This window comes from Sus scrofa, chromosome X (assembly GCF_000003025.6).
Source record: "Sus scrofa isolate TJ Tabasco breed Duroc chromosome X, Sscrofa11.1, whole genome shotgun sequence".
Taxonomy (NCBI): Eukaryota; Metazoa; Chordata; class Mammalia; order Artiodactyla; family Suidae; genus Sus; species Sus scrofa.
Window position 1 is genome coordinate 36,319,086 of NC_010461.5, and position 133,585 is coordinate 36,452,670.

The window sequence follows — 133,585 nt, forward strand, 5'->3', positions numbered from 1 at the left end:
GGGTTAAACGCAGCGGAAGGCAGGCTGGCGCAGAGGTGTTGGCAGGTTCCAGCTTGTTCTGTTCTCCTTGGCTGCTTGGCGGGCTCTTCCTCCAGCCCTCAGGGCTGACCAGCAGCGCCCCCGCCCCAGGCTCAGCACTGGACTCTCAGCCTCCCCTCCCTCTCCCCCTCCACCAGCCTCTGGCTCCTCGAACTCCGCCTCCCTCCAGCACCCCCCGCCGTGAACCCCGTTCCCTCCCCAGCTCTGTCCTGTCTTTTCCCTGTAATAAATAAGTGTAATAAACAGCAGTCCTGCTTCTCGGATAAAACCTCCACATTGGCGGATCTCAGGAAAAGGCCTATGAGAAGTCTCTTTATTTATGCAACTTTAAAGAAGTGTGAAATATTTTCAAAATAAAGGGTTTTTGTTTTTGTTTTGGCCACACGCATGGCTCATGGAAGTTCCCAGGCCAGGGATCAAACCCGCACCATAGCATTGACCTGAGCCACTGCAGTGACAATGCCAGATCCTTAACCCACTGCACCACCAGGGAACTCTAGTACAGTTTTTTAAAAATCAAAACTTTCTAAGATTTTAAATACTAACGGATGAGCCTCTCACTCAAAGGTTTAAAAAAAAGCGTTTCCACTGTAAACCAACTATAATGGAAAAAATAAAAATCATTAAAAAAAAAGGCTTTTCATTTCAGATGCAAAGATTAAGCATGAGGAGCAGCTGACCTATTTCTGGTGACAGGACCCTGCGAATGAGGCCCTGGCAGGAGAGGGGGGGGGGGGGAGGCCTGCAGCCTTCTGCTTGTTTCACCACTGACCTGATCTGAGGACACAGGAATAAGACAGAGATGAAACAGAAGATGGGGAGGGAGACATGGACCACTGGGGGCTGGACCCAGTGATCCCCTCCGCCACTCAACTGCACCGAGGGACCCAGACCACACTATGACACGGGGGTGTTTTATAGCTAGAGAAGCTAGGGGACAACACACTTAACTGATGTTCTCATAGCCTGGATAACCACCAGCCTTCAGCCGCTGTATTCACATAAGATGAAAAAAAAAAAAAAAAGAACCAAACAGCATAAGAGGGCAAAAGATTAGAATCAGGGCCACAGATGGCTCTAAAATTACTTTTTGCAATAACTGAAAATAGAGCCAATATATCCACCTACTGTTTTATTCATCTAGCTTCTCTTGGGGCACGATGCTATTTATTCCCTTTGGTAGAATTTGAGAGCAAATATTCCAAGGAAGTCAGCATAAGATGTGGCAAAAAAATATTCATAAAACACCTAAATCCTAAATGTTCAGTTTTCACAGCTGTAATTCAGAAATAGTCTTATGTTTTATAAATGTTGGCCAGCATTCCAGGGTAACTCTAATGAAATACAATTTCTGACTTTTGTTTTAAACCACAAGACAGAAAATCATTTAAAAGATAAAATGTTGCCATCGTTACGGTAATACTTGATTCAGCCAAGAATCATCAATGGATGCTAAAACTTGCAGTTAAAAATATTTGATGAGGAAATAGATATTTACATCGTTCCAAAGTTATCTCCCCACCAATTACTTATGAACTCTGAAGGGGAAAACCCTGACTTTACAGCAGAGGAACCTCGTGAACGCTCCAGAGTCTCCCTAGTAACCAGCCTCACAGACACCACGTGCCTCCTAAGGGGCCACGCTGGGCACAGGACGTCACGTCTGCGGGGCTCCTACTCCCTAAAGGTGGTCATGAGGAAACATCAAATGAATCCAAACCGAGGACCAGTCTATCCAACAGCTGGCCTGTGCTTTTCTACAACGTCAAGGTCACGAACGCCGAGGAAAAGCGGAGAAACTGTTGTAGATTAGAGACGACAGAGATATCACAAGTCAGTGCAATGCGGGACCCTGGTCTGGATCCTGGACTAGAAACGGAAAACTGTTATACAGGACATTACTGGGACAACTGGCAGAATGTGAACGAGGGTTGTAGATTCCAGTACTGTCCCAATGGTAAACGCCTTGCTTTGATGGGCGTACTTGGTGATGTGAGACAAAGTCCACGAGCGTCCATACTCTTAGGAAAAAGGCACTGAAGTTCTGAAGTTTTTGGGGCAAAGAAAACCATAAAGCAAATGTGCCAAAATGTTAACAGTTGGTACATCTCGATGAAGGATGCCCGTGAGTTCTTTTTACACTTCTTGATTTATCTTTTGTTAAACTATTTTAACTTTTCTGTGAATCTGACATTTCAGAGTAAAAAGATAAAAAGAAAATAAAATCAAAAGATGGGCTCTATGGTCCACTGCTTTTTTTTGGTGGGGGGGTTGTCTTTTTAGGGCCACACCAGCAGCATATGGAGGTTCCCAGGCTAGGGGTCGAATCGGAGCTGTAGCTGCTGGCCTACACCACAGCCACAGCCACATCAGATCCGAGCCGCATCTGTGACCTACACCACAGCTCACGGCAATGCCAGATCCTTAACCCACTGAGCGAGGCCTGGGATCGAACTTGCGTCCTCATGGATGTTAGATTAGTTTCTGCTGCGCCACGATGGCAATTCCTGGTCCACTGTTTTGGAACTCACTGAGAGGTCGCGTGGGCCCAGGGTTGTTAACGTCAAGCAAGGTGTCTAAGACCTGTAACCTGGAATCTTCGTGAGGAGAAAGAATTCTGTGGCACATTTTCAATAGGCTGGGGAAAGGCAGGAATCTACCTAGGATTTGCCTTGTCTTCTGCCACTGTTTTCCTTTGAAAGAGGACAGTGAACTTGCCCACCAGTTCACATGTCTCTAAGTGGAGCCACACAGCAGGCCCCAACAGCTTTCTGTCGGCAAAGCGGCACAGGGGCCACTTCCAATAATATTGACCGTAAAGAAATATTATCTAAAATAATAATAAACCTATTGTACAGCAGAAATTGACACAACATTGTAAATCAACTATAATAAAAAAGGTTTTAAATAAATAAAATAATGATAAATCTTTAGCTGTTTAGTCTCACCTATTAAAATGTGGTGAAATATTGGCAGGACTGACTTCCGTGGGGGAGGGTAATCCCAGGACGGCATTACTGATGTCCTCTAATCCTAAAACTGTTTTGTCACTATCTCTGCCAGGTGGGATGCTCCCCAGCTTTGCTCGTTCTTGGCCCTCTATCTTTCTCAGGTCTCCCTTTGAGTGCTGGCCAAGTTCCGTTACAATGTCCTACCCTCCATTTGGGCCACTCACCACGACTGTGACAGCCGACAAATATCTCCCAGGCACAAACGTTATACAAAGACTGTCTTTAGCCAGGCATCTGCCAGCTGGGAAGCGGCCAGGAAAGTCACTTCAACACTGTCTGCACCTCCACGTGTCCAGCCGTAAAATGCCCCTCTCAACAGGCAGACCTGGTCTTGTTCAGGTTCGGCCACGTCCAGGCAACACATTAGAAAGGCTTGTGGGGAGAAGGACTATTTTATTTGGTGATATCGTCGTTCCTGGCCTAAGGGAACTTACGACAGAGTTGGAAAGATCACACATTAAAGTCATTTGTGCCAAGGACTGATATGAGAAAAAGAAACCTTAATCCTGGTCTACCAAGAGTTCACTGCGTCGCCATGGCAAAGGATAGGATCTCTTAAAGCTTCATGCCTTATTTGTACAACGAGGGACTTGGATTGGATGATAATAATGATAAAAGCTAAAATGCACCGAGCATTACTTATGCATGGAGTACTGAACATGGACTAACACCCTGACGCCTCGCAATGCTGCTCCAAGGCAGGTACCACTACCGTCCCCCTTTTACGGATAATCCGTGAGATCCAATGTGCTATAATTATATGATTTCAACTTAAAGCATAGGGTATACTGTATTTTGCAAAGGCGGCCCCAAAAGCATTTTTCATCCCACATATTCTTCTTGCGGGTTCTGTTCTGTTTGGTTGTGTTTGCTTTTTAGGGCTGCATATGGAGGTTCCCAGGCTAGGGGTCAACTCGGAGCTGCAGCAGATCCAAGTCACGTCTGCGACCTACGCCACAACTCACAGCAGTGCTGGATCCTTAACCCACTGAGCGGGGCCAGGGATCGAATCTGCGTGCTCATGGATCCTAGTCAGATTCGTTTCCACTGAGCCACAAGGGGAACTCCAATGTCTGTTATCTTAAGCCCAAAACAAAACAAAACACCTCATGTGAGCAGGTCAGGCCCACTCTATGTTAACTGATTTGGGACCTTAATTATGTCTGCAAATTCTCCTTTGTCATATACTCGTGGGAGTGACATCTAATCCCATTCATAGGTTCTGCCCACACTTAAGGGGAGATTACGGAAGGGCAGGGGTCACTGGGGGTCATTTGAGAATTCTGCCTACTACATAGCTTATTCGATTCTCTTGCTATGCTTGTTCTTAGGCACCGTGCTGTGAGGAAGCACAAAGGGCATGTGGAGAGGTGCTAAGGCCTCCCGGCCAACAGGACCATCTGAGCTCCCAGTCAAGAACCAACCTGCCGGCCATACTGGTGAACCATCTTGAAAGTGGCTCTTCCAGCCCCACCCAGGCTGACTTGCTCCAGCGGGCCATGCGTGGAGCAGATGAGCTCTCTCCATTGCGTCCCACCCAAATTGCATATGTGTGAGTAAAATAAAGGATGGTTGTTGTCCTAAGCCACTCATGTTTTAGGGTGATTTGTTACACAGCAACAGGTAATCAAAACCATGAGAGGGACAAGGAGGGGCAACTCACATTTCTTTTAGAACATGGGAGCATCTGGCAGTGTGGGCCTAAAATGTCCTTCAATTCAAGCTTGCTGATTTATTAATTCAAATTTATACTGAACTGATTTACCAGTATACCAGTCATCCATATTTGGAAGCCCAGTGCTTTAAAAGGGTTATCTAAAGATTTTTCAGCTTTCGGAGTTCCTGTCATGGCACAGCAGAAATCAATCCAACTAGGAACCATGAGGTTGCAGGTTTGATCTCTGGCCTCGATCAGTGGGTTAAGGATCCGGCGTTGCCGTGAGCTGGGGTGTAGGTCGCAGACGCGGCTTGGATCTGGCGTTGCTATGGCTGTGGCGTAGGCAGGCAGCTGCAGCTCCAATTAGACCCCTAGCCTGGGAACCTCCATATGCTGCAGGTGCGTCCCTAAAAGAAAAAAAAAAAAGATTTTGCAGCTTTCCTTTTGAATAATGGCTATAACATATGTTTTAAAGTTATATTTGTAAAATTGGGGATGTAAATGAACATGGGTAATGGATATACAATCTTTAAAGGTATAATGGGCTTGTTTATAAATAACTACTTAAAGTACTAGTATTTAATGTATACCTATTTATTTATTTATTTGTCTTTTCAGGGCCGCACCTGCGGCATATGGAGGTTCTCAGGCTAGGGTTCAAATCAGAGCTGTAGCCGCTGGCCTATGCCACAGCCACAGCAATGCCAGATTTGAGCCGTGTCTGCAACCTACACTACAGCTCAGGACAATGCCAGATCCTTAACCCAATGAGAGAGGCCAGGGGTCGAACCCGCGTCCTCATGGATACTAGTCGGGTTCGTTAACCACTGCGCCATGATGGGAACTCCTCAATGTATACCTAAGTACTTTTCAACAAGTATTATTTTCATTGGAAAAAGAAAACACTGGGAAAGTAGTCATCAGTTTTGTCATTAAGAGTTTTCATCAACAAAAAAAAAAAAGGAAAAAAGAATTTTCATCAATGATGATTAACTATTAGGTAAAAGACTTGGAAAATAGAATATCCACACACTCTCAAAGAGGCTCTCCCTGGATAATTTGCCAATTACAGAGGGGAAAAGGTACTTTACAGTGGAAAAACCTGGCAAACTCCCTAAATGATCAAATTCACTATTACCAATGATGGAACAAAGTGATATCATGTGCCTCCCATTATGAGGCACTAAGGAAACCACACCTGTGTAGTATTCTTGACAAAAAACATTTACTCTAAAGCTAATTAAGAGAAAACACGGGCATTCTGAAAAAACCCATGACTTGTACTCTTCAAAAATGTCAATGTCACAAAAGACAAAAGCTGGGCAACTCTTCTAGATTAAGAGAGATTAACGTAAAAGAGATGATAATTAGGTGTGAATCTCGATTGGATCTCCCCCTCCAACAAGAAAGAAAAAAAAAAAACCAGCCATAAAACTCTAACACGTAAATATTAGATATGCATATTAGATAATTAGATAATGCATATTAGAGAATGGTAATGTACTAAATGTTAAGTATCTGCGTAGATTACTGTATTGTGGTTTAGTAGAAGAATGTCCTTGTGAAAAGTCAGATGCTGAAATATTTAGAGGTGAAATGTCACTATGTCTGCAAGTAACAGACTAAAAGTGCAAAGAAAATTCTGTACCTGGTTGAAGAATTTTCTATCAACATCTCGTCAATTCTGTCCAGACTGGAGAGAGCAAGCAGAATTTCCCTCATGTAGCTGACAAAAATCAGGCAGCCCAATCCTCACCACGCCGGGTGGCACCTGGAGCCCTGAGAGCTTTCAGCTGGTTGCAGCCCAAAGGGGAGCGAAAGACGACGAGGCTCTGCCGCCACCTTTGCTTAGAAGCAACCGCGCACACACGCCTCACACTTTACGGCAGTTACGCGAAGGTACGGCAGCGAGGCCACGCCTCCCACTCCCGAAGGCACGCCCGGCAGCAGCACGTGTTCTCCGGTGCACTTTACGGCAGCCACGCGAAGGGACGACGGCGAGGCCACGCCTCCTGCGCCCCCGAACCCTAGTGCCAGAAGGCACGCTAGGCAGCAGCACGTGCTGTGTGGGGACGTTTACAGATTTGCCGCTGCCTCTTGAAGGCGCGAGGCCCCGAACAGGGTTGGCTGTGGTTCCAGGCTCTACATTCAGCTTGTTGTCGGTTGGCTCTTCATCCGTTGGCGCTGCCCTGGCTCGGAGATCATGGCGGCGGTGGTGGCACTGTGGCGGAGGGCGCTGGAGACCTTGAAGACCAAGGAGTTCCGGGATTACCTGGCCAGCACGCACTTCTGGGGCCCTGTGGCCAACTGGGGCCTCCCGCTGGCCGCCTTCAAGGACATGAGGGCACCGCCGGACATCATCAGTGGCCGCATGACAATGGCACTCATCTTCTACTCAATGGCCTTCATGCGCTTCGCCTACCGTGTACAGCCTCGCAACTTGCTTCTGATGGCGTGTCATGGCACCAACGTGGTGGCACAGAGTATTCAGGGGAGCCGCTACCTGATGCATTACTACGGCAGTGGCGCCATGGTGGCGACTGCCACCGCCACCACTGCTGCCTCTACTGGCTCTGTCGGCTCTATCACCACTACCACCCCTGTGGTAGATGACCTTGCGGCTGACTGCTACTGCCCGGAGGCAACCAGCTGTGATCCGCTGACCCCAGAACAGGATTGAGAGGACCCGACTGAATCCTTGTTGTTTGCAAGCACTGAACTATTCTTACTACAGAAAAGACCAACAAAAAGTTTGGTTTTGACTCTGAAAGACCGTGAATCTGATTTAAACCTGCAGTTTGGTTAATAATAATAAAAAAAAAAGCAAATAGAACTAAAGCTGTCAAGCGTTGTTTATTTATTTCGTGATGGGGAAATGTTTTTTAGAAAGTGAGGGTAGATTGGCTAGTGCTTCCTCTTTGTGGCACCTGCAATGTGAGGAAGGTTAGTTTATGCAGGTGAGGAAGATGGAAAGAAAGACACTTCAAATTATCTCATTTATTGTTTTGGCTTTCTTTCTTAGAGCTCTCTTGGGAACATGTTTTGTTGTTGTTGTTACTTGTTTTGGATGTCCAGGCCAAATAAGGGTGCTTCGTTGAACGCGACTTTAAAAACTTGGTACAACCAGAATCTCTTTACATCAAAAAGTCCGGGGGCTATTTCTGCTGAGGAAAATACTTCCAAGTGGGTTTAAATGAATTAAGTGCAATCCAGCTTAGACTTTTAAGGGGTACTTAGCAAGAGAACTTAGAATCTCTTTGTGACCAAGAACAATGATAGAACCTTCAATGGAAACAGGATATATAACTCTGAGGTCGGTGGCTGTCAACCCTGGATTCTAGGTAAAGAGAAAAAAATGACATGATCATAACCCTTTCCTTTTTTCCTCATTCCTAAAAATGGGGGAAATGGCAGTTTGTAAAACTGGTGAGCCTGTCATCCTGTGTTGCACACTAGCTAGGGGCGGGGGTGAGGGTCAGGGGTCAACCGTATTAGCCCAGAGTATTCCCCCCCTTAGGAATCCTGTGGGTGCTAACAGAGTTTGCTTAAACCTGGGAGCATGAGGTGGGAAAAGGGAAGGGTGGGGCTGTGAGTGTGAGGCCATTACCTCTGCAGCAGGGGCTGCTCTCTAGGATATGACCCCAAGTACCCCCTGCCTCTGAAGAATGTGGAAAGTTCCAGGGTGGTCTACTGGGGAACCCCAAAGTATGTGTTTAATAAGAGTGTTTAAACCCTGCTTTTGTTAAAGATTTCAAATGCAAAGAAATTGAAAACAACTCTGAAAGTTTCTGACAACAGTAGGTTTTGGATTAGACAGGCACAACATTAGTGGAACTCTGGAAGAGTGCCCCTTTATCTTCTGTGGCATCTAGGCAGTAGTCCTCTTTGTAGGCAGTTTCTGTAATTCCCATTCTTCATATGGGAGGGAAAAACAAACTCTGGAAAATGATAGTGTATTAGTTATTTATTGCCCTGTAACAAATCACCCCCAAACTTAGCTTAAAACAACAAATATCTCACACAATTTTGGTGGGTCAGGAATCCGGGATGGGGCTTAGTTGGGTGCTACTGGCTCAGGGTCCGTCAGCTGTCTGCTGGGGCTGCAGTGTCCGAAGACTTGCCTGGGGCTGGAGGATCCACTTCCAACCTCCCAGAGTTGTTTAAATGAGGCTTCAGTTCCTTGTCATGTGGGCCATAAGGCTGCTCACAACATGGTTTCCCCCAGAGAAGGTGTTCCAAGAGAAAGCCCAGGATGGAAGCCATAGTCTTTTATAGCTTAATCTAGGAAGTGACATATCATCACTTCAGCTATGTTCTCTTGGTCAAATGGACCAACCTTGGCATGCTGTGGGAGGACAACGCAATGGGGGGAATGCCAGGAGGCAGGGATCAATTAGAAAACTTCAGTTTGGTTCCACCACATCCTGACTACTGCAGTATAGTTTTCTCTATTCTTGCACTTTCCCCATCCCCATTCCGTTACTGTACATAAAGTAACTGGTGTGTGTGCACAAGAAAAAGAAAAGAAAGAAAAAAAAAAAGGATGTAGGAGCCATCTTGGAGGCTGGCTACCACTGGTGGTTCTGAAATAAAAATTCTCATGCCTTTCTGAAACTCAGTAGGGAGTAATAAATCATGTAAGGTCATTACTCACCTTCCCAAAGAGACGTCACAAAATGCTCAGTTTACAGTTTTGTGGTCATTACAAATATGCATATATCACAGAGGATGGGTTTAAGAAGCAGGAAAGAAGTCTCTGGAAGATAGTGGTAGCTCCTAATATTTTAGATAGTTCAGACTATAATGTAATAATAAAAAGCAGTTCTGAAAGTGCTGAAATGAATCATAACCTTGTATCAAGATTTTTATTAAAATTGTAAAGGATTCCCCCCTCACTCTTACACGAGTGGAAATTAATATAAATATATATTTAGATTTGTCTTACAAAATGTATTTTGTAATTTGAGCATTCTATTTCGGTAAAAGGCCACTGTCTGTTGAAGACATTTCAGAGCAGGTAGGTCTCTAATTAACCTGGTAAGGGGAAAGGAGGTAATCCCTGCTGATAATTTTCTGTCACTCTACATTTATAATTTAGAAGGCAAAATGATTAGAGGAAATATCCAAAAGATTGCAACACCTCCATTCTAATGCAGCGCTCCACTTACCGGATATAATTGGTAGTATTCCCACCCAGCTAAGAGCTCTAGCCCTTCGTTGCCTAGGATATTAGTGTTTCAAGCCATATAAGTGATTAATACTTTAATAAAAAACGTACCTTTCAAATCATTAGGGTAATAATCATTTCATAATCTCCCCAAACTCTCAAAAATAATCCTTTCTGGTCTTGGTAATTTGACTTAAACTGTCTACGGGTCTCCACCACTACTTTATGAAGCCAATAACATTTTCCGAATTGGCAGAGCTACTTCTCCAGAAGTTTTCATTCTTTGACATACTTCTGTTACTTCTCAGAATCGGGATTTTATACTGCGTTTAATAAGTAACGTCTTTCGCTTTAGGTCCTCTGACTTTCCTGAAGCCCAGGCTAAAACCCAAAGCACTGCCTTATCCTTGCAACTACAAAGCTACAGCCATTTTCCCTCTCTAATTCTTTCAAAATGATAAACCTCACATTGTGTCCCAGGGAGAGGCCAGGGGCAAATCACATTGCTGCATGAAAACAAGGCACTTGGAGATGCACCAGCCCCGTGTGAGGGAAGGAAACTGCTTCCCGGGCCTCTCCTGCCCAGGACTACAGAGCAGTGCACCTGAAGGTGGAGCTGAAGCCCTCACCCCCGCCCCCCACAACAACAGAGGCTACAATGTATTCCAGGAAATGTGACACACAAGTCTTGTGGTTTAAATTTACATGATGCCCATTATTTTGAAATTCAAAACGTTAGTGAAAACTTTTCAAGATACAGGAGTGCAGGTTTGTTGTAAAAATCTCACATGGGAGTGTGCAGAGAATAGAAGAGCCAAATTCCACCCCAGTTGCTCTCACAGAGGTAACATGGCAAAAAAGCTTGGGGAAAGCACATATTTCCAGACCTCTGTTGTTTGAAAAAAACCAGTGAGTTGTTATGCTATGCATTGTTACACCTTCTGCTTTTCTAAGTACTGTGTCTTAGACCTAACTCCCTATTACAGCATCGCGGCATCCCCTCCTTTTGCACAGTTGCATAATACTCAGTAGCATGGATGTGCTGGGATCATTGAACCAGTTCTCTCTTGACAGCTACCTGCCAATGCTGCCGTGACCACCCTTTTGCGCATGCCCTGTGCTCATGTGCACAGACCTGCAGAAGAGAGGCCCACAGGTTGATGTCCCTGGACTCTCTGTTTCCTTAAAGCCCTCTCTGGGCCTGTCTTCTTTTCTTTGTTTCAATTTCAATGTAATTAAATGTTGCCAGGAGAATGTTTTCTGCATAGTATCTTTGATTCATCGGAGCAGACCATCAATCCAGTAAGATGACAGCTCATACACCACCATCCATACCTTACAAATCCTCACATTTGCATCTCCTTAGGTACCTGGCACGTGGTTGACGCTTGATAAATGTTTTGGGGATAGATAAGGAAAAGCTAACTATATACAAGAGGTATGAAAGGAAAGTGTTCCAAACCCAAAGTTCCTAAGGTGAGAAATCAGATCTTAAACCAAGATTTAATTTGATCCCAAGTTTTGTTATCTTCTATCTAGAAGCTAGGAAATAGTTCGTGAGGATTCTTAGTTTGGGGGGAGCAAAATGAAAGAAAATTGGTACGCTACTGCTGAAATCTTCTAACGGAACTTCATGAAATGAAAGGAGAAAGAAAATGTAAGATTAAAGACCAAAGAGTGTGGGAAAGATGAAAGGAGTAAGTTACAGGCCATTTGCATTCATCTAGGTGTTATAGATTTACATCAAGTAAGTTTTAATGTAAAAACATACCAAATATATGGCCCCCCTCCACCTGCCCATTCTCTACAGATCACAGATCACATCCTTGATGGGCAGGGGCGTAAGCAAAGCAGCATGGCTTTACTTGGGCTCGGATCCAAAGCATCTTCTCCAGGCAGTGGTGAATGTGACGATTCCGTCCCTGAGGGTCCAGGAGTGACATGGCCTAGTTCAGGACCGCTGGCTTTGGAAATGAGCAGACATAGGGGAAGGCGAGCTTAAACGTGATCCCACAGACCACTTCAAACAATGGGACAGGGGGGTTCCCGTTCAGGAAACAAGCAGAACAAAATCAAAAGTGGATGACTTTTTGGGTAGGAGGAAGTATGAATGAATTTGTAAATTTTTTTTTTTTTTTTGTCTTTTTGCCTTTTCTAGGGCTGCACCCGCGGCATATGGAGGTTCCCAGGCTAGGGGTCTAATCAGAGCTGTAGCCACTGGCCTACACCACAGCCACGCCAGATACAAGCTGAGTCTGCAATCTACACCAGAGCTCAGGACAACGCAGGATCCTTAACTCACTGAGCGAGGCCAGGGATCGAATGTGCAACCTCATGGTTCCTAGTCGGATCTGTTAATACTGAGCCACGACAGGAACTCCTGAATTTGTAAGTTTTTTGAAAGAAAATGATGTCTTTGAACTTCCTTAAAAATGTTAAAATGTCATTCTTCCATCTCATAACAAAGGACCAGGTTTAGTTAACAGTGTAACTAACAGTTATACCTCTAAGCGATCAACTGACTCTTCAGTCAACAAATATTCATTGAGCACTTGAGGGCCTTGGGCTCTGCGCTCAGGACACAACAGGACAGAAACAACTGATTGCCATAGGAGTTGACTTTTCCTAAGGGTACATAAAGAAGCCTGCAACTGTGGAACTTTCTAGAACATCCCTGTGATGGTGGCCTGTGTCCTGCTCCTTGTCCTACTGCCTCAGGCTACCAGAAATAGGTAGTAAAAGTTCGGTAGTAATTGGAAATGGCTAGAAAATGGACTTTCAGGCCAATTCTTTCCTTGCCTTCTGGCAAAAAAAAAAAAAGGGAAGGACTTCTATCGCAACGTTGACATCACAGCAGCGCCTTGGGCATCCTCATGAGTGAGACTTCCAGGCAGGGGTATGGGGACAGGACTTGCAAGCCAGTGAGCAGAGAACTCTGTGTGACCCTTCACACAGGCCAGCTGAACACGGCCTTTGCTGTTTACGCAGTGAGTCTGGGGATCAGAAAAGAAACTCGCCTTTTAAATAGCAAAGCAAAACAACCCCTTCCCCCAACCAAACAACAAAAACCCCTGAATGAGAGCAAGTTTGGCATAAGAGTAGCTAATATCTTTTGGTCGGTCCAGATCACGTAACACCAAGCTTATGCATATTTTAAAAACCGTCTCAAAGAATCAAAGGAAAGAAAGTCCAGAAAAAAGTCCTCTTTGGGTGGCATACTCTGGTGCGTTTTTCCTCTTCCATGGAAAAGGTGGCTGAGGTGGAAGCTGGGCTGACTTTCGCAGAACATGTCTGATTTGTGTTAACAGTCAACCTAAAATTAAAAAAAAAAACATTGTTAATTTCCTTTATTGGTGGGAGAGAAAGTAAAATACTTAAGACAGCTATTTCTTTTTTTATTTATTTATTTATTTTTTGTCTTTTTAGGGCCGCACTCTCGGCATACGGAGGTGCCCAGGCTAGGGGTCCATTCGGAGCTATAGCCGCCGGCCTACACCACAGCCACAGCAATGCAGGATCCGAGCCGCATCTGCGACCTACACCACAGCTCACGGCAATGCCGGATCCTTAACCCATTGCCAGGGATCGAACCTGCATCCTCATGGATGCTAGTTGGGTTTGCTAAAAGCTGAGCCACGACAGGCACTCTGACAGCTATCTATTTTAACAAGTTTTTCCTAAGGAAATTAACAAGCTGCTGTTATTTTTTTTTTTTTGTCTTTTTTTTGTTGTTGTTGTTGCTATTTCTTGGGCCGCTCCCTCGGCATATGGAGGTTCCCAGGCTAGGGGTCGAATCGGAGCTGTAGCCACCGGTCTACGCCAGAGCCACAGCAACGCGGGATCCGAGCCATGTCTGCAACCTACACCACAGCTCACGGCCACGCCGGATCGTTAACCCACTGAGCAAGGGCAGGGACCGAACCCGCAACCTCATGGTTCCTAGTCGGATTCGTTAACCACTGCGCCACGACGGGAACTCCCAAGCTGCTGTTATTAATGCCACGGCTAAGAGCGAGGCTCAGTGGCATCACTTTGGGCCGAAACACTTTCTGATTATGTCATAAAGTTGGTTTATTTAAGACTAGACCAATGACTTCAGGGATACGTGACTAAATGGAGCTGACAGGGAGTTTATTTTGAATTAGTTCACAGATGTGAGAACCATCCATTAGAAAGAGCACAAAGCTTCGTGTCCTTTCTATCAATTAAACAGGACACAGGGGAACTTCAGGTGACACTAAGCTGTGTGTTCACTATGGCCTTACATAAGCCAGCGGACATCAAAGACAGGAGGCCGGTCTGCCCTTATTCAACATCCTGTGCTCAAACTCACCTCAGGTCTTCCCCTCGGGTGTCTGTGCCCCAGGTTCCTTCGAATCCAGTTTTTCATGCTGCTGATGCAGGCTGTCCAGCTTGTACATATCTTCTGCGAGGCCATTTCTAAGATCCTTGTTGTTTCTCAGAAATTCTTTCACCACTTCCAGTTGATTTAAGATCTGCAAGAGGAAACCATTCAATGTCCAGTTTAGAGACTCATATAGCAGACTTTTAATTCAGACGAAAAAATGTACTCGCTCCAAGCCTGGCTCCTGCTCAGGCGACCACCAATAGCTGCTTCTGGGGTCACACAAGGGAGTGTTTGCTTGACTCAAATGTTTTGCTTTTAGGGGTCAATATCCAAAATATATAAGGAACTTGTACAAAAAAACAAAAACAAGAACCAAAAGACTCAATGAAAAAATGACCAGAGGACCTGAATGGACATTTTCCTAAAGAAGACAAATGGATGGCCAACAGGCACATGAAAAGATGCTCAGCATCATTAATCATCAGGGGAAGGCACAGTGAGCAATGGGAGCCTGCTGTCAAGCACTGGGACCTCTATCCAGTCACTTGTGATGGAGCCTGATGGAGGATAAGGTGAGAAAAAGACTGTATACATGTATGTGTGACTGGGTCACTTTGCTGTACGGTAGAAAATGGACAGAACACTGTAAACCAGCTATAACGGAAAAAATAAAAATTATTTAAAAAAAAAACCCCACAATGAGACATCACCTCACACCTGTTAGAATAGTCATCATCAGAAAGAGGTAAGAAATGCTGGGGAGGGTGTGGAGAAAAGAGAAGCCTGTGCAGTGTTGGCGGGAATGTAAACGGGCGCAGCAGCCACTGTGGAAAATAATATGGGAGATCCACCAAAAAATCAAAAAAGGAACTAGGAAGCCTGAGAATATATCTGAAGGAAACAAACACACCACGCTGAAGGGATGTTAATAGCATCATTATTCACTAAGCTAAGAGGAGGAAACACCCTAAGTGTCCACAGACAGGTGAGTGGATAAAGAAGGTGAGGTTCAGGAGTTCTCTGGCGGTGCGCTGGGTTAAGGATCCGGCACTGGCACGGCAGCGGCTTCGATCGCTGCTGTGGTGTGGGTGGTACACATATACAATGGAATATTACTCGGCCATAAAACCACGGAAATCCCACCATTCCAGACACCATGGATGGACCTAGAGAGCATTATGCTAAGCTCAATAAGTCAGACCGAGAGAGACAAATACTGTACCATCTCACTTATGGGTGGACTCTAAAACGAAAACAAAAAAGGAAACTCATTGAAAAAGATTGCTGATTTTCAGCTACCAGAGGTGGGAGTCAGGGAACAGGATGAAGGCAGACAAAAGGTACAAACGTCCAGTTACAAGATAAATGAGTACTAGGGCTGGAATATATAACACTGACAATAGTTATGACAATGGTTAACGCTGCAGTGGGGCAGATCTGAAAGCTGTTCTGTGAGTAAATCTTAAGTGCTCTCATCACAAGGCAAAAAATGTTTTTTCCCCTTTTTTTTTTTTGGTATCTATAGGAGATGATAGGTGTTAACTAAACTTATTGTGCTAATCATTCCATGACATAATAAGTCAAACTAATATGCTGTATACCTTAAACTAATACAGTGTTGCATATCAATTATATTTCAATTTTTAAAAATTTTTTGCTGTAAAATTTCCTGCATTTGTATGAAACGGCTCTATATCTATACCTACATATTTATGTGTGTGTATGTATACACATATATATGCACATACATATATGCAAACACATATATATGTGTGTATAAAATAAAATGAAGCCCTTTCATTTTGAATTTTGTACCTATATTTATTATGATTAATATATATATACACATATGCATATATGCATATATATATGTTTTGTTTTTGCTTTTGTTTGTCTTTTGTCTTTTTAGGGCTGCACTTGTGGCATATGGAGGTTCCCAGGCTAGGGGTTGAATCGGAGCTGTAGGCACCGGCCTACGCCACAGCCACAGCAACACAGGATCCCAGCCATGTCTGCGACCTACACCACAGCTCACGGCAACGCCGGATCCTTAACTCACTGAGTGAGGCCAGGGATCAAACGCACAATCTCACGGTTCATAGTTGGATTCACTAACCACCGCGCCACGACGGGAACTCCGATGTGATACTATTCTGAGAGGGCGGGTACTTTTATTAGTGTAAATGTCATGATATGTTACCGGTGGGAGTTTAAATTGGTATAACCTCCACAGATGACAGTTTTGGCAAAATCTATGAATGTTAAAACAGAAAATGCTATCAATTAAAACCACACTCCATTTCTAAAAACAGATCCTCCAAATAGCCTGTCACTTGGCACAAAATGACACGTGTACCAGGTTAGTTAATGCAGCAATATTTCTCTTAGCAGAAGGTTTGAAATAATATATTAAAATATGAACCATCCATAACTGAAAAACTATTCGGCCATTAAAAAACAATAATGAGGCCATGCTTTGTGATCTGATATAGAAAAAAATCAGTTGAAGGACAATGTCTATTATGCTGCCATTTGTGTTTTTAAAAATGTGTATGTGCCAATTATATCTCAGTAAAGGTGAAAAATTTTTAAATATGTGTATATATTTGCACATGTGCTCACAGGTAAATGCACAGACTATCTCTGGAATAGACACAAGAACTTAGAACTTCCTGCCTGTGCTGGGTGCTCTAAGATGCACCCTAGGGTCCTTCCCATCCCTCGGTTGCCATCAGATGCCTGTGACCTTGCTGGCTGGGTCTGTGCGCCTCACGCACGCTCCTCCTCCTGGAGAGGGACCCTCATTCGATGACTTGGGAGTGATGACGCTTTGTGCTGTCACCTCCTGACCCACTCTGCTCTTGAAATGTGCTGAAGAAGGGTGATTATTTTAGCGCATGGGGAGGAGTTTTTTTTTGTTTTTGTTTTTTTTAAATTAAGAATGGGGAGGAGTTCCCATCGTGGTGCAGAGGAAACGAATCCGACCAGGAACCATGAAGTTGAGGGTTCAATCCCTGGCCTTGCTCAGTGGGTTGAGGACCTGGTGTTGCCGTGAGCTGTGGTGTAGGTCACAGACGTGGTTCGGATCCCTCGTTGCTGTGGCTGTGGTGTAGGCCGATGGCTACAGCTCCGATTGGACCTCTAGCCTGGGCACCTCCATATCCCACAGGTGGCCCTAAAAAGACAAAAAGACAAAAAAAAAAAATGGGGAAGGCTCGTGCATGTTTATATGTTAAGAGGAAAGCGGAAGTAAAGATGGGAAAATGGAGCACTAGAAAAGTCATGGAATGTAGTCAGACTTGGATGCTGTGGCTTTGCCACTTAACCAGCTGTGTGACTTTGGGCAAGACACAACCTCTCTGAGCTCACTTCCATGTATGCAAATATAGGATGATGATACCAAGGCCGCCTGGGATTCTTGTGAGGATAGAAATAATCTACTAACAGCACCTGGCACTGTGTCTAGTACCTTCCTTTCTTCCTTCTGACATTCATTCCACAAAGGTTTTTTGATTCTACCATGTGCCAGGCAGGCGCTGTTCTATGCAAAAGCTGCCTAGCGCCTCCATTCTTCCAGGCACTTAAGCCAAAACTCTGGGACCCGTCTTCGATGCCTTCCCGTCTCTCACCACCTCGACCCTTCACCCTGGTGCCAGCCACCGCCTCCCTCACCTGGTAGCTGCGGCAGCCTCCTAATGTCCCCCTGCCTCCGCCTCCGTCCCCTCCACAGGGCAGCCAGCGTGCTCCTTCCACGGCTCTGTTGCTCACAACTCGGCCCCGGCTGCCGCCTTGGGTGGAAGAGCCTAGGTCTGGACGCACAAGGCTTCGCTCCTCTCAGCTCCTCACCCCACGCAGCCACCTCGTTCAGCTTGCCCTTCGCGCCGCCGCAATGCTCCCCCCGCGCATGCGCGCACACACACGGTGTCTGCGCCGCCTCCAAGGAATCGCTGTCTCACCTCCCCAGTGGGGCTTCCCTGGCCACCCGGTTGCAACACGACACCCGTCCCCTCTTGGCCACTGCTGATCCCCACACTCCGTCCCACACAGCACTTCTCTTCCTTCTAACGTGCCCCATCATTACTTATTATATTGACTATTGACCGTCTGCCTCCCCCCGACAGGGACGCCAAGCTTCTAGAACTGTGCCCGGCACTCATTTAAATATTTGTGGAATATAACAAATAGGATGTCACCTCCATCCACTCCCCGCCTGTCTCGACTACATTCTGTCGCTGCCCCTTGTCTGCGAGCTTTCCCCTGGATCTCTGTGACAGTGGCTCCCCCACCAGGGTTTAAGAAATCAGTACTGATTCTAAAGAAAGCACAAGTTCTTTACATGTTTTGTAGCCATGTGCTGTGCTCAGTGTTCTTGCGCTGAATTTTGAGACCCCATCCCCCATCCTAACAGATCATCGAGGGCAGAGCCGGTACGTGAGGGGCTCTAGGGTGGCAGCTGATGCTGTAGACTGGCCCACGGTGGACACGCTCTACTCCCGTCTAGACTGGTCTGAGCAGCCGCTGCTCCTGTCTGGCTCTGAGGTGGACTGCATTTGACAACCACACCTACGCACGCACAGTGTATTTTAATGGGAGCCCCCTTTTATTATGTTCTATATCATTAAGCCTCGTCAACTGGACAGAAAGGAATGGAGATGATGAGCTCTCTGCTGCTTGCCGGCCAGCACTCTCCCGTGCTCCTTGATGCCTCTGTGGCAACGTCACACTAAATCACCATTAACCATTTTTTCTCAACCTGGTTTTCCAACCCTAGAAGTCCCTGGGCCAGGGATTGAATTCAAGCTGCAACTGTGACCTATGACCTACGCAGTAGCTGCCCTAGCCCCACTGTTTTTTGTGGGTTTATTTTTTATTTTTAAATAAAAAAATTTTTGTCTTTTTAGGGCCTCCCCTGGAGCAAATGGAAGTTCCGAGGCTAGGGGTCCAATTAGAGCTGTAGCTGCTGGCCTACGCCACAGCCACAGCAACACGGTATCGGAACCACATCTGTCACCTACACCACGGCTCACAGCAACGCCAGATCCTTTAACCCACTGAGCGAAGCCAGGGATCGAACCCTTGTCCTCATGGATACTAGTCAGGTTCGTTAACTGCTGAGCCACGACGGGAACTCCAAGCCCTACTGTTTTAATGAACACCAGAAACAGGTCTTGATAAACATTCACAGGAAAAGTCCTGTGGACATAATGTAATTATTGCAATTTCTGATGCCTAATTGTACATTTTTTTTTCATATTTTAACACCTCAAATGAGAATGCACTTTGCCACTGACAGTGTCTTACAATAAATCGGCAGCTTTTTTTTTTTTTTTTTCCTTAGGAGTAACTGAATTAATGGTGTGTCATGTGATTGATAGTGTTTTAGATTCACTGAAATTCTCTGACTTTGGAGACTAACCCCGAAGAACATGAATAACCATACATGGTGCTGAACGTTCAACAGAGGTCGGTGCCACACATCGTGGAAAGCTAACCTTCAGCATCTCAGAGATAACATGCCAATCAATCCGGACTTACATTTTGATCCATTGAAATATCAAGATAAATGTCATGGGCTGCTGAACAGAAAGCATGAAAAATGAGAATTTATCACCTCTATCTACAGACTTTGGGACCCACAGGACAAGCCAATTAACCCCAATTTCCTCTCTGTAGAACAGAAGTAATGAGGGGTTGAAATTTACAGTTGCTCATTCCTCAGTGATCCAAGATCTGCTATGCAGCCCATGGGAAGGTAGGCACAGGGACAGAGCAGGGAGACCCCCGGGCCAGCCCTCATGCCCCCGCTGGGTGACCTCTGGCCCATTAGCACCTGCTCCTTAGGGTTGCCGTAAAGCAGGGGACTGCCAGGTTCCCATCCAGCTCCCAACTCGCAGAGATTCCTGGCATCAGTGTGTTGCTTCTGATGCATTTTGTACTTTGTTACATAAACAGGAAAAGAACTGCAGCTCCCTCAAGAAAGAAGAGAGGAGGATTTTATTTTATTTTATTTTTTTTTTTTTTGCCTTTTCTAGGGCCGCTCCCGCGGCATATGGAGGTTCCCAGGCTAGGGGTCTAATCAGAGCTGTAGCCACCGGCCTACGCCAGAGCCATAGCAACATGGGATCCGAGCCGTGTCTGCGACCTACACCACAGCTCCTGGCAATGCCAGATCCTTGACCCACTGAGCGAGGCCAGGGATCAAACCCGCATCTTCATGGATACTAGTCGGGTTCGTTACCACTGAGCCACGATGGGAACTCCTGGATCTGGTATTCTAATCCAGTAAGTGCTGGGATATTTTTGAACCTTACAAAAATATAATTCTACTACTGGAAGTTTTTTTTAATACCTTGCACATAACAATGAGGATTCACATGTCCTGCCCTTGAGGCCATGGTTAGCCTGCAGTGTCCTGAGCTAGAAGCCTTACTGATCCTTTAAGACCTTGCCCTCACCACCTCCTGCCAGCCCCATGCCACGCCGGCTCTGCCCCAGCAGAGCCTCCAGAACCCGGCTCCTCATCCACAGCCCAGCTTCTGGCCCCTTTCTCTCACCCTCGGGCACCGCGGGAACCTCCTGGCTCATCTCTGACCTCCAGCTGCCGGCAGACTTCACTTTCTAAAACCATATCTGATCCATCTCATTTACTCTTTCTTCCTTAAAAACCTCTGGTGGCTCCCAACTGCCTTTTGGGAAGAAGGTGCAAACCCCTTAGAGCGGCAGAGAAAACCTTTCAAAATATGGCTTTGACCTACCTGACTGCCCTCACATCTGACCGCACCTCCTGTGCCCGCCTCATCACTGTCCCGCCCAAGTGAGTCTTTCATGCCTTGGCAAGCGCTGCTCCTTCTGCCAAGAATGTCCTTCCGCTCCTGCCAATTTGCTAGACTCTGGTTTGAATATATATATAATTTTTGCTTTTTAGGGCCGCACCCATGGCATACAGAGGTTCCCAGGCTAGGGGTCCAACTGGAGCTGTAGCCACCAGCCTCCACCACAGCCACAGCAACGCCAGATCCAAGCTGCGTCTGTGACCTTCACCACAGCTCACGGCAATGCCGGATCTTCAACCCACTGAGTGAGGCCAGGGATCGAACCCGCAACTTCAAGGTCACTAGTTGGATTCGTTTCCGCTGTGCCATGACGGGAACTCCCTGATTTGAATCTTAGTTCTAGTTCAACAGCGCCTTCTCAGCAAAGCCTTTTTTTGGGGGCAAACCCCTCCGACCTGCAGAGCTCCCCAGAGCCTTCAGCTCAGGGGTCTGTGGTGGCCCTTACTTCAGCGTTCCACTCTGGCGCATATTAGGCACCCAGATGTTTGCTGAATGAATGAAAGTATTTGTTCTAGGGTAACAGCAATTTGTGTCAACAGAATATTCATTTCTGGCAATTCTTTGACTTTTACATCAGAAACATAACCGGTGATAAGTTAAAAGGAACTATTCATCATCCTTTGTGCCTTTCTTTGTTTTGTTTACTCACCCAGAGGACATAATAATACTTTTATTTCTTTTTTTACCTCTTCAGGCAACACCTCTTGTTCCTCTGCTTGAAGATACAGCTCTTGAAGTTTTTCCTTTAGTAATTCCATTTCTATCTCATTGATTTGGCTCTCCGTCAAGTAAATTCTTGTTTCATCTTCACACCCATCTCGCTGATCTTCCTCAGGGATGTGAACAGCCCAGTCGGATGTCAACAGCTATTGGATGACCAAACAAATGTACGACATGACGGAATGGAAAAGATACCCCATTGGGTTACTCGAAGAATTTGTAATTAGGGAGTTCCCGTCGTGGCGCAATGGTTAACGGATCCGACTAGGAACCATGAGGTTGCGGGTTCGATCCCTGCCCTTGCTCAGTGGGTTAACGATCTGGTGTTGCCATGAGCTGTGGTGTAGGTCGCAGATGCGGCTCGGATCCCGCGTTGCTGTGGCTGTGGTGTAGGCTGGCGGCTACAGCTCCGATTAGACCCCTAGCCTGGGAACCTCCATATGCCGCAGGAGCGGCCCTAGAAAAGGCAAAAAGACAAAAAGACAAAAAAAAATGTGTATTTAAACATCGTTGACTGGATCCATTCTAATAACAGCCTGTGGCCACAGAAAAGCTGCTCAGCGCAATCGCAATTCTGATTTCATATCAACATTGGTCCCCTGCTTACATTCTCCAATTTCATTTAAATCTAGGGAACTTGGCGTTGCGAACCAGTGATTGAGGTTGCCTTCCTCCCTCCCACCTCCGCTTTGTTCTTTATGCCAGAACTGTTCAACGTGATTTTTTTCACCTGCTCTATTCGAGAGTACACCGCCATGATCTCTGGGATATTCTTGAATTCATTCAGAAAATTGTGGATCTTCATCTGAAAGTCCCGGAGCCACACAGAAGATACTTTCATGTCTGAAGAGTGCATGATTTCATTACGACACTTAATCACCTACAGAAAGACAAGAGAAAAGTCGTCACAAGTCCAACAGTGGGGTAAACTGAGATTTTGTAGCTCAGAGAGAAACTGCAGAAAGGCCTTGTTTGCTCTAAAACCCACAAGTGTGTGGCCTGCCGGTGCTACCAAGGCTCGAGGGGCATGTTCACCCTCTCGCCACTTGAAGAATGAATTAATCAGAGGAAGAAGCACAAACAGGAGTTCCCATTGTGGCTCAGGGTGTTAAGAACCTGACTAGTAACATGAGGATGTGGGTTCGATCCCTAGCCCTGCTCAGTGGGTTAAGGATCTGGCGTTGCTGTGGCTGTGGTGTAGGCTGCAGCTGCAGCTCTGATTCGACCCCTAGCCTGGGAGCCTCCATATGCTGTGGGTTCAGCCCTAAAAAAAAAAAAGACAGACAGACAGACAGACAAGCCAGGTGCTCTTTTGTGGTGTAGCCAGTTAAGGATCCAGTGTTGTCACTACAGTGGCTTGGGTCACTCCCATGGTGCAGGTTCAGTCCCTGGCCTGGGAACTTCCACAAGCCATGGGTGCGGCCAAAAAAAAAATGAACTAACAGAAATACAGACAAGCCTACAACTGTCCTTAGTCCTTGAAATCCTGAGCCTGGCTGGATAGCTCTTACACAATTCCCCAAATGCTGTAGCTTAAAACAACTTTGCCAAAGAGCAAGACTATTGTCTACTGGCTCTGGGAATACCCAAAGGCTGAAGCAGACAATTCAAAGATTTTCCTTTTTTTTGCTTTTTAGGGCCATACCTGAGGCATATGGAGGTTCCCAGGCTAGGGGTCCAATCAGACCTGCAGCTGCCAGCCTATGCCATAGTCATAGCAATGCCAGATTCAAGCCACGTCTGCGACCTACATAACAGCTCACGGCAACACTAGATCCTTAACCCACTGAGCAAGGCCAGGGATCAAACCTGCATCCTCATGGATATTACTCTGGTTCATTACCACTGAGCCATAATGGGAACTCCCATGAAAATCTTTTAATATTAAAATATAATTCACATCAAGTCGTCCACATTCTTGGTTAAAAGCTATCAGAAGAGGTCGTTTTTGTACTGTGATAGTTTTTGTCCCTGCTAATGATAAAGGATTCTCAGTCCTTTTAGTTACTGGCATGCTAGCAAAATATACATGCATTTTTTTCTACATATTATAATTAACCCAGGTATGCTATAAACTGTTTTCAATGATCCTCAAGAGTAATAAATTTATCAGAGATGTTCTCTGGTGAAATGGAGGAAGTCTGAATCTCCCAGAGGAAGTCTGACAGGCATAGCAATCTGTTCTGACACTGTTTATTCATTAGTTTTTAGATTTTCTTCAGTTCTATTTAACTTGAGCTTGCAAGTGTTTAGCCAATGAGATTTAGAAGCGCAGGATTCAAATGATGGCATACAACAGAACAAAACAGAACAAATGATGCATTGCTCTGTAATTGCTTTTTTTTTTTTTTCCTGCACCCACCTCATGTGGAAGTTCTTAGGCCTGGGATCGAACCTGTGCCCCAGCAGTAACCAGAGTTACAGCAGTGACAACACCAGATCTTTAACCTGATGAGCCCAAGGGAGCTGTCAGTATTTGTTCTTTTAATATGGAATTTTTTTTGGCTTTTTTTTTTTTTTTTTTTTTTTTTTTTGCTTTTTAGGGCCGCACCTGCGGCATATGGAGGTTCCCAGGCTACGGGTTGAGTCGGAGCTACAGCTGCCGGCCTACACCACAGCCACACCAATGTGGGATCTGAGCCTCGTCTGCGACCTACACCACAGCTCACGGCAATGCCAGATCCTTAACCCACTGGGCGAGGCCAGAGATTGAACCCGCATCCTCATGCATCCTAGTTGGGTTCATGACCACTGAGCCGCGACGGGAACTCCTGGTAAATTATTTTGCTTCCTTTTATGGCAGAACAAGGGAGAGAAATGTGAGGGTCATCTTTTTAGCAGCCAATGGGGGCAGCAGCGAGTTGTCAGGAAGCTTCAGTCAGGGAGACTGGAAGGGTCCGTCTCCCGACTGCATCTGGACAGCGGTTCTTGGACATCACGGAAGGCGCATGGGATGGGGGCCCCGCTAGCCTGCTTAGCGATGCCAACTGTGGACCAAAGTCTAACTGCCTTTGCACACCACTTCCTCCACTCTGTCTGCGCAGAGCCCGGGAGCTCCGCCTGCCCGGCTGCTTGGGCATTTAGCAGCACAGGGTGTGTTTCTTGGCTGCTCCTCACAGCAGGGACCCGACCGTCTCTCAGTGTCTGCTGTTCAGTCAGACAGCTCTTACCTCTGTGACTTTCTTTCGATCAACCACAAAGTGATCGCAGGAGTTGATGAGGCTTAAAAGAGCAACTGCGTCACATTCCTCGGGTCCTGTTTTGTCTGCCAGTCCTCGGGGCATGAAGGCCTGCAGCAGGGGAGGGACAAGGGGCACATGAGTCTCCTCCGACCCTAGGAGATCTGTATCTATCTAGTGGGACAGGGTATGTGCCTGTTCCCCAAAGGGTGACTGCAACTCTCTCACTGAGGTTTCAAGTTGGGAAACAGTGTGGCTGCCAAGCCTCAGCCCGGGGCAATAATGCAAGAGTTGCTCTATCTGCCCATCTGCTACTAGAGATACTTAAACACTGGACCTAATTGTCCTTTCTTAATGGCAAAGAAGCAGGAGGCAGGGGTAGAAAGCATCTTATTATTTATTTATTTTGGGGGGCCACACTCACGGCATATGGAGGTTCCCAGGCTAGGGGTCAAATGGGAGCTGTAGCCTCTGGCCTACACCACAGCCAAGTCGAATCCCTAAAAGAACTCTAAATAAAGGGACAGTAGTCAGGACCAACGCTGCCTCTGTCTTTACTGACACTCAAGTGCCAACCTGCCGACAGAAGTCAACAAGGGAGGCTGCAAATGTTGAGAAAGAACTTAACGAATGTATCGCAGACAAACTTATTTGCTGGAGTGGAAGATTAAAAAAAAAAAAAAAAGAGAAAGATGGGAGTTCCCATCATGGCTCAGCAGTAACGAATTCAACTAGTATCCATGAGGTTTGCGGGTTCGATCCCTGGCCTCGATCAGTGGGTTAAGGATCCGGCATTGCCCTGAGCTGTGGTGTAGGTCGCACACGCGGCTGGGATCCTGCATTGCTGTATCTGTGGTGTAGGCCGGTGGCTACAGCTCCGATTAGATCCCTAGTCTGGGAACCTCCATAGGGTACAGGTGCGCCCCTAAAAAGACAAAAAAAAAGGGGGGGGGAACAAAATGTTGCTTGCTGCAAATGTGGCTGAGAGGAACATTCAAAGTGAGAGAGGCCTTCTCAAAACCAAGCATAGTTTTTCTTTCCCACGAGTCTGGCCTTTTCTCACCAATATAACTATGTCAAGGTTTGATTCTAGTGCCTCCTTCCTTTCTTCAGAACTAGAAGTCGCCAAGGAGGCCTTGCTGCCTCTGTGCCACTGAAAGCTGTTGCTTACAAGTGTATCGCACCCGCTGGGCTCCTCGTGTTCACAGGCACATATGGGCTGAGAGGCAACCTCGCTGCCTCTCCCGGGGCCCTACTGTCTCTTCACGGACTAGGAGGAGAAACAGCAGGAGGTCGGAGAAATGATCGGGGGGCCACGACATGCTGGGCCTCGCTGGCTTGGAAAAGGACTTTGGCGTCTATTCTGAGGACATCACGAAGCCACCCAAGGGTTTCAGGCAAGGGAAGACAGCCATCTGATTCCCGCCTGAGGACCGCACACGCCGCCCTGCGGAGGACGGACCAGGGCTGAGCCAGGCAGCAGGGGCGGCCAGGTGGGAGGCTGGCAGGAGAGGGGAGAGAGCTGTGATGTAGACATGTGCTGGGAGCCACAAAGTGGCTAAGAAGAATAATCCTATGTGAGGCCTAACTGTAAGCAAAGCTACAGCAGAGGCTGAAGAAACTGAAGCTGCAAAGCAGTTTTGAAGAATCCCCCAGCTGATCCTGTTTAGTAAAAATTTCTGAAATATGATTTCCTCTTCTATTCTTGCGCTTCTTTTCTGTCTGACGCTTATGTGTGTTGTGAGTCATTCTTGGCTCATAATATTGGGAACTTTCCCAAATTCCTGAGCTTCCACCCAAGTATGGGCCATTATTTACTTATAAACCTAAGCCCTTGTTAAATAGGTTGAAAATAATTGAACCATGCATAAAGAACTTTCCTAAGAATGGGAAGTTTCCCTTCAGAGGAGTAATAGTAAATATTATGCAGAACTGCCATGTAGGCCTGGAGATCTTTGTTGGACTCTGGTCCGTCCCCATGGAGACAGATTAGGGGGTGGTTTGGGTGTTGCCCATGGCCCAACAATTGTGGATACTATAAGACAAGACATATTTTTTTTCCTACAATAAACACTACCTATTGGGATCCAGCAGGTGGAAATTATTATTATAATTGGCAAGATTTTTTTAATATATAAATTTTATAATTAATAAAGATTTTTATAATAGATAAGGTTTATTTAAGACAGTTTATGTTCGCACAACCTGCTATGGTTTGAGGTCAGCTTGACCTCGAAAGCAAGCCACGTGTGAATACCCCACTCCCCATCAATGGCTATTTATGCCTGCTAGAGGAGCACAATAGGTAGCTTAGGCAAGAATATTTATCACCTTATGCCAAATCATTGTTAAAGTAAAAATTAGATACCTATTATTCTGCTTGCTATTTACTTATTTTCTAAGAATAAAAGTACAGTTTGTACGTAATCTTCATTTAAAATCTAAAACTAAAGAATAGTTTGGAATAATAAATTAACATATATTGTTGTTTGTATAATCATGCATAAGAGTAAAATGTATAAAAGCTGATGCTCTCCTTTCAATAAACGGGTCCTCTGCAGCACTTGCTGAGGGAGTTGGCTCCAATTCTTTCCGCGCCTGTTTGTAGCCCCTCCTCCTGTTCGTCGTCTCCTGGCTGCTGGGGCTGGACCCCGGCAGACATGGAGAAGAGAAGGCCCCAAACGATTCACAGGTACAAGGTCAGGGGGTCGTGGGAGGAAATGAAGCAGGAATGACTCTAGGTACTTGGTGGTGGCGGCGGGGGGGGGTGGTGCAGGCTGGGGGGTTAGTGATGAAGAGTCAGGTGTGAGATGCGAAGATAAAAGTGCCCAGGAGGGGAGTTCCTGTCGTGGCTCAGTGGTTAACGAATCTGACTAACATCCGTGAGGATGCAGGTTCGATCCCTGGCCTCGCTCAGTGGGTTAAGGATCCTGAGTTGCCATGAACTGTGGTGTAGGTCACAGACACAGCTCGGATCCCGCGTGGCTGTGGCTGTGGCGTAGGTCAGCAGCTACAGCTCTGATTCGACCCCTAGCCTGGGAACTTCCATGTGTTGCGGTGCGGCCCTAAAAAGCAAAACAAAAACAAAAACAAAACAAAAAGACATAATTCACATACCATATAATTCGCCCATTTAAAGCATACAGTTCTTTGTGATGACATGGCTGGACCCTGAGGGCATTATGCTAAGTGAAAGAAGTCAGACAGAGAAAGACAAATACCGTATGATCTCATATGTGGAATCTTACACAAGAACCCGAGCTCACAGAGGCAGAGAACAGATCGGTGGATGGCGGAGTGGGTGAAATGGGTGAAGGGGGTCAGAAGGTGCAAACTGCCAGTTATCAAATAAAGAAGTCCCAGGACTGTAAGGTTACAGCATGGTGACTATGGTTAACACTACTGTACTGCAGTACTTGAAAGTGGCTCGAGAGGAGATCTTGAACGTTCTCATTGTACGAAAAAATAGGAACTTCCATTTTGGCTCAGCAGAAACAAATCTGACTAGTATCCATGAGGATGCAGGTTCGATCCCTGGCCTCGCTCCGTGGGTTAAGGATCCGGCATGGCCATGAGCTGTGGTGTAGGTCGCAGACGCGGCTCGGATCCTGCATTGCTGTGGCTGTGGCTGTGGTGTAGGCTGGCGGCTACAGCTCCAATTCGACCCCTAGCCTGAGAACCTCCATATGCCCCCAGCTGCGGCCCTAAAAAGACCAAAAAAGAAAAAGAAAAATCAGCTGTAACTACACATGGTAACAGATGTTAACTATTGTGATCATTTCACAGTGTGTATAAATATCAAATCATTATGCTGCACACCTGAAACTAGTATCATGTTGTTGTCAATTACACCTCAATAAAAAAAAAATTAAGCATACAGTTTAGTGGTTTTTAGTATATTCAGAGAGTTGTGCAACCATCATCATGGTCCGTTTTAGGATGTTTTATCATTCCCAAAAGAAACCCTCTACTCTTACTAATCAGCCCCCTCTCTCCTCCAGGCCCTGGCAGCCGCTGCTCTACTTCCTGCCTCCAGAGATTTGTCTATTCTGGACATTTCCTGTATGTGGAATCATGCAATATATGACCAGCTTCTTTCACTTGGCATAATGTGTTCAAGGTTCATCCAAGTGTTGTAACGGGCATCATCAGTGCTTTATTCTTTTTTATGGCTAAATAATTCCGTCGTGTGGCTAGACCTCATTCTGCTTAGCCGTTCATCAGCGGATGGACATTTATACTGTTTCCATCTTTTGGCTATTAGGACTAGTGCTGCTATGAACGTTCATGTACAAGTTTTTTTTTTTTTTTTTTTTTTTTTTGTGCTGCTGCAGTTGCTGTGTTACACCACAGCCACAGCAACGTGGGATCCAAGCTGCGTCTGGGATCTGTACCACAGCTCACAGCAAAACCAGATCCTTAACCCACTGAGCGAGGCCAGGGATCGAACCCGCAACCTCATGGATACTAGTCAGATTCGTTTCCACTGTGCCACGATGGGAACTCCTCATGTACAGGTTTTTGCGCCAATGGTGTTTCCACTTCATTGGATGTGTACCTAGGAGTGGTGCTGCTAGGTCATATCTAACTTTCGGTCTTAATCTCTTTTAAAAAATATCAAACAAAACTTTAGGCAATACTAAAGCTATTTAATGGGAATAAGCTGGGAGGGCGGAAGAGTGGATAAGTGAAGGCTCAAAGCCCTTGTTGGGCAGGTGGGAGGGGATAAGGCCAACGCTCAAGTGGAGGGACAGAGTGGCTAAGAGGAGAGCCGCCCTTCCTCCTTTGCAGCAGAAGGAAGAAGATGCCGCGCAAGGAGGTAGGCTGGTGGGTCTGGTAAAGAGCTGAGGAAGCATGTATCTGTGGGCAGCCCTCAACTCCAGGAAGCCAGAGCAAGGCTTGCAGCTGGAATGGGGCGGGGGACCAGCAGGGAGAGCTTGGTGAGGGCCAGACGGCGGCAGCGGTCTCCAGGAACAGGAGCCTCCGGAGGGACGTGGCCAGGCTGCTGAGGCTTGTGATCAAGAACTGAAAGTGAAACCTGTCTGCTCCCTTGTGAGATTCTTTCCCAGAGCAGAAGCAGAGGATGGTGTCATCAGAGACGGAGCTGGGCCTGCCAAGGGCCGAGAGGAGCACAAGGGACTGAAAAGACTGATGGGCTGTGGACTCTGGGCTGCCTGAGGAGACAAGGGAAGCCGGGAGAGGAGGGCTGCTGGCAACAGGCAAAGCAGAGGAAGCCTCAGAGAGGCGGAAGTTGTATAGGGGCGAGGGGTGGGCGGGGGACTTTGAATATGTGTGCCAAGGGCAAGCAGGGTGTTGGACCCTGTAGCTCCCTGTGCTGACATGGGGAAGGATTAGAGGCTGCTCGAGCTGAGAGCCCAGGACCGGAGACAATGCGCTTGGACTGGGTCTGCAGGGGACAGCAATGAAGAGGACAAAGAGGGCAGTGAACAGGGAGCATGGGCTCCAAGAGGATTCTGAGGGTATGAAGGCAGCCACAGCAACCAAACAAGTGAGGGATGGTTGCAATAAAGGTAGAGGGTTAAGTCATTTCTTTTCTAGGTAAAAGCAGAAGTTGGCAATTCTATGCAGCAAGGAAAAAAAAATGGTCAAGAGGGCTGTAGGTGTGGTGGGTTTACTGGTCCACGACAGCCGAAAGTCTGGGAGTCACTGTTATAACCCAGCTTCCGCATCTTTAAAAAAATTTATTTTTATTAGAGTGTAGCCGATGTACAGTGTTATATCAATTTCTGCTGCACAGCAGTGACCCAGTCATACCTGCATGTATATGTGTGTGTGTGTGTGTGTGTATACACACATTCTCTCTCTCATACTATCCTTCCATCATGTTCTATCCCAAGAGACTGGATATAGTTCCCTGTGCTGTCCAGTAGGACCTCATTGCCCATCCACCCTAAATGGAAGAGTTTGCATCTACCAACCCCAAACTCCCCGTCCATCCCACTCTCTCCCTCCCCCCAACCCCCGCCTTGGCAACCCCAGGTTTGTTCTCCACATCTGTGAGTCTGCTTCTGTTTTGTGCCATATTTTAGATTCTACACATCGCTGGTATCATATGGTAATTGTCTTTCTCTTTCTGACTTACTTCACCTAGTATGAGAATCTCTAGTTGCATCCATGTGGCTGCAAATGGCATTAGTTTGTTCTTTTTATGGCTGTTCCATTGTAACGTTCTCATTTTTTGTCGCTAGAAGTCCAATGTGCTATCCATTGTGCCACAGAGCCATTTTTTTTTTTTTTTGCCATTTCTAGGGCCACACCTGAGGCATATGGAGGTTCCCAGCTAGGGGTCAAATTGGAGCTGTAGCTGCTGGCCTACGCCAGAGCCACAGCAACGCCAGATCCTAGCCATGTCTGCAATCTACATCACAGCTCACGGCAACACTGGATCCTTAACCCACTGAGCAAGGCCAGGGATCGAACCCGCAACCTCATGGTTCCTAGTGGGGTTCATTAACCACTGCGCCATGACGGGAACTCCCTGTAACTTCCTCTTTTTTAAAGTTGGGAACAGAGGATGGCCCAATGCTGCACCATAGCAGATGAGTGGGGACTCTGATTCCTGCTTCCCAGGCACCAAGCCTGCACCTGCTGGAACCAGCAAGTAGACTGACTCCAAAAGTAAATTTGTGTTAGGAGGCTACTTTGACTGCCCCTCCTCACCCCCTACTGGGCTTCTGGCAATTATCAAAGAGTCAAAAAAATTCTTCCATCAGCCTGGCTAGTAAGTCACTTCACCAAGATCTGACAACAGACCCAAAAGCCCCTTTTCATCTGGCTGCCTACCATACCCCTGCCTCCCCCAGATTTTATTCCTTAGCTAGCTAGGCACTTAAGGTTCTTTCTATTTTAGCTTTAACTTCCCCTGACTCATTTTGCCATCCTCTCAGCAACCTACAGACAAAATGAGCTCTTCAGGGGGTTACCCTCAAAAACGCCTTGCCTGCTTCTACCTCTGTGCCTGTGCCCACGATGCTCGCTCTACATCTTGCCCCAGCGTCTCTTGCTGAAATTTTTCACTAAGATGCGTTGGGTCCAATATAACAGCCCGGAACCGCCCAGACACTAGACCCTTGATCAAAAACCCAAATCTCTGTGTCTGCATCTGTACATGGGACCCCAGCTTCCACATAGACCCGACAGACGCCCTGGGCTCCAGGTAACCCCTACCTGGTGCGCCAACTCCTCCTTCCCTCCCAACCGCAGAAGCTTACCTTGGCCACCTCCCAGGCGTCGACCGGCCAGCGGCCCGGCCGGCAGTTTCCCCAGTGGACATCTCCATTTCTGTTGGTGTGATGTTTCAAAATTTCCCGTTTCCACTCTGCGCACACCTGACACTGAGGCTGAAACTATAGGGGTCGGAGATGAGGAGGGACCCGGGAGGGAGGGGCATCTGGGCATCTGAGCCTCATGCACTGCGGTCGGCCCCGCCCCGAGGAAGGCAAGGGACACTGCGCCCGGAGAAGGGAACGGGAAGAGGGACCGTGGTCAAGGCCCGGGACCAGATGCTCACCTGGCGGGCACGCGGGCTGCACCGCGAGACGCTGCGGCAGGTGGCGTGGGGGCCCAGGCCGGGGGCGGCGGCGAGCAGGCCGCGGTGGAAGGCGTGCACCTCGCGGCTGACGAAGCCCTGCAGGCAGCCGCGTAGCAGCAGCAGGCAGTGGCCTGCCTTCACCCAGTTCTTGTACTCGGTGCAGTTCAGGCGCGCGGCCAGCTCGGACAGCACCATATCGGCATCGGGACCCGTGGGCCACGGGGCAAGGGGTGGGGCGCACGGCCATGCGCAGGCGCAGAAGCCTGGGAGCGCCTGGGGCAACGGCGCCGTCGTGGGGCGTGGCCCAGGCCGGCAGTGCCTGGAACCCCGCCCCCGCCCCCCCAGGCGGGGCGTTCTAGTTTCCGGGGCTTATCGGCCCCGCCCCAGCCCTAGGTATCAGCAGACGTGTATCTACTTGCCCAGATAGGCTGTACCTGAAACTCTTACCGCCCTTCTCTGTTCCCCCAAACTGAGTCCTCACCAGCTGACTCAGATTCGACTCTCCCGAAGTCCCTTTTTTTTTTTTTTTTTAATTGTAGAAATGTAGACCGTGTTTAAGGCACAGGCCTTGAATTAAACATGTTCCTCGCCTTACACAATTCTAGGGAGTTTACTTAACAGGTTCCTAAGCCCGCCGATTGGCTGTAGCTTGCTTATCTGGACATTAGCGAAACTCGACCGCTGGGTGCCTGGGCCGCGCACCTGTTACGCGCCTGCACCGTGCCAAGGTGACACAAAGCTCAAAAACACCTGCCATTGGGCCACCTAGCCGAGGCAAACAGGACGACACAATCGCCCCCAGTGAGACAAGGACTTCTTCCACTATGGTCCTGAAGCATGGAGCTTAGGTGGTGATGATTTAGTACCCCTGGTTGTAGGATAATTATAGAGCTCCTTGCATAAGGTAATCTGAGTTAAATTTTAAATAAGTGCCAGGAGGGTCATAAGGCAATGGCTTGTCAACTCCAAATGACAAGGGGTCACCTCAGTTTTAGTTGCTTTTAGTGAGCTTCTTGAGCTTGGAAAACATGTTAAAATTGTGTGTAGTCAAAAGGCTCCGAGGGAAGAGTCTAAGCACTGAAGCCTTCCCCTGACTTTGTGTTTCACAGCGAAGTGTTAGTTTTTAGGAGTGCTAGCTCTGGCCTCAAAATGCTGCTTGTCTTGGCTGTTTGATCTTAAGCAGTCTTAATCTGATCTCAGCAAATTAATTCATTTCTCTGGGCCTCAGTTTATTCATTGGTAAAAGGAAGCCCACCCCACCGGGTTTTTTTGACAGTACACGCTGAAATACTTAGAACAGTGCCTGGCAATAGTAAGTTCCCAGGAAATGTTAGCTATTATTTTATATTGACCTAAATGTGCCCTTTCATCAGTCATATTCCTGGGCAAGGTATTTTAACAAATCACTGGCCACCTGGAAATGTGCAGCACAATGCTAGCTGGCCTCTGCTAATTTTTCCTTAAAAACCTCAACACTAAATCCATCCCAAGTAAATTTCAAATCACTCCCTTAGACACTCTATTCTCATTAAACCAAATGAAAAAGGAAACTCCACAAGGAAGAATGAAATATACATTAACATTTTTCCTTTCTGTCCTTTAAGGTCCCTGAATATAAGTCCTTATAATTTTCTGCGTATTGATTTTATATCAAGAACACTTGGATGAGAGTAAATTGGATTAAAGTAAAATGTAATAGGTATTTCTTCTGAGGAAGAAACCGTGAGAGAGAAAGGAGCAAGTTTTTATGCTGAAATTGGACCCACAGTTATTTATTTATCTTTGGTCTTTTTGTCTTTTTAGGGCCACATCCATGGCATATGGATGTTCCCAGGCCAGGGGTCCAATCAGAGCTGTAGCCGCGGCCTACGCCACAGCCACAGCAACACCAGATCTGAGCCGCATCTGCGACCTATATCACAGCTCAGGGCAACGCCGGATCCTTAACCCACTGAGAGAGGTCAGAGATCGAACCCGAGTCCTCATGGATGCTGGTTGGGTTTGCTAACCGCTGAGTCACAATGGGAACTCCTGAATCCAAATTTAGAGCAGCAAAATTATATTTCTTGACGTTATCAAATTAACCGTGATCCAAAAAATGACTGACAAACCATTTCGTATCCTGTGGCTGAACAGGTTACTGTGTTCACTGCAACATAGTAATTAGTGGTATTTAAATTCAAAACCATGTATATTTTAGTTTATGCTCGCACTTAGCTCAGAGTTAAGTTTCAAACATAAGGTTCAGCTCCTATGATTAATATGGATATGTTCTGTTAAAGTTTTCACTTTCTTCCTTTCTAATTCTGCAAATACTTCTAATACATTCTAAAAGTATACATGGCATTTCAGCAGATGGAGAAAAGAATGCGGCAAATCAGGACCAATTTCTTCAAGGTTAAGTTAATACTAAACCAGACTACTAGCCAAAACATCTTCATGAGAATTAATTAGAGAGTTGGTAGTTCTCTGAAACTTGTATAAATTTTATTTATTACTCAAATTACTAAAATCACATTGAAACACACTAACATTAAGACCCAAACCACCTATTAGGAAAAATTCCTATGAGCATCCAGTCCCTTTGATTGAACTTTGTTAACAAAAGAGACAAAAGACAGTTTGTGATGAAACTTAAGATTCAAATGCTAAATGTTTTCAAGCGGTAATAAAATATGTACCAATTCCAAGTATCAAGTGTGATATCAAAATTCAAATTCATGGGTTTACCCTTAATAAGCATCAAAAGCAAATTCTGTTCACTGAATCCTATCTTACTTTTGATTGGCACAATGCATTCAGAGATGAGTTATAATAAGGAAAAAAGCAGCTACTGAATACATCATGTTTAAAATGCAATTAACATTTCAAAACCACACTTAAAAGAGAAAATACCCGAAAAGCTAATTTGATTAATAAAATTATTTGAGACAATATTATCCTGAAGATAAAAATACATTTTTTATATATACATGTAGATTTCTACATGAAAGAAAGGATTCAGCTCCAAATAGAAAAGGGCTGACCCTTGATAAAGACATCTCAGACTGCCAAACTGATGTGATTACCATTGTAAGGAGAACTGAAAACAGAAGGATAAAAGTTAAGGGAAGGATCAAAGTTCAGTCACCTGCTTCTGAACAGTGGCAGAGTTGGGTGAGAAGCAGGAGATGAAGGCAGAAATAAGACAGAGAAGAAAGGCAAAGAAGGCCTCCATTTGGACCAGAAATGAATGGAGAATCAAGCAAAGTTGAGAACAGATATGATATAGCTGCAAATGAGATGCTTGAAACTAGAATTTGGTAGCTGGTAGTCACAGAAGCTCAATTAATTATTTTAAAGTAGAATTAGACAAAGCATCTAACATTTCACGGAGAACCAACATTACAGTGATCAGACAGCTCGGCATGGTATAAAGCATTTACAAAACTTTCCCAAATAACAAGTCATCAGAAGACCTTTGCTTCAGATCATGTTCTTTGAAGCTTAAAAAAGTTCCCGACTGACTGGGAGAGACAGCACGGGGCTCCAAAAAAGAAACTCTGCTGAGATGTGTCAGTAACAGAAACTCCATTTGACCCTGGACAGGTCCTGGATCCTGGATTCTTCAAAGTGAGTGGACTGTACCAGGTTTCTTCCAAGTAAAACCTTTAATCATTTTGCTGACAATGAATTAAATTGGGATTGTTCAGAAACACCCCAATTTTGATGGGGAAGGCAAAAGGGAGAAGTTAATCAAGATAAAGAAACAACACAGAAATTTCATGCAAGGGTAGAACATTCACGGTCTTGGTTTCCTAATTAATGCTGTATGCAGAAGTATCCTGTAAAGTGAATTTGCCTAAAAGAAAATCATTCTCAACAGAGAATGATCACAGTTCTTGGGATCCTTGACCAATATGGACCACTCACTGTCTCTTCTCAAAGACTGGGCTCTTTACTTTTTTACCCAAATTCGACCATGAAAGACAACCAAGGTGCTGAATGTTAATCACCAGTCAAGTTAGGAATGTCTGAAGAAAATAAATTAACATTGAAACAAAGAAGCAGATGTTTTGGTCAAATTTCAGACATACATCATTAGAAAATATTTACTGGCCCCACCAGGTTAAAGATGAAGGGAGGCCCTGAGAAGTCTACAGAGCTGATATACACACAAGTGAGTGTCACCTTTTTTTTTTTTTTTTTAACCTAGTTTTATTAAATATTGCTTTCTTTGGGATGTGTTTATAACAACTCCCAGAACATTTTCCAGGTAAGGATTCAATGCGGTCATATTAAAATACAGCTTCAATATAAAGTTTATCACAGTTTTACAGTATTCAAAAATGACAGACCTGCCTTAAAAAAATAAAACAAAAACCAAAAAAAGGACTATTACACCTCAAACATAAGAAAACAATTAAATAAACAAATTTGGCATCACCATAACTTTATAGTATAAAACAGAATATTAAATCTATTACTGGCAAACGGACACTGATGTATTACCTAGTTTGAAATGTGTCCCATTTAAACACACTATACAAGTTCACTATACAAAAGATTGATGGTCTTTTTGATGAAAGAAGTGCACCCTGAAAAATTTTGCCAGTTTAGGATATTTAGCTCTTAAAGTCAAAAAAAGTCCTTTTTCTTTTTTAAACTGAAGGCTGAATTCAGATTTTTTTTTTTGTTGTTTTGTCTCTTTTGTCAGCCTTCCTGGTTTAAAAACAATAGTGTCTATGGACGCCCACCAGGGGGCAGTGTAAGATTAGCCATTAAATCACGAACAGCTGCAAATATTGTGCATTCACCTGCAACAGAGAAAAATGGTCATTAGCTATTCGCAATACAGGAAAGATGATGTTAACACACCGGTGGGGGTAGGGGTAGTAATTAAATCCAAAATTAGCAAGAACTTTAAAGAACAAAATAAAAGACTAAATTTTAACTGCACAGATTACAGGGGATTGAGCTTTGGTGAAGTATATCAGATGATACTTGTTTTGGGTTCTGTTTTCTCCTCATGAAGACATTTTGGGCAACTCCCAGTTAGGTTTGAATTTAAGACAATACGCCTAGAGTTTCTCTTTAGAAACACTGGAGCATTGAATAAGCCTTTGAAGTTGGACTTCAAGGCTACCGACGACCTTTTTTCGGAATCTAAAGAAAGGATCTAGTTTTATATTTATGCATTAGTCACAACATCAATAGTGGCCTTCTGATGTTGCATTAAAAGCCAGATAAAAATGTCTATGAAGGCACTGTCTAATAGAACTTTCTGTGATGAGAGAAATATCCTATCTGTGTGCTGTGGTAACGCAGCCAGAGTGACTGAGGAACTGGATTTTAAATTTCAGTTGGATTTTAATTAACTTTAAATAGCCACATGTGGCTAGTGGCAGTTATACTGGACAGTGCAGGTCTATGACATCTACTGGAGTCTCCCCCAAATTTCAATCTCTGGAATTCAACAATAAAATCAGTTAATACAAAAATAGGCATTCCCCTTGTGGTTCAGTGGGTTACGAAGCTGACTAGTATCCATGAGGATGAGGGTTTGATCCCTGCCCTTGCTCAGTGGGTTAAGGATCCGGCGTTGCTGTGAGCTGTGGTGTAGGTCACAGATGAAGCCTGGATCTGGCGTTGCCGTGGCTGCGGTGTAGGCGGGCAGCCGCAGCTCCGATTCGACCCCTAGCCTGGGAACCTCCAAATGCCGCGGGTATGGCCCTAAAAAGCAAAAACCAAACCAAACCAAAAATAAAGTGGTTTTTCTTCATAGCACTTCACCAGGGGAGGAAGTGATGAGTTTGGGAGGAGGAGAGGGAGGCCCACCAACAATCCACAAACAAGACTTGGTTGGTGGGGGCGGGGAGATTAACGATTCCTCCTCTCCTTTTCCCCTTCGCTCAAAGAAAAAAAAATACCCTGCCTGTTACTTCTTGTATAAATTACAACTATTTCCACAAACTGGATCCCTTCCCTAGAGCATGGCCTAACACTACGGTGGCTGACAGCGAGGGAAGTGAAGATCTTAACGGAATAACGGCCTCTGGCAGAGGGCAGGGTGCGCAGTGACCCTGCGTGAGTTACTGCACCCTTCTCTCCAACCACTGGAAAGTTAAGGTTCGGAAAGTAAAATCCAGAAGTTTAACCAGTCTAAGGTACAAAGAAAAGAAAAGAAAAAACACTTCCAAAATATCCCAGCGATTCTTAAACAAAAGGAGAAGTTACAGCTTGTTCTTTTTAAAAAGCACATTTTCGTTATCGATAGGTAGAAAAACTTGCTTGATCCCAAGAGGATCAAAGCATTCTTTCCGTTTCACAGTCCTCAAGACACAACAGTGACCGCCATCTGCTTGCGAAGGAACGGTGTTTATCATCACAGTTACACTGAACTGCGGCTTTGAAAAGGCTGAGAGTTTAAACTTGGATTCTGAAGGACCTAGCTTGAGCTGAAAGAAGAGATAAGTCAAGGGATGAAAGCAGAACACTGTAAGAAGTGGAAGAAGCGTTACAACAAAAGCAGCACACCCTTCTCTACTGCCCAGTGCATTCCGTATAGACTAGACTTCGGTGAGAAGTGGCCCATGTACACAGTATGGGGCAATAGATGGCTACAAATATAATTTCTCCCATGATTCCTATGTCTAGTAAAATGCTGACACTGTGGTACCTAAAAAATGTTTCAGAGAACAACTTTCCCTCATGTAAAAACACACTTCTGTTATCGTTCTACTGTACACAGAAAGCTCTTACAGAGCACTTCCTTATTATTAGAAATAAGCAAAATTTAATGTCTTTAATATTAGAAACAAGTGGACTAGAAGATAAGTTCTCTTTGCTGAGCTTTACGTTTTATAACCAAAAATTGAGCACTGCCAGGAGTTACGTGTTAAGCATAGGCTACTCCAGTACTGAAGGGATGTTGTTTATCTGCCAGAATCACTCTGATCTCCTCGAAAATGTTCGGCTTGAGAGCTTCATTGTGCACTTGGTGAAAAGGTTCACTTGCACCCACCTGACACTTATATAAGAAGCCCAAAAAGCAGCGATGCCATTTGTATCAGCTTTTATTCTTCACAAAACATTTAGAAGATACAGAACTTGAAATGATATTATTCTATGCATGAGTGAACCATGAAATATGAGAAACCAACATGCATTTCAACTTGGTGATGTACAGAGTGGCAGGTATCGATGGTAGGGCAGGAATTCACGGCCATGGAAAATTCTATCATCCTAACCTAGGGCTCTGTGGCAATGTGTGCTATAAATACAAGCTCCTGGCCTCAGCAACTGGGTCAGTCCCAATAGTAAGTCACTAACAAAAACAAAGTCCAGGCAGCAGAGACATGGACAAAAACTGAAGAGCCAGTGAGAAAGGAAGAAAGCGACAGGCAGACATCAGGAGGGCCACGGCAAGCAGAGCTCTATCGCTAGGACTCGGGGAGCGAGGTGGGTAAGGCGGGAGCAGAGGGGAGAAGGGGGAATCTCTCAAAAGAACGTTTATAACATATATGCAATAAAACACCATCTACTGCTCATGTACCTTGTCGTGGTGGGTTCATCTCTGCAAACCTCTTCAGAATGTTGCTGACCATCATGGGAGCAGCAACAGAAGAGTTCTGCTGTCTGGGAATGTCTGCCTGCTGGGTGGTACCTGAAGCCATGTCATAAATGATTGGAACTATAATACTAACAGGTTCTTGGGGAGGGACGGATGTTTTCTGAGTCAGCTGAAGCTGTAGACACACAACACACACAAAGAGAATAAAACATAGTAAGAAAACAGGGCATTAATGTACATGTATCAAAGGGACTATCACTGACTCAACTGTCAGATTAAGATACAATGAGCAAAACAAAATTAAATATACCAAGAAAAGTGACGAACCACCCAATATTACGATGAAGATGCAACTGTGCCATGCAGTCATCTAGTTCGATATATTTCTTACTAAAGGAACCAGGATTACACGGAGTTTAAGCTGACAGCTAAGGAATCTGAGGCGCTATTGGCAGCCACAGATAATGTCCGCAGTTGTCCAAAAGATGCTCTATTATCCTCAAACGGCTCTTCCCTCGGAAGCTCTGCGCATGCGCGTGCATACATACATACACACAGGCCCACCCGCCCGCCCGCCCGCGCGTCTGCCAGGCGGTACTTACGAAAAATAGCATTTTGGATTTCAGCACCACGGCGGGTGTCCCAGGAGGTGCAATTGGCGGTGCGCTGGGAGGGATCGTCAGGCAAAACTGAACGTTCCATTTTAGCTGTGTGGCCTGGTCAGGAAACTGTGTGGGGGAAAAAAAAAAAAAAGTCATACGAACATTTAAAATTATATTCTAGTGGAGGAGTCTGAAGGGTTAGATGGAATTTTCTTTTATACTCAATTATCAACGGATTGTGAAGTTGCTAACCTGCATTTTGTTCAAAGGCTATGCACAAAGTTACTAACTGAGGAGTCGGCTCTGCATTTACATGATGTGCTCCCCTTCCTTCCTCCCACTTCGTTCACTCCCCAGGTCTGTGGATTCTGCTCCCTCGGTGTCTCTGACATCTGTCCTGTCTTCACTGATGCCACAGAGCTCAGGGCTCCGTTACTTCTCTCATGGCCCCCTAATGGTCCCTTCCAGTGGCTGCCTCTCCCACTCCATCCTTACACCACTGCCAGACAGATGTCCTAGAGCATGGTTCTAATCTAGCTCACCCGTGCTCAGTGACATGCAATGAGCCATACTGTCCCACCTCCCCTCACCCAAGGACCAACACTGGTATTCAAGGCACTTCTTAACTGGTGCCGATCTAGGCTGCCCAGTCTCAATTCCAACTGCTTCCCTAAAACAAACTAGCAAAACCGCATTACGAATTTAAACATTTTAAATTATATCCACTGGTGCTGTTTCAGTCACATAAATACTACTCCTTTAAAAACTCAAATATATTTTTAACATAAATAATGCTTCCTATAGTCTATCAGAGCAGAAGCCAAATGCTGAGACCATTAGCAAAGGAACACTGCCATCCCCACATTGATGGTAAAACACCAACTGAAAAAAGGAGTGCGGTATTTGAAATTACTCAAAGCAATGCGAGAAACATGAAAACAAAAGTGCTACTCTAAGACTGGAAAAATAAAATCAGCTGCTACCTGGATTCCAGCCTTCATAGGAAAGAAGCAGCTTTAAAAAATCTCCCCAGACAGGATAGATTTTTCGATAAATGGTATTAGGGTAACCAGGGGCATGTGAAAAAGCCAGACCTATTATTCCTCACCATTTCACACTAGGATATATTTTAAATGGATCGGATATATAAATAAATAATTTACAAGATGAATCCTAACAGCATCAGAAGAAACCATGGGAGGATTATTTCCTCATCTGGGAGCGGGAAGAGAGTAGTAAATGTACTTGTCTTTATAAGAGGGAAGCCACGGGTAACCTGGGTTGCCCATGGGGAGGGGGACTAGACGGCTGGACAGGGATGGATGGGAAATTTCCCACTGTATCACCTCGTTCTAGATTCAAAAGATACAAGGATAAACAAAATTTAAGTTAGAAATCAAGCAGAAGGCAAGAGAAAAATAGAAGTACACAAATGGGTGAGAACCAATATACACTGCTCCCTCCAACTCCAGCCTCCTCAAACCTGGCTAGAAGAGTCTGTGTGTGTCTGGAACTTACCAGCTCTAGCTTCATAATATGCACACAGTCCCTGAGGATGTGTGTAGGAGCTCCTAACAGCTTGGTGAAAGCTATTAATGTATTGGCTTTAAACGGCGGTCCTGCAACCTACAAGGATAAATAAAGCAAGTCATGTTACTCTTCATTCTGCCCTGACCCTTCCGTTTCACTGACTGTATTACAATTACACATTAATAAACACATACTCTTGTTTCAAAGAATTTCTCCAAAACCTGCAGTTCATCAGGTTTCCACTGTCCTGCATTTTCGGGTGTCACTTTGAGCTGAAGCGTTTGGTTGGTTTTGGGACTAAGAGCTACTCTGCATTTCAGCGCGTCAGTCTTAAACATGATCACTCCGGGTTCATTGGAATTTATCAGCTGTAGCTGTAAAACAAAAAGGTGCAGCAAATTAGCATGTGAGACAAGGTGTAAGTCAGAGAGAAAATGAAAAGGTTACCTCGAGAATTGTTTCGAAAGGAAAACAACTAAGTTGACACCTGTTCCAAAACAAAGGTATCTAGGCACTGGGCACCAGCAACTGCTAACCACAGGGCAAAGACAGAGGCCATCAGACATGCATCTCTTGATGGAAGAACATACCACCATGAAATATTCTTGCAAAACAACCAACTTGAGCCTAAATTTGGTAGTTAGAACCACAGGACTGATGGATATTACAGCAATATGGGGGTCAAAAGAACATTAAAATGATCCCAAAGGGATGCAATAATTTTATGATCACAGATTCAAAGCTGGCCTGCTTGCAAAAGCATTCCCAAGGGCAAGGAGTTACCCATTTGCTATTCTCTGCCAGGCCAGATCCTGAGTGCACTTGTCCTGTGGTATTGTGGGGACTTATCTCCAGGTCCATGTCAGCCACAGCATGGCAAATTAAAAAATACGGGAATTTGTTAATTTAAGAATGGAAAAATAGTGGATCCATTTTTAATGCTAGGGCCAGCAATGGGGGGCGGGGAGCGTAATTCTACCAAGCTGGTTAAAGGAGGCGAGGGAGTATCACTTTAGTTCACATCCTGTTCTGCGGGGCATCTTAACACTTGCTTTGACAACCCCCGCTTAGGAATCCACCAGGTACCCACGTACCGTTTCCTGTTGAATAATTCTTTGAAGGTGTCGTCTCATGATAACCGATCCAAGGAATCTTTCAAGTGGAGAACAAAGGTAACTACCTGCCAGGCCAGGCACGAGGCCTGGCGTTGGAGAGGGCAGCAGTAAAATGTTCAAGGCACTGTGAGTGAGGATGGTGGGTATGGAGGCCGCCCAGGAGCGCTGAGGTAGTTTACGAGGTGGGGGCATGTTTGTTGGCATCGTTTGCGAACCTTTTGGGAAGGAAAACGTCACTTTTAGTTGTTTTTTACAAATACGTACTATCTGGGAGTTCCCATTGAGGCTCAGTGGTAACGAATCCAACTAGTATCCATGAGGACAAGGGGTGGACCCCTGGCCTCGCTCAGTGGGTTGAGGATCCGGCATTGCCCTGAGCTGTGGTGCAGGTCGCAGACAATGCTCAGACCTGGCATTACTGCGGCTGTGGCGCAGGCTGGCAGCTCTGGTTCGAACCCCTAGCCTGGGAACTTCCATATGCCGCAGGTGCAGCCCTAAAAAGCAAAAGAAAAAAAAGTCTGATCCCATTTTGCTTTCATTACATACACATCTTTGCTAGCCTAGCCAGTTTCTGTTACTCCTTGCAGTGTAACCGCCACATATGAGCTTCCTTACAGTTATTCTCCTCCCTGTAGCCAGGTCCCTTGCAGTGTGACTTTGCGGCAATTCCTTCAAGGAGTGGGGTCTATTTCTTCACTTGGAATCTGTGATGGCCTTGTGACTGCTATGGCCTACAGAATGCAGTGGAAGGGACGGAGTGCCAGTTGCAGGCCTAGGCTTTTTTACTCCCTCTGTCCAGCTGCCAGGCGAACAAGCCCATGATCAGAGAGAAGTCAGGCCCCAGCCAACCCAGGAGCTGACCACAGATGCATGAGTGAGCCTGGCAGAGCCTGGAAGAATCACCTAGCTGGGCTCAGCCTACATTGCCAACGTGCAGAATAGCGAGCTAAGAGGCCTGTTGTGTTAAGGCACTAAAAGTCCCTAGAGCTAACTAACATGTTTGTACAATTCTTCTCTTCTGGGTGAATTTGCAGACGCCTGTCCCTTATCTTCAGGTACCTTTTAAGGTCTGGTATTGCAGCTAAGTTAGTGGTCATAACAGAGGTACAGGACCCACCTCAGAAAACTTCTGGAGGGGACATTCCCCTTTCTTACATTTTGCCAATTGTGCAAATTAACTATTGTTACAACCAGTTTACTAAATGATAAAAGTTTTAAGTTATTAAGTGTCCTTGTTACTTAATTATCAAGACTTTCACATGTGAGAACGAGGACAGAATGATTAAAAGAGGTCATTTGGGGAGTTCCTGTCGTGGTGCAGCAGAAATTAATCCAACTAGGAACCATGGGGTTGTGGGTTCGATCCCTGGCCTCGCTCAGTGGGTTAAGGATCTTCTGGTGTTGCCGTGAGCTGTGGTGTAGGTCACAGACGTGGCTCCAGTCTGGCGTTGCTGTGGCTGTGGTGTAGACAGGCAGCTGTGGTGTAGACAGGCAGCTGTAGCTCTGACTAGACCCCTAGCCTGGGAACCTCCATATGCTGTGCGTGCAGCCCTAAAAACACACACACACAAAGACCAAAAAAAATAATAATAAAAATTTTGGAGTTCCCATCATGGCTCAGCGGAAACGAACCTGACTAGGAACCATGAGGTTGCAGGTTCGATCCCTGGCCTCGCTCAGTGGGTCGAGGATCCGGTGTTGCTGTGAGCCGCGGCTCGGATCTGGGGTGACTGTGGCATAGGCTGGCGGCAACGGCTTCGATTAGACCCCTGGCCTGGGAACCTCCATATGCCATAGGTGCGGCCCTAAAAAGACCACAAAAAAAAAAAAAAAAAAAAGTCATTTGTTGGCTATCCTAAAAGCTAACATAAAGATGTTGATGACACTCACTTGTTCCAGCTCGAGGGGAATGAGACGCATCTGGAACTGGAGAATGTAGTGACGGATTGGCTGGTGACATTCCAGGCATGCGTGTTGCTGGTGAGGGGCCAGACACTTGAGGAGACCCTGGCCAGTTCCCTGCTCGACCGCTGGGTGACACCATAGTGTACGGAGAACTAGGGTCCAGGGTTCCTGTAAACAAGTAAACAAATGGTTTTCAAAACCTGTATTTTAATAACTGAAAAGTATTTGACAACATTCAATGCTTCCACCCTATGTGGTGATAATTTCATTTTTTCTTTTCGTCACTGAAGCACGGTGCTTCTGAACATGGCACATTTGAATTGCTATTTTGTATAGTTTATGTACTTTTGAACACGACACAAAAATTATGAAGATAAAAAATAAAATTTACCTTTACACAAGCTTCAAGATGTCTAACACCTAACAGTCTCCTTTACACATAATAAACACTAAATGTTTTGAAATATTCAGCACAAAACTTCAAAGCTCCTTTAAGGGCAGAAATCTTGTATTTTTAAACTAACCCTGACAAATTATGGTTTTGTGCTACTCAGAGAAAGCTGAGGAGAGGGAAATGCTCCATTTTCTTTATTTAGTAAAGGGTATAGTGACTAAGAAATAAACCCAGAATCAAGTTTTGAAAGCGGTGACTTCTTGAATAATCTATTTCGATTTCCTCCTGCAGATACCTTTAACATATTTACACCTCTTTGTAACCAAATGACAAACTGAGAAAACATTTCTATCATATATCAGAGAATAAAAGGTCCTTAGAAATCTTACAAATCGCTAAGAAAAAACACAAGAATATAGGCAAAGGATATAAACGGGCAGGCATAAAATAAGAAACTCAAAAGAGAAACATAAAGTTCCACTTCATTAGTAGTCAAAAAAATACACAAGCGGTAAGATGCTATTTTTTACCTATCAAAATGACCAAGATTTTTAAAAATCACAATACCCCATGTGTTGGCAATGATGTGGGCCAACAGATATTCTTGTAAGATACCAGAGGAAACTGGTACAGCCTTTCGGGTGAGCAATTTGCACTATGTTTCAAAAGTTTTAGAATTTCTCAAACCCTCTGAGACAGCAATTCCACTTCTAGGAACTTACCTAAGAAAATACTCATGTGAGCAGAGACGACACCATTTTCAGCGAATGTGAAAAAACAGAAACATTCTAAACATGTCATACTAGGAGAGCAGTGAAATCATGGTATGCCCGGACAAGGGCATACTATGAAGCCACTTAGCATCATGACGTCGTTTTTAGTGACAAAAATGTTCCTGCAAATTTAATAGTAAAGAGTAAAATCACAGATGCTATAAAACCCGAGGAAGGTTTTCATGTTCGAATTTGGCATGGTGTGCAGCATGCACAGTTCAGTACAAATGTAAGCCACTGAACATGGCGTGCAGTATGCTGCCGAGTGTGTGAAAAGGGGGGAAGGACACTCCGCATAAAACGTCTCTGCAAGACGCATGAGAGATGAATAGGGCTAAGTGCCTCTGGGAAGAGGAATTAGGTGGCTGGTGGACTAGAGAGGAAACACTTCACTGGCTACCTTGTTTACTCTTCATCCATTTGAACCAATTCAAAATAGAATTGTTAAAAAGCTAAAAAACTCAAGTCTCAAAACAATACATATGGTAGCGTGCCAAGTGGCAGGGGGCGGGGGTGTCCAAGCGCGGAGACAAGAAGATGGGAAGAGAGCAAGCTAGACAGCAACAGAGATGCGGGTGGGCGGGTGGGCAGCGGGTGCGGGACAGGCCAAGGGAAGCGGGGAGAGAGAGTCCAAAAGAGACAGACTAACTGGTAGGTGTTTTTGTGGTATTCATTTGGAAAAACGTGTTTTCTTTTGCTATTTCCCCAATACACAAGTGCTGATTTTGCAACAAGAAAATTTATTTAACAAAAACTACTTTCACATCAAACTCTTAAGCTCGAGCGATTTCCACGTCTGGACTCACCATGTGGACTAGCAAAACTGGCCCCTGGTCCTATCGAGATTCCATGCGAGGATGGGGGAGGAGTTGGAACAAATGATGCTGGTGATGGGGCTCTCAAAGCCCCACTGGGGGAGCTGGCGGCATGCAGATTTCCTAATAAAGGAAAATAATTATAGATAACCTTGCAGGACACATACTATGTCCTGTTCAAAGACTCCAGGTTAAGACTCTCTCTACAGACTAAAGAAACAAGTAGTAAAGCTCCCGTAAGTAGCACAAAAACTGGAACAATTTCCTTATTGAAAAAAAGAGAGATTGATTCCATGGGGCCCAAATTCTAGCTCTTACATTGACTAATTTTTTTAAATATCCGGGGCATTTTTTCATTCACTCATTCACTCATTCGACAAGCAGGCATGAACATCAATTTCATGCCAAGCATTGCTGTAGGCACTGGGGATGCAGCCATTAACAAGAGACAAAAATTCCTGCCCTCATGGAGTTTACTTATATTCTAGTAGAATGAGAAAGACAAATATATGTCACTGAGCTAAGTGCTACGGAGAAAAACAGGGCAAGGGAAGGGGGCTACACTGTGTAGTGGAGGTGGAGCTGCTCTTTGTGGAGAGCAAGCAGAGACCTCTCTAAGCAGGGGATATGTGGGCGGAGACAGGAAGTGAAGGATAAGGCGTGAAGACACCAAGGCAAACAAAAGAGCTGGCGCAAAAGCCTGGCCACGGGGGCAGCAGTTATAAATAACAGCGGGAGGCCAGTGTGGCTGGACCAGCATGAGCAAGGTGGGGAGAGGGGAATGGAAGATGAGGTCAGAGAGGTGGGAGGAGGGTCCCTGATCACACAGGGACTTGTAGGCCACGCTAAGGACGTAGGGGTTACCCTAGATGAGATGGGAAGCCCTTACAGAGTTCGGAAGAGTGGAGTTATAACCTAACTTCTGTTCTAGAAGCATCACTCTAGGTGATGTTGAAAAACAGACTACAGTATAGGGGGCAGGGAAACCCGTTAAAGGCAAGTGTAATTATCCAGATGAGAGATGGTTAGTGACTTCAGGTAACAGTGAGGGCCAGACGGTGAAAAGTGGTTGGATTCTGGATAAACTCTGAGGATAGAGGCGACAATATTTGGTAACTGACTTGACTATGGGTGTGAAAGAAAGAGGAGTCCAACATGACTCCTACAGCTCTGGCCCAAACAGCAAGAAGGAAGAAGCTGCCCCTTGCTGAGATGGGGTGTCTATGGGAGAGGTAGCACGGGGCAGGGCTGGGGGCTGCTAGGAATTCAGTTTCAGCCATGCCGAGTTTCAGATGTTTAGACAGCTACATGGAAATGCTAGAAGAGAGGGGGGAGGCCTAGACAGATAAAAAACTGAGAGACAGGAGCTTAAAGATAGTATTCAGCCACAGGTCTGGTTTTAATTTAGGACTGGGAAGGGTGAAGACTACTGGCTAACAACACCATGAATGCAACATTAAAATACTTGCTACATCTCCATGGTCAGCCTCATTAGCAGCGGCTGTCCAATTCTCTACTACTATGTAAGGGAAATGCATATTTTTAATGTTCTATAATACCTAATGCAGTATTAATTCAATTCGAATTCAATATTAACATATTTACATTCAATAAATGTTAATCAACTTGATTAACCTTTAAATATTATATTTACATATTTAGCTGTGTGATCTGGACAAGTAACTTAACTTCTCCATGCCTCAGTTTTCATCTGTAAAATGGGGACAATAGGACCTATGCCACGGATTTGCTGTGGGGATTAAATGGCTAAAGTGCTTAGAACAGGGCTTGGCACACAGACAGCACTATATACCTGGCTACTATTATAATCATTTCAAACGAATCATCTCTCCTTCCTTCTATAGGAAACTAGTCTCAACACATCCTAGAAGCCCCCTCCCCTCAGGTGCTCGGACCCCACCTCCCCTGTTCTCCCCCTCGCTCCCCGGCCACTCCCACATCCGCCTACTGTCAGTGCTCCACAGGGGCCCAGCTCCCCACCCTCGTGGGCTTCAGGGACAGGACAATGACATCCCAGTCTTCACCTGGGGTCCCACCATCTGTGATGAGCAGAGAAGGGAGGGTCTACCCTACAAGTCTGATCCCCATCCTCTGCTAGATGGTAAGCTCGAGAAGCAGGGCTGCTCTCGGGCTCCCTGCTGAATCCCCAGCACCGCGGCAGTAGGCACAGAGCAAGCGCTGAAGGCATACCCACGAGTTCATCATCCGGCTACAAGTCAAAACTCGGCATTCTCGCATTCTCGAGCAAACATCACAGCATACTTCATGGCGCCACCAACACAGCCACTGTGTTTGGACAAGCAGGCTGTGCCCCGCCGTACCCTGAGAGCGGGCCCCGTTCACCTAACACCGGGGCTCCGGCGACTTCTACGACCAGGGGTCGTCCCGGCGGGCAGGCAGCCACACGCTGCACATAAATGGGTGCGGCTGTGTTCCAAGGAAACTACTTACAAAACCGGGTGGTGGGCAGGGCGGGGCCCACAGGCCTTAGTGTGCCGACCTCTGACGGAGATCACACTGTGACACAGACCCGTGTTGTGATTCTTGGGGCTGTGCAATGAGTCTGGCTCCAGGTGACAACACTTCTGCTAATTCATACCTTTTAAAGCGCTCTTGAATCACACACACAGACTTCACAACCCTGCCCCATTGAGTGGACGGCAAACATCGAGCCACCGACTCGCAAGAGCCGTCCTCCCTGACGTCTAAGGCTACGCACGCAATGCTCTTCACTGTGTGGGGTGTCTCTTTTGGACCGGAAAGTGGAACACGACGGGAGAATGAGTACCGTCTTACCTGGAGACTGGGTGTGCATCATAGAGGGAGACTGGTTAACTGTGCTGTGATAAGACGTGGGGGGTGAAGTAAGAGGATAAGCGCCTGACGATCCTGGCTGCTTTGGAAAAGGCTGAAAAGCAAATTCCATGTTGGTAAAATGGCCATCGGCGCAGGGAATGAGAGCGTGGCTTTCCCCGAAAAGGAGCTAGGGCGTTAACATTTGACACATGTCATGGGTTACCAAGTAGTAAATGTGAGGTATGAAAATGCCCACAATACACAACATTAATGCAATTTTTTTTTTTTTTTTTTGGCTGTGCCCTTGTCCTGTGGAAGTTCCTGGGCCAGGGATCAAAGCCATGCCACAGCAGTGACAAACCAGATCCTTAATCGCTAGGATACTAGGGAACTCCAATGATGCAAGTTTTAAAAAACTCCCTGACTTTCAAAATGTTTTGACAATAGCAACATCCTCATCCCTGACCTTGCAGTACCATTCCTTATATCCTGCAAGATGTTTTTTGCTCATTTTATCTATCGTATCACTGATTTATCTATATTATTTATCTACTATTTCATTGACTGAAGATAACTTCCCCCCACATTTTAACACCTCTGAAATCAAGGTGTGTCTTTCAATTCGTGGCATGTCACAGTTAAATTGGCAGTGTTGTTTCAGGCAGTACATAAAAATAGTATATGTGACACTGGGTGGAGTTTTTATTAGAGTCAGTGAAATATGGTAGTTCAACCTGACCTGTGGTCACTTTCACCTTCATCTCCAGTAATGAAAAACCTAGGAACAATGTGATTCTTCCTAGTCTATTTTTTAAAATTGAAGTATCAATCACATATAGCAAGGCACACAAATCTTAAATATCGGGTCTGGTAAGGTTTGTTTTGTTTTGTTTTGCTTTTTAGGGCCGAACCCACGGCATATAGAGGTTCCCAGGCCAGGGACTGAATCGGAACTACAGCTGCCGGCCTATACCACAGCAATGCAGGATCGGAGCCACGTCTGAGACCTACACCACAGCTCACGGCAACGCTGGATCCTTCACCCACTGAGAGAGTCCAGGGATCGAACCTGTATCCTCATGGATCCTAGTTGGATTCGTTTCCACTGAGCCATGACAGGAACTCCTAGAGTCTGGTAGTTTTTATAAGTGTGACTGCCACACAGATCAAGACAGCAAAGGACCAGAACCCCAGAGGCCTCCCTCACCCATCTTCCAAGTCTTTATCGCCTCCCCTAAGGTAAGCAATACTCTGACTTCCCTCACTCAAGCTTGGTTTGGCCTGTTTTCGCATCTCATATAAATACTGAATGTACTCATTAGTGTCTGGCTTCTTGTGTTCAACATTATGTCAGTGAAATTCATCATTCTGCTGCATGTAGCAACAGCTTTTTTTCATTTTTGTCAGGTATTTCACTGTATGAATATACTCCAATTTATTCACTCATTCTAGTGTTGCTGGATATGTGCGTTGTTTACAATTTTTTGGATAAGTAATGTTGCTACAAATATCCTTCGGGGGAGTTCCTGTTGTGGCTCAGTGGTAACGAACCTGACTAGTATCCATGAGGACATGGGTTCGATCCCTGGCCTTGCTCAGTGGGTTAAGGATCCCGCATTGCTGTGTCTATGGTGTAGGCTGATAGCTACAGCTCGGATTGGACCCCTAGCTTGGGAACTTCTGTATGTCGTGGGTGTGGGCCTAAAAAGACAAAAAAAGAAAGAAAAAGAAAAAAAAAAAGAATATTCTTTGGGGGTTTTTTTGGCTGCATTTCTGTTGCGTATACACCTAAGATGGAAATGTTAAATCGCAGGCATATATAAAGTTCAGCTTTAGCATTCTGGAATACTGTGAACCACCACTGCAAGGCAGCTGTACTATTTTGCACACCTTCTAGTAGTAAATGAGAGTTTCAGGAGGTCCTAATGCCAAATGTTGGCAAGGATTATGAATGGTTTTTCTTCTTAAAGCCATTTTTGTGGGTATGGGGCATTATCTCACCGTGGTTTTGTGTGTAATTCTGTGATGCCAGATGACACTGTTCACCTCTTCTGAGCTTCCTAGCCATTCTAACATCCTCTTTTGTCACCACATGGGTGATCACCTGACATTATTTTAAGTGCATGAGTCTGAGGCTAATGCCATTTCTGGTACTATTCACTTCCCATTACTAGAAGCCGCCTCCTGTCTCCCTTTGTCATAATTTTTTCATATGGATTTCTTGGGCATCTTGGGCCCACCAAGGACCTCCTTGCCTTTAAACAAGAAGCCCAGACCCCTGCAGAACCTGTGAAGTTACACAAATGTGATACTGTTTGGAATTTCAGCTAGACATCACCTGTTGCTGGGGTGGTGGCTGGAGCTGTGAGATTAAAGAATCCATCATATCTCCTCCAATGGGAGAAGGGGGATTATCGTCCTCGTTTACGGACCTTCTTCGAGCATCCTGATTGCTGTCAACAAACATATTCAGGAATGTCTATGGATACAAAGAGACAAAATTTAGATTATTTTACCTAACTTTAGTAAGACATTCTTAATCATTTAGAATGTACTAACAGAAACGTATCATGCCCATCTCTGAAATGTAAGTTTGACACATGGCCACTACTGTTAGGGCAACCTAGAAGAGACAGTGATCATTTTGAGGGAAGGGAGAAAACTGAGGAAAATGGTTAAAATTTTTTTTAATGGTTATAAAAATTATTTTAATAATAATAAAAATAACATCTAAGTTAAAATGTATCATGCGAGCAAAAAGTTGAAGAAAGAAGTACCTCCTGGCACCTCTTAACACCAGGTCAAAATATTTTATTAATTTCTGAATCAGAAATGGGGAAAGGAATAAAAAGTTGTATGGTAGCCATATAAGTGACCTCAATGACTTGGAAAATTTTCTAGTTAATGAGAGTTCTCACTTTTTATGCCAGAAAATATGAAAGAGGAAAACTGAATTAAAAAATGAAGCCACCTTTTCTCTTTTTAATGCGACTTAATCTTGAGCCATCAAGAATGGGACAGTCTTATTTTACAGAGAAAGCCATCAAAAATTAAGTGAGGCCATCAGAATCTGTGTCTCAAGCACAGATTCTATCTCTTTTTTTTTATGGCTGCACTTGCAGGATATGGAAATTCCCAGGCTAGGGACTGAATTGGAGCTGCAACTGAGGCCTACACCACAGCGGTGGCAACGCCAGATCCAAGCCACATCTGCGATCTACACCACAACTTGCAACAACACCACATCCTTAACCCACTGAGTTAGACCAGGGACCAAACCCACATTCTCATGGACATTATGTTGGGTTCTGAACCCGCTGAGCCACAACAGGAACTCCTAGCACAGATTCCCTTTAATACGCTCTACATTACCAATCATCAAAAATATAGACAATAAGCTTATCAGAATTACTAAAAAGCTTTTAAAGATACATAGACTGATTTCTGATTAAAGATGATAGATTCACAACACATTTCATCTTCTCCCAACACCCTACTGAAACTCCTGAAGAAATTTTTAAGCACTAAGTCACAAGGACAAAAAGGATGGGAGAAGAAGAGAAAAACAGCAATAAATTCTAGGAGGCTGTAGAGCAGATGGTTGAGTGGTAACTGAACTATTCGACATGAGGAAGTTGCATCCTCAGCAAGCAGTGGGGGAAAGAAAGCCAAGAAGCAAAGCTATTTCTGTCCAGAGCCTCAAGATAACACAGGAACTGGCAGCATCAGATACCTTTGGAAATGGGGAGATGAAAGTGAGATGAAAAGCAAAGGACTGGGTGAAAGTCTCTTTAAGAGATAGTGGAACCCTCCCAGAGCCTCTGTCACTCCCACCAAGTTAGGCTGACCTCCACCACCGGGGGGAGGGTCTCTCACTTGAGGGGCTCTAGGATCAACCGAGAGAAGGGACATTATATTAAAAATAGAGGGAGTTCCCGTCGTGGCGCAGTGGTTAATGAATCTGACTAGGAGCCATGAGGTTGCGAGTTCGATCCCTGCCCTTGCTCAGTGGGTTAAGGATCCGGCCTTGCCATGAGCTGTGGTGTAGGTTGCAGACGCAGCTCAGATCCTGCATTGCTGTGGCTCTGGCATAGGCTGGCAGCTGCAGCTCCGATTAGACCCCTAGCCTGGGAACCTCCATATGCCGCGGGAGCGGCCCAAGAAATGGCAAAAAAAACAAAAAAAAAATGGAGATTAAAGTTTACATAATGCATACACCACCATCAAGTGGGATTCATCCCAGGTTCACAAGGATGGTTCAACATATGCAAATCAATCAACGTCATACACCACATTCACAAAAGAAAAGTCAAAAACCACAAAATCATCACAATAGATGCAGAAAAAGCATTTGACAAAGTTCAATATCCCTTCATGATAAAAACTCTTAGCAAAGAGGGTAGAGAGGAAACATACCTTAACATAATAAAAGCCATTTATGACAAACCCACAGCAAATACAATACTCAATGGAGAAAAGCTGAAAGCCTTCCCACTAAAATCTGGAACAAGACAAGGATGCCCACTCTCACCACTTTTATTCAACATAGTATGGGAAGTCTTAGCCACAGTAGTCAGACAAACAAAAGAAATAAAAGGCATCCAAACAGGAAGAGAAGAGGTAAAGCTGCCACTGTTTGCAGATGACATGATACTATATATAGAAAACCCTAAGGACTCCACACAAAAACCACTCGAACTGATCAATGAATTCAGCAAAGTAGCAGGGCACCAAGATTAACATTCAGAAATCAGTTGCGTTTCTGTATACCAACAGTGAAATATTAGAAAAGAAATTCAAAAATACAATACCTTTTAAAATGTACCCCTAAAAATTCGATACCTAGGAATAAAGCTGACCAAGGAGGTGAAAGACTTATAAAATATCAATCAAGGAAATTAAAGAGGACTCAAAGAAATGGAAAGATATTCCATGCTCCTGGGTTGGAAGAATTAATATCTTAGAGACGGCCATACTACCCAAAGCAATCTACAAATTCAATGCAATCCCTATCAAATTACCCATGACATTTTCCACAGAACTAGAAGAAAAAATACAAAAATTTATGTGGAACCATAAAAAGACCCAGACTTGCCAAAAGCAATCCTGAGGAACAAAAAACCAAGCAGGAGGCATAGCTCTTCCAGACTTCTGGCAATATTTCAAAGCTACCGTAATCAAGACAGTGTGGTACTGGTACCAAAACAGACATACAGAGCAATGGAACCCAGAATAGAGAACCCAGAAATAAACCCAGACACCTATGGTCAGTTAATCTTTGACAAAGGAGGCAAGAATATAAAATGGGAAAAAGTCTCCTTAGCAAGTGTTGTTGAGAAAACTGGACAGCTGCCTGTAAACCAATGAAACTGGAACACACCCTCACCATGCACAAAACTAAATTCAAAATGGCTTAAAGACTTAAATGAAAGACAAGACACCATCAAACTGCTAGAAGAGAACATAGGCAAAACATTCTCTGACAACAACCGTACAAATGTTTTCTTAGGTCAGTCTCCCAAAGCAACAGAAATAAAAGCAAAAATAAATCAATGGGGCCTAATCAAACTGACAAGTTTTGCACAGCAAAGGAAACCATAAAAAAAAAAAAAAACCAAAAAGACAACCTAGGGAATGGGAGAAAATAGTTTCAAATGATGCAACTGACAAGGGCTTAATCTCTAAAATATACAAACGACTTACACAACTCAACAGCAAAAATACCAACAACCCAATGGAAAAATGGGCAAAAGACCTGAACAGACATTTCTCCAAAGAAGATATACAGATGACCAACAGGCACATGAAAAATGCTCAACATCACTGATTATTAGATAAATGCGAATCAAAACTACCACGAGATACCACCTCACACGGGTCAGAGTGGCCATCATTCACAAGTCCACAAATAACAAATGCTGGAGAGGGTGTGGAGAAAAGGGAACCCTCCTGCACTGTTGGTGGGAATGTAAACTGGTACAACCACTATGGAAAACAGTATGGAGGTACCTCAGAAAACTAAATATAGAACCGCCATATGACCCAGCAATCTAACTCTTGGACATATACCCAGACAAAACTTTCCTTGAAAAAGATACATGCACCTGTATGTTCACTGCAACACTATTCACAAGAGGCAAGACATGGAAACAACCTAAATGCCCACTGACAGATGAATGGATTAAAGAAGATGTGGTATATATACACAACAGAATACTACTCAGCCATAAAAAAGAACAAAATCATGCCATTTGCAGCAACATGGATGTAACTGGAGATTCTCATACTAAGCGAAATAAGTCAGAAAGAGAAAGACAACTACCATATGATATCACTTATATCTAGAATCTAATACATGGCACAAATGAACCTTTCCACAGAAAAGAAACTCATGGACTTGGAGAACACACTTGTGTTTGCCAAGAGGGAGGGGGAGTGAGGGGAGTGGGATGGACTGGGAGTCTCAGGTTAACAGATGCAAACTATTGCATTTGGAGTGGATAAGCAATGAGATCCTACTGTATAGCAAAGGGAACTATATCTTGTCACTTATGATGGAACATGATGGAGGATAAAGAATGCATATATGTATGTGTGACTGGGTCACTTTGCTATATAGCAGAAAAGTGACAGAACACTGTAAACCAACTATAATGGAAAAAATAAAAACCATTTAAAAAGAAAAATAAAATTAAAAATGAATGCTGAGAATACTAATTTCCTCTTCTTATTTGACTTGCCAAAAATTGGGAGCCAGATGCATAACAGCTATGCAGAGCCTTCACACTATTCTCCTGATACTCACACTAGTCCACCAAAAAGACCTAAAGCTACTGACAGGGAGTTACCCAGTGAAATGGCCCAGGAAGATCACCCTGAAGTGAAAACCACAGTCAACTTTGCCTTTTTTTTTGTCTTTTTAGGGTCATACCCTCAGCATATGGAGGTTCTCAGGCTAGGGGTCAAATGAGAGCTGTAGCTGCCGGCCTACGACACAGCTGTAGCAACACAAAGGGATCCGAGCTACACCACAGCTCACAACAACTCCGGATCCTTAACCCATTGAGCGAGGCCAGGGATCAAACCTGTGTCCTCATGGATACTAGTCTGATTTGTTTCCACTGAGCCATGACGGGAATTCCTCAACTTTGCTTTAAATAAAAGCAAAGTGAAGAATCACTTAATATTTAAAGAAAAATACTAATATGAAAGAGATGAAAATGAAAAAAAGGTAGATGAAGTGGCAACTATGTAGGAAGAAATGAGAAAGGGAAAGACAATGCAGCCATACAGAATGTCAAAATGAACACTTAAAAACAAAAAGAGGTCTTGGAAATTTTTGAAAAGACGGCCAAAAAACATCTTGACGGAAATGAAAACTAGAAGGATTGGAAGGAAAAAAATGAAATGAGGAACTCTCCCAGAAACAAAGAGATAAAAAACAGAAAAGATAAGGAAATTAGAAGATAATTCCAGGATGCCTGACATCAAAGTAGCAGGGATAAAAAGAGCTAACAGAGAACACAAAGGAAAAGACTCAAGAAACAGCACAAGGAAGTTCCCTGGAACAAAAGGATCTAAGTTTCCAGGCCGAGAGTCCACTTAGTCACATAAGGTTCAAGAACTGGAATAGGATTAAATGTCACAATAGTCACAGTGGAAGACGGGGGGACGATGGAGCAACGCCTTCAAAATTCTTGCAGAAAACAATAGCAAACTAGAATTCTACACCTAGCTGTAAACTAAAGATGCTTTCAGACCTATAAGGTCTCAAATTAACTCCCATGTATCTTCTCCCGGGAAGCGACGGGGAAAGTCTTCCACCAAAACAACGAAGTAAACCAGGAGCAAAATGTGGGGGCCAAGCCACAGAGCATGCAACACAAGAGAGAAGTGAAGGAATCTCCCGCTTCACCATCTGTCTGCAGATTCCCAAATCAAAATTGGACAAAAGGTCTCCAACATTACCATTCCAGACTGGAGCTCAGAGGACTGTGGAAGAGATTTCTTCCAGATGGAAACTGGTCAAGTATATGATGTGTGAAAATACCAAAGGGAAAGTTACGTGTATGAGAGAGACTTTAAGGCTTGAGTTAGTGCTAGGTACAGAGGAGCTAAGAAAAAAAAAGTTAATTAATAATTCCCAGGAAAATAAAATGTTGAGCAAGAAAGGAAAAGTAATCATAGTAAGCTTGGGAGATATATTCATCATAATGTGAACACTGAAAAATTATCTAATTGAAATTGTTACCTAACGGTATCACAACGTTAGAAGAAAGGAAGAAGGCACACGGGTTCTGGAAGCAGCCTGAAAAGGGGAAAGGGCATATAAGAAAGAATTAAAAAAGAACTCAATCCTCATCTTCCATTGTGAGAATCAGATAATGCCCTCAACTAAGCTGAGAGGTCAACAAATAGCAATGAAAGGATGCTATTTAGAGCTAAGGATGTAAAGGCCAAGAGAATGAGCTATATGAGAGTTGAAAACAGAGCAGGAAAATGACAAGAGTGAGACTAATTTTCAAAACCAGCCATTTGGAACTATTTGACTCTAAACTATAAGAACATACAGCTGAGCTGTCATACCCAAACCTCCCAGGGTTGTGGCCCAGGACCCTACATTTTAAAAAAGTGTCATAGTTGAACTGATGATCGAAGCTTCTCAACATTCAATGATAAAGCCTACTTTAAAAGTTCCATGAAGCTCCAAATAGCAAATAGGACTCTCTTCAGTATCTTCCACCCTACTCATTACATGGCAAGGAAATAAAAGAGAGGACAGTTTAGCATTTCATTCACCACAGGCACAGCACTTTACCAGAATTTCGAGCTCCATCAGAATGAAGTTGCAGAGATGATGAATTAACACAGCTACTTATTGAATTTAAACAGGAATTTGCTGCTTTTCCCCATTATTTCCCCCCAAAGGAATTGTTTTAGAGATCCTCTTTAGGTTTAGTAATGCTGTAACACCCAAGTCTGTTACCTTGAGTCCTGGTGCAGGATAAAAACCTTCAACTAACTTGCTGTTATCAAAAAGACTGTAGGCGCCATCCCGAATTGCCACAACACCTCGACTCCGGCAGTATATGTCAATGCAATACATGTTCCTGAAGGCCAGTCTGATGTGGGTGGACGACTGTGGCAGGATGGAGAAGCACTGGTAGGCAGTGTTAGTTCTCTGGGTCAAGCCCAGCATCGGCACAGTGGGCAGTTTGTTGATGGCATTCAATGGAGCCTGAGTATCAAACAGTACCTACAAGGAACAGAGGCAGTAAGAGCAGCCGGTTTCTGTACGATGGCTGAAACCTCAGAATTTTCTAGGTATAATCGTCACAAATGAGATAATGCCCCTCTGGCACAATCCATAAAAACTTTCATCATTCAAGACAAGTTAAGACCACATGACTTTTTAAGGGGTTTTACAGGAGACACTAACACTGAGTCTTCTTGTTGAACAGAAAATAAACTTACCTGTAACAACTGAACCACATTTGGTGTTTTGTTGAACATTTCTTGAAGCTGATGGAGAATGGTATTGTGACAGTTACTGCATCCTGAGTTTGGGCCAACAGTTCCCAAAGAAATGTGAAATTTCTGATGTATGGAATTCCACTGGATACTAATCTGAATAAAAGAGATGACATGTTTCAGAAACTGACAAAGGTACACAATCAAGTAGAAGAAAAAATAATGTTTACACAGTAAGGCAAAATGCCAAAGGTGTAAATGAGGGCTGTTCTGAGAGCAGCTCATGAGACTGGACTCTATAAACTCCAGATGTGTGATGTCACTAAGGACCAGTACATTCGCTGAACATGTGTGTGTTAAACAGCCCACTTCTACTAAATAAAACAGAAAGAGAAGGTGCTCAAGAAAAAAATTTTGATTAAACTTCATCTGAAAATCATCAGTTTCTTATTTTTCAATTTTCTCTTGAACGGAAGAAGAGTCACCCTCGAGGTGAATGCCATCTTAAAGGGAAAGGAAGCCAGCCTCAGCACAGACGCCACCTTCCGTTAACAGGTTTTAAAACACTCAAGTAAGTAATTTCTGATATTACTCCTGTGGAAGAGTCCAGAAGAAGCCACCTGGCTGATTTTATATATTAAATTTCTAGGACTTTGCATATGGGATAAGGAAAAAAAAATAAGGAAAACTACAGATGACGGGGAATACCTTCAAGATTAAGACAGCATCAAACGATGTTAATAATCACGTGACTAAAAGCACAGCTATTCCATATTGTTCAGGACCATTCACATGGAATTTTATGTGATACAGTAATCATGCTGCTAAGCAGATTTTAAATCAGTGAAGAAAAAAAAATACAACCACCAAAAGTACATTATCCTGTCCAATTCTTCAAGAATATACCCAGAGAGGGTATAATTTCTAGTTACAATTTTAAAGAGTTTAGCATTCCAGAATACTATATTTATATCTACAAAGCATTTAACAGTTGCCATTTTATCCCTAATTTTTACTTGAACCCTCAATTACTTCAAAAATGTTTTCATAATTTTTGAATTCTTAAAAATATTTATGAGAGGAATTTCAGTTTCAATTAATTCACAGACTTACTGAGCTTCCCTTGGTGGTTCCGTAACACAAGATAAGTTTTCGGTAATTATAAACACGAACTTCTGAGAAAATGTTTAGATGAGTGGGTATGTCTAAACAGAAAAAAACAAACAAACCCGAAAAGGAGTTTAAGATTATACATACGAATTTTAAAAACATTTGAAAAAGAGGGCATCTTGGCAATATTATATGCCTAGACAGGAAGGTCTCTCTCTTTATAACTTAGTGAAAGAAAGAAACAAAGAGAGGAAAAAACGATAGCAACAGCATAAATAGATAGTAGGCTTAAATTTCCATGTCAAGGAGTTCCCATGTGACACAGAGAGTAAAGGATCTGACATTGCCACAGCTGTGGTGCAGGTTGCAATTGTAGCACAGGTTTGATCCCTGGCCCAGAGATTTCAACATGCTGCAGGTGCAGCCAAAACAAACAAAACCAAAAAAACCAAACCAAACCAAACCCTTCCATTTTGACAATGGGCCCAGGGTAGGGGTAGAGGCGTACTGAAGCACAGTGGTCAGGGGTTCCAATTCCAGCTCCCTCCTTTGCTAGCTATGTGAACTCCGGAAATCTCTGAAGTCTCTGTGACTTTTTTTCACTTGTGAAATAAGGAATGATAAATTACCTACCTCATAGGGTGACTGTGAGGAATGAATGAGTTAATATAAGCAAACTGTTTATTAAACTGTATGGCACATAATGAATTCTCAAGTACTATTATTATAGTCTGGTACACTGGTGTGTAAAAATTTCTAAATACGTAAGAGTCATAACAACGGTTATCTCTCAGGGAAGGAAACTGAAGTCTAAGGTAAAAGGGAAACTTACTTTTCTTTTTTTCCTTTTTTGTCTTTTTTTTTTTTTTTGTCTTTTGTCTTTTGTTGTTGTTGCTATTTCTTGGGCAGCTCCCGCGGCACACGGAGATTCCCAGGCTAGGGGCCGAATTGGAGCTGCAGCCACCGGCCTACGCCAGAGCCACAGCAACGCGGGATCCCAGCCGTGTCCACAACCCACACCACAGCCCACGGCAACGCCGGATCTCCAACCCACCGAGCAAGGGCAGGGACCGAACCGCAACCTCATGGTTCCCAGTCGGACTCGCCAACCACTGCGCCACGACAGGAACTCCCCTTTTTTGTCTTTTTAGGGCTGCACCTGCAGCATATGGAGGTTCTCAGGCTAGGGGTCGAATCAGAGCTGTAGCTGCCGGCCTACACCACAGCCACAGCAACGCTGGATCCAAAACCCACTGAGCGAGGCCAGGATGAAACCCATATCCTCACAGACACAATGTCGGGTCCTTAACCTGCTGAATCACAATGGGAACTCCTCTTTCTTTTTTTTTTTTTTTTTTTGGCCATGTCTAGGCATGTGGAAATTCCTGGGCCAGGGACTGAACCCCTGCCAGAGCAGTGACCCAAGCCAAGGCAGTGACAATGCCAGATCCTTAACCTGCTGCGTCACAAGAGAACTCCAAAACTTATTTTTCATTAGATACACTTATGAAAAAAAAATTTTTTACAATGTGCATGTTTTACTTCCTCAGTTAAAAATGGTGGCAGCGGGGGAGAGTGTGTGTGTGGGGGGGGGGAATGCTTTTTTTTTTCCCCAGAAGGAAGAATATCACTTGTACCTGGTAGAGAACGTGCAAATTCCAACACACACTCATATAATCGTGCAATGCTATTCCAGTCATTGAGGAACATTTCAACTACTTTTCTACCACCAACGGGTTCAGACAACAGGTTTTCATATGTTAGATAAACATGCCGGGATGGTCCTACAGGATTAAAAGAGAAGATTAATAGTAATCAATGCTAAAAAAAAAAAATCCAGAAATATGCCAAGACAAAGTGTGTGAAGCATCTCACCTTGCTCCCTGGTAGAAGTGCCATTAAGTGGACAATTTGCAAACACTAACTCTGCCACCCACGTGCGGTTATTTCGACCTTGTAATCGGAAAGTGCAATCGAGAAGAGAGCGGTCCAGAGCCTTTTGGGTTTCCTCATTTACACCCTTACAGGGAGGAATTCTGGTGATGAAAGACAGCATATGATGTGTACTTCACAACACAGCAAGACAAAAGCACAAGCTACTCAATGACAGGCAGGGTATCATATTAGACCTTTGGTTCAAACTACTACTAGGCATCTTCTGCAAGAGAAGGAAGCAATTCATATCAATAAACAGCAACTAAAAGCATTTAACCCACTTTCCTTCTTATCAACCTAGATTAGGACTCTCATTTGAACAGTGAGATTTACTTTCATTTTTAGTCTCATTACTAGAAAAGACCACAATTCTTCAGAAGGAAAATCAAAGATACTGGTTTTCTAGGAAATATACCTTGAACATCCTCAAGAAAAAGCTAAGGGGAACAAAATACTTGTAAAACCACTCTTTGAAGGCAGAGTGATACAGTGGAAAGAACAAGGGCTTTGGAGTCAGGGCCCTACATTCTAATTCTGATTCAGCCACCCTGAACCTCTCCGAATCTCAGTTTCCCAACTATAAAATGGACAGAATTATCTTATGGGTCACTGATGTTAGAACATGACAGAACAAGCTTTATGTATATATAAAACAAGCTTTCTATGTATATACAAAATACACATTAGCTTCTCCTTGCAGTAAAACCAAGTCTTGATCATCAAATGCCCTGACAAAATTTCAGGTTCATTACCCCGCCCCCCTCCCTTCCCATCCTCCTCTGGAGGGCGACTCACCGTGATGGAGCTTTGCATGTATCGACCCATTTAACACACATATTGTCCCTTATATACACCATATACACAAGCTTTGGTTCATAAAATACCCACCTGTGTTTCTCTTGCACTTTATGAACTCTTATTTGTCATAAAACACTATGAGGTAATATATTTTAGCTGTTTTTTTTTCAGTAACAGGTGAAATAGTGAGATAATATACTATTTAATTACACATTATCCCTTAACTCATAGGAAAGGTGAATTCATTAACAGATTCAGTATAATGATTATCAAAATCTAAGGCAAAAAACTTTGGTTCAGCCCTCTTATTTAGAATATAACACCTTGAATGGGGTTTCTCAGTGGGCAATACTGATATTTGGGGCTAGATAATTCTTTGTTGTGGGGTGCTGCCTGCCCTGTGCAGCTCTGGTCTCTACCTACCAGATACCAGTAGCATCTCCCATCCCCTCTTCTCACTTAATGATAACCAAAAATATCTCCAAATATTGCTAAATGTTGCCTGGTGGGGAAAAGTGCCCTAAGGTTGAGAACCGCTGACCTAGAATAAACAATATAAGAGAGCAAAGAAGAGACAGAGCTTGAAAATGGTTTAAAAAAATCTGTAGGGGGAAAGAAAGCTATAAAAGTTGCATGAAAATAGAATTAATGTAGTAACAGAGTTCCCGTTGTGGCTCAGCAGGTCAAGGACCCAACTAGTATCCATGAGGATGCAGCTGATCCGTGGCCTCGCTCAGGCATTGCTGTGAGCTGTGGTATAAGCTGCAGATGTGGCTTGGATTTGGTGTTGCTATGGCAAGTAGCAGCTCCAATTTGACCCCTAGCCTGGGAACTTCCATATACCAGGGCTGTGGCCCTTAAAAAAAAATTAATGTAGTACTGAAATTTTCTCAAAAATTCTACCACAGCTCATCTTAAATATACAGGTTTTTAATTTTTTTAAAGTTAATCTTTCACACTACATACTTGTTACCACTCACTGCCATAAAGATTTTGTCTAACGTTATTTGGGGTAGTTATTACAGAAATTGCACACTGCACAAATACGTTCAACTTCAAGTATACTAAGGACTTTTGTCTGCCTCTACCCTTCAAAACATAACCCTAACCCAAGCAAGTTATAAAGCAGCCAATTTGGATCGATTTTTTTTGGCCATGCCCACGGAATATGGAAGTTCCCAGGCCAGGAACCCATGCCACAGCAGTGACAACACCAGATTCGTAGTCCGCTGAGCCACCAGGGAACTCCCTCAGATAGATTTTTAAATCTTGATGTTGAAAATATAAATGCAGGAGTTCCTGTCATGGCTCAGTGGTTAACAAATCTGATTAGGAACCATGAGGTTGCGTGTGTGACCCCTCAATCAGTGGGTTAAGGATCTGGCATTGACATGTGCTGTGTGTGGTGTAGGTCGCAGACGCGGCTTGGACCCTGCATGGCTGTGGCTGTGGCGTAGACTGGTGGCTACAGCTCTGATTAGACCCCTAGCCTGGGAACCTCCATATGCCGAGGGAGGGGCCCTAGAAAAGGCAAAAAGACAAAAAAAAAAAAAAAAAAAGAAAAAGAAAATATAAATGCAGTACATTATCTTTCCTTCACATAAAATAGGTGTTTCATGAACTCCACCTGGTTAGAAAATGATTACAGAAGCCAGCATGTTTTCAAGTAAGAACTAAGGTAAGAGTAGGACTCTTCTTAATTTATGTTCTCAGGGTCAACACAACCCTGAAGATGCATTCTATGTCTCTTTCTTCATCTGTGATACAGATATAATTGGCATGAGCACGTATGTGTGGGGAGGAACCAGGTTCCCCCAAGAGGAAACCTGACAAAATCATTACAGACTCAAAATACCGCAAAACACTATTATATTTGCTGAAAATTAAGAACCAAGAAAGATGTTTCCTGGACAGTGGATTTACTGTATCTGAAAATTTCTACCAATTCAAAAAAGCTTTTTGATCTAAACAGCTACTCCTGACTGAGTTTTCTCCTGTAATTCTGAGTACTGAACAAATTTAGAAGTAGGCTTTGGTCTTCTAGGGCAGATGTGTGTCAGCACTGCTCCTTCTCGGTCATCACGTGCTGTGTGTCAGTTTCATTCTGAGGGATTTTATGAACACCAGTAACCACGTTATGTCCCTGTGGGGCAAAAATGGGGAGGAACACTGAAAGCTCTAGCAAAAGTAGCGCAGGGGCGCCTACTAGGAAAGTGGAGCAGGTTTGATAGAGGTCGCACATGCATATGCAGAAGACTGAGTCACATAACTGACATAAGCCGAGCCATACAACCTGTAGGAAAAAGAGCTGTGCCTGTGCATTTTGCATAAGCTACTGGAGGCAAAGACACCATGGAGATGAAAAAACCTTGTGGGTATGGCTAGAAGGACCAGCACCACCGCCCACTGCAGCAGTGTTAGTTCCAGAAAGGCGGAAAGCTTGCACTGTGAGTGTGCTGCTCTTGAGACGGTGTCATTTGTGCTATGGGATCAAGACTCTTTTGAACCTGCATGAGGCAACAGGTCCATGAACCAGAGCACTCTAAGGTGTTTATCATGAAATTTTCAGAGATACAGCAAGAAGGCCTGCTCAACAGATTTTCAAGGAGCTAAGTTGAACAAAAACAGAACATACTTTTAGCAAAGAGGAGAAAAATGTGCTGCTCCATTTTAAAGCTTTAAGATATCAACTCATACTCCCATTTAGTATGAATATATCTAGGACTAAAAGCTTAAGAGTTTATGAAGATTAAATGTATTAGAGCAGTTACATACTAATTAGATGCATGCCAGGCTTTAATCTAATAAAATCATATTTAGACATTTATCATTTTTTCCTTCTTCACTTCTATGAAGAAAACACCCCCAGTAATGGACAGCATGTACCAGACAAACATATCTTCCAGGATATAGTAAAAACTTTCTTTAAGAGTATTATAAAATGAAGCTGAAAAAATATAAATTAAATATAAATATAAATTTTAAAAATGAAGCTTAATATTTTCCCAGATAAAGACTACTATGATTCCTCTTGAGTTCAAGAAGAACGAGGATTAAAATTTCTTTTGTAGGAGTTCCCGTCGTGGCATAGTGGTTAACGAATCTGACTAGGAACCATGAGGTTGCAGGTTCGATCCCTGGCCTTGCTCAGTGGGTTAAGGATCCGGCGTTGCCGTGAGCTGGGGTGTAGGTTGCAGACGTGGCTCAGATCCTGCTGTGGCTCTGGCGTAGGCCGGTGGCTACAGCTCCGATTCGACCCCTAGCCTGGGAACCTCCATGTGCCTCGGGAGTGGCCCTAGAAAAGGCAAAAAGACAAAAATAAATAAATAAATAAATAAAATAAAATTTCTTTTGTAAACATGCTGAAAGATATTTTAAGATTCTTGCAAAACATGAAAAACATAACTGAGAGAACAGAACACAAATGTTATCATCATCTATCTGCAGTTGTCAAGAAGAGTGAAAAGGAAAAAAACTTGTATTTTAGGCAGAAGCAATTCAAAAACAAAGGCAGGGAGTTCCCATCATGGCTCAGTGGAAACTAATCTGACTAGTATCCATGAGGATGCAGGTTTGATTCTGGCCTCACTCAGTGGGTTAAGGATCCGGCATTGCCGTGACCTGTGGTGTAGGTTGCAGACACGGCTCAGATCTCGAGTTGCTATTGCTGTGGCTGTGGTGTAGGCTTGTAGCTATAGCTCTAATTCAACCCCTAGCCTGGGGAACTTCCACCATATGGCGTGGGTGCGACCCTAAAAAAACAAAGGCAGGAGTTCCCGTCATGGTGCAGTGGAAACGAATCTGACTAGGAACCATGAGCCTGTGGGTTCAATCCCTGGCCTCGCTCAGTGGGTTAAGGATCTGGCATTGCTGTGAACTGTGGTATACGTTGCAGAAGCGGCTTGGATCTGGCATTGCTGTGGCTATGATGCAGGCCAGGGGCTACAGCTCTTATTAGACCCCTAGCCTGGGAACCTCCACATGCCGTAGGTGCGGCCCTAAAAAGACACACACACACACACACACACAAAACGAAGGCGAATAAATTAAAAGCATTACACTTTCCTTTTGATTTCCATTGTAAGAGCAGCTCTCTCCTGGAAAACCCTTTTGTAGAGATGACATTAATTGGCCAGGCAGGGCAGCTATTCTAGTTCTTCAATTCTTTATCTAAAGTGAGCACCATGACACATGGGTGGAGTACACACTATCTACTGGCCCTCCCCACCTTCCACAGGGCAAACTGAGCCCCAAGTAACAAAAATTAAAGCCCTGCCAGCTCAAGTTCCAAACTGCCATGTCTTGGAAGACAGAGGAATTCAATAAATAAAAAGTGCTTCTATGATTTATATTATTAAGCAACACTTAAGAAACAATACAAGTGCCAAAAAAAAAAAAAAAAAAAAGAAAAAAGAAAAGAAAGAAAGAAAGAAAACTGCTTTTGTGCACCAAAAAGGTTGAACTCTGAAAAGGCATTCTGGCTCTGCAAGTCCACCCTGGACACCTTATAAAGCACACATGCTGCATAGTTTTCCCTCTGGGCATCCTTTGGTCCCTTGTCCTCTACCCATTTAGAACCAAGCCCTCTGCCCATCCCCCTCCGTGTATTCTTTCCTGGTAATCTAAGCTAGCATCCCAGTTCAATTACCTTGGTAATGACTCATCTACTTCTCCCGCCCAGATCTGTCACCTGTGCTTGAGACACACCTCTGCCTGCCCAAAGGGATGTCTAGGCATCTCAAACTTAGCAAAGCCCCTTTAAACATCACAGTCACCCATCATTTGCCCCAGATAAAACTAAGAGTCATCTTTGCCACCTTCTCTTCTTCCTCACCGTCAACATCAGTCTCATTGCCAACGCTTGAAGATTGCATCCCTAAGTCCTTATGGACTTTCTCTGGTCCAAGCTACCTATAACTCTGGTGTGAACCATTTCAGCAACTGGTTTCGCTACTTCAGTCTTGTTCCCCTCCCATTTATTCTCCATATTGCTATCAGGATGAGCTTTCAAAGAACACCTATCTAGGTGTTCCCACTGTGGTGCGGTGGGTTAAGAATCTGACTGCAGGGGCTCCGGTCACTGCGGAGGTGCAGCTCTGATCCCCGGCCTGGTGCAGTGGGTTAAAGGATCTGACATTGCCACTGCTGTGGTGTAGGCTTAAAACTGCAGCTCAGATTCAATCCCTGGTACGGGAACTTCCATATGCCATGGGTGTGGTCATTAAAAAACTAACCAGCCAAATAAAAAACTAACCAACCAAATAAAAAACCCCACCTATTTAAGGATGTCAGTTTCTGCTTAAAATCATCTTATGGCTTCTTACTACCATTTGGATAATGTCTAAATTCCTTAAGGATACTTACGAAAGCCCTCTAGGATCTGACCCCTCCCCCCTTACATCTCCAGGCTCATCTCTCCCAACTCCTGCCATGCCTGACTTCTTTCAATTCTAGGATACTGAGCTTTCACTTCCCTCTGAGCCCTCATTTCAGCAGTTATCCCTTCTGCTGAGGGGCACCCACTCCCACCCTAGCTCCCTTTCCTCTGGCTAATTCTCACCTCTCCTTCAGTCTAAGACGCAATTGGTACTTCCTCAGGGATACCTTTCCTGACCTTTAAACTAGCCCAGATCCCCTGCTCTGTGAACCCACAGCGTCCTGAAGGGCCCTACCAGAATTCAAGCCTACTCACACTTGGTAAACATCTGCTGAATGAATAAGGGAACCCAGAGGAAATACATCCTAAAAGACCAAGTGGTGCTGGATCTCCACTCGGCAGGCGAAAGACTCCTCCCCTGGACTGTAGTAATTCCATGCAGAAATCCATGGCATCTGCAGGTTCTGAACTCTGCTTTACGCTGACTCAACAAAGGAGAGGAGGAGCACTGGCAGTGCGGTGGCAGTGTGTGGCACCAAGTGAGACACATGACAGGGACTTACTTCAATAAGCGGATTGCGTGGCTGAAGCCATCACCTTCCATTTGCACTCCTTGATGGGGAATCTCCAGATTGGACAACTGGAAAGAGAAAAGTACAGTTATATCAGACCACCAATTTTACAAAGGAAACTACCTTTCCTAAGTACTACTACAACTATTTTCGTGGCTTCTATTCTAGGGTCCCTCTGTCACAAAGTGCAACATATCAGGCATAAGCACTGTCCTCCATCATCAGATTTCCCAGCAAACTATATTAAGTCCAGCAAAATGCAAAGATGAGCCAGAGCTTCCAGTTAAAAAACACCCCCACAGGTGGCAAATCTTCAGAATTTGGGAGGTTGATCTAATTTTTGCAGCAAAGCCGCAAGTAATCCAGAATCAATTCTGGTGGTCCCACACAATGCAACTGTAAAATAAGACCAATTTTCTTGTGTGATTCAATTACGTCTGTTCGAAACAAAGTTTGAGTCATAGCCACATTTCATTTTTAATCATGAACAATATTTTACATGAAATGTATTTTTTTAATATTTTTATTTTTAACCATTAAACTATTTCCTCTGTGAAACCCAAGAAGAAAAGATTTCCAATTTATGCATTTACCCAGTGAGTTATCTTTCCCAACTGCTGGGTTTAGAAAATGAGCTTTTAAAAAAAGGCATGCAGGGGTAGTGTCTGAGACCCTATCAGTGGAACGACAGGTTACTTGAGAATACCAGGAAGTCATCTGATCTAGCAAAGAAATGCTTGCAGTCAGCAGATATTCCCAGATCTTCTCTGCCAGCCTAATTCTTTATATCCACCTTGTTCCAGAAAGGATTTAAGGCAGCCCTAAGGTATTTGACAGAGCCCTGTTCTTTGGTCCTGGGAAGAGCAGAGGTTTAGAAAAATAGCTGCTGACCAAATAGGCAGCAGAGTTTCAGATTCAAAAGAAAACAACGCTTGGGCGGGCTCACAAAACACTGCCTCTGCTCTCTGGATTACAAATATAAGCATTCCTGGTAAGATTAGATTTAATTATTCACATCTCAGTATGAATTAAGCAGAAAAAAGTGCTGGCTTTTGCCTCTAACATGTCTTTTTCATCGAGAGAAGGAAAAGTAATTTAAACTTTTTAGAGCTTGGTTGAGTTCAACAGAGAACTACAGAATGTTGCATGGCCTATGTGTGCAACAGGTACAGGAGCACAGAGAAGGGGGACAGAGAGGCCATGTGTCTATGTGGGCACACAAGCCTTTGTGATTGCTAGCCTGTGGGTAGCAGGGAAGAGAGCAGACAGGCCACTGGGCCCTGGAGCCGCCCTTCCCGCTGCAAGGGAGTAACTGAATGACATTCGTATAATCAATCACACAGCATGAAGAAAAAGCCCAAGAACATAGTCAAGTCGAAAGGAAGCATAGATGCTGTAGTTTAGGAGCTGTGGCCAGTTCCCAGACAGGAGGACATCCATCAAGTGCACAGTTCTAGGAGCTGGGACATGGAGGAAAGGAGTACCTACTTCAGGTGCCTGTCCCTGGGCTACCAGTGCTCCTCACGATCTCACACCTTATCCTCCGCTTTCAGATCCCTTAAGCCCTGTAAGGCAGGGGCTGGCATACAACCGCTTATGGGCCAAGCCCTAGCCACTGCCTGTTTTGTAAATAAAGCTCTGTTGGAACAGAGCCACGCTCCTCTGTTTAGTATCACCTATGGCTGGTTTACACTGTTACGGCGGATGTGAATAGCTGTAATAAGAGACTATATGACCCACAAGGCCTAAAAAAATTTACTACCTGGCCCTTTACAGAAAGATTGTTGATCCCTGCTCTAAAGCATCAAAGTGTTTTCAACAAGTCTTCCCAAGACTATCATCCTCAGCCCAACTGAAATAATCCACTTCCACATTTCTAGGTCTCTTCTTCATTCCCAATAATTTACGGAGGAAAGGAGTCTTACACAAAGTCAAACTTTAAACTAGAGGGAAATAATTAAGCTTTTGGTGTATTACTTTTAAGGGCTGTCAATCCTTGGCCAAAGCCCTTTTCGGAAACATAAAAATATGGGTTCTGTCACCTCCCTTTACTTTCACGTTTGGGGATCATGCTGGATATTATAATTGCATATTCTTGAAAGACACCAATTCTGCCTAAGTCTATTGCGTCTTCCAAGAGAAAAAAGTAAAAATTTAGTTTAATATTCTTTCTGCTCTGCTTCTCAGAAAGGAATCCAATTTTATTAGTTTATAAGCAATATGTACAAATTCATCCACTGAAAAATGAGCCACTCCGTTATCAACTAACCATCTCTAAAAGGCTTATATAATGATTCTTCTAAGAGGCATACAAGGAAGATATCAGGTCTCAAAAGTTGTCCTTTGAAAAAAAAGGGGGAAGAATTTAATTTCTATTTCCACAAAGAAAGCCCACAATTTGGAATCACAAAGATGAAATACTTTAAGTCATATTTTACACGTATACCATGAGATGCAGTGATTTCAACCACAGCCCTCCCAAATAAACAAGATCACAACCATGAAGTTCTCCTAATGCAATCCAGGTAGCTTTAGCAAGGTATTTAAAAAATTACTCTGAGTACCCAAAGCTGTTCCCCCAAGTTACCTCCAACCGAAGTCCTACAAATGGCATATTTGTATCACACATAGCGACGAAGTGAGCTAGAACTTTATTGAAGGCACACATTTCTCCTGATCGTTTGGTTTTCTTGGGTTCTACTGGACATAGATCATCAGACAACTAGAATTTAAGTAAAGAACACAAGCGGGTAAAAAAAGTACATGTGATGCAATTAGTTAATGCAGTTGAACTACTATAACAAAAGTCAAGGTTAACCAAATGTTAATTCATTCAACAAATGTTTACTGAGCAAATACTGACCTAAACAACAGATTAGGAGTAAATATTATGTATTTAATGAGCTGTCTTGCGGAAAATGGTGCAAATTATCAATTAAAAGAGAAGCATCTTTAAGAAAATGTAGACAGTTGCTTATTGCTGCCCAGTCTCTTAAAAACCATACCCAATTCTTTCCCATATTAAAAATGGTTAAAGAACACAGCAGTTAACACACACGAACGCTGTGCTCATTTCTGAATGAGATCATACCTTGCGCTTGGTACTGGTCTTAGGCTGTTTCCCATTTTTTGTACGATAAACTAATTCCTGGATGTTTTCTTTGAACTGCTGCAGCAGGAGGGCCATGACAGGGCTGTCTTCACGATCTGCAGCATTCACAGACATGAAGTAGTACTTGTATGACAGCTGAGTGGGTTTATTGGGAACCTCCAACATCTCCACAACCTAAAAAGGCCCAAATCAGAAATGAGACTCAAAAATATACTTCATAAGTGTTGGACATCTTCCTCCTTATATCAAGTAGGGCTCAGAATCATAAATCTAATGTAGATGAGTTTTTTCTTCAGACAAGGGACAAATCAGTGATGATCTCAAAGAAAAGCACTGCCGTTAAATACATAATTTGTTTTCTAAAAAAAAGAGATCTGACTAAAGAACAATGATAAAAGTAAAAGCAACCATAAACTATAGCAAATGGGACATTTAGACCATCAGCATTAGGTGTTCTTGATATTCATACCTTAGCTTATAAATTGAAAATATCTTCTGCTTACATCTAGCAGATCTGCTAGATTTTCCACAATGGTATCTATTTCAAACTGCCCTGCTGTCTCCCTTAACCACTGAAACATCCTAAGAACTCCACTCTTACAGCAGAGAAAAAGGACAACGCCTCCCACTTGGAGGCATACGAAAACAAATCCTGATTTTTCAAGTGAAATTAATGGTCACTGTGAGGATAAGGATAACACCGTCAACAACAGTTAACACTGATACAGAGCTCACTGGGTGCCATGTACTGTCCTAAGTATTTGACACATGTTAATGCATTTCTTCCTCCTAATAACTCTATGAAGTAAGGATTCTTATCTTCATTTTTCTGATGAAGAAATTAGGCACAAAAAAGTTAGGTTAATTGCCCAAGATCTCAGAGCTGAGAAGTGATGGACTCTTGCTTTGATCCTAGAGGTCTGGCTCCAGAGCCCATGTTCTTATTCACTGTTCCCGCACACTGCTTTCCAGGTCGACTGAAAACTTAGGAAAAGCCCCCTAAATACTTTAGTGAGAGAAGAAAATGCCACTGAACAAAGCCCTTGATCAACACACACTTTGTCTCTTTTCCTCTCCCCCTTCTCCCTATTTCCCCTCTTCCCTACACACTCTCTTCAGGAAATTGTCTGGCCAACACCTAAGCATCAACAGGGTGGTGCTTGAGGAAACGCAAGAATTAAAAGAAAGATGGAACTTCACCAAAGAAGATATATGGATGGCAAATAAGCACATCATCAGCCATCAGAGCAGCATAAATTAAGACTATGATAAGACACCGCTATGCAACTATCAAAATGGCTAGCATTAAAAAAAAAGTCACAATACTAACTGCTGGCAAGCATGTAGAGCAACTAGAACTCTCATGCATTGCTGGCAGGAATGCAAATGGGTCCAGCCACTTTGAAAAACGGATAAGCATTTTCTTACAAAGCTAAACATACATTTAGTGTGTGACCCAACAATCTCACTTAGTTACTTATCCAAAAGAAATGGAAACTGAAGTTCACGAAAAAAATCTATATGCAAATGCTTAGAGCAGCTTTATTCACAATTGCCCCAAACTGGAAGTGACCCAGACGGCTTTCAGTGAGAGGCTGGATAAACAAACTGTGATACATCCATACCATGAAACACTACTCAGAAACAAAAAGAATGAAATATTATACATACAACAATACAGATGAAAATCAAAGGCATTATGCTGAGTGAAAGCAACTAGACTCAAAGGCAAAACTAGAGACAGTGGTCACTGGGTGAGAGTGGGGGGAGGGTTTAATTACAGAGGGGCAGCATGAGGGAACTCTGGGGCATGAGGGACCTGCTCTGTCCTGGTGAGATGGGGGTTACAAAGCTGTAGGCACTTATTAAATCTCAGACACCAGAAAGTCTGAATTTTCACTGCAGGTTAATTATATCTCAATAAAGCTGGCAAAAGTAAAAGAGCCGAAAGACATTTAAAGGCAATAGGGTTTTCCTCTGTTCCTAATGTCCACGGTAGTTTTTTCCACTACTGGGAATGTATCATCCTTAAGTGAGAAAGATGCAGGATGAAGAGCCATGTACATTCAGTTTTGGTCTAAACCATGTGAAACAAATTATTGCTTTATAATAAACCAGCAGCCACTTGAAACTTAAAGCCTGGCTTTTTGTTGGATATTAAATAAGGTCAGAAAATTATAAATTACAACCAATTTATTTTATGTGTGGCTGAATATAAAAAGGGCTTTGTGTGTTCATAGGTTTGATTATTATGCATATCATTTCACATGCAGACCAGGGAGCTCACGGAGAACTGAAACCACCACCTTCTATCTTGTGCTTTAAAATTCACAAAAAAAGTAAAATTTATATCAATGACATACTTACTAATCTACAAAAGTAACTCTAACTTAATACGTACCAGGCTGCACAGGGTACCTTTTAAAACAGTATCTTTTATTTTTTTATTTTTTTTATTTTTTATTTTTTTATTTTTTTGTCTTTTTTAGCTATTTCTTGGGCCGCTCCTGCAGCATATGGAGGTTCCCAGGCTAGGGGTCCAATCGGAGCTGCAGCCACCGGCCTACGCCAGAGCCAGAGCCACAGCAACGCGGGATACGAGCCGCATCTGCAACCTACACCACAGCTCACGGCAACGCCGGATCGTTAACCCACTGAGCAAGGGCAGGGACCGAACCCGCAACCTCCTGGTTCCTAGTCGGATTTGTTAACCACTGCGCCACGACGGGAACTCCTAAAACAGTATCTTTTAAAAGTACAGCTCAAAACCTTAAAAAAAAATTCACTCCCATTACCTTCAACCAACAATCCTGAATTAAGTTTTTTAAACACCATAGAATCTTAGCCAAAAGTATTCACTTGGCGTACACAAAAATTTCTACGAGCAGGAAATATAGTTATGAAATATATGAGTCCATATTTCAAATTCTGGCAATTTTTAACCAATTCAAAGATCTCAAAGAAACTTAACTGGAAAACATCTAGAAAGAGTGAAAAAGGAATAAGGATTTTGCTGTATACTGAAAAGTACATGCAATCAATAAAATGGATATATACACATGCATTTTTTTTCTCAATTAAGGATGAGAAAATAAAGCTACTTCAGGCAGCCACATCTAAAAGGCAGCACTATACAAGTTAACATTTGATTAAAACCAAACAAGTTTACCTGACACCAAAACATTTCCAAACCTTCACAGTAGTTGCTTTCAAACTTCTTCCTTACATAGGGAAGATGCCTCATTCCAAGCAGAAACTAGGTCTCACAGGGGGAGAGATCCTAGGGTGAGGGATGGGAGCATATCTGGTATTTCCCAACCCTGCCTCAACATAACATAATTTCTTACAGATATGATTTTCCCCTCTCCCCATCCTGACCATCTCTTCCTCCATCTTCTAGGTTGAGAATCACTACACCAAATTCAAATATCCAATAAAACATATTTGCAAATTAAGCTAAACAATAAATCATTCAAGATACTAAGAGAATTATTGAACTAGATCACTCAAATCAACTCTCTGCATACTTACAATGTAGTATTGTGGGAGACGGGTAAGTTTAATGAACAGCTTATTCTTAGAGAGGTTTCCAATAGGATGGGTTGAATAATTGGACAGCTGCAATGTTTCACTGCTTATTGTAGGCAAGTGTTTTATAGATTGCTTACAACGCTGTTGTCCAAGCCAAAACCTTAATTTAAAAGAGAGAATCCACATCACAAAATCAGACTTTTCAGATTGACTATGTGCCATCAGTTTATAAATAGATTATTAAATCCCACTAAGAAACCAATTAATTTGAAATTTAGCTGAACTAGTAAAAGGACACATGAACATCACGATGAACGTTTCTCTGGTTTGGTACTGGACTGTTGCTTCTAGTTCTAGCTTAAGAAGTTTAAACTGCGGGATGAATGATTTTGATTCGTTATAAAGGAGAACTAACCAGCGTTAAGGCTGACACACTATGTCAGTTTATTATAAGAGATGAAAGATTTCCTATTGTTTATAAGATAGCACAAGCTAGTCACAACACCCCTTATAAAATGCCTGAAGTGTCTATAAAACACACACACAAAAAAACACCCATAACAGTATTTCATTTCCCTGGTATCACTGAAGATACAGAGTCCCAGTTTTTATACTGCACATATAAAGTGATGAATATACCTAGCAGGTGCCAGAAAATGCTCCCCTCTCTCACTTAAGGCACCAGATTTCACTTTGATGCTTCTACTACAGTATTCCTCTCATTCCCTGCATTTGCTTTTCTATCTTTGAGGCTGGGATACCATATAATATGTGAAAAGGGGATAAAATGATTGGTGAACACAAACTCACTGATTCGCAATGAGACAACTTGGAAAACGAGGACAAATTTAGAAGCTTTTCACAGCAACATAACAATGCCACAAAATCCAAGTTCATCATCAGTAGGCTCACCAGGCTGAACAGGGTGTGGACCAGCTTGGGTCCTGTTGCATTTGTGTGCTGAGCTGCATGTGGTACAAAGCGTGTCCTAGTCATGCACAGTAAAACTATGTTTAATATATAACATGTTAAGGGCATTTTGTCAACTATTACCCAAAAAAATGTATCTGGAAACTGTTTTTTTACACCAAAAACAAATTTAACTACAACTTCACAGGATCAACTGCTAGAACTGGCTATTGATTATGGAATGAAAATAAATTTTGAAAATACATCAATACCTGCTTCATTGTGGATGACAGTGAAAAACGAATATCCTTTTTTTTTTTTTTTTTTGTCTTTTTAGGGCCACACCTGCAGCACATGGAGATTCCCAGGCTATGGGTCAAATCAGAACTGTAGCCACCAGCCTACACCACAGCCACAGCAACACCAGATCTGAGCCAGGTCTGTGACCTACACCACAGCTCATGGCAACGACGGATCTTTAACCTGCTGAGAGAGGCCAGGGATCCAACCTGTGTCCTCATGGATACTAGTCAGATTCGTTTCCACTGCGCCACAACAGGAACTCCTAAATCTGCTTTTAAATCTCTACTTCCAGTCTCATACCTTTGTGAGACTGGTATCTCCGCTATGTATGTTATTTTTTATTTTTATTTTTTTTTCATTTTGATTTTTTCATTTATTTTTATTTATTTATTTTTTTTGCCTTTTCTAGGGCCGCTCCCGCGGCATATGGAGGTTCCCAGGCTAGGGGTCTAATCGGAGCTGTGGCCACCGGCCTACAGCAAATCGGGATCCGAGCAGCGTCTGCAACCTACACCACAGCTCACGGCAATGCCGGATCCTTAACTCACTGAGCAAGGCCAGGGACTGAACTCGCAACCTCACGGTTCCTCGTTGGATTCATTAACCACTGAGCCACGACGAGAACTCCTGTATGTTATTTTTTAAAAACCAGAGAAACAGTTGAGATATACATTATCTCCTGTGATTAACATCATCATCAATCCAAGCTAGACAAGTTATGACAAACAAGAAAAAAGCTCACTTGTCACATTAAAAATTCTAAAAAAATCAGAAAGTCGCAAAAGCCTTGAACTTACCAATGTGTGTCTGTACTTAAACTCACACTATTTATAGGAAAGGTCCCCTGGTTGTCACTTATAATATAGTGCTTCTCATATGATCTTTCGTGAATGACCGGTTTATCATGGGACATTAATTTTTTTTGAGATGACTATTGAAATATAATTTATACAGCATAAATTTAAAAAACGTAAAATTCAACTGTTCTAAGTATACAGTTCATTGACTTGTAAATTTACTAAGTTTTGCAATCCTAACCACAATCTAGTTTTAGAACACTTAGAACATTTCCACTGCCTCAAAGAGATGCTCATTTACAGTTAATCCCCAGTCCCAGGCAACTGTGAATCTACTTTCTGCTGTGTAGATTGTCCTTTTCTGGACATTTTATATAAATGGAATCATAAAATGTGTGATCTGTCATGACCGCCTTCATTCACTTCACTTAGCATCCTGTTTCAGGATTCATCCATGTTGTAGCATGTATCAGTCCTTCTTTCCTTTTCATCGCCCGACTAACACTGCACTGTATGGATGGGCCACATTTTGTTTATCCATTGTCAGCTGATAGACACTTGGACTGTTTCCACTTCTTGGCTCTTATGAATAATGCCGCTATGCGTATCCACATGCAAGTATATGTGTGGACTTACATTTTCATTCCACTAGGAATGGAATTATTGGATCATACAGTAAATTCATGTTTCAGTTTTGTTTTGTTTTTTCAGTCTTTTGGGGGCCATGCCCTCTGCACATGGAGGCTCCAGGGCTAGGGGTTGAATCGGAGCTGTAGCTGCCGGCCTACACCACAGCCACAGCAACGCCAGATCTGAGCCGCGTCTGCGACCTACACCACAGCTCACGACAATGCTGGATCCTTAACCCACTGAGCGAGGCCAGGGATCGAACCCACGTCCTCATGGGTATTAATTGGGTTCGTTAACCCCGAGCCATGACAGGAACTCCTACGTTTAAGTTTTTAAAGAAGCTGCCATGGGTTCAATCTCTGGTCCCTCGCAGTGGGTTAAAGGACCTGGCATTGTCACAGCTGTGGCTCAGATTCAATCCCTGACCTGGGAACTTCCACATGCCACTGGTGGGGCCATAAAAAATTTAAAAAATAATAATAAAAAATAAATAACAATCACGCTGTGTTAATGAAAGTTATTCATGTCGAATTCCTCAAATATTTACAAAATCAGACTGGCAAAAGGAGTAGACCAGAAGTTCAAGAAACCAATAGATCCCCTGAACAGTCTAGCTCCTCATCCCCACTCCCCTGCCCTGTCATCTGCCAGTTTGCTTTTAATCTCTGACATTTATTTTATCCCTTGGAATTTTGTTTTATTGATTAAAAAAGAGCATCTGTTAAGAGCTGCCATAATGGTACCTTTGTGTACCAGGATGGTGATGAAACCTCAGAGAATTGTCTCTAGCTCCATTTTCAATTTTATTTGGTTTAACAGCTTGAAGCATTCAAAGGATTTTGAGACAAACTGAGTGATGGTATTAGAGAAGCCAAAAACGACTACTCTGATGACAAAGTGCCAGCAGGTAGATTCATACCATGAAGATTATCCTGGATAAGAACAAATATGACTCTACTGCAAAGAACACTGTATACAATAAAATTCATTGTGTAAGTGATCTAAAGAGCGCTTGTACAGGAGAAAATGTGGCAAGGAATCAAAGTTGAATGTCACACCTATATTTGCTCTAGAGGGGAAATCTGATATGAAGCACTGCCATCGTGGACCTATTCCAAGACAATTTAGATTCTAAGTACCCAAAGGTGCTCATGTTTCAGGTCGTTAACATTAGGATAGTGGCTGATCAAGAGTAATGACGGAGAAGAAAATATATCTTGTCAAAATAAGTTTCCATTTTTAGTCTCGAGCTAAATAAATAAGCTTACTTAAGTTGTTGAATCCAAGGGATGATCCGTTTCATGTCATCATTCACAGACTTCTCCATGTCATCCAGTGTGGCCTGGTCTATAGCATAAAGTACTTCATTAATTAATTGCTTACACAAGATAGCTAGGTAGCCCAAAATTTAAATGTTGTTTTAGGCAGAAAGTAATGTTATTTTTGAGTCAGAGAAGAACAAAGCTAAAAGCATCATTAGGCATAAGTTAACCTAATTTGTTTTCCCTCTTTAACATTTAGAGAGAGTTATAGTTAGGATAATTAATAGCAAATGTACATTGCAGGAAGAATAAGCAACAAATACATGAATTAGTTATTTGCCTGTATTTTAGTTCCCCAAATTCTTAGTCTAGTTCATATTTTAAACATGTATGTATTTAAAACCCATAGTATTACTACACTTAGAACCTTAAAAACTATGAAAACTATAAAACTCCATGAAAATGTTTATTAATTAAACACAAATGGTCTCTGGCATAAGCAAGAGCTGCTGGTTGAAGATTAGCTTGCTAAATAAGCAAGAGCTGTCAGCTAAAGATTAGTTTGCTACACATCACCTGGAATTTTTAATGACACTAAAAAATAATAATAGAATGTTGAGCAAAAAAGCAAAATATGAAATGATTTCAATTAAAGGAAAAAGTATAGAAAAAAATAAAAAGAGCACTGCTATGGCATGAATTGTATCCTACCCCCCCCATCCCGCTAATTCATTTGTTGAAATCCTAACTCCTCCTGTGAGGATGTTTAGAGGTGGAGCCTTTGAGAGATAATTAGGTTTCAATGAGGTCATGAGAGTGGGGCCCTCATTTAAGATTACTGCCTTTATAAAGGAGAGACACTAGAGAGCTCAGTACTCTCTTCCTGCCATGTGAGGACACAGCGAGAAGGCTGACAACTGTAAGCCAAGAGGAGAGCCCTCACCATAACTCGGTCACGCTGGCAAACCGATCTCAGACTGCCAACCTCCAGAACTGTGAGAAAATAAATTTCTGTTGTTTAAGCCACCCACTCTGTAGTTCACTGTTGTGGCAGCTTGAGCTGAGACAGGCATACATCCACTAAAAACAATGCTTGCCAACAGGTTAACTTTTTCACTTCGTCTCTCATTTTTACATGTTTAGTTTTTTTGTTTACCTTATGTATATGTACTATGTTAAACGTCAAGAAAACGGTTAAATAAAAAGTTCTGAAAAACCAACAACAACCGCCTAATGTGCTGCTTATCATTTAGCCATCATAAATGTGATGTGATTTAAAGTAATGAGGCCAGTTTTCTATGAGCAGTTCATAGGAAACGCTACCTTTATAGCCATACAATATAACCAGAAAGCCTTTTATTTTCATCAATATATCTAGCTTAATAGTAATTTCAAATGGCAAACGTGCTAATATATAGTCAAAAACACTGTTCTACTAGCAACACAAAAGACACTTAAGTTCCTAGTGTTTCATCATTTCCGAACTCCAACTTGGTAACAGAAAACGTTAGAAAGTAAACTTCAATTTCTACTGCGTTTAAGCCAGAAAATAATCCTTTTCTCTAGGATTTTGTACCCCAATTATCTGAGATATTTATACTGTCATAAATTTGTTCTTTAGCCATGAACAATTCCTTGCAGTCTTCTCCATGTTACCCAACTATGAGTGGTAACACAGTTAATATAAAAAAAGATCAGTCATCAACATTATTACATAAGAGAAAAAACATGAATGCACTTCGTATTGGGAAGTTTAACTTCTGTTACAAGAAAATCCAAAGTAGTGTTAAGATGGGCCCCAGGGACTAAACATCAGCTAGTTATTCCTTTCACACGTATGTTCTACACTGTTTATACCACCCCTCCCAATACCTAATGGCAAAAAATTTTTATTCTGCTTTGGTTAAAAATATTTTTCTTTACAGAGTGACTGTATCTTTTAGTAACTTACCAAGTCCATAAAGCATCAACTGGAACATTCCAGAATGCAAATCTACAAAAATGTGCAGACACTCCGAATTACCACAGGGCTCCAAGATGGGAACAACAAGAGCTGGAAGTGCAGTCTCTATAGAAGCTGAACAGTAAAGAATTAAGTTATATTTCTATCTGAGTATTTTCAAAATATATATATATATATATTTCTCAGTGAGTAGAAACGAACCAACTATCCTGATGTTAGAGGAAAAACATAATTTAGCTAAACTGGAATAGTACTATTAGGTAAATTAGCAGCTTAAAAGGAAGAATGTAATCTACAAGGTAACCTGAAACAAACACACCCATCTCAAATAGGACAGCAAAAGAGACCCTCCAAGATTCCTTTGAAGAGCTTAAAATAGCTAGTGAAAATTTAACCTCATCAGTGAGCTGAGTTCTTGTACTTCCACTCAGTAATAACCAGTGAGTTAATTTTAAGGATTTTCTTTTTGATATAAGGGGAAGAAAATCAATTGTTCCCCTTAATCCCACAAATTGGCATAATGAAATGTAGTAAAGCAGCAGCACTGAAAGCACACCATGTGCTGATCACACTGAGGAGCTGCAAAAGGAATATGCCCTTCTGGTCACCACAGTCCTCTAAAGCTATAGCACAGGAGAAAAGCAGGCAATGAGGCGTGGAAATGTAGGCTTAGCCTTTGACCAGGTGTGACCTCTCTGTCCTTTGTTAAACAAGAACAATGGTATCTTCCTGGCCATGCCATGGGTCCTTAGGAAGAAGTGACAAGCTTGTAAAGGTACTTTAACAAGTAAAGTGCTCAGTGATGTACACTATCTGTATTCCTTTATGAACCAAAGAAACGAACCAAACCCTCTTATTATGAATTGCTAATAATTAAAATGGGTGATGCTGCCACTGGTACTGTCTATACAAACAGATTAATAAAGCAAAAAGATTGCAGGAAACATATTTAATTAGATGAAAACAAATTGCTTTCAAGTATATCTAATACATATTTGCATACAAATGTCTAACATGCGGGCCCAGCAGCATTCACAACAAACAAAAAACAGCACAAAGGCACAAATGGGAATATCTTTTCAATATTCTATCATTCAGACAAGTGTGACAAATTAGTTCAAAACATGTTTTGCTGAAATTACTATGTTAATGTAACAAAAAATGCTTACAGACGTGAAGCAGAGTTGCTGATTTTTAAAACATATCTGTACTGTTTTAATTCCTAATGGGATAGGAATGTATTCTTTAAAGCAAAACCATTTTTAAAATGTAACAATGGAGTAAAACTAATTCTGACAACTGAGATAACTATGATTTCAAACTAACAAAACTGAATATTTTGAAGACAGGCATCAGAGAAGAATACAGAGAACATAGTCCAAAAGATAGAAGAAATTTTGACACATATTTTGTGACTGCCAATGTCTGTATTTTTCTTTACAGAGAATAAACATAAGGCCCTAAGCATTGAAAGGCAACAGGTTTGGGGAGTTCCCGTTGTGGCGAAGCCGAAACGAATCCAGCTAGTAACCATGAGGTTGTGGGTTCCATCCCTGGCCTCACTCAGTGGGTTAAGGATCCGGTGTTGCCATGAGCTGTGGTGTTGGTCGTAGACACGGCTCAGATCTGGCATTGCCGAGGCTGTGATGTAAGCTGGCAGCTGTAGCTCCAATTCAACCCTTAGCCTGGGAACCTCCATATGCCACAGGTGCGGCCCTAAAAAGCAAAAAAAAAAAAAAATGAACGAACGAACAGGTTTTAATGGAGTATATCCAAAATGAAGAAACTTACGAAGGGAGAATTAAAGGCTGTGCAAAATGACTGGGCTGCAGGCTACTTTTTCCTGCAGCAGGAATGTATACACGTCTTTTATTTCTCCCCATCTATCTATTTATTGAGGACAAGATGAGGAATGGACCAAGAGACAGCAAATAAAGTGAGAAGACTAAAGAGAAGCAACTAAGCCCAATGAGGAATGGCTGTGTGTGGCTCTCAGCTTCTGAACGGACCTCAAGGCCCAGCATCTGGTGCTGACAGAGCACAACCCAAGGCAGACGGCCCTGTGAAGGACTGAGTTACCTTCAGTGCCCTGCACTGCCTTTTTTGAACTTCACTCCAAGAGTCCTGCCTACTCTCCCGAGACATTCCCATTCCCATTTCCCTCCTTCAAGAACCACATTCTGTCTCCTGGGCTGTCCAAAATCTACTGTCTGTGCACTCCTCTAGCCCTCCCTTGAAATGCTCCATTCTCCAAGCTACTTGTTTCCTCGGCTTATTCCAGTGGGAGCTGGAAGAAAAGCCAGGAGATTAATCAAAGGCGCTTGCACTAAGGGATTCCCAGAACAGATAGAGCCCTTGGCCCCAGAAGAGGGTCTGACTAAAGCATGCTTTCCCATCACAAAAGGGATCAAGTAAGACTGCATAAAGAGTATAAATGCATGAACACGAATTTCAAAAACCAGTAAAGCATATGTCCTAAAAGGGTGGGTCAGCAAACCCTTCCCTATGGCAGGCCTCATTTACAGAAGTGTTCCAATGAAAGCAGGTCGGAGGGGCCCAACTCCACATGCAAGTACCTCTCTCTCCTTCAAAACAGTCTCCGAAGCACTTTTCTCTAACACTGAGGACTCTACCAGGGCTTGCAAACCACTACTGTAGTATACTCCCACTGGAGTGAGAGAACGAGGAAGAGCCGGGACCAACATCCTGGAATGTTAGGGGCCCAGAGAATTTAAGTGACTTGTTCAAGAGCACAAGAGTAGGCAAACCCCGATCTTCTGAATATTCAAGCGGTGATATCTCTACAAAATGCTGCTAAAGAAAAATCTTTGCAACTTTCTTGAACAGCACAAGAAACTCGTTAAACACATGCTTGGAGTCCATTTTTCAAAGTAATTTAAATATCCCCCGGGCAATTATATTGAAGGGTTTTTTATCTTACTAAGCCTTGTTCACAGATGATACTCAAGTAAACCAGAACCTATCAAAAAACACAAACCCTAATTTTCCAGAATCCCAATGAAATTTTAGAACTCTTTTTTTTTTTTTTTTTTTTTTTTTTGCTTTTTCTTAGGGCCACATAGGCAGCATATGGAAGTTCCTAGGCTAGGGTCGAATCAGAGCTACAGCTGCTGGCCTACACCACAGGCACAGCAATGCCTGGTCCGAGCTGTGTCTGCGACCTACACCACAGCTCAGGGCAAGGCGGATCCTTAGTCCACTGAGCGAGGCCAGGGATCGAACCCGCAACCTCGTGGTTACTAGTCGGATTTGTTTCCACTGCACCACAAGAGGAACTCCGAATTTTGCTATTTTGAAAAATTAGAAATAACTAAAACTAGAAAAATTAAGGTTGCAAAAAAACTGTAGGCACAAGGTAATCCTGGCCGAAAACAACTGGGGTAGGGATAGTAAATATGCTCATTAAGATCCTGTGAAACTATATTCCTAGAATGAAAGCACTTACTTTCTAAATGACTGACTGCTCCCTAAGAGCAGTATTCCTGCTGTGAATATACTAGGTAACCAGAAGATTTTTCACTAAGTGTGTATATTTGTATTTCTTATTATGAACCTTGTTAATGTATTAACCGTTCAAAAAAATTTTAAAAAGACAAGGGATAAATTTTGCTTCATTCAGAGGTCTATTTTATAAATAAATACACTAAATATTTACAAAGCTGCCTTAATCTTTCAGAAGAAGAACTAAAAGATCCATATTAAAATTTTAAAATAGCTTCCATTTCAATAGGAAAAAAAGTTTTAAGGAGAGTTGACATACATGTATTTTAAAAATAAGGTCAAGCTACACGAGAAAGAAGAAAGGGGAAAATCAGAATGGTAGATGATAAATTAAAATGCAGAATGCCCACCCTCTACAACAAAATCAGTATATCAGGGAAAAAAATCATTAAGAAAGACTCTTCACAAAATAAAAGTGGATACTAATTTAAACAAAAGAAAGACAGAAATGCCAATTTAAAAGAACCTACAGTTTTCATTGGCATTGAAGCCTCTAAGAATGGCCTTCAGTTCCTGGAGTTTCTGATGAGCCCGTGCATGGACACTGTCAATCAGGAGTTTTTCTATTGATAAATGATCAATCTGCATAAACAGAACAGAATTGTATGTGCAATTTAAACATTTTTATTTCAAAAGCCTGAGCAGAGATTATTGTGCTCCAAGATATTTCCTTTCAGAATCACACTGATTATTAACCAGTAAAAGAAAGCAAATTCAAAGTTAAAAAAAAAAAAAAAAAACTTTCATGGTACTGACAGCTTAAAGATCACATGTTTCTGGCAAGTATAGATCAAGACACTGCATGTATTGTTTATCACTGTGATTGAATGGCTGATCGTAATAAAACAAAAACTGTGATCTGATCTCAATTACAAAATTTGAAAGAACACCTTAAAGATTATACATTATAATATCAGATGTTAAAAAAACAACAAATTTACAAGCATAATATTCATTTAAAATAAGTTTCATAAAAGGTTTTAGGAACAATTAGGTATTTTAAAGAATTTGTGCTAAAAGTTAAAATGGTAAATCATATTCATGTAATCAAACCATTATTAAAATATATGGAGATCTTTTACCTTCATGGCTCTTTCTACTAATTTGGAATCAGAAGCTGGCAAAGGAGGATCATGAAAAATCTGTAAAGGCTTGGAGACATCATTCTCGTCAATTTTAATTGTAACTTTGTGAACAGATGCTGTCCCTGTTTTTCTCCCAAGAACCTGTTGACTACAGAGAAAAAAGAAATATGAAGAATTTTTTCCAACACAGTCTTTTAACTTCTGGAATAAAACAGACAGTCTATTGTGCATCTTATCCAGCCTAGAACATGGCAGGCCCTCACTGTTGGCTGAAGGAATATTAATATTAAGATAGCTATTCTGTAACCCAACACGGTATGATTTACTACATTAAAAAAACCAAAGACAGAATTTAAAAATAGAATACATGCATGCACACACACACACACACACACACACAAAATTCCCAAACAAAACGACCTATCTTTAACTGGTGTCTATTCACTTCTGATTCCTTTACAGAAAATGGGAATCAAGCAAAGTTCAAATGGGAAATAGAGGATTATAAAACAGCCTGATGCAGATTTTCCCAAAAAATCTCGCCCCAAATTTTTTAAAAGGCACAATTCAAAATGTAACACTGCAGTAAAACATTACACCCAATAATCTAACCTAATGGTTTTTCAAGCAATCTGGTATGAACTCAGAGTAATCTAGTCTTCTTTCCTTTTTTTTTTTTTTTTTTTTTTTTGGTCTTTTTAGCTTTTTAGGGCTGCACTCGCGGCATAAGGAAGTTCCCAGGCTAAGGGTCTAATCAGACCTACAGATGCTGGCCTATGCCACAGCAGATCTGAGCCACATCTGCGACCTACACCACAGCTCACGGCAACACCAGAGGATCCTGCACCCAGGGAGCGAGGCCAGGGATTGATCCTGCAACCTCATGGGTCCTAGTCAGATTCATTTCCACCGTGCCGCAATGGGAACTCCTAATCTTTTAAGAACAGTAGTTTTTAGTACAAACAGATAAATAGCTACATATTTAAAACATGCCATGTTCTAAGAAAAGTGTCAACTATGGATGTCTCATGTGGTTTATATGATGCCATGGGACTTTACCATACAAAATCATGCTAGAGGTGCCCTGCCGCTGGTTCATGGCAAATCAGATGTATGAGAGAAAAGGAGAAACAAAAAGTAGATTTACCGGCATAGCATGACCCCATCAGAATCGACTTTACTTACTTCCAAACTGAGAGGGAGAGGCACTTTCCTGCATGATACCTTTCCACCTGTACAAGGTCTCCCCACCGTTCTCGAATTAACATTAGAGTTTGGGAATGTAGCACTTCTAACTGAAGTGATAAGCAGAAAGAATCTGATGGATCTCGTTAAGCAAATCAAATATATTACTACAACGGCCAATGAAGTATAAGCAAACTTCATTTAACAAAAGCTCTGTTCCCCAAAATTTTGGTTATTATTATTTTTCCAATGACATATAAAAAGTGCTGCAATTTGTGACATCGTTTTGGAAAAGGTTTTATATTTAATTTCGAACCAATATAAACAATATAAGCTCCAGGCTGGCCCTTAATTTTATCATAGTTTAGAGAAAATGAGTAGACCAAATAGTACTATTTCTACCTCATCCCTTAAAATTTTTACCTGCAAAGTCAAGAGTAAAATTAAAAACTCAGTTTTTTATAGCCATATCGCTATTCTTTACACTGGCCAGTTCCCCTGCCCCATTTCTACCCAAAAGGGTGAGGGGAAGAGTTTAAGCTGCTATAGTTCAGGACTAGGGGCAAATGGAAATGTGTGTGTGTTGGGGGTAGGGAGACACAATTTAAAAAAAAAAACAAACAAATTCAGGGCTCAAATTCCAGAAGGATACGCAGGCAGTTGTACATGTCCTGAAGAGGTTTCTCATCAGCAAAGAGCCTAGATTGTACCAGTTGATGGATAAAGTTGATCTGCATACTATGAACCAAGGCTCGCCCATCTTCCATTGGCAGGAGAAAAAAAGGTGGTTAATCAGAAAAGGGTACAGATTGTGTCACAGACCAACTAAGGAAGAGTATATTCACTAACGATGAGTTTAAAAAAAAAAAAAAAGAACTGACATTATCTATGAAAACTAGAGAGTATTATACTAAAGACACTGAAACCTTTGCGGTCAGTAGGTAGTTATGATTATCATAAAATCTGCTTCAAATCACAGGATAAATACATTGCTAAACACATTTATCATTCTGTAAGAATGTTTCAATAGTATAAAATCATCAAACATTTAAATGAATACTTATGATTTAAATCGGTATTTATGATTTACCTCCTGTTTCCTTATCCTCAACTAGAATTTCCAGCTTGAGAAGACGCCATGGCACATCAGGGTCATCTCCCATCACGGTCAAGGTGGCTTCAAATTCTCCTTCAACTCGAAACTTCACCCGGCCATTTGCTTTTAGAAGAAGAAGAAGAAGTCCACTTTGCTAGAAAACGAGCAGCTGCCTGCTAACCTAAAACTTTCAGCCTTGCTCCCAAGAAATTTTAAATAGATTGAAGATTCTTTCATAAGTGTTCAAACAATACAGCGGTTCCGGCATAAACAGTAGCCAACTTCCAGGTCATCAAGAAACCAGAGGCAACTCTTCTAACATCAAGGAACAATATTTTCTTGAGGCTCAACTCTAGGACCTAGTCTTTCCTTCAGCCCCAGGCGATCTCACCCACTTCCCAGCTTCAAATATTATGTTTCTGGGTACTAAAGGGAAATGATATGGTACAAGTAATGGATTCAAACACCACCAAAATTGTAGGTCGAGACTTCATAAGGGCATTTGAAAATATTAAACCCCCAAAGCTGTTTGAAAAGTATTCTAACAACTCTTAAAAAATACCTTTCAGGTACATACCAACTGTAAGATTGGCTAACTGAGGAGGAAGATCTGTGGTTACAAGCCGATGTCTAAGAATCTGGTTCAGCTGGTGAAGTGTAGCCTGTTTCTCAACTTTGGTAATTGGATCTGGAGGAATAATTTTATCCTACAAAAAATTTAAGTGATTTAAAAATGATGTACAAAGAGACATAATTTTTACCGGTGCCTGTCCTAACATGGTATTTTCTTACTTTACCCACGAGGATCTCAACCCTCACTTCTGCAGTCTACACCCAGTAACACTGACCATTACCATAGTGCCAATGATTCCACCAGTTGCCCAGCTAAGACGGTAATGCAACACAATCTTCTTCATTCTCTATTTATGAAACCAACTTAATGTCACTAGACTGCCACCACTTCTTAGAAGTATAAAATACAATAGCACCACATCAGTAAACAACTACCACAACCAATTAAAAAAAAATGCTTCCATTACGATTTATGTTACTTAAAAATATTAAAATAGAGTGGTCTGCGTTAAAAAAAAAAAAGCTTCCAGGGAGTTCCCATCGTGGCTCAGTAGTTAATGAATCCGACTAGGAACCATGAGGTTGCAGGTGCGATCCCTGGCCTTGTTCAGTGGGTTAAAGATCTGACATTGCCATGAGCTGTGGTGTAGGTCGCAGACGCGGCTCAGATCCTACACTGCTGTGGCTGTGGTGTAGGCCGCGGCTACAGCTCTGATTCAACCCCTAGCCTGGGAACCTCCATATGCTGCAGGTGCGGCCCTAGAAAAGGCAAAAAAAAAAAAAAAAAAAAAAAAAAGGCCAAAAAAAAGTTAAAAAAATTTTTAAAAAAATTCCAAAAAGTAACTAGTGTGCCGTATTTTCATATCTGAACTAGATGTTTACTTATATTTGCAAATCTCTTCACCCTCACATAAATAAATAGTTCATTTTGATAGCTACTCACACCCTGGTTCCAATTTATTTCAACCCCCCCATTTTAATTATAGAGAAAAAAGCAAACTACATGAAATATTTATATTTAAAATATAGAACTTTTTTTGGGGGGGTGGGGGGCTACTTATGAATACTGCAGCATCCAATGCCACAGCCTTCAACTTTTGGGAGGGTGGAGGAAGAATGCACTTACCCTGATGCAAGTTGGCAGCCGGGGGTAAGACCCAGTAGTTAGGACATCAATAGCATATGGGATGGCAAAACTAGGCAGGCGCGCGTGGACCAGAGCATCTCTAGCTAACGAGGCCAGACGATCAGCAGTGTCCACAAACAGGATGGCTTGCTGATCTAAGAAGCTCGAGATCATCTTTAAAGCAAAGGGTAAATGTATTAAGCTTCCTTGAAAACTAGCCACTTTTCACTTCAAATATCATTTATTGATTCCAAAGAAAACTCTGAGAGAAAAAAGATTTTCTATTTCAAAATATCTCAGCAAAAAATTTCCCAGTAAGAAAAAATATTTTTAAAACCAGTAATTTTCTATCAATTTAAGTAAAAGGTTTCCCAATTCATTTCTCCATGCTTAACATTACACATACATATAACACGTTAGGAAAAATACATAGAATAAAATGCTTTTTGTCTTATAAGACTTCAAGAGCTGACTAGTAAAAAAGCATGGGCTCCTGGACCCAGAGTGCCTTGGTTTCAATTTTAATTCTGCAACGTACTAGCCCTATAACCTTGGGCAAGTTACTTAATCTCTCGTGCCTCAGTTTTTTCACCATAAAATGGAGATGAATTCCACACGCTCATAAAGTTGTTCTGAGGATTAAGAGTTTATGCATATTAGACCTTTAGAACAGTGCCTAGAACACATAAAACAGTAAACATTGCCCATTATGAGATCTTCAGGCCCAATACAGCAATCCTTTCCATCAGTTCTCTACTCAATGCATTTCATAAGTGCACCTGAACTAGCAGAGTTCATCATGAAGCTGAAAACTACTTCTTGAAACATTTCTCTTCTACTTCTATTGTGGAACAATAGTCTCTCACGTCCTTCAAACAGGGGAAGCCCATCCTACCTTAAAGCTGAACATTCCAAGTCACTTCAATTAGTCTTCACACCTCCCAATTCCTGACTCACCAGCCCTATTCCACTGCCTGGAAATGCTCCAGTTTATCAGTGATCAACTTAAAATATGGTATCCAGAGTTAAAACCACATCACACCCCCCCAATGCCCTACATTTTCTCAGTATTCCCACATTCATTTTATGATCTGATTTTTCACAACTGTAGGAAATAGACACAACCAGATCATTACTATCATCTTAGAGATGACACTATTGAGGCTGAGATTAAGATACTTGCTTAAAGATGGTCAATAATCAGAGAAGCTGGAACCAAAAAAATTTTTTTTCTCGCTCTTCAGTTAGACCAGCATAGCCCAGTAGAAGCACTACCTTCTGTGACCATTAAAATGGAATTCTGGAGTTCCCGTCGTGGCTCGGTGGTTAACGAATCCAACTAGGAACCATGAGGTTTTGGGTTCGATCCCTGGCCTTGCTCAATGGGTTAAGGATCCAGCATCACCGTGAGCTGTGGTCTAGATTGCAGATGCAGCTCGGATCCCACGTGGCTGTGGCTGTGGTGTAGGCTGGCGGCTACAGCTCCGATTCGACCCCTAGCCTGGGAACCTCCATATGCCATGGGATCGGCCCTAGAAAAGGCAAAAAGACAAAAATAAATAAATAAATAAATAAATAAATAAATAAATAAAATGGAATTCTATCAATGTCACCAACACGAACTTATCAGCAGCCATGACACTGCTAACATACAGTAAGCCTGATTACCTGAGCAAAAGATCTTGATTCTGTGCATGAATCTCTATCAAGCAAGAGATTCTGCTTTCCCATCCTGAACCTAAAGCATGACTGTAATCTGATTTTAACATACTTGAAATCATTTTGAACCCTGCTTCTCTCAATTTCTGTATTGGTTTTTACTCAGATTTAGGTCATCCCTAGTCTCCTTAAACTCAGGACACTTATTAGACCAAAGCCAAGGCCAAGAAATACTAAAGATTTCGCTCCAGGAAGATATGCATCAACCCTAGTGGGATGCCACAGCTTATCCAGCCCACATCATTCCACCTTACGTGTGGGTAATTACTCAAACTAATTAATCAACTCTAAAGTAGGTTGCTCGACTCAAAATACACTAGCTCCAGCTACCTTTCCTGACTTAGAAATCAAATTAATGAAGATAAAGGTTTAGAGTTACTTATTAGCGAATCCATATAGATCCCCAATGATCATCATGTTCTTCTTTCTTTCAAGTACTCACATACCAGCTGTTACTGTGATTAATAATAATCTTTAAAATTTAGCAGAGCACCAAATAGACACTTCTCAAGGAAAAGATACAAATGGCCAAAAGTATATGAAAAGATGTTCAGTATCATTAGTCATTAGAGAAATGCAAATAAAAAAATCACAAGGAAGTACCACTTCACACCTACCAGGGTGGCTAGAATCAAAATGTCTGACAGGAGTTCCCATCATGGCTCAGTGGTTAACGAATCCAACTAAGAACCATGAGGTTGCGGGTTTGATCCCTGCCCTTGCTCAGTGGGTTAAGGATCCGGCATTGCCTCGAGCTGTGGTGTAGGTCACAGACGTGGCTCGGATCCTGCATTGCTGTGGCTGTGGTGTAGGCCGGCAGCTACAGCTCCGATTGGACCCCTAGCCTGGGAACCTCCATATGCCGCGGGAGCGGCCCAAGAAATAGCAACAACAACAACAAAAGACAAAAGACAAAAAAAAAAAAAAAAAAAAAAAGTCTGACAATAACGAGTGCTGACATGGAGCAACTGAAACCCTCTTAACATTGCTGGTGGGAATGTAAAACGGTATAGCCATTTTGGAAACAGTCTGGCAGTTCCTCAAATGATTAAATGCAGAGTTACCAATGACCCAGCCATTCAACTCCTAGGTATATACCCAAGAGAAAGGAAAACACATGCCCACACAGAAACCTGTATATAAATACTTATAGCAACATTATTCATAATAGCCCAAGACTGGAAACAACCCACAAGGCAATTAACGGATGAATGGATAAACAAAATGTAGTAGATCCATACAATTGGGCTATAAAAATGAAGTACTGATACATGGTACAATATGGATGCCCCTTGAAAGTATTATGCTAAATGAAAGAAGCCAATCACAAAAGATCATATACTATGATTCCATTTTTTATGAAATGTTCAGAACAGGCATATCTATAGACAGCTGTGGTTGCTTAGGGTTGGGAGGGGTAACTGGGGTGACAGTTAAAGGGTAAAGGTTTCCTTCTGAGGTGATGAAAACGTTCTAAAATTGTGGTGATGGCTGCATATATCTGTGACTACATTAAAAACCACTGAATTGTATACTTTAAATGGGTAGATGGTATGCTATGTGAATTATATCTCAAAGTTGCTTTTAAAAAAGCTCTAGGAGGAAAGAGATCTTTTCTTTTCTTAGCTAAAACAGTATCCAGACTGTATAAACTGTACGTTTATACACACAGCTAAACACATAATACGTCTGGCATGGCCAAAGATCATTATCTGTAAGAACCTCTAATGAGACTAAATAACCAGTAGGTTGAGAACCTAGTCAAAACGTGAATAATCCTCTAATTTTCCAGCCAATGGACTTTATCCCTGACAAAAACACATCTGTATCTATAGTCACACAACAAAAATACTGAAACTTTATATAAGTTCAATAAGAGACTTTATTCAGAATGTGACTTATTGGAACAGCCAATTCAAAGAACTAATAGGAGGAGTTCCCATCGTGGCATAGCAGAAACGAATCCGACTACGAACCGTAACGTTACGGGTTTGATCTCTGGCATCGCTCAGTGGGTTAAGGATCTGGCGTTGCCGTGAGTTGCGAGCTGTGGTGTAAGTCCAGATGCAGCTCAGATCCCACATTGCTGTGGCTGTGGCATAGGCTGGCAGCTGTACCCCTAGCCTTGGGTGCGGCCCTAAAAAGCAAAACAAAACAAAAAAACTAATAGGAAAATACTATACTATGAATTAATGAATGATGAATGCATTATGGCTCAATATCAAAACCTAGAGTTTTGGATTTTGCCTGATAGTATTTTATCAACATACAGCTCAGTAGTATTAAACAGGTAATTTAAACACCCATGGTATAATTAGGGATTTAACACTAGATTTGAAAAACTGAACACTTGGGATTTTATATACTTCAGTAATACCTAACGCTTCACTAAAAGGTTGAGTATCTTTAGGAAAAGACTACCCCAAATTAACTAATTATTGAAAAGAAACCTTAGGCTTTTCAGAAATACTATACACCATGCTTCTTCGTTCCAGCCAAAATAGATTCATTAGACTTGGTGCCCAAATTTCCAAAACAATAAAATGAATTATAAACTTCCTGGTAACTAAGCTTGGGAAAAGCCTGTTTATTAATAGCAAAAACTATTTTTTGGATAATGCTTTACGGTATATAAAAGACTTTCTGTCTACAAACTTTAATTTACCAAGCATATCAACAAACAGTAGATGAATAAAAGGACTTTTTCCCCATAGAGAAAACTCAACATACGGTATAGAATATCCTCCTCCTTTGATCAATATTATATAGAAGGACAGTATCAGCTTATTCCTAGAGACAAAGATCTATGGCTAGCAATGCGTCTTCTTTTAACTTTCAGAAAACATATTATTCTAGAATTTTAAATTCTCAACTTCTTCATAACTTTTTTCCTTTGACTTCAGCAATTTTCAAATAAGCTTTATGTCTAATGATAAGAGAGCCAAGGAAACTGAGGATAGAAAATGCACTGGGCTAAAATTGAGATGTTAGAAAACCACATGCAGAAACACAACTGTGCTGCAGATTTCTTTCTGAAGTGAAATTTTACGGAATATGTAAATTCCAATAGATTTGCAAATAATATTACTATAAAAATATTTCAACTTAGCTTGTCAAGATGCAAAAAAATATATTATAATACCTCTATATGGGGTAGCTGCTAATCTTAAATTACCCAGGAAGCCTGATAAATTTAGAATTAAAAAATGACTTGAATATAATTTAACCAATGTATGTTGTTTTTGTGCTTTCACCTATAAAGACTGATAAAGTTTTTTTTTATGGCTACACTTGCGGCACATGGAAGTTCAAAGGCTAGGTGTTGAATTGGAGCCGCAGCTACTGGCCTACACCACAGCCACGGCAATGCTGGATCTAAGCCACATCTTCGACCTACACCACAGCTCGCAGCAACGCTGGATCCTTAACGCACTGAGTGAAACCAGGGATTGAACCCGAATCCTCACAGACACTATGTCAGGTTCCTAACCTGTTGAGCCACAACAGGAACTCCAAGACTGATAAAATTTTTAAATGTCCTTACATAACAGAATAAGAAAAAAAAAAAAAAAACCTGAGCATCAGTGGCAAGCTTACTCAGAGAATCTATCCCCTTTCCCCCACTTTCCAAATATAATTGGCAGCGGCTAGAAGGCTACTTGGCTTCGTAGAGCTGAGCCTGGAAAACCGACCTCAATTAAAGTGGATAAATACTCTCATTACTTTAGAACTTGATTCCTTTTATTATAATTACTCTACCCTTTCCAATATGAACTTCATTCTCCTCATTAGAAGTGACTGACCCCATTAGAAGTAAAACAGGAGGGTGTAATTTTGCCTTTTTTTTTTTTTTTTTTTTAAGGGCTGCACCTGTGGCCCATGGATGTTCCCAGGCTGGGGGTTGAATTGGAGCTGCAGCTGCTGGCCTACACCACAACCCCGGGGATCTGATCTGTGTCTGTGACCTACACCACAGCTCAAGGCAACGCCAGATTCTTAACCCACTAAGCAAGGCCAGGGATCCAACCCGCATCCTCATGGATACTCCTCGGGTTCGTTACCACTGAGCCACGACAGGAACTCCTAGGAGGGCATAATTTTGTGTCTCACCTGTTGACACCCTATCATCCTCCCCAAGTTATAATGGCAATTGGCTAACACAAGATCCCTACTGATGTTTTTCCTCCTTAACACTTTTTGAACATAGCTTAAAAAACAAATTGGGGAGGAGGGGCACATTTTAGCATTTTTGGTATATACTTCACTACAGGTTACTCCTTTGAATTCAAAAGAACGCCTCAGCAGTCAAAAGACTTTTTGAAGGCAGCGACTATGCCTCATTTAAGTCTCCATTCACCATATCCTATACCCTGGGCACAATAAAGGTTTGGAGAGTCAATAAATGAATAAACAAAGGGACAGATAAACATCATCAGCTCTGTGGCTTTGAAGAAGCCATTTAACGTCTGGGAACCTTATTTCCTCACCTGTAAAACAAGAAGAGAATAATGACTGCCATTCTCAAAGGGCTGTCAAGAAATCAATAGGCATTTCAGCTCTGTGCTATAATGAACACTGCTTGGAAGGGGAAAAAATTAACAGGCAAAATGTAAGGGAACATTTTGCAAACCCTAAGGAACCATATAAATGTAAACTAACCATCGTCCCCCTTTAGGTGCAGTCCCATTTTTAATGTCTTCTAGTATAAAGATGTCTCCAGATAAGGCCCATTTTTTTTTTTTTCTGATCAGGTGTCCATAAACAAATACTAAGTTTCTACAGATATATATGGCACATTATCATACAGAAATATGATTATTCACATAAGCAATGTTTCTCCAAACATATCAGCAGATATAAGTTAAAGCTAAAATTAGAAACTATGCCTTTTACAAGGTAACATTCCAAAAAGTTATTTTATGTAAAGTAAAATCAAAAGTTTAACTCACCGCACATTTTTCCACTTTGCCAGCATTATTAGCCCATTTTACTAAAGCTAATAATCGAACAAAGAGTTGGCGTGTCCGGCCAGCAAACTGCACTATTTCTATTTTCCTTTAAAATAAAATGAAACAACTCAATGAACCAACATATATGAAGGAGTATTTCACAATTTATTTCATCAGAGCTAAAATATGAATCCATCTTTGTTTATAACCATTACAATAAAATGAACCACCTAAAATATTTATCTAAATATGAATTATCGTCACATTTTGTATACCACTTACATATGCTATATTTTCTACCTCAGAGTAGTAAATCCGGTAGACCGTTTAAGCAATGAATCATACTTTAAAATTAATTTTATATTGCAATGAGAGTTGTTTACTAAAATACACTAAATTCACAAATATAAAATTACTATGAAGAAGTTAACTGGATCACAAAGAGGACCAAATTATGCTTTGAAATTGAAATTATGAACTATGAATTAGTAACCTTTTTGGTAAAAGAAAGGAAGTGAAATAGCTAACTGTATTATTTCTACAAAAGCAGGGGGCCATTTCCCATTTTACAAGAGCATGATTTTAAAAACTGAAGAATTAAAGAGCTTAACCGTGTGGCTCTTTACCAAACTTATTTCAGTGACCAACTTAAATATTACATTATCCAAGCAAAGTTAACGGAGGTACTAAAAAGTAAAAGCTAAAAGGTTTGTCCATATCGACGTTTATGTTATATCCACTACAATGCTTTTTCTCTCAATACTCATCAGTATTTTCATCATCTCCTCATAAAGCCTTCAAAGCTTTACATTGCCAATCAGTGTGTTAGCTGGACGGCTCAACTTCATGTCAGCTACAAAACTGATAATCAGACCTTTCATGGCTGACCTTGAAACGCATAAAAAAATGTTCAACAGGCCAGGACTGATAACAGGCCCCACAAGACGCTAACCTCCCTGCAAGTAGACTTTGACGTGTTAATCTTAATACAGCTATTCAATTCTTATGCAGCCAACCCACATCTCTGCGTCTCACCACCAGCAACACCGTGATGCAACAGACCAAAAGGAAAGTTGCTGCTGAAGCGCAATCCTGACTGAAGACGAAAGAGTCTAGCTCCCAGTGAGAGCACACATAGTCCACAAACCAGCTGAAAGGCGTCCTGACGGTTCCGCCAGCAATATGATTATTGGCAGCATAAAGAGAAGAACCGAGGACACAGATGCAATGATGACTCTTTGCCAGTGTCTGCGAAGCATCCTTAGAGATAAAACAAGCAGAGAGCATCAAGGCGAGACTGGGACGCAGCAGAAGTGTTAAAGATCACCCCAGCACTAGGATCCTGGCAACAGCTAAGCAACAGCAACTCCTCAGCAACAGCTTTACAGAGGATGTGAGGTCTCCTCTTCCTTCCCAGAGCAAACGTGTTTGTGTATTACTCATTCTGTTTGCCAAGTGAGCTCCTTTACTAGAAAGGAGACGTCCCCCTTTGTAAGCTACTTCCACACGGCTTTTTTCTTGACACCACCCTGTCTCAAGTGATAGGCAGCAGGAGTTGGTTTTCCAAGGCCCAGTTTCCCTTCCTACCCAAGAGTGGACAGAAGAAATCCTGATGTTCATTTCCTTCCTTTAAAACAGACCAGCCAAACCATTAACACATGCTTCAATGATCTCTTGCCTCTCTCTCTCTTCAATCTATGTCTAATTCTAACAGAAAGGTCACTGGGGGTGGGGGTGGAGGTGGAGCATTGTCGCTAATAAATGCTAAAATCCACCCGAGTGACTTGGTATTTAAAAAACGATCAGGAGTTCCCGTCGTGGCGCAGTGGTTAACGAATCCGACTAGGAACCATGAGGTTGTGGGTTCAATCCCTGCCCTTGCTCAGTGGGTTAAAGATCCGGCGTTGCCGTGAGCTGTGGTGTAGGTTGCAGACGCGGCTCGGATCCCACGTTGCTGTGGCTCTGGTGTAGGCTGGTGGCTACAGCTCCGATTAGCCCCCTAGCCTGGGAAACTCCATATGCCGTGGGATCGGCCCTAGAAATGGCAAAAAGACAAAAAAAAAAAAGATCAACCAAGGAGCATAAGCAATCAAGGAGCTTATACTGCAGCCAGTTTAAAATCTCCATCATCTGATTTCTCTGAAACCTTAATTTATCTTGTTCCTTTGGCCTATGGAAACATACAAGCATGCCGTTATGTCTTAAGCCCCGAACTCCAAATAAATCAAAAGTCTCTTAAATATAAACCAGCAAGAGCAGTAGGTAAGTGTCCATTCTCCAAAGATATCTAATAGCATCATTGTGGCAGATGGTAAATCAGCAGCCAGCTTTCTAAAGTCAGTCTCTTCCTCAGCATTCTCCACTTAGTTCTGTATCTTCTACATCTTCCTATCCCCCTCAGGTACTTGACCTGGTGAGTAAGTCAATAAAAGTTTCTGGAACAGAAGGTCCAGAGCTGGACTCATACCAAGAATTGTCAAGGATGAGGAAATTACACTTCCCAGGGCGCCTTAAACAAACGGTGTGAAAAGTCATCCTAGGCTCTCTGGGCCTACATTTCTGGCCCACAGCCCTATCACCCACACATACACATATTTCTCCCCACACTCTCACACTCATAGATATGTCAACACAGACATAGATTTAAGGTTTTGTTCATACTCACCTTTCCACATCAGATTTCCTTGGCAGTCTGGGAAGAAAAAAAAGAAATTGACCAAATGTATGCACACCTTCATCAAAATACAATAATAGTCTTTACTTTCACTCTATAAAATACTTTGGTATTTCAGGAGTTCCCGTCGTGGCGCAGTGGTTAACGAATCCGACTAGGAACCATGAGGTTGCGGGTTCGGTCCCTGCCCTTGCTCAGTGGGTTAACGATCCGGCGTTGCCGTGAGCTGTGGTGTAGGTTGCAGACGCGGCTCGGATCCCGCGTTGCTGTGGCTCTGGCGTAGGCCGGGGGCTACAGCTCCGATTCAACCCCTAGCCTGGGAATCTCCATATGCCGCCGGAGCGGCCCAAGAAATAGCAACAACAACAAAAAGACAAAAAAAAAAAAAATACTTTGGTATTTCAGAAAAACTGGATAAATATCCAATACAAGCTTATGTGGCTCCCTATTCTTTTTCATTTTTATGAGTTCCAGCAATATAGTTTATAAAGGAAAAATTAACAAAGGAACATTCCTTTCCATTCAAAGTGCTTCAAAAGATACTGCACGAACTTCAAACATTTAAAAAGCCCAAGTCTTACATTAGCACAATATATCATAGAGAATCAGAGAAAATATTCTTTTAAGGCCAATATGTGGAAAAGAGTATGGAGAATCCTCAGAAAACTAAAAATAGAATTACCATTTGATCCAGCAATCCCACTCCTGGGCATCTATCCAGAGAAAACCATGACTCGAAAAGATACATGCACTCCAGTGTTCACTGCAGCACTATATACAATAGCCTAGACATGGAAACAACGTAAATGTCCACCCACAGAGCAGTGGATCAAGAAGATGTGGTACATACACACAATGGAAGATGACTCAGCCATTAAAAGCAAAGAAATAATGGCATTTGCAGTAACATGCTTGGACCTAGAAATAATCACGCTAAGTGAAGTCAGACAGTGAGACACCAGCATCATATGCTATCACTTACATGTGAAATCTAAAAAAAGGACACAATGAACTTCTTTGCAGAACAGATACTGACTCACAGTCTTCGAAAAACTTACGGATTCCAAAGGAGACAGGTTGGGGGTGGGGGGATGCACTGGGGGTTTGGGATGGAAATGCTATAAAACTGGGTTGTGATGCCCACTGTACAACTATAAATGTAATAAATTCATTGAATAGCAAAAAAATTATGAGTTTTGAATTTCATGAACAGCTTTACATCTATCGTTGACATAGTTTTACTTCTTTATTCTGTTAACATAGTAAACTATATTAATTTGTCTTTTAATTTTAAATCACTGAGTTATGTTTCTGGGTTAACCTCAAACTGATTATTTTACACGTTGCCTAATTCATTTTGTACTGTTTTAGTTCAGGTTATTTTATTTATATTCATACACTAAATTTATTTATAAATTTTAAAAAAAGACCAAAATGGCCATGGATGCCAGGTTCAGCTTAATTGCCAGCCTCCCCATATTCAACGGAACCTTGCTTCCAAGCACTAATCTTGCCACATTTGTTATGGTGGCCAAAACTGGAAGCTAAGTACACAAAAGGGTCAGTGTCAGCCAAGGGCTGTACAGTAATTATGATGTCGCCTGGTTAGATGTAAATAATTACTTTTAAACAGCTCTGGTAAAGTTTCGATCTCTTTTTTTGCCAGTTCTCCAGTACTGATAGCCAGCAACCAATGTCACCCCTTTCTCTGATAAATTACATCATTTAACACTCTCGAATCCAACTGATGCTTAGAAAGATCTGATGTGCTTCCTGAAGTGCCACATTCTGTAAACCTCCATCCCATGGTCCAAGACTCAACAACCTGAACTCTAAAGCCTCCCCTACATCTAATCCGTTCTTGAAGAACGCACACTGAGCTGCTTCGACGCTCTTCTCCTGTCCACATGCCACAGGCGCAGAAAAACTAAAACCACCTCCAGATTCAAGGCACAGGAGGCGGGAGTACTATTCAAAAGAGCTCTGGCTTATAGTTTCCTACAATGCTTAGGGTAGGCAGTGAGATGGACACTCAGGTTATGATCCAAATGATACGAGAAACTAGGTAGGGGCTGAAAGGGTCAGCAGATCAGAGGATAATGAAGAAATTAAGGCCTTATTATAACACTGCAGGTAAAAGCAGCTACTGGCAAATTCCTATATATGTGAAAGATCTGGAAAACACTCCTTGAGAAGTCACAACCCTTCTCCTCAAAGGAGGGAGAGAAAGAGAACCACGGATATTTGGGTGTATGTGTGAGAGAGAAATGGAAGAGTTGAGCCTTTAGTGGTAGAAAGAACAAGAACAGCTGTTTCAGCTCTTCCCTCCTGTCCCAGAGACCCTAAAAGGATGATCTCTTGCCAGAAGGGATGTCATTTCAGGGAAAAAGGACAGGCTTTGCTGCCTGCATCCCTTTCCCCCCAAATTCCTAGTTAAAGCTCATTTGTGGATGACAAATCCACCACTTGGGGCAAAAGCCCTAAAGTGCAAACCTCTGGAAGAAGTCATAGAATCCTTATTTACATCAAGATGTAATAAGACAAGTTTATACGACTGAGATCCTAGCATTTTCTGATTTTCTCTCTCTTTTTTTTTTTTTGCTTTTTAGGACCACACCTGTGGCACATGGAAGTTCCCAGGATAAGGGTCGAATCAAAGCTGCAGCTGCTGGCCAACGGCAATGCCAAATCCAAGCTGCATCTGAGACCTATGCTGCAGCTTGCAGCAACGCCAGATCCTTAACACACTGAGCAAGGCCAGGGATCAAACCTGCAACTTCATGAATACTAGCTGGATTGTTTCTGCTGCCCCACAATGGGAACTCCACATTTTCTGATTTTAATTAAAATAAGTTTTTTAAAAAGAGTAGAACCCAAGTCTCTTAAGTCATAGCTGAATATAAACTCTAAGATGAGAGCATGTACATGGGGTGAGGCGGTGAACAAAAAAAAAAAAAAGGAATCTGGGGCCAAAACCAAACCAGTTGTTGTGACTATGTGCCAGTTATTTTTCTAAGCCCTGGGGAAAGTAGCAAACAACTCAAAAATTCCTGTCCTCACAGAGCTTCCAGTGGGGAGGAGACAGACAATGAAATAACAATAAATGCTGTAGAGAAAAACAATTCAGTGAGTAAGAAGGATGGGTTGAAGGGGCAGAACACTTCCCATCGGGGAATACGGAAAAGTCTTTCTGCTAAGTTACATGGGGACAAGGACCTAAAGGACACGTGGACGCAAACCACATGGATTTCTGGGGGAAGAGCAAAGGTGATGCGTGCCTGATCCTATCAAGAAACACTGATAAGAGGAGAGTGGCTGAAATGAAATAAGCAAGAAAGGAATATTAGAAATGAAGTTAAAGAGCTAAGGGGAGAAGACACGTCGTGTAGGACCTTAAAGGTAGACCACAGTCTTGGTTTGCCTAAGACAGTCCCGGTTTATGTCTGTTGCTCAGACACTGTTATTAAAAGCACCACCTTTCACGCTCCAAGTGTCCCGACTTGGACCATAAACTTATGGTCCCTCTCTATATAAGTGACTGTAAAAAAAAGGTTTTTACTCCAAGTGAGATGGGGAACTATTGGAGAGTTGTGAGCAAAGAAGTTTGAAAAGGATCATCCTGGCTATTTTATAGAGGAAAAACTATAGGGGCAAGGGTAGCAGCAGAGGTGCCAGATAGCAGACTACTGCAGTAACATGAGCAAAAGATGGAGCACTTGACCGAAATGTTGAAAAGCGGTCGGATTCTGAGTCAGAGATGACAAGACTTGCTGATATCCTGAGTGTGGGACAAAAGAAAGAGGAGCCAAGAATTACTCTTAAATTTCTGGCCCAAGCATCAAGAAGAAGAATGGATAGGAAACTTCAGCAGGAATTGAAGGGAAAGAGGAGTTTGGTTCTGGACTCAGCCCACTGAAGTGCCCATTAGGTTCTTAAATGTAGTCATCTGGATACAAGACTCTGAGTCCAGTGGAGAGACCTGTGCCTGAGATACAAGCATGAGAATACCCTTCACATAAAGGGTGCAAGACTACAACGATAAACTTATTAAACAGCAATAAAGGAAATGTTTCTCTCTTTATAACTAAGTGCTAAAACAGTAAGAACAGCACAATTCAAAGGATTTCTACAGATACCCTATGGAAAAACAAATCATACAAATTACACAACCACTATTAGCGGCAGTTTTCCACATTTTACCACAGCTGTACATTGGATGGGTGACCTTCACATACATGACATTTTCTCATGGATACTCTTAAATTTTTATGAAATCCAACAATAAACACTGCAGAGAAATGCATCACCACAGTAACCTCTAATCGTGACAGCTGCTGAAGTTTCTCATTAGACAGGAGTAGGCTTCTTTCTTTCCCATTCAATAAAGCACGGATATCAAAATTCTCATAGATGCTTTTTTACAGAAATAAGTGGAACCTATTATGATTCTTTTAGTCATTGAGAATATTCTAAGTCTCTAGCACCAAATTACTGTGACACTTTACAGCCTAATACCGACATATTAATGTATTTCAATAGAAAACACTGATCCAGAGCCTACTAATAGAGAAAAGCTAAAAACGAATCTAGATGAAAACCAGTAATGTTTTTCCGAACCTGAGTTTAAAACTGTAAAACAGTAATTAAAGTGTATCTATCCCTAGTTGTTATAGTTTCTTTTCTTTGCACACCGAAAATCGTTACAGTGTATTCTGATCCTATTCTGAAGGGATTAACAACCTAATCATGTCCCAAGGCATTTCACTGGTAACTTGGTGATTTACAAACTCCCTTCATACCCCAAGAGACAATAACAGCAGGCCAGTCTTAAAAAATCTCTACTTACACTTCATGCGTGAAGACTTCAGTTTTAAATGTTCCAGAAAAACAAACTTGGAACCCCAAATTTTGTATTATTTTATACACATCTCCTGAGTTCAAACTTTGTCAGAAGCAATTACAACCTACATTTAAAATGTACTGTAAGAGGAGGTTGTAAAACAGTTTCCCATCTTTGGGATTTTTTCCTTTTCTTTTCTTTTTTTAAGCTCGAATACTATGTACTCCTAAACCCTAAACTTGGGGCCTGGGTTAAAAAGCCTCCAGCCAAGAAATCAATAGGGCTCAGCTGGCAAATGAGCAAACCTCCCAAAGAAGGGCTTTTCAAGGAAAATCTAACAACGTGCATAATTAACAAGTCTCCGTTGCTTCATCTCCAGAAAGACTTCCAAATGCAAAGCCTCTCCTCCACCTCCTTTGAAGCCCATGAGTTCAGAAATTCTAGACTAAGCAGCCTAGCGAAGAAGAGAAAGCAGCAACCTCTTGGAGGGAAGGAGGTTCGAACCTCTCTCAGGCCATTGGGCGGGAAGGGGGGGGCTGGGGAGCAGGCATGGATTTCGCGGCACTTACAGGTCCGTCAGCACCATGAGCTCCGAGTAGGCCCGGTGCAGCAGAAATTCGATGAGGGTGCTCAGCCGGTAGCCAGGGCTAGCCGCGGCCGCAGCGGCCGCCGCCACGGCGGCTCCGGGAGGAGGAGGCGCCGGGGCTGACGCGGGGCCGCCGCTGCCCCCGCCGCCGCCTCCGGGCGGGACCAGCTGGTGGTTCTCCAGCTGCACTGGGGCCATGGCGGCGCAGGGCCGGGCTTGGCGCAGGGCACAAAATGCGGCCCGCGAGCCTCCCTCACGGGCACTCGGTCACCGCGCCTAAGTGGTCGCGGGCGGATTCGCCGCCGCCTACAGCGGGGCCGCCTCTGAACAGGAAGCCGTGCTGCGGCCGCAGAGGCCCGCCCCCATGTAGCGACGAGCCCGCCGGCTCCAGGGACGGGAGCGAGGGGCGGGGGGAAGCGGGGAGGGCGGGGAAGCCAGGTGGCCGCAGCAGAGAGGCTGCACCCCCGCGACCGATCAGAGGCTGCTCCGCCAGGCAGCCGCAGCGTCCATGTTGACGGCCCAAAGCGGAAGTCGTTAGGCAGAACGGAAGGGGAACCAAAGGGGGACTTCCGACAGCAACCTGCGCCTTTTCTCCGGGCTGTCGGGCGCCGGGACGCTGGGGGCGCGTGGGAGTGGGGCGGGGCCGGCGCGCGGGCAGGAAAAGCGGAAGCGGGGGCCGCCCGCTGCCGGAAGTGAGTGTGAGGGCGGAACCGGTGACGTCACCGCGAACGTCAGCGGTTGCCCCGCCCTTGCTCTCGCCGCTCTCCGGGATTTAAAAGGCTCCCGTTTGCGCTTAGGTGTCGATTAGCGCTTCCCTGGTGGGTGCAACCCGGCCGGGGAGGCTACGCGACCCCAAATGTTCCGGACTTGTGGTTCTGGAATTTCGAAGAAATGGTTGCGGCTGCGCGCTGGTGACTTCTCAGATCTTTGCACCTCCCACAGTCTGCCCATGCGCCTTTCGTGGGATAGAAGACGTGTCCGTCATTGTTGGGTTTTTTTTTAAGCTGTGGGAAAAGAGGCGAAAAAATATGATTGGGGCTAGCAACGGGGCCGCTGGCGGGATAACTTCACTTTAATCAAGTTGGATATATGTTCAGCTAGTTACCGGCCCCCCAAATCCTGGCAGTTCTACCACAAACAGCCCTTAAATCCTCTACCGCTGATTCTCACTTGGTTCTTGTCCTTTCTCTTCAAGAAGCCGCCCTGCCTTCCAAGGGTTTTCAGTTCATCTTCTATGCCCTGCCGCCACTCCCTCCCACCCTCCCTCCGCCGCCGCCTCAAAATCCACGCTTAATTTTGCTTCCTGCTCTAAAGCGGTTATTCTCAACCCTGCCCGCACATTGGAATCATGGCGGGGGCGGGAAGAAGGTGCTGGTTTGGGTGACTTTAAAAGATATTTCTGCCAACCACATAGATTCAGCTTTAATTGGTCTGGGCTTCAGGATTTTTCAAAAGCTCCCTAGGTGATTTTAACCTAGGAAGCGACAACCGCTTAAAAGGGTCAATTGCTGTGACCGTTTTCAAACATCTTTTTGCAGATTCTTATCTGTAACTCTTAGGTGTAAGAGACGCACTTGCTGTTCCCTAAAGTTAAAATACTCTCATTCTTGTCCACTTGTGTAATTCTTAGTCATTCTTGAAGACCATTTACCTGTCTTCTGAGGGTGTAACCTTTGGAGCAGTTAATCACTTAATCAGTAACTAATCACTTGCTCCCTCTTTTGTGATCCTAAAGCACATTTGCACACACAATACCATCATCTACTCATCAAAAGGCATAAGGCTTACTTACAGCCCCCACAGCTGCAGTTGCTGGAAGGCAGATACCCTCTGTAGGATCCATCCCTATGCTGCTATCTCAGGGAACAAACACATTTTTTTCTAAGTTAGCTAGAATCTGCATTTCTTTTGCAGTTGTTTTGATTTGTTTTATTGAAAGTTCTTTTTTCTCTTTTGAAAACTATTGCCTTTGGTTAAAAAGCCCTGGTGGCCACATACACACAAATGATAGGTGGTTGTATAAGATTGTCCTTAGAGGTCTTTTCTAACACTCAGATTCTGATTCTGTGTCATGTTGATAGGATTTTAAGTCCTCGGCCTTATTGCATATATTAAACACAGTTATACACCATGCCTCTTGGTATTCATTCTGTTTGTCATTAAGATTCTACCTAGAGAAGCTGCAACCAACCCGCAAGTAAAAAATTAATGGGTGGATGGGGTTGTTTTAGAAAATTTTTCACCCATATCCATCAGATTAGCTTTTTTTTTTTTTTGTCTTTTTGTTGTTGTTGTTGTTGTTGCTATTTCTTGGGCCGCTCCCGCGGCATATGGAGGTTCCCAGGCTAGGGGTTGAATCGGAGCTGTAGCCACCGGCCTACGCCAGAGCCACAGCAATGCAGGATCCGAGCTGCGTCTGCAACCTACACCACAGCTCACGGCAACGCCGGATCGTTAACCCACTGAGCAAGGGCAGGGACCGAACCCGCAACCTCATGGTTCCTAGTCGGATTCGTTAACCACTGCGCCATGACGGGAACTCCCCCAGATTAGCTTTTAATGCAATTTCTGTGAGCTTGAATAGATATCTTTAAAAATTGAGAAGAGTACTGGCTATTAAAAAGAATATTCTAACGGAAATAGGATGGAAATACAGGAATAGATCTATGAGACTCCATGTGCTTGACCTGTTGGAGATCAGGGAGGTAATTTAAATGAAAGCTCCTGAACGAGGTGATACCCCACCTCCCAACCTGATAGTATAGCCAATAGGCAAATATAGGAACTGCTAATAGAAGAAATGAGTAAGAGAGGAGAGAGAATGTTAGCCTGTTTGCCTAAGTTATTAAAGGAATGGCTCATATCCAAACCACTTTTGAAAATAGTGTAATTTGTAATTTTAAAGCCTACAGTACAAAGCTTGGCATTGTAGGGAGTTCCCGTCGTGGCACAGTGGTTAACGAATCTGACTAGGAACCATGAGGTTGCGGGTTCGGTCCCTGGCCTTGCTCAGTGGGTTAACGATCCGGTGTTGCCGTGAGCTGTGGCGTAGGTTGCAGACGTGGCTCGGATCCTGAGTTGCTGTGGCTCTTGTGTAGGCCGGTGGCTACAGCTCCGATTGGACCCCTAGCCTGGGAACCTCCATATGCCGCGGGAGCGGCCCAATAAATGGCAACAAGACAAAAAAGAAAAAAAAACAAAAAACAAAAAACAAAGCTTGGCATTGTAGTATAGTACCTAATTTGTTCACACTTTTCAATTATTCCTATGTGGTCATCACCAGATTCTATCACACCTCAAATAGTTTTAGGACTAGCAGCATGATATTTCCTCGGGTCTTAAATCATCCTAAACCCTTAAGATCTTTTATGAAGTCGATCTGATTTTTTTAAGAACCGGAACAAATTGATTGCAAAATATGGAGAAAATAAGAACATTTCCTCTTAAGCCCTTTTGATAGGAAACTGAAATTTTGATACCTTTGCAGTTGATCCTTCAACAACTCAGGGGTTAGGAGCACAGACCCTCCCTGCAGCCAAAACGCCATGTATAAGTTATAGTCGGTCCTCCTTAACTGGGGTTCCTCCTTATTTGTGACTCTTCGTGGTGAATTCAACCAATCTTGGATGTGTAGCAATATTTATTGGAAAAAAATCCGCATACATGTGGATCCATGCAGTTCGAACCCATGTTGTTCAAAGGTCAGCTATAGTTTCATTTTGAAATATACAGCTGCCCCTCAGACACAAAAGACCTGGAAAGGAATTGAAAAGTAATTTTTCTTTCTTTTTTTCCCTATACAATATTACAATCAATTCCTCCAAAACGGAGAGCAAAAGCAGTAACTGCATTCATTTACCAGATGCTCCATTTATTGTGAGGCGGAGGGAAGGAACTCACAATACTGTGAGCATAGCCTGATAAACCTAGAAAAAATGAGAACTGTTGGGTAGCTTTGCAAATAGAAGAAAACTGAAACTTCTTAATGTGGCCTCTATTTTTTTTTTTTTTTTTTTTTTTTTTTTTTTTTTTTTTTTGTCTTTAGGGCCGGACCCGCGGCATATGGAGGTTCCCAGGCTAGGGGTCTAACTGGAACTCTAGCTGCTGGCCTACACCACAGCCACAGCAATGCCAGATCTGAGCCTCGTCTGTGACCTACACCACGGCTCACGGCAACGCCGGATCTTTAACCCACTGAGCGAGGCCAGGGATCAAACCCAAAACCTCGTGGTTCCTAGTCTCGTTTCTGCTGCACCATGATGGGAACTCCTTAATCATGAGGGGAACTCCTTAATGTGGCCTCTAAAGCCATTAGCACAGTGGTCCTTGCCTGCTTCTCCACTCCCATCTCCTACCACTCTTCACTCTCGTCAATGTAGCCTCACTGTATGCCATTCCTTAAGGCGTGAGGGCTTGTTCACTGTTCCAGATACTTGAAACACCTGTTTCCCAGCTCTTCACGTGGCTGGCTTCTCATCCTTCCAGTATTATCTTAAATGAGAAAATCCCCAGAGGCTTCCCCTGACCATATGATATTAGGCAGGTACAAGGCAGCATTGTTTGTAGAAGCAAAATATATATATATATATGAACAATCTCAACTGTCAGTAAGTAAAATAAATAAGAGTAAGTAAATTACTCTATTTCTATGTAACTATTCAATTCAGTGAATTAGACCTGCATATACCAACATGGATACACCTCAAGAACAATATGGGATGAAAAAAGCAATCTTTCGTGATACCATTTCTATTTTTAAAGCACATAAAATAATCCATAATTTAATACATTTTAGACAAAGTAAAAAATGTAAATAAAGATGAGAGGCACCACCTTCAAGTGGTGATTACTTTTAGGGAGGCATTAGAGATGAGGTGATGCTTTGTTGATTATTAGATATTAGTTATATCTAATGGGTTTCTTGAATATTAACAATATTAAATATGTTAAATCTGGGGATAGAGATATGATTGTTTATATATGCTGTACTTTTCAATATTTTTTAACTAGTTCACACTTTTTAAAAGTTTAAAATGTTTCTCTTAGTATAGCTTACGCAAGCTGCCATAACAAACCAACCCTCAAACCTCAGAGACTTAGCACAATAAGAGAGAATTTCTTGTGCTCACACAGTTTAGTAAAGATACACCTGATGGAGAGGCTCTCCTCCACGTAATAACCTAGAGATATAGGCTGTTTTATTCTTGGGAAGACAACACTCTAATCCGGAGTTTTGTTTTTTTTTTTAATATCCACCCACATTCCATTAGCCAGAATTAACCACGTGGCTTATTTAAAGGCCAGGGAGCTGGAAAGTAGTCTTCCTATAAGCCTAGGAAGAAAATGAAATGGTTTTGTGAACAAATAACATTGTTTTTAACCACAGTATTAAGATAGTCTTCTCTCTCTCTCTCTCTCTTTTTTTTTTTTTCCTGCACCTGTGTGTGGCCTGCAGAAGTTCTTGGGCTGGGTTGAACCCATACCATAACAGTGACCCAAGCCACAGCAGTGATAACACCAAATCCTTAACCACTAGGCCACGTTGGAACTCCAAGGTAAACTTTTTTTCCTTAGAGCACAGTCTCTGTAATCATACCACTTAGATTAAAATCCTAGCTCAACTACTTACTATATGAATGCCCTCCAAGAAGTTACTTTGTTTCTCTGGGGTTTTTTGTTTGTTTGGTTGGGTTTTGTTTTTGTTTTTGTTTTGTTTTTAAATCTTTTTAGGGCCGCACTTGCTGCATATGAAAGTCCCCAGGCTAGAGGTCAAATCAGAGCTACAGTTGCCGGCCTGCACCACAGCCACAGCAACCCAGGACCTGAGCCCCATCTGCCACCTACACCACAGCTCACAGCAATGCTGAATCCTTAACCCACTGAGCAAGGCCAGGGATCGAACCCATATCCTCATGGATGCTAGTCGGGTTCACTAACCATGGAGCCATGAGGGGAACTCCCAATGTTTATTCTTAATAATGGTTGCAAAGGGCTTAAAACACTAAGTGATCTAAAAATATTAACTATTATCATTATCATCACCTAGGAGCAATAATGCTCGTATTTGTCTTTTCACATAATAACCTCTGAATATCTTCTCCTGTCCCCATGTGACTCTCTCTCTGATAGTCCCAGCACCTAGCACAGGGCCTACCTATCTGGCTTTAATGAGTGAATAGAACAGGCATATTCCTTCAGCTATACACTGTAATTTTATCTATATTACGCTCACTTATTTCAGATGAAAATTGACTTACATATATATCCATGTGAAATGAAGTGTCTGGGAGTTCTTTTATTTATTTATTTTTTAAATTTTTTTGCTTCTTAGGGCCGCACCTGCGCCATATGGAAGTTCCCAGGCTAGGGGTAGAATCCGAGCTGCAGCTGTGGGCCTACACCACAGCCACAGCAACACCATATTGGAGCTGTGTCTGCAACCTACACCACAGCTCAGGGCAACGCCGGATCCTTAACCCACTAAGTGAGGTCGGGGATCAAACCCAAGTCCTCAGGGATACTAGTTGAGTTCATTCCCACTGCGCCACAATGGGAAGTCCTAGGAGTTCATTTAAATTAGAAAACAAAGTTGGGGAGGTAGATGAAATAAGATTGGCAGAATGTCAACTATTGTTAAAGGTGATGATGGATATACTGCTTTCATTATACTCTTTCTTGTCTGTATTGTGAGAATATACACAACAATTTTTTTTTAAAAATCAAGAATGGGTAGTCAACTAAAGGCTCAGACCTTTTTTCTTGCCTAATGAAAAGTCTCTAATGTATATCTACTCAATTTTTCAGATTTTAAAAACATTTTTGTCACTTCTAGAGTGCTTAAAACTAGTATTAAAAAGAAAACTACAAGAAACTTCAACTGGAGTTCCTATTATGGCTCAATGGGTTAAGGACCCAGCATAGTCTCCTTGAGGATGCAGGTTCAATCCCCAGCCTCACTCAGTGGGTTAAGGATCCAGCATTGCTGCAAGCTGTGGCGTAGGTCACAGATGCAGCTCAGATCCAGTGTTGCTGTGGCTGTGGCATAGGCTGGCAACTGCAGCTCCAATTCAACCCCTAGCCTAGGTGTTTCTATATGCCACAGGTGTGGCTGTAAAAAGAAAAAAGGAAGAAAAAAGAAACTTCAACTATAACTGCTTGTATAAGAGATGAAGATGTCAAATATTTTAACAATTTTGGTCTAAGGCCTTGAAGTAAGAATGTTTCCAAGGAATGTGGTACATGTACACAATGGAATATTACTCAGCCATAAAAAGGAAGAAATCATGGCATTTGCAGCAACATGGATGGACCTAGAAATTATCATGCTAAGTGAAGTTAGACTGTGAGATACCAACATCAAATGCTTTCACTGACATGTGGAATCTCAAAAAAAGGACACAATGAACATCTTTGCAGAACAGATACTGACTCAGACTTTGAAAAACTTATGGATTCCAAAGGAGACAGGTTGGCAGATGGGGGGATGGGCTGGGGGTTTGGGATGGAAATGCTATAAAACTGGGTTGTGATGATCATTGTACAACTAGAAATGTAATAAAATTCACTGAGTAATAAAAAAAGAAAAAAGAGGGAGTTCCCGTCGTGGCGCAGTGGTTAACGAATCCGACTAGGAACCATGAGGTTGCGGGTTCGATCCCTGCCCTTGCTCAGTGGGTTAACGATCTGGCGTTGCCGTGAGCTGTGGTGTAGGTCGCAGACGCGGCTCGGATCCTGCGTTGCTGTGTCTCTGGCGTAGGCCGGTGGCTACAGCTCCGATTCAACCCCTAGCCTGGGAACCTCCATATGCCGCGGGAGCGGCCCAAGAAATAGCAACAACAACAACAACAAAAGACAAAAAGACAAAAAGACAAAAAGACAAAAAAAAAAAAAAAAAAAGAAAAAAGAAAAAAGGAATGGTTCCAAAGAGCTCTCAGAACATACACTCTCTCTCTCTCTCTCTCTCTCTCTCTCTCTCTCTCTCTCACACACACACACACACAAAAATTTATCATCTTAAAAATTTCTAGCTAGTAGTTCCCGTCATGGCACAGTGGTTAATGAATCTGACTAGGAACCATGAGGTTGCATGTTTGATCCCTGGCCTTGCTCAGTGGGTTAAGGATCTGACATTGCCATGAGCTGTGGTGTAGGTCACAGATGCGGCTCGGATCTGGCGTTGCTGTGGCTGTGGTGTAGGCCGGTGGCTACAGCCCTGATTGGACCCCTAGCCTGGGAACCTCCATATGCTGAGGGAGCGGCCGTAGAAATGGCAAAAAGACAAAAAAAAAAAATTCTAGCTACACTAAAATTCAATAAATATTTTTTTACCTCACATGGTTACCTTCTAAAAACTTTGTGATGAGAACATTTAAGGTCTACTTTCTTAGCAACCGTCAAGTATACAAGACAGGTGAACTATGATCACCATGCTGCATATTAGATTCCCCAGAACTTACCCATCTTATAACTGGCAGCTTGTACCATGTGACTAACATCTCCCCATGTCCCCCATCCCCAGGCCCTGGCAACCACCAAGCTACTCTCTGTTTCTATGAGTTTGACTTTTCTAGATTCTATGTTTGAGATCGCACAGTACAATCAACCCTTTCCAAAGGTGACGGTGAGGGCCCTGACCATCTCTGCAGTTGGAAATCCATGGATAACTTTACAGTCAGCCCTCTGTCTATGCAGTCCTGCATCTGAGGAGTCAACCAACCATGGATCATGTAGTACCTATTTACTACATGGATCATGTAGTACCTATTTACTACATGGATCATGTAGTACCTATTTACTACATGGGAAAAAAAATCCATGTATAAGCAGACCCATGCAGTTCAAACTCAAGCTGTTCAAGGGTTCGCTGTACGTGTCTATGACTGACTTATTTGTCTTAGCATGCGGCCCTCAAAGCTTTATCCGCATTGTCACAAATGACAGAGTTTCCTTTTTTATGGCTTTTATTTGTGCATGCGTGTACTTGTGCACGTGTGTGTGTGTGTGTGTGTGTGTGTGTGTGTGTGTTCCACATTTTCTTTATCTGTTGACAGACACTTAGGTTGTTTCCATGTGTTGGCTCTTGTGAATAATGCTACAGTGGACACAGAGGGTGTGGAGATACTTGTCTGTAAAAACTCAGTATCTTTTTGTGAACAAGAAACATTTTATTTTGTTACATCACAGAGTTTGGGGGGTGTTTTGCTGACCTACCCTGCCTAATGTACTCTTTCCCCCTAGGTAGCCGAAGGCCACTCTCAATGGTCTCGGAGAGGGAGCTCCCATGGCCCCTGAAGGTGTGGCCGCAAGCTCGTCACTGTGGGACCAGGCTTTCTTCTCCCTGGACTATATTATTTTCATTAAGAAAAGACCGTTGTGCCCGTCCCTTCCTTAGATTCATCTTTGATTGCAGTCTTTGCCTGGATTTGGGGTGCCCATCATTATCCTGGGCTTTTTTGGGGCTCTGCGTCATCACAGCCTACCACAGAGGACCTCCAAATCCTAAAACAAAGATAGGGGAGTCTTTCTTCCACTTGGGGCAGTTGGGAGGTGGGCGGATGGAAGTATCTTTTCAGCCATTCTCTGCAGTGAGAGGCTTATCATGGGGGCTGTCATTCTGCCCATGTTACAGCCAGTTTAGAGCACCTACAGCAATCAGGCTTTGAATAGCTTCTTCCATGGGATTTTGTTTCTCTCTCTCTCTCTCTTTTTTTTTTTTTTTTTTAGGGCTGAACCTGCGGCATATGGAAGTTCCCAGGTTGGGGGTCGAATCAGAGCTGCAGCTACTGGCCCACATCACAGCCACAGCAACACTAGATCTGAGCCACATCTGTGACCTACACCACAGCTCACGGCAACGTTGGATCCCTAACCCACCGAGTGAGGCCAGGGATTGAACCCGCATCCTCATGGATACTAGTCAGGTTCTTAACCCGCTGAGCCACAATGGGAACTCCCCATGGGATTTTTTTTTTTTTTTAATCAGCCTCAGGGAAGTCTTCCTGGGTTGGCCATAATGCAGTCCCTGGAACAGAAATCCAAAGTAGCAAGCCTTGCTGAGGGCATAATTCTGCCCCAACTAAATAGTCTGTGTTGCATCTTGAAGCATGTAAGACAGCCTAGCTGCTGCCATTCACCCTCACCCCCTCGCCAAAAAGACACACCAGCCAAGTCTTTAACAGTTCCCCAGTCCCTCAGCCAAAGCCATCCCAGGTGTTCCTCACCACCACGGACTAATTAAAATGGATTTTGTCAGACTATAGATGTGTCCCTGGTGATCCTAGGCTGATTAGGTGAGGACAGTTTGGAGTTGCATCAAGACCTTCGCTGCCGTGGACCAGGACTCTGACTCGGTAATAATGTGCACATCCGTATCCCTTGCATCTGGTCCACTTGAGGCATCTCTGTCCCTAATTACATGGCTTTTGCACTGAATCTGGACTAGGATGATTTCTTTGGCCCTTTGGTGTCAGATGTGTTACTTGTCTCCTGGGATCTGAGAGATCTGACTGGATTTGGGGGTCCTCTGGTGAAACTTGGCTTTAAACATCATTTTCTGCCGTCTGCCTGTCCACCAACTTGTATGTTGTTTGTCTGAGAACTTATGAGAAACTGACTTTGGGAGAGTTCTTTGTACATATTCTGCCTTCCAGGAAGCTTCAGCAGTCGAGGTGACGTACCGTTAGGGTAAAGGACCTAAGTCATTTGTAAGTGATAATTTTACATTTGACCAAGCGCCAGCCAATTTCTTATGAGTTTGTCTGCTAATAAACTTGGGCTAACTTCTGGCATCATGTCACTGAGAACAATTTGGAATGGTAGTGGCCACTTTGGGCAACTTTGACATGAATAACATTGAGAGGGGCTTTAGAACAAAAAGAAAAAAAACACACAAGGCGATTGGCTTGTCTGAAAAAGAGAGGCCATGTTATTTTCTTCCACATGAGTGTTACTAAGTTCTGGCTTTTTAATAGTATGATGATAAAATTATCAAGGGTCCAAGTTACTGCTTAAAACATCTTTAATGACTCTATTGTGGGTGTGTGTATATGATTATATGTCAAAATGGGTGTTTAGCTTTGACAGCGCTAATTTCATTCTAAAACTGGCTCCTTCTCGCCTTTTACATTTTTTTTTCTCTTTTCATCGCTTGGGAAATTTTAAAGATAATTGATCAGAAAAATCATTCTGGGAGTTCCCGTCGTGGCTCAGTGGCTAACTAATCCAACTAGGAACGATGAGGTTGCAGGTTCGATCCCTGGCCTTGCTCAGTGGGTTAAGGATCCGGCATTGCCCCGTGAACTGTGGTGTAGGTCGAAGATGTGGCTCCAATCCGGTGTTGCTGTGGCCGTGGTGTAGGCCAGCGGCTACAGCTCCGATTCAACCCCTAGCCTGGGAACCTCCATATGCCCTAGAAAAGGGAGAAAGACAAAAAACAAGAAACAAACAAAAAAATCATTCTGTAATTATGTTCATAGTCTAGGAACATCTAGTACAAATAATCATAAATGTCTATAAGGAAGAGAAAATGTAATAAGCGGTGTTTCTTTTACTTTAAAAATATATGACAAGTAAATTTAAATAATAGCTTTTGTTACAGGAAAAATGTCTTCTCTTGGTTTTAATCTATCAAAACTAATTCAAGCCACTGTTCTAGTTTATGTAAAACTAAGGCCAAACTTCTCATGATTTAGACTTCGCAAATTTCCTGTATTGGTCTTATGGATCAAATAAATTTTCTCTGTTTCCACAAAATGTTGAAGAGTACAAAATGTAAATGGTGTTTCATTAAATGAAAATGTAATGATAAATGTCTTTTAAAAGAGTTTGATCTTATACATTTCTTATGATTCCACAGATCATAGGGCTTAATGTTTCAGCCAAAATTTTAATTTCCAGATCTTTAGTTAACATGTGTTAAGGTTTTAAATATTAGGTTGAAATCACTGGTAAATAATTTTTGGATACTTGGACAATTTCTAAGTACAATAATTTATAAAACTTGGGTCACTAAACATAGTTTCAATTTACCCTTATATATTATAAAACGGTTGTTAACAGAATGTTCCAGTGCTTTGGCTGATGTTATGCTCTTATTTTGCCACCTTAAAATTTGTAAAAATAATACAAATAAAATGTATAAATATAATACAAAAAATACATTTAGGGAAAGGCTTCCTGTCTAGCCTTTTTCTCTGTCTAGAGAAAACAAAAAGTTGGCTGTGTAGATTAAAGGAGATACTAAAAATGATTAAGGCTATACACAGTATAATAATTCCATAAAATATGAATATATGTACAAGAAAATATTTTTCTGATAGTGAATTTGTCTGTTGCTTCGGGAAATTATTAGTTCGTTAAAACAGTAATTTCAGTGTAATACGTATTTTATTTAATGTGCTAACACTAACTTTATCTTAAAATTAAAGTCTTTCATTTTATTGTCTATTTATATCAGCAGATATTTACATCCAGACACATTCATATCAAAGTATATTATGCAATGACGTCACTGAAAATTAAGGAGTAGGGAACTTCAGGGCTGTGTCTTCCACAGAAGTAACTAATGAGCTGGAAAAGTTCTCATTATCAACTTTCGTACAACTCTAGAATTCGGTCAAACATTTATACCAACCAGAGGAAGCCTTGGTGAAGACAAAGCCGTTGCACTGGGGAAAGAGAACACAGTGGCACTGTAATTGCTCGCTTACAATCCCCTCTGCCCTGGATTGGCAGCAGCCCAGCATAGGTTGCTAGCTCCTAAGGGAGCAATATGCACCTTATTCTTAAAGAATTGTGGTTGTGGGTTTAGACTTGTCTGGCAGCTCCCTAAAGGACCTGCACAAGACCTACCTTTGTTTTGCTCAGCTGGGAGCATTCCCCAGCCTGGAGCAGCTTTCCAAACACCTTTTGCCAAAAACATTTAAGGGCCCCAGTATCGGCGGTAGTGGCCTGGGACAGGGGATGACAGTCAGGACAATGAATAGATAGACTATAAAGCCTGGGAAGGAAGAGATCGGGAAAGGAGATACATGGAGGAATAAAGGCTTTTAAAATTTTCCACATATACCCAGGAATCAAGAAGGCCACAAGCATGTCTAAGGCTGGATCCTCAAAAAAAACCCTTAAAAGACCTTAAACTCTCACCTCTGGCTTGCCTTCAGGCCCTGTGCAAGCAGGATGTGAAGGCTAAGTAGAGCTGGGCTAAGGATCAAAGGAGTGCCCTGACACTGAGCCAGTCAGCAAAGACTGGGAGAGGGGCTTTTTTTGTTTTGTTTTTCCTTCTTCTTCTCTTTTCCTCCTCCTTCTCCTCATTCCACTCTCCAAGTGTTTAAGGAAACTCTGTCAAAACGCTATCCGACCACAAAGCTAACACAACAGACTTCGGTGGCCCCATATGATGATAAAGAATACAGACTTTACAAAAATAATTTAGGAAAGTCACTAAGCAAGCAAACAATAATATAGATCAATGAGATCAAGTTCAGAAATAAACTTGTATATTTAGGGCCATTTGATTTTTTTTCCCTTTTTTGGCTTTTTAGAGTCGCACTTGCGGCATATGGAATTTCCCAGGCTAGGGGTTGAATTGGAGCTGTAGCTGCTGGCATATGCCACAGCCACAGCAATGCGGGATCTGAGCTGCATCTGTGAGCTCATGGCTACGATGGGTTCCCTGACCCACTGAGCAAGGCCAGGGATCGAACCCACATCCTCATGAATACTAGTTGGATTCGTTTCTGCTGCACCACAATGGGAACTCCCAAACTGATTTTTGGTAAGAGCGCCAAGACCATTCAATGGGGGAAAGAACTGTCTCTTCAGTAAATACAGGCACAGCTAAATATCCACGTGCAAAAGACTAAAATTGTTAAGAAGTATGAACTACTATGTATGAAATCAATAAGCTACTACACAGGGAATATAGCTAATATTTTATAATGTTTATAAATGGAATATAACCTTTTAAAATTATGAATCATTATGCTATAAACTGAAACTTAATATATCGTATTGTACATCAACTATACCTCAAAGAAAAGAATGAAATTAGACCCTTTCCTTACACAATATACCGAAATTGACTCAGAAAATGAATCAAGGACCTAAGTGTAGGAGTTCCCATTGTGGCACAGTGGGTTAAGGATCCAGCGTTGTCTCTAGCAGCATGGGTCCTATCCCTGGCTCAGAAACTTTCATATGCCATGGGTGCAACGGAAAAGAAAAGAAAAAAGACTTAGGTGTCAAAGTTTAAACCACCAAACTCTTGGAAGAAAACATGGGGTAAAACATCACGATCTTAGATTTGGCAATGGATTCTTAGATATAACATGAAAAGTATGAGCAATAAATGAAAAAGAAAATTGAAATTCATCGAAATAAGAAACTTCTATGTATCAAAGAAATTGAAAATACAACTTACATATGAGCAAAAATATTTGTGACTCATAAATCTTAAAAGCATCTAGTATCCAGAATATATACAGAACTCTTACAACTCAACGTTAAGACAACACAATTTTAAAATGTGCAAAAAAACTTGAATAGACATTTTTCTAAAGAAGATAAACAGATGGCCAATAAGCACAAGAAAAGATGCTCAACGTCAATAATCATTAGGGAAATGCAAGCCAAACTATTTTAAAGTATCCCATTTGTGGAGTGCCCTTGTGTCACAGTGGGTTAAGGATCTGGCATTGTCATTGCAGCAGTTCAAGTCACTGCTGTGGTTTGGGTTTGATCCCTGGCCTGGGTACTTCCACATGCCTCGGGTGCAGTCAAAAAATAAATAAAGCGTACGATTCACAATGATACCGTTTCACACCTAGCAAGATGGTTGTTATTAAAAAAACCAGAAAATTACAAGTGCTGGTGAGGATGTGGAGAGATTGGCATCTTTATGCATGGATGGTAGGAATGTGAAATGGTGCAGTTGCTATGGAAAACAGTTCGGTCGGTTGTCAAAAGTTAAACGTATAATTAGGATATGACTCAGCAATTCTACTCCCACATATATACTCAAAAGAATTGCAAACAGGTATACAAACGAACACTTGTACACAAATGTTCATAGCAGCACTGTCCCCAACGGCTGAGAGACAGAAACAATCCAAATGTCCATCAACTGATGGCTCAATAAAAGTGTGGTGAGTCCATATAATGGAATGTTATTCAGCCATAACAAGGAAGAAAATACTGACGTATGTTACAGCATGGATGAACCTCAAAAATATGCTCAGTGAAAGAACCCAGACACAAAAGATCGCATATTGTATGATTCCAGTGATAGGAAATACTTATAATAGGTAAATCCATAGAGACAGAAAGTAGATAGTGGTTGCCAGGGGCTGGGGGAGGGGAGAGTGAGGAGTGACAGCATAATAGGTACCGAGGGAGTTCTCGTTGTGGCTCAGCGGTAACCAACCCAACTAGTATCCATGAGGTTGCGGGTTCGATCCCTGGCCTCGCTCAATGGCTTAAGGACCTAGTGTGGCCGTGAGCTGTGGTGTAGGTCACAGACACGACTCCAATCTGGCGAGCTGTGGCTGTGGCGGAGGCCTGCAGCTACAGCTCCAACTCGATCCCTAGCCTGGGAACTTCCATATGCTGAGGGTGCAGCCCTAAAAAAAAAAAAAAAAAAAGTACTGAGTTTCTTTTTGGGGTGATCAAACTGTTTTATAACTAGATAGAGGAGATGGTTGTACACATTGTGAATGTACTAAATGCCACTGAATTGTACACTTTAAAATGATGAATTTTATGTTATACAAAATTTAATTTATCCTGATGCGAAAGCATACCATGAGTAATTTTTAAAAGGTCTATAAATGGTAAAAAACAAATTAAGGGTATAGTCCATGTTGATAGATTTGTTTATTTAAAAAGGCATATGAATATCTTGCTGCAAATTATTACATGGATTGTATACAAAAAGAATAAAATTAGATTTGAGTTTTCTTTCTGTAAAACAACCAATTAATTAATTCTGCCTAGATAACAGAGGTCTCTGTTGTGACTTATTGAAAAATCACCAGACATATTTTAAGACAGAAAATATTCTTTTTACTCTTGGAACTTTGTACTTCCTGCAAACTCTTGAAATATTTCAACAAAAGTTTCTTCTTCTTCTTCTTCTTCTTCTTTTTTTTTTTTTTTTGTCTTTTTGCCATTTCTTGGGCCGCTCCCGCGGCATATGGAGGTTCCCAGGCTAGGGGTCCAATCGGAGCTGTAGCCACCAGCCTACGCCAGAGCCACAGCAACGTGGGATCCGAGCCGCGTCTGTGACCTACACCACAGCTCACGGCAACGCCGGATCCTTAACCCACTGAGCAAGGGCAGGGACCGAACCCGCAACCTCATGGTTCCTAGTCGGATTCGTTAATCACTGCACCACGACGGGAACTCCCAAGAGTTTCTTATTTTTTAAGTTAAGCCCTAAAAAATCCCTGTTAATTATTACTGTGGTTTTAAAATATATATAACTGTATCTTGGGTTCAAAAATTATGGCTTATGTTAATGTCTTCTGACAGTTCTTGATTTTTTTTTCCCTTATCAGACCCTAAGCATGAAATAATAAAACCGTTCAGTTGTCTTTTGTGCCCAGACTATTTTTGGATTTCCTGGAATGGCCTCGTAAAGACTTATTTCCTTCACCTCATAAAAAAGGATAATAGAAATAGGTTTGTTTCAGCATTCTCCACATTTAAGTAACTCAAAACCATTGTGAAAACTCTTGTTTTCCAAAGTTAAGATTGCCTGGAAGGGGTGGGGGAGAGAGAAGTGGAGGAAGCGAGCGCATCAAAAAAGTTCTGTCTTCTTACATTATTCATATATAAGTCAAACAGAGGAAACATTCTTGTGTGTGAGTATGTGTCTTTTTAGGGCTGCACCTGCAACATGTGGAGGTTCCCAGGCTAGGGGTCAATCAGAGCTGTAGCCAGCGGCCTATGCCACAGCCACAGCAACGCCAGATCTGAGCCGCATCTGCGACCTACACCACAGCTCACCCACAGCAACGCCGGATCCTTAACCCACTGAGCAGGGCCAGCGATCGAACCTGCGTCCTCATGGATATTAGTCAGATTCGTTTCCGCTGAGCCAAGACGGGAACTCCAGGAAAGACATTTTAGTGGGTACTTTTCAGGTGAAAGCAAATGTCCTCATGTTCTAGCACCCAGACTTGTACAATTGATTTTCCTTCTGTATTTCTTTTTCTTTAAATTGAAGTATGGTTGATTTACGACATTGTGTCAATTCTTTCTATATTTCAATACACTTGTCAAAAGGACAATCCTGGTAAGCGCTAAGATCTAAATCAAAAACTACTGGAAGTTTGTCATTGTCCCCATTGTTCAGAGTATGTTCTTAGTCCCAGGGTAATTTTGACAATATCATTATAAGTTAATTGTGTTAAACCCCAAGGGAAGGTGGTATTGTCTTCCATTCAGCTACTGCTGATTAACATGGCACCTTCGCCAGAGGTGTTCCGTCATGTTACCAAGGCAAAGATAAACTGACTGATTTTTAAACCAGGACAGGTTTAAAGGATAGAGCAGAGGATGGTTTTTTTGGTGCATGTCCTACCTGCTTGTGAATAATCCTGTGAAAACTGTATAAAGACGGAATAGATACTAGAGCCAAAGCCTTGCGCGTCTGTTAAAAGCCTCCAGATAGATTTTTTCTTTTTGTCTTTTGCGGCATATGGAGGTTCCCAGGCTAGGGGTCGAATTGGAACTGCAGCTGCCGGCCTACACCACAGCCACAGCAGCACAGGATCCGAGCTGTGTCTTCGACCGATACCACAGCTCGAGGCAATGCCAGATCCTTAATCCACTGAGCCAGGCCAGGGATTGAACCTGCATCCTCATGGATGCTAGTCAGATTCATTTCTGCTGAGCCACGAGGGGAACTCCCCAAAGAGATTTTTATTTAGTTGCTCCTGACCTTGGGCTATCAGTATGCTTGGCCATTATGTATCTCATTTTGAGAGTCATAAAAGCTTATCAAAAAGCCACAAAAAAAAATTTTTTTTGGCTGCCCCCACAGCATGCAGAAGTTCCCCGGCCAGGGATCAAATCTTTGCCACAGCAGTGACCTGAGCCACAGCAGTGATGCCAGATCCTTTAACTGCTAGGCCACTGGAGAACACCAACCACAATTTTAACAATAGCAAAGAAGAAGGTGCTTGACTTTGTTGTTTTCTACTTGGGAAATCTTGGTTTTTCTGTCTAGTGATGGTGACACACACTTCTCTAGAATAGTTACCAAACCTCTTAGTGAGGCATTACATCTTATTCAAAATTTCCATTGCCCACATCACCTTCAGTTTTTTGTTGTTGTTTTGTTTTTTGTGTGGTTTTTTTTTTTTTTTGGTGTGTCTTGTGTGTTTTATTTGTTTGTTTTTTGGCAGCACCCATGGCATACAGAAATTTCCAGGCCAGGGAGTGAGCCCATGACACAGCAGTGACAATGCTGGATCCTTAACCCACTGAGCCACCAGGGAACTCCTCACCTTCAGTCTTATACTCAACAGGTGTGAGAAGAATTTTCACTACATCCTCTAAAAGAGTGGTTCTCAACCGGGGGCCATTCCCCCCACCGCCCCAGCCTAGGGGACATCTGATAATATCTGGAGACAATGGTGGTTGTCATGCTTGGGTACAGGGTGCTCCTACTTCAAGTGAGTAGAAGCCAGGGACGCTGCTAAACATCCTGGAGTCGCACAGAAGAGGCCCCAGGCCAACAACAAAGAATTATGAGCCCAAAATGTCAGTAGTGCAAAGGTGGAGAAACCTTCCTCTAAAAGAAAGTAGAGTGAGTAGAGCCATTTAAAACCCAGAGATTTTTGTCTTCTGAAAAAAGACATCCAAGAAAGACTTCCCTCCAACTTTTCCAACATTTCCAGATACTGTTAACTCCCACAACAGTAATACTCCAGGATATTGATCCTTGAACCCAATTAAAGAGAGACAAGCCAGCCTTAAATCACTAGAAGACTGTATCAGTTAGAGACCTCAAACGAAAGTCTTCTAAATCTTTCAGAAGCCAATGACAGCGTGAAGTAGATGGCTTTCGCCCAAGATCCATAGCACAAGATAGATGTTTTTCCTTTGCCAGTTTAAGGTGTAGATGGTTGACTTCCTTAACTATAGCGTCTATAGGATCTCTTTAGTTTAGTTTTGTTTTGTTTCAAAGGCCGCATCTGCAGCATATGGAAGTTCCCAGGCTAGGGGCTGAACTGGAGCTACAGCTGCTGGCCTACACCACAGCCACAGCAACGCTGCCACATCTGTAACTTACACCACAGCTTGCGGCAATGCCAGATCCTTAACCCTCTGAGCGAGGGCAGGAATCAAATCTGCATCCTCCTGGACACTATGTCAGCTTCTTAATCCTCTGAGCCACAACAGGAACTGCAGGATCTATTCTTTTTTGTTTGCTTGTTTGTTTTTGCCTTTTTTAGGGCTGCTTCCCGTGGCATATGGATGTCCCCAGGCTAGGGGTTGAATCGGAGCTGCAGCCGCCGGCCTATGCCAGAGCCACAACAACTTGGGATCTGAGCTGCGTCTGTGACCTACACCACAGCTTACAGCAACGCCGGATCGTTAACCCACTGAGCAAGGCCAGGGATCAAACCCGCAACCTCATGGTTCCCAGTCGGATTCGTTAACCACTGCGCCACAACGGGAACTCCTGCGGGATCTATTCTTAACATTGCTCTCTGAAGCTTTAATCACTCCTTAGTGTAGCTCTTACATCTGGCTACAGTTTGCTCATGATTTGGCTAAAATATACAACTAAACCAGCTGTTGAGTTTGTACTTGCTTTCTATCCAAGTTCTTTTGGTACAGATATCTTGTGATCAACCAGTTGGTTTCCTAGGAAATGGACCTCAATGGTAAGCGACCTTAGAGGTGACAAAGAAATTTCCTTTAAAAACTACATGGGGGAGTTCCCGTCGTGGCACAGTGGTTAACGAATCCGACTAGGAACCATGAGGTTGCGGGTTCGGTCCCTGCCCTTGCTCAGTGGGTTAAGGATCCGGCGTTGCCGTGAGCTGTGGTGTAGGTCGCAGACGCGGCTCGGATCCCGCATTGCTGTGGCTCTGGCGTAGGCTGGTGGCTACAGCTCCGATTAGACCCCTAGCCTGGGAACCTCCATATGCCGCGGGAGCGGCCCAAGAAATAGCAACAACAACAACAACAAAAGACAAAAAAAAAAAAAAAAAAAAAAAAAAAAAAGAATAAAAACTACATGGGGAGTTCCCGTCGTGGCACAGTGGAAACGAATCCGACTAGGAACCATGAGATTGTGGGTTCAGTCCCTGGCCTCAATCAGTGGGCTCAGGATCCGGTGTTGCCGTGAGTTGTGTAGGTCACAGCCGCAGCTTGGATCTGGTGTTGCTGTGGCTGTGGCATAGGCTGGCAGCTACAGCTCTAATTCGACCCCCAGCCTGGGAACCTCCACATGCCACAGGTGCGGCCCTAAAAAGACAAAGAGCAAAAAAAAAAATTAAATAACTTAGCTAATACCTCCATATCTGGCTCTGTGGACTCCTCAGTCTGAGGATAAGATCTGTTGTCTTAATTCAATTTGGACACCTTCTAACTTACAAGTATTCTTCCAACTCTGGTGATAAAACCTTCTCTTAGTATTTGTCTGTGTTATAGTGTTCAAATGTGTGATCTCCAGAGTCTAGAATGTTAGTATTCAGTTACTGTCATGGAAATTGACTCGCCAGTTCATCTTACGCTGAAAGAAGTGAGAAGGACTGAGTAATCCAACTGTCCAAACAGCCTTCCAGTCTTTGGAACTCAGTGGTGCAGATCTGGACTTCACAAAATAATGTCCTATGGATTGAATTTCATAGCCTTTGGACAAAAGAAAGGATGGCAAAAGTAAAAATTTATTTATTTATTTATTTATTTTTATATTTGTAGGGCCACACCCGAAGCATATGGAGATTCCCAGGCTAGGGGTCCAATCAGAGCTGCAGCCGCTGGCCTGCGCCACAGCCACAGCAATTTGGGATCCAAGCTGCATCTGCAACCTATACCACAGCTCACGCCGGATCCTTAACCCACTGAGCAAGGCCAGGGATCGAACCCGCATCCTCTTGGATGCTAGTCAGGTTCGTTAACTGCTGAGCCACGACAGGAACTCCCCAAAAGTAAAATTTAACTCAGAATGAGAAAGTAGAAATCTGCCCAGCCGTTCAGTAGGCTTGAATAATACACAAAGTCAATTGCACAGCTAATAAGGAAGAATATTTCTCTCAAGGACATGCTCCAGCTACAAAATGTCATAATAACTATCTCTGGGTGACCACTGCTACCATACTCTCTGAGAAACTTTCTTCTCTAAAATCCTAGACTGTCAGAAACTTTGCTGTTTGAAATAATATCTTCGAGAATAAAACATCCTGCGCTTGCCTGGAGGATCTAAGTCACCTTGACCTCGAGAAGCAGTCACAACTTGCACCCTATGTGAAGAGCTTCACATAGGGGCTCTGGATTCAATATTTCACATATATCCTAATCCAAGGTTCACTTTGCAGCTCAGAGCTGATGCTGAGCCCTTTACACGCAGCCTTGCTTTGAGCCTCCCCAAACTCTGCTTTATTCAAACTTTGCCTAAACTCTACCCTTCCCCCCAATTCCACAATGTCTCTAGCTTTTCCTTCATTTGATGAGCTGCCCCATGATTCCTAGGTGTTCTCCCTCATTGCAGTGGGTCAGTGAACCTGATCTTTTTACACTATACATTTGTCCTTGGTGGGCTGATTGGGCTCGCCCAGATTAAACCTCCTGCCTCCACCGATGCTGAAAACGTAGACAATGAGAGTTGATCAATCAGAATAAAGCATTTTATTACAGCATAGAAAACAATAGGACCATCACTATGGTGGTACCAGTTCCTGTGCTCCCAAGCCTTCTGAGGCAATGAGCTAGGCTACACACAGGGGATTGCGCTGCAATCCAGGATCAAGGGCTCAGTACCTTTTGTAGCAAGCATCAAACAAACCAGTCCCCTTTCCCCAGAGTACTCATCTTTCGGTCACCTTGACCAACTTAATTGCATAACACGACTCTCTGTAGAAGCTAGTCAGTATCCGGGGATGGTTAGACCTTAGTGCGGCACACTTAGCAAGGCCATGCGAAGATGCTTGAGACCCATGGTAGATAACCTCTTGCATAAACCAGTGGAAAGACTTGTATAGAATTCATTTTTACATCAAAAAAAAATTTAGCCCATTATGTCTAGGGATTTTTGAACAACCTAGAATGAGCTGAAAGGGAAGGAAACTCCCACTTCTAAGCTAAAAGCAAAATTTAGACAGAAAACAATGCCCCTCAAGAACAGGTGAATTATAACTTTGGTGTTTATTTGCTATTTATGAAGGCTGCCAAAATTACTGCCTCTGAATGCTAGCAAAAGATGGTTGAATTAGGTACTAGCGAGAGATACGTAGCAGTATAAGCAGCACATTTACTAAACCAAGGGTCCAAAATAAGATTCCCAGATATCATGAGGTTGTCAGTTTTCAGTAATTTCATTTATATGAGTTGTCTTAATTTTTCAGAGTTTTACATCTTTTCCAGCCCAAACAACTGGAAATATATTTCTTGTATTGGAAACCAAACCATAATGACTACAAATGATTTGACTTTGTGAGCCACCAAGACGCAAAAATACACGTGGCTGAATCTATACCTTGAGATCTGATATTAGGGCGAGCATTTACCATCCCCTGGAATCATTGTATAACAATTTTTCACTGCAGGAAAAAGACTAGGTGGCCTTATATTTGGAAGCAAACAACTGTTCTATCAGGCTGAATTTCCATGCTGTTTATGGATATTGCATTCAATGATTCTGATGTTGTGGGTCATTACTTAAGGTCAAAGCATTCCTTTTTGACAACAGAACATTTTCCCAGATAGAACCAAAAAAAGTAATTCAAGAGATCATGCAGAAATCTGTATTCATGAATAGTGGCACTGAACCCTAAGCCTGTCTGCTGCTGGTATGTAGTTGTCATAGCCCATTTATAGACTTTCCCAGTTCTAGACTGACCTCAGCCAAACACTAGGTTAGGTTTCAAAAATCATTAGGACTGTGGGCACTGGTTTGAGAAAAACAGACTAAGTGAAACTCAGCCTGAGCAAAAACTAGTTGTACGTAAAAAAAATTCTCAAAGTCCAAATATCTTCTACTGAATCAGTTAGAGATGATTTTGGTGGCAAGAACAGACGATGCAGTTAACAGTGGATAGGAGTTCATTTTTCTCACATAATATAGTGATTGGAGATTTGTGGTTGCTGAGGAATTGGTTCAATGTCTCAACTGTAGCCAGATCCTCTGCTTTATAACTTCATGGTTCCAAAATGGTTGGTGTAACCCCAGACAGGGCATGAGGTAGAGAAAAAGAAATGGTTCCAGGATATTTGTCCTTTTTTTTTTTTTTTTTTTTTTTTTTTTTTTTGGTCTTTTGAGGGCCGCACTCGAAGGTTCCCAGGCTGGGGGTTGAATCAGAGCTGTAGCCGCCAGCCTACGCCACAGCCACAGCAACACCAGATCTGAGCCACGCCTGCCACCTGCACCACAGCTCATGGCAATGCCAGATCCTTAACCTACTGAGCGAGGCCAGGGGTTGAACCAGCATCCTCATGGATACCAATCGGGTTCGTGAACCACTGAGCCACGACAGGAATTCCCAGGATATTTGTCCTTTTCATTATACAAGGCAGAACTGTTCCCAAAGGCCTCTGACAGATTTTTGCTTATAGTACCTCAATCAGAAACTATAAAGCAAGGCTAATACTGGCTACGAGGGAGCCCGGAAAACCAAGGCATCTTTAGCCTCCAGAATGGAGACCAGGCAAGAGCTAGAGCAGATGGATTGCAACAGACATTGGACTAGCCTGGCACCACATGTGAAACTCATGTAACTTCTATGCTAGTCGGTTCTACTCAGTGGGACACAGGGTAGCAAGACGAAGGAAGAAAGCAAAGCCGTTCTGTCTGCCGGGCGTTGATAACTGCGTTTCATTTATTTTGTCAAAATACCAATCAAAGCCACTGTTCAAGCTTTATTTCCTAATATTTCCTTTAGTGTGCTGAAGGATCTGACCCGATTTAACTTCCTGCGTGCGTGCATTTGCTCACACTGTTTGCCTGAATGGATCTCTTCCCATTTGTACCTATTAAACATTGCATTTCTTCTTCACCATCTAGCGCAAATATTCTCTCTCCCAGGCAGTATTGTTCCCTAATCTCCCCAACTGGAAATTCTCTGTGAGCTCCCAAAATACATTAGCATTGTCTAAAATAAGAGCTTGAGTGCTTCACATCAGCTATCTTCACCTTCATAACCTACCCCATGAAGTAGGTATTATTGTCATTCCCATCCGATGGTTGTGAAACCAAAGTTCAGATTTTTTTTTTTTTTTTTTTTTTTTTTGCCTTTTCTAGGGTCGCTCCCGCAGCATATGGAGATTCCCAGGCTAGGGGTCTAATTGGAGCTGTAGCTGCCGGCCTACGCCAGGGCCACAGCAACACGGGATCCAAGCCATGTCTACAACCTACACCACAGCTCACGGCAACACCGGATCCTTAACCCACTGAGCAAGGCTAGGGATCGAACTTGCAACCTCATGGTTCCTAGTCGGATTCGTCAACCACTGTGCCACGATGGGAACTCCCAAAGTTTAGACTAAGTAACTGGCTCAGAGCACAGCTTGTAAGCGTTGGAGTGGAGATTCAGCACCAGCGCTACCTGAGGCTCAAATCCATTTTCCTCACACTAAGCTATACCACTTTCTCTCTATGGGCACTGGCTGCGAGAGGGTCAACTAGGGCAGGGATGACGTCTTCTTCGCCCTTAACTAGCCTTCCCTCCTGTACTCACCCCCTGTCTTGGAATTCAGACGTGCTCAAGAAGTTATTAAATGAGTAAAGCTGAGGCCTCTGCAAATATGGCAGCAAAACAGTACACAAGAACATGAAGCTCAGAGTTCCCCAGTGGCTCGGCGGAAACGAATCTGACTGGTATCCATGAGGACGCAGGTTCGATCCCTGGCCTCGCTCAGTGGGTTAAGGATCCAGCATAGCTGTGACCTGTGGTGTAGGTCACAGACATTCTCGGATCTGGCGTGGCTGTGGCTGTGGTGTTGGCCGGCAGCTACAGCTCCGATTCAACCCCTCGCCTGGGAAACTCCATACGCAGTGGGTTCGGCCCTAAAAAGACAACAAACAAACAAACAAAAAAATAAGAAGAAGAAGAAGAAAAGAAGATGGAGCTCTTTTGTGGCACATGCAGCAGGTTAAGGGTCCAGCAGTTGTCACTGCAGGGGCTCGGGTCATGGCTATGATGCAGGCTGGATCCTTGGCCGGGGAACTTCCACATGCCATAGGTGTGGCCAAAAGAACAGTCCATAGGAAGATTAGAAATGAGCCTGTCTGGGTTCAAATCCTGACTACTTGGAACAAGTTATTTATCTACCCTATACCACAATTTTCTCACCAGAATAATGACCCTGTCTCTGTCTTTATTAGGTTTAAATGAAATAATACATACATAGTACTTAAAACAGTGTTTGGTGCAAAATAGCTGCTCAATAAGTGGTAGTAGCTATTATTTATTTTTCCAATAGCCCTTTTTCATTTGTATGTTTTTTAAAAATTTTATTGACATATAGTTGATTTACCGTGTTGTGCTAATTTCTGCTGTACGGCAAAGGGATTCAGTTATATACATATATTTACATTGTTTTTCAGAGTCTTTTCCATTATGGTTTATCACAGGATATTGAATACAGTTCCCTGTGCTCTACAGGAGGAGCTCATTGTTTATCCATTCTATACATAACAGTTTGCACCTACCAACCCAAACTCCCCATCCATCCCACTTCCTTCCCCATCCCCTTGGCAACCACAAGTCTGTTGTCTATGTCTATGAGTCCGTTTCTGTTTCACAGATAAGTTCATTTGTCGTATTTTATTTTATTTTACTTCTTTCTTTCTTTCTTTTTTTTTTTTTTTTTTGGTCTTTTTAGGGCTGCACCTGGGGAATATGGAGGTTCCCAGGCTAGGGGTCGAATCGGAGCTGTAGCCACCGGCCTACCCCAGAGCGACAGCAACACCGGATCCGAGCCGCGTCTGCTACCTACACCACAGCTCACGGCAACGCCGGATCCATAATCCACTGAGCGAGGCCAGGGATCGAACCTGCAACCTCATGGTTCCTAGTGGGATTTGTTTCTGCTGAGCCACAACAGGAACTTCCATCAATAACTCTTTCAAATTGAGATTAGGGATGCTAAGAATAGGGGTACCATTTTTCAGATGGACCTACTTTACAGGCTGTAACATAAATATCGTGCTGCAAATAATTTACTGTTTGCTTCATGTTGTTGTTGTCCCTGTCACATTATTTAAATTTATTTTTCATAAACACGTAGTATCAATAATATCTACATCTTTGTCTCTAACTCCACACTCTACCCCAATAAACAAGAACCTTGATATGCATTCAGTTTCCTATTCTACCTTCTACTTCTATCCTTACATATTGACATTACCTGGGATTGAGCTGGATTAGTAACTCCTTTTTTTGCAGTATGCAACAGTATTTACTTAGCTTTCTTTTTTCTTCCTTCTTGACTCGTTTTTATTTTGCTATAGTCAAATATTTGCCAATTCATATTTGCCAATTCAAATGATTCTTTCAAAAATAATTCACATATCCAGACACTGAGAAATCTTGCAGTGTCTGGGAAAAACAATTTAGAGGTGCTAAACAAAGATGTTTCATTCTGCTTTCAAAATTGAATGCTAGGGAGGCTGTGTATAAAATTCTAGTATTAGGATTTCCGTTGTGGTGCAGCAGGTTAAGGATCCAGCACTGTCACTGCAGCAGCTCAGGTCACTGCTGTGGTGCTGGTTGGATCCCTGGACTGGGAACTTCTGCATGCCTCAAGTGCAGCCAAAAAAAAAAAAAAAAAAAAAAAAAAGTAAAAAAATTAAATTCTAGGATCAAAATAATTGTCCCTCAGAACTTCCAAGATATTGCCTTATAGCATCCATTGTTGCCAATTCTATTCTTATTTCTGTATGGGTAACCAGTTTATTTTTCCTCTGACTGCTTTCAAGATTTTCTTTAAGTTATGAGATCTAAATTTTCATTCTAATATATCTAGGTAAAGGATTTCTAAAAGCTCTAGTTATATCTTTTCCGTCATGTACTGTCCTCTAGAATATCTCTGGAGGTATCATACTGCAGCATATGGAAGTTCCTGGGCTAGGGGTCCAGTTGGAGCTGCAGCTGCCAATCGACGCCACAGCAATGCTGGAACTGAGCCGAAGCCAATGCTGGATCCGAGCAGCTGGCAGCAATGCCGGATCCTTAACCCACTGAACGAGGCCAGGGACTGAACCTGCATCCTTACAAAGACTATGTCAGCTTCTTAAACTGCTGAGCCGCAACGGGAACTCCTATACTTAATTTTAAAATCTTCTTTGGTTTGCCATGTTAACTGTTTCTTCCATTTGGGGAGTTTGCTTTCTTTCTTTCTTCCTTTTTTTTTTTTTTTTAAGGAATTTTTCCAGGTTTATTGAACTATTATTGACAAACGAAAACTATGTACATTGAGGTTCTGCAACATGATTTTTTAAAGGTATATAACATGATGATTTAATATAGGTATACATGATAAAATGATTACCCAATCAAATTAATTATCACATCCATCATGTCACATAGTTAACTTTTTTTGTGGTGAAAACATTTAAGATCTACTCTCTTGAGCTTGCTGCCATTCTTTCATGGTTGTACTTGGTTTTATTTCTTTGCTTTTATTTCTTTGAGGTACTTTATTATTCTGTCTACGGATTTTTGTTCCATGTAACAAAAATTTGGCACTGCTAGCAGTGAGGGGTTCTAGCTAGGTCTCCGATATGTGTATTAAACTGTAACGTCATTCTTTCAGTGCTAAGACATGTAAGTATTTTTGCATGGACATGCTGTAGCTCTATTACCTGCCACATAGGAGCAGGGCCTCCTTTATGCGCCGGTGATGCTATATGGGATGCTTTGGGAAGGAGGAGTCTCCCTGAAAAATCAAAATCCCAGGGATATGCCTCTTCTGGTTTTGAAGTTCAAACGTCTACTACCTACAAGGTTTGGTAATCCCAAAGTATAAAATCAACGTAAAAAATTGGTCCTGGTCCAGCGATCCTTCCTCAGAAACCCGATGTGCCAATCATCAGTCCCTGTCTCTCAGCTCTAAGCCCTACCTTTCTTTGCCCTGCTTTCCGATGCCGGACCTTGTAAACATTTCTCCTTTGCCAGATGGTGTAATGTTAAACTTGGTCAAGTGAGGGTGCTGGAGGAACAGTGTAAAGCACAGCAGAGGCAAGAGCTCCTCTTTCTGGTCTGGTGTTTTGTTCTTTT

The 133,585-nt window shown here is 42.7% G+C and overlaps 3 protein-coding genes across 5 annotated transcripts; 1 reads left to right on the forward strand and 2 right to left on the reverse strand.

Moving 5' to 3' along the window:
- MPC1L (mitochondrial pyruvate carrier 1-like) lies at window positions 6,362-12,694 on the forward strand. The gene has a single exon (XM_021080059.1). It carries the CDS (start codon window positions 6,911-6,913, stop codon window positions 7,385-7,387), a length of 477 nt encoding a protein of 158 aa, XP_020935718.1. The 5' UTR covers window positions 6,362-6,910; the 3' UTR covers window positions 7,388-12,694.
- CXHXorf38 (chromosome X CXorf38 homolog) lies at window positions 11,599-32,818 on the reverse strand. Of its 2 annotated transcripts, XM_003135023.4 has the most exons (7): window positions 32,486-32,818; window positions 32,187-32,321; window positions 24,946-25,065; window positions 22,506-22,655; window positions 21,742-21,921; window positions 14,208-14,370; window positions 11,599-13,187 (listed from the first exon to the last, which is right to left on the reverse strand). In XM_003135023.4, exons 1-6 carry the CDS (start codon window positions 32,699-32,701, stop codon window positions 14,209-14,211), a joined length of 963 nt encoding a protein of 320 aa, XP_003135071.1. In that variant the 5' UTR covers window positions 32,702-32,818; the 3' UTR covers window positions 11,599-13,187; window position 14,208. The 2 variants fall into 2 exon arrangements, with proteins under 2 accessions (XP_003135071.1, XP_003135072.1); XM_003135024.4 differs by lacking the exon at window positions 32,187-32,321 and having other exon boundaries at window positions 12,875-13,187; window positions 32,486-32,757.
- On the reverse strand, window positions 34,972-105,752 carry MED14 (mediator complex subunit 14). 2 transcript variants are annotated; one of them, XM_003135025.5, is made up of 31 exons: window positions 105,118-105,674; window positions 99,700-99,726; window positions 97,035-97,140; window positions 90,367-90,540; window positions 89,245-89,374; window positions 88,662-88,790; window positions 88,224-88,331; window positions 87,572-87,704; window positions 86,384-86,534; window positions 85,772-85,883; window positions 81,768-81,893; window positions 79,823-79,901; window positions 75,916-76,075; window positions 72,364-72,558; window positions 71,860-71,994; window positions 69,264-69,340; window positions 62,466-62,626; window positions 62,228-62,374; window positions 60,594-60,685; window positions 59,484-59,636; window positions 58,996-59,265; window positions 52,348-52,488; window positions 50,010-50,121; window positions 47,184-47,315; window positions 45,196-45,378; window positions 43,285-43,520; window positions 42,385-42,564; window positions 42,179-42,286; window positions 40,661-40,786; window positions 40,041-40,233; window positions 34,972-37,302 (listed from the first exon to the last, which is right to left on the reverse strand). In XM_003135025.5, exons 1-31 carry the CDS (start codon window positions 105,330-105,332, stop codon window positions 37,229-37,231), a joined length of 4,365 nt encoding a protein of 1,454 aa, XP_003135073.1. In that variant the 5' UTR covers window positions 105,333-105,674; the 3' UTR covers window positions 34,972-37,228. The 2 variants fall into 2 exon arrangements, with proteins under 2 accessions (XP_003135073.1, XP_020936503.1); XM_021080844.1 differs by lacking the exon at window positions 47,184-47,315 and having other exon boundaries at window positions 105,118-105,752.

What these genes read in the sequence shown, in the direction of transcription:
- MED14 (XM_003135025.5), bottom strand. Translation starts at nt 105,332, where the DNA reads ATGGCCCCAGTGCAGCTGGAGAACCACCAGCTGGTCCCGCCCGGAGGC. An exon ending in CTTCAATGCCAATGAAAACT is followed by an intron (nt 81,894 to 85,771) that starts GTAGGTTCTTTT and finishes TTTACTGTTCAG; the next exon opens with CTTCTATAGAGACTGCACTT. An exon ending in GAACCACCAAGGGAAGCTCA is followed by an intron (nt 59,637 to 60,593) that starts GTAAGTCTGTGA and finishes TCTTTTATTCAG; the next exon opens with ATTAGTATCCAGTGGAATTC.
- MPC1L (XM_021080059.1), top strand. Translation starts at nt 6,911, where the DNA reads ATGGCGGCGGTGGTGGCACTGTGGCGGAGGGCGCTGGAGACCTTGAAG.
- CXHXorf38 (XM_003135023.4), bottom strand. Translation starts at nt 32,701, where the DNA reads ATGGTGCTGTCCGAGCTGGCCGCGCGCCTGAACTGCACCGAGTACAAG. An exon ending in GCAGCCCGCGTGCCCGCCAG is followed by an intron (nt 32,322 to 32,485) that starts GTGAGCATCTGG and finishes CGACCCCTATAG; the next exon opens with TTTCAGCCTCAGTGTCAGGT. An exon ending in TGTACTCTCGAATAGAGCAG is followed by an intron (nt 21,922 to 22,505) that starts GTGAAAAAAATC and finishes GTCATCCAATAG; the next exon opens with CTGTTGACATCCGACTGGGC.